At 40.8% G+C, this 128,560-nt stretch overlaps 1 protein-coding gene across 1 annotated transcript; it reads left to right on the top strand.

Moving 5' to 3' along the window:
• Positions 1 to 26,359: 26,359 nt before the first annotated feature.
• AMMECR1 (AMMECR nuclear protein 1) lies at positions 26,360 to 117,439 on the top strand (the record flags this gene model as incomplete). The annotated part of the gene is made up of 7 exons (XM_079541718.1): positions 26,360 to 26,531; positions 52,451 to 52,982; positions 84,959 to 85,069; positions 109,131 to 109,245; positions 112,361 to 112,451; positions 114,117 to 114,213; positions 117,325 to 117,439. 7 exons carry the CDS (start codon positions 26,360 to 26,362, stop codon positions 117,437 to 117,439), a joined length of 1,233 nt encoding a protein of 410 aa, XP_079397844.1.
• Positions 117,440 to 128,560: the final 11,121 nt, after the last annotated feature.

Below are 128,560 nucleotides of genomic sequence, written 5' to 3'. Positions count from 1 at the left end.
CACGGTGGTCACTTTGAGAAGAGCAAACTAGAACAATATCTATAGGGTTTGGTGCCCACGTTTCCAAATTCAGTTCTGAGTTTGTGCGGCTTCAGAGTCAGCTGGCAGAAACCTTGGAGCATCAATTCTCTAAAAAGGAGCCTTTCCTCAGTATCTCAAATTAGATACTTAAAGAATAAATAAATCCTCAGCACTAATATTCAACTTCCTATTTTCACTAGTAGCAGCTTTTGCAAGGACAATTTAATTCTTCTGTTTCATCTAGCATTGAGGCTTGTAAACTCCTTTGAGGATGCCTACCAGGAATTCGTCAACATGAAGGATATATACTGGTAAGATCATAATCAAGTCAATCAAGGGGAGAAATTCAAAAGCTTTGCCACTAAAGGAATCAAACATAAAAGCCTCCCTGGGGGGAAGAGGTTTATGTACCATGCCTGGCCTATGTTAAGAAAATTAAAACTCGTTTCACGACATAAAAGAGCCAAAGTGTCAAGTCACTAAAAACAGTTTCCAGTACAGATGGCCTTTTCCAGACTGGTTTATGGGGGAAATCAGATTTATAATACGTTTTAAAAAACAAATCTGACAAAACCATAACTAAGGGATATATACATGGGAGACAGCGCAGAACATATATTAAACAAGGACAATTTAAATGCAATTTACCAGCCATCCACATTGCTATAACTAGGGATACTTCCGTTTATATCCATGGCAAACTTTTGCTTTTTCAAAGGAAATGTTTGCAGAACAGATACGCCTTAGGAAACTAGCCTAACATAAAGAATTGAGATTTGATCTTATTTCTCAGTCAGTTCAGAGGGAAGAATACCAGTGCATGGGAAAGTGAATCCAGACTTCTGCCAGGTACGTGTGTTAAGGAATAGAAAATGTTCTCAGGTTTATTGTTTATTAGTTCTATTAGAATAAACAGTTCTCTCCTTTCTTTTCCCTCCCCTGGTTCAGCAATTTTGTTTTGAAAGCCTCTGTTTTTAAGATGAAATATGTTATAAATAAATCATTCAGAGCAGAATGGAAGGAAATCAGCTTTCTGAAGACAGCTGTCAATGCAGAATCCAGAAAAGGAGAAAAGAATATAACTGACTGTTACAGGCTGCATGTCAAACAAAAAGGTATTATTTGCTTACATGCAAGAAGGATGATCTACTAGTTCCTCCCCAAAACTGCCTTTCCCTTTTGAAATTGTTTTATATAGAGGACTGCATAGAAATGAAACAGAAGATTCAGCTGCAGAGAGAAATGGTGCACTTTGCATTTGAGGAAGATGATTTTTAACTTATGCCAGCAGTGCTTAAGGAAATGCAGCTACATAACTAGGTAAACATCTTATTGCCTCTAAGAAGAGCCATAATGAATCTGATGGAGATTTTTCAAAGCTGCCTCAGGGGATGGATGTCCAATCTCCATTAAAGTTAGCAGAAATTGGCTCCTCAAATCCAGTCTACGGCTTTGAAGAACCAACTGCAGGGGTGAATGTATAGTATCAAAGGGTAAGGATGAGTTGGGTGGTTAACTGTATCACGTGGGAGTCACTTGCTTACTAGCTTGTTTCTCTGAATAAAAAGGAAGTGGAGGGGAGGAAGACAACAACAGCAACAATGAAGAGTAAGCGTAATAATAATAAGAAAATACAAATCGAGATTGAACTAAATATATATAGATATATATATAGACGTATAATTTTTTTCCAGAGGACTCTGAGGAAAGTTTTACAATGGTAACTGGAATTCCTTTCTTGAACTCAAGACTCAAATCTTTTCTGGCATGATGATCAATTTAGCAAGTAATTCTTGACTAGAACAAAGTTATTTAAGTTTGCCACTATTCTTATTTTATTCTCTTAAGGTTGAAGAATCACAGAATCACAGAATGGCCAGGGTTGGAAGGGACCTCAAGGATCATGAATCTCCAACCCCCTGCCACATGCAGGGCCACCAACCTCCACATTTAATGCTAAAGAGAACTTTTAGATATCCAGTAAGAAAGAGTAAACAATTGAATGATCTTCAGTTAAGTTCTGAGAACTTGCAACTTGCCAAATAACAGAACTCAAGACTGAAAACTTTGGAGAACATTAATACTATTAAATACTTTGAAACAATTTCCACTAGAATTAACAAATATTTTTAATTGAAGACTGTCTGTTCCCTTAACTTACTATAAATGTTCATCAACTGCTGTTCTTAATAAGTATTAGTATTATCCAATACAATGTAAAAGCAGGAATTTAAAAATAAATAAAAGGAAAATAATTGACACCACACAAGAATGCCTAGAACTCAGACACAGGAGATAGCCGAGGGAAAGCTCAGTCACTGAAGTATTATTTATACGAATAAAAACCACTGCAGTTCCTTAAGATTGATTCCTCAGTACATCTGCAGGAATGTGTCATCATTTCTTTGGGCTGTATTCCCAAAAATGCATCCTGTGTGGCAAGACGCTCCATCTGCTCAGCCCCGCTCACCTCCCCGCTTGGGCAGTGAGGGTGGCTGCCGGCAACGGCAGTGGGCATGGCCTGAGGAAAGCTGCATGGCTGGCGCAGCCGGCTCCCTCAGTCCCCCTGTCTCATTGTTTTAAAGTTACGTGCTTGTATTTCTTCTCCAGAGAAAAGCCCCTTCCCTAGAAACACTTGCACAGCAAAAGACAAAGTGGAACGCTTTGAGAATCACCCAGACTGGCCGCGTACAGAGCATTTTCTCTCAGCGTTTGGAGGTGTTCTTTGTTGCAGTGCAGAAAAATACAAGCAAGCTGAAATGAGAGCTCTGATGGTTTTAAGTTTCCCTTTCAATTACCCAGCTCCTGCCTTCAGAGACAGCACACTTGAAGAAGTGTGTCACCCAGCTTTCCTCCTGACCTCAGGCTTAAGGGCTTCATTTGTACAAAATAAACTGAGAATGAGTCCATACTTAGGCACCAAATTGGGACACAAGTGACCACAAAAACACAAATAATGCTCGACGCTACCAGAAGTAAATTAACTCTGACTAAACAAGCCATGCAAACAGGGTAAAGTCACACTGTAAGATGGACTTTCACACAGAAGGCAGCTATAAACTGAGTGTGGCCTGCAAATCAATCAGCCCCCTGCCTCTACCTAATGAGACCTTTTTCTTTATTGCATTTTTATAGACTTATAAAAACGGCATAGGATGGATTACAGGGGCCGTCTGTCTGCCCTGTCCATCTGTCACTGTGCTACTGGTGCTCACCCCAGCAGAACAGGATAGTACATAGCAGGGGTTGCAACTTGAGGGAATTTAGGACTGATTCGGTGACTTTTACAAAAAAACAACAAATAAAACAACACTTACGCGACCTCCTCCCCAGCAAAACCTTGAATTCTAGCACTGCTAGTTCGTAAAAAGGACAGTAAAATCTAAGTGAGTCAACAGGAAAGCTTGCCTACAAACACAGCGCAATACTTGAACAGCGTTTGTGGCAGCACTCATGTGAACGTCAGTCCTAATTTATGTTAAAAGTACAGACAATTTCTCAGAACTCTAAATGGAACACAATTAGTTAAAAAAAACAAGTTATGTCTATTTGGGTAGAATTACTTGAAAGTTCTAGGATAATGACTTCACTTAACATGCATTAAACAGAAGACATTTTTGGAGCTATTCCCGCACAATCAAAGCTTTCCTGTTCACGTAACTCATTTTTGTGATTCTTTATTTTGTCAGTGTTGCTGTAAACAATGTGCTGCCCATGGCAGGGCGGGGAGACCAGAGATTGTTTAAGGAAAAACAGTCATCCCTCTGCAGAATTCTGTAGTTACATTCACCAGCTGCATAAGTATTCTGATAAACGGCCAAAAAGGGTTGCCGTAAAGCAGTGCTCCTTTAAAGTTGTAATCCCTATTAAAGAAAATTATCTGGACTCTCTCCAGAAACATTCGGGGGGGGGGGGGGGGAGGGGAGGAGAAAGGGGTAAAAACTTCCGCAGAAGATCAAATGTTGTTGATTATAAATTCATTACCAGCATAGCTGCTAACTTCAGTAAATTAACAAGGAACTTTTATTACAGCCAATCAAGGTCTTGTTAAAGATAACAAGTTCTTTTCATTCCTTGTATTTGTATAACAGTCACTTCTCTGGAACTCATCAAAGCTCGTTGTGAATCCATGCCAAAGTACCACTCTCTCTTTTAACAGCTTTAAGAAAAATAATGAAACCTTATGATCACAGTGAAAAAGCACTAATTATGTAAAAATATTCAAAGATAAAAGATTTGGAGTTGCAGACAAAGCTGCCATGGCATCAGAAAAGACAGTGATATTCCACAGCAGAAAAGTCTTAAACTGATGAGTTTTTCAAGCCTGTTTTTCATTTCTTTGTTTGTACAGAATAAGCTTAGCTAAACATCCTCTACAAAATCTGATAGCATAACAGTGATCCATTACGGTTTCACTTTAGAGCAGGCTTTCACTCAAATATTAATTGCTAAAAAACCTGTTTTGCATAATCAGTTTAACCATATCATTATGTTAAGAATCTATCAAATAATCAAAATTGGGAGGAAAGAATCCTTTGCTTTGAAGCACTTCACTAATCATACATTTTATAGCAAGTTAAGGATTTTCCAGAAAATAACTACATCAAAAGCAAACACCGTGGGACAGGCTATTGAACTGAGATCACTTTCTTACACGCCATGATCCAAACAAATATTTTTCATCCACTTCATTTGTCTGCCTTCCAAGTTTAGTAGCAATGAAAGAAACCTTTCTTGAAAATGTTAAAGGAAGTTCCAATACGTACTGAAATCAATGCCTGGACAAGATTAGCCCAATATGATGTCTAACTTACAGCTATCTCTACAACAGAATATGATAAAAGCATACACAATTGATAAGATTCATCATTTAATAAAGTGCAAAAACAAAAACAACCCAGTTTTTCCTCAGTCTCACACCCTAGCATGCTAAAAGAAAGCAAAACCTAAAGGGTAATATATGCTTTTTTTTTTTAAAAAAAAAAAAAAAAAAGTAGAGCAAATAAAAAAGCCTTCCTATATACAGTAAGATACTTCCACATTACTTTTAAAGTTTTTTGTACAGTCAATCAGTAGCTTATTGCTTATTCCTGAGATTGTTTGAAGCCCTTTGTTCTACCAAATTACTTAAGAAGGAATTTTCACTGAAAGTGCAGTTCTTTTGTTTATTTCTTTTCTATGAGCCAGGAAGAAATACTCATGCACAGAGAAGCTGAACACGAGGATGGCCATTTCTTCTCCTCCCAGTAGGATACAAGTTGTATCTGGGCAACCTTCCATCATCTGTTGTCCCAGCACAGAAGTGTTTGAAAATCCTCTGTAGAAGCACAGTCCAAAAGTCAAGAGGTGAAGCTGAGAGAGCAGCCACCTGCAGCCTTTTTATATCTGCATAATATCAAATACATTCAACTTAAAATGTTCTTGGAGAGCTCTTGCATCCTGTAATTACCATGTAATGCAACCCTCCTCTCCGAAGCAGCCCAAGGTTCATTGGCTCTGGTTAGATAAAAACGATCGTTGTTAATCAGGCTAACATTATGTAATGAGCTGATAGGAGGCTTATGGAGCAGCACAGAGGTTTGGAGCTCAGGCACTGCTTTGACTCAGGAGACTCAGTGCTGGAGCTGCCACTGATTTTCAGTGGAGCCTCAAGCAAGTCCCTTTGACTTTATGGCAGCTCCACGAAGACAGAGGGGAAGAGCTCTGTCATACTGCTGGTTGGATGCTGTGTCGGCCTTGCTCTTAGCCTACTCCTCTCAGCTCTCCTCAAACACGGACAGAGGTGCCATTTCCTCAGAGTCACGCCAGCAGCATGTCAGCAGCAGCACCGGCCGCGCTGTGCTTGCTGTTCTGCCAAGGCCTGCACGCAATCCCAAACAAACCTACCTGATACCTGGGCAGCTACAAGTAAAGTGGAAACTCACCTTTGTGCACAAGCAGAGGAAACCTCCTACACAACGCGAGCCTTAAAAGATGAAAACTAATTCCTCCATACACTCCCCCCACTTGCTTACTCAATGTGGAAAACCCAGCTAAAGTTGAACTGCACTATGCTGTATGCTGTTTCTGGAACACAAAGGGCTCCTTGCAGATGAGACCTCCATGACGTGCTGCCCTGTTACCACAGCATGGCATCTCTCCTACAGCTTACAGGCTCTCTGCAGAATGCAGCAAAGCAATCCCTGCATTCACAAAGCACGCTCTTGCTGCCTAAGGATGCACAGTCAAAATGAGATCTTGTAAGGAGGAAAGAGAACACACCAGATAACTAGCCTAACAGGCAAAGATGCTGGAAAGAGTCTTCCATAAAAGATGAGGGACTGATGGTAGAAGAGGAATCATAGAAAAGATGACATATGAATTATATTCACAGAAAGTTCCTCTTAAATGGCCAAAAGGGTGAATTGGCCCTTGGTACCAGAAATCACCACAAGTTAGCTTACTCTTCTTTATAGCATACTAGCACATTCATCTTCACGTTTAAGCAAGTCAGCTATCACTGATGGTATGTGATCTGTAACACCAAGAACACCTACAGTCAGCTCTCCCTTTAAAAGCAAGGGCTTGCTATAGCAGCAGCCAAAGCTGCCAAGCATGCTCCTTTGCTTGTGGCCTCTCTCATTCTTTAAAACAAGCAAAATGTCAGAAAAGCAACACTGTCACAGTCAGCACACAATATACTGAAGGTTTTTCCTCACAGCAGCAAGCAGAAAGAGCCACTAGCAAAAACCATGCAACTCTCCAAACTAAATATAATATGAAGATTTGTTTTCTATTTTAAAAACTTAAGATGTAGCTCCCTATGAGCAGAAAATATGTAATAATCAGTTATATAACAGGACAGGTAACAAGACCCATACATACATTTCCTCCTGTGAACCACAGATTTATTTGCTGACACATGATATATAAGTATTCATGTACAAGCCAGCAAAAATGAACTCTGCAATTGATATTTATTGTGTTCAAATTCTAATTGAATTTTGGACTTCAAAAACCAGAAAATGACCTGAGTGGTCATGGGAAAAATTTTCATTATGGTACCTACAGAAATTCCACATTATTAAATACACACTACGCTCTTGTGTTGGTTTGTTGTTTGTTTGTTTTTTTTGTTTGTTTGTTTGTCTTTCCTATGCTTTCTGTTTGCTTCTTTTTGTACTTGCCTTTCATCCCATTAAATTCATTGGCAAATTAGTAACTCTTACCTGTTTTAAGAATCATTTCATAATTAGCCAAATAGAAAAAAAAAAAAAAATCAGGTTGTTTCCAATTCCCTAAAACCCAAATCTAATCCACCCACTCCAGCATCTGCAGATGGTAAGCTCAGTATGTCTCCTCATTAATATCAATAATGCTAGCTGTTAATACCCACATACAACAGCCTTTTGATCTATACAGGGACTATTTGTATGGCCTAGTTCTCCACTCATTGCTGAGGCAAAACTAACTTTCAAATCAAAGAAAGCTTGGCTCAATTAAAGTCTACCAGGAACGAGATCTTCTATTGCTCTTGGCAGTGAACACACTGGAAGAATCCCACTAAGAGGCATTGTATGATGGAGCTATATGCCTTCGCATTCAGCGGCTGCAAGAACGTGCTTGAGCTCTGTGAGTCAGCCCTGTTCCGGTAAAGCACCCACTGGTGGCAATACATGGAAGCATTTTTTGCAGAGCCAACAAAAAACACACGTTGAACTGGTTGAGTTCTGCTACAGCTTGACTCTCTCCTACTAACGTTATAAGGGACATAATTAAGCAGCAATAAAGCATGAGAAAAATTAAATTACATTCACTACGATATTTCTGTGTGTTCTACAAACTTAACTGAAAGGCAAAGGAAACGACATACTTGGCAAGGAAAAAGTCTTTTCTGAAATATGGAATATATTTTTGTAAGGTTTACCACTCAGTTGTATAGACTTCATACATCAGAAGGTTTCACTTTGTATTTACAAAGCCCTGAGTAGGAGGATCTGTGAATTCTGCTTCTATCAAGTTATTTCCATAAGAGATAGGCATGGGAAGGTGGTTGCTGTTGGCTTACATGATTTAGAGAACACAACTGCAGGAAAATGTAGTTATTCACCAGATTAAGACTCATAAATGAACACAATTACAAACAGCACATTTTAGTTACCCACAGTAAAACGGCACATAGTCTTGGCCAGTAGAGATAAGGCTTCCTTGATCAATAGCACAGAGAAGGCCTTGTCCAAAGATTGTACCAATGGAATTAAAGCAATTTGATCCCTCCAGTTTGGTTTTCATTGCACAGGCACTAATGGAATAAAGGTGATTCTTACCTCTGGAGGATAATCTGCTTTTATTCCAGCACCTGCATCTGAGGTATGACTAAGCATTACTGCATAATTTTAATAAAAATTAACTCAGACCAATCTATCCATACCTCTAAAAAATTATGTGCACTCCCACTTTCAGTTCAGTGCTTGCCAAGTGTCAATACCTAGAACAACCACTTTATTTTTCATTATATATAAACCATGCTTACTCAAACATGTTATCTCCTCAGAGATCTAGCTTGCCAAAGACATCTTAAGTGCACAGATACAGGGGTGTTATTTTTCCATGGGTCATAGGCTATATTCTGAAATATTAAGGTAAAGAAAAAGATTGTTTGATTATTAGCATTTCATTATTATACTCTAACGTGCAACAAATTTACCACCAGATTCAGGGGAAATAGATGAAAACACGCGCTCTTCATTTCAGAAAGCACACTCATCCAATTCAATACCAACTCTAAAGAGAAATAGACACTGTCAACTCAATTAAAAAAATGCTAAACTAATGTGAAGACAACAGATTATTCATGATAACTGATAGTGACTGTTTTTATCCACAATTGGAGTTTCTAAGCATCTCTTTTTGGCTCCTCACTTGCAGGTGCCCCTGCCCAGGTCCCAGTGGGTAGCTGAAAGCAAGTTATTGTCTCTCTTCCTCTCGATTTCTAACTGAAATCCATCTTGCTTGCAATATTTCATATTTCCAACAGCAATTGGTGAAAAGTCAGGATTTTCCAGGACTGAGCAAGAACAATAAAAAACACATAAAGATTCCTCTTCTGAATCACTGTCCAGAAGAGACTATTTTTCTCCTATCTATATGTCTTCCATCAATCTCTTCTTAGAGAGAATAGGCTAGGAACTCTGTCCCCAGGGAAATGTGCAGTGAGGTGTTGTTTTTTGGTTTTTGTTTGTTTGTTTTTTGTTGTTGTTTGTTTGTTTTTGTTTTTCAAACAAACAAACTCTAACCTAGGAAAAAGATAAGTCTTCTCTTCTAGGCAGTTAGATTGGTTAATGCCCTACTGCTATACACAGAACTGGACACTGCTCTTGAGTAAGTACAGAAGATCCTAGGCACAGGCAAACACACACACAAGCACTCAAAGGCACATTAGGAGGAATATACCTGAGGTGAAAGATGATTAAATATCCTCTGGTAAAAGGGTCTTTCTGCTAACAAAACAGAAACAATATATGTCACAAACCCTGGCCAATCACTCTTATGGATATATTGATAAGCATTATCACAAGTTATTATTTAACTTACATGTTGCACGTTGATGACATGTAACATAGCCTTCATTAGCCATCTGAAAGTACATGGAAGGCACCTATCTGAAGCTCCAAAGCATGCTGCAGACCAGTTTCACAGCTTCTTTCCTCCATTAAGCCTTGACAAGACACTGCTCCAGATCCCATCAGAACACTTAAAGCCACAGCACAAGCAGAGGAAATCACAACAGCACTAATAAAAAGTTTTCCCATTCAAGACACTGGAAAAGCCTCTATCTGAAACCCCACAAAGACATACACCGGGTCCACTATTATAGTGAAGCCATCCATAGGCTTTATCTCAACCACCTGAGTCAAGAATAATTTTTACAGTATGAAGTTCACAACCTGAAACTACAGCGTGTAAATAAAATCAGATAAAATAATTACAGCAATAATGCTCTACGTTGCAAGGGACAATATCATGGACAGAGATGTAGAACTTCTCCATTAAACACTGGTACTTAACATATCAAACCTAAACAACATTTTGGGGAATAGAGCATACACACCAAATTTTCCATTTGGTTTGAAAAAAAATATCCATTTGGTTCCCTTTAAAGCTACCAGTATTTCTACAGAATACATTTATGAAAAGAGGCAAGACAACACCACAGCTGACATCCTAAAATCTGCAACATCTAAAACAATACTCTTAAACTTATGTTTAGAGAGAAGCTATTGTTTTACAACCTCTCTGTCGTTAACGCTGCTCAAAGATTACAATTAAAGCCACTTGTAAGCATCACAACAAAAACGTTTTGTTTTGCAAGCACTCATATCAAATAGAGACCTTATTAAATTGTCTCCACATGACTTCTGTACCCAGCTCCAGCCCTCAGAGAGCCTGCACTGCTGAGTGCTCTTTGAAAGATGGATGTTGAAAAGGCATATTCCTTCCTACTCCACAGTGAATGGCTTCTTTGAGGAAATGGGAGTATTAACTGTGATACAACTGCTTTTTTCTTTTTTTTTTAAATTCTTTCTGAGAGAGATCACTGCTTCTAGGACCCACAGGCCCAGATATTATTCACAGACCACACACTGGGAGGAGATGTGCTGACCTCAGGTCTGTTACATCATATTTGTGTTACTCCACCCAGGATCTGAAGAGGTCATTTGGATGAAGTTTCAGAAGTTATCAAGAGGAGCCCACATAATAAACCACAAACTTGAGCTGATGCAATTTTGGAAGCCTACACAGCACTCAAAGAGAGGTCAATTTTTTTCCTGTTGATTGTCTTTTGGTTTTGTTTTTAATTTATATTACAGAATTCCTATTCTAATGCCAAGTCCCATAGAAATAAAAAAAAAACGTGTAGCTATAGTCATTTATCTCATCTATCATTTAGAACAGCCATGTAAAAAAAAAAAGAAAAGAAAAAAAAGCCCTCTAGAAAGCAGGGCCTCCTGAACCCTGCAAGCTGGACATGAGGTTCTGCTTCACACAAGCAGAGAGCCCAGGCTCTCCCACTTCTTTCACGAACAGGCTTCCACATCCTTCTCTCTTAAAGAGGACTGAAAACACACAGAAAAACTGAAAACTGTGCTTTCGTTTCTTTGTTTCTCAATCTACTTACACACATCATTTCATGCATCCATAGGACAGAAGGAAGAAGTAACAGAGAGGTTTAACAGCTTCGCTACTGTTGACTGACATTAAAGTCAGGGCAGACATGGGCTTTCATTAAACAGCAGCTGCATGTATATAAACCACAGCAATCTTCATCCAGGGAGCAAAAGGGTGAATACAGGTCTCTTGCAAAAACAGATATCTTTAATCTACATTTATCAACATTTTTAGAGGGAAAAGGCTTTAGCAAAATTTTGCCCAGGAGCCCACAGGAGAAGGGAGGGAAAAGTATACATACACTGAAAAAAAATATATCAGAAAAAGGCATTAAGAATGTAAACAGAAAAGAATAAAAATAACCACATAGATCAAGTTACTCAGCACCAAAGCAAAACAGTAAAGTTTTCCATTACCTTTCACAGAATGGAGCTCTCCCACTCTGAGCAAGGCTCCAGCTGTTCTCTTGGCTTTCCCTTGAGCATTGATCATGCTGTACATCCTGCAAACCCCCACAAAACATGCATTTATTTGTAGAATATCCCAGCTGTTTAACAACTCAGGTACCCAATTTGCTAGAAATACCACAGAGAAAGAAATCATGAACATCAAGTTCACGCAGTTAATTCTGACCATGGTCCACTACATAAAATTTGGAGGTTTCCTCACAGGAAGCAGATGAATGCAGAGGAAGCGTTGCTGCCAGACAAGGCAGGTGCTACATTCTCTGTGCAGCAAAACCCTACAGCTGCTCTCTGACAGCAGGATGAAATGGAGGCTACTCATTTAGGTCCAGAAATTCTGTTAAGCCTGGAGCCCACACACTAATGCATGTGCTCGAGTACTACTGAGAGAACAACTTCTTGGCACTTCTTATTATCCAGGCAAGAATGCTCATGCCCTACTCCATCACTTGGCCTGCTTATGCAATGTAAGTAGGTGCAACACACTCATGTTATCAGCTTCTCGCAGATCTAAGACTTGAAATCTTTAACGGGATTTGAAAGTAGAGAACAGGGTGGATAATGTATATATATATACTGCCAACACAACCCAGACCCCTCTTCTATGATGACTGCCCACGTGCCATTTAGGATGCCACTACCCATCCCAATATGGATGGCAATATGGATCACTTAGATAAGAAACCCCCAATCCTCAGAACAAAAGAGAAAGATTGCTATGCGATGGAAAGCACAGCAACAGCAGCCAAGCAGCAAGGTTTGAGGCTGCAGCAAGCAACCTAGGTATTTGAGGATTTGCTCAAATGCGACAGCCACAGAAACAAAGGAAAGAAGCTGTTTACCTTCAGAAGACCTCAGGCATACAGAGATCTCCAGCAAGATTCTCTTACCTTCCCTGCCAACCCTTAAATGAGGTCTGTAATGGGTGGAGCCGGGATCCACCCCTTCCTGTCACTCAGATGCACTGCATGCACCTGAGTTCCCTGAGTTGGCCCTGCCTTTCCACCAGGTGCTCACTGTTTCAAGACATGACCTGGCATTTCCACTACAGAGATAGAGAAAAGGTAACTACCAACAACTGCAGCAGCCCTGGAAATTCTTCTTACAAGACTGCAGCTATGCCTCATGAACAGGAAGGTAGCTCCTGCAATCACTCCCATAACAGCTCTGACATACCTAATGTCCAGGCAAAGCACTGAGCATTCTTCCTACAGCATCAGGAGGCAAGCAGAGATATTTACAAATAGTAAAGCCAAATCCAATTTGATTAGGAATGTCTCATAGGAATAGACACTTCACCATGAAAAAGCTCATCACCTTTTCCCTACTGAAAAACCATGGTGGGAACTCAACACTGAGAGGACAAGAAGCTAGCAGAGCTGAAAAATCTCTAGTCCTTCATACATTTCCACAGTTATATATATAAGGAGCCTTAGGATCTTCCTTCATAATGGTGCATAAACATGGAAACTCTCATCATCCACACAGATCTTAACTGGACCATCGCTTGATGAAGATTATGATGCACCTTCTGTTTCATTTGTGCCTAAGATTCAAACTTCCTTCATTCCCTTAAGGTCCCAGTAATGGCTTCCAGCACTTGTGTGCGCAGGAAACCAGCTAGCAATGTATTTAATAAATTGCAGCTTCTTCAATTCAACCTGTCAGCAGGAAATAGCCACTTTGTGTGTTGGTGCTTCAGGGATCAATTGCCACCATCTGATACGTTGCTCATAGACCTTAGAGATGGTGCATCAATCACAAGCACAGAGTGTATAATTTGTCAGTTAACAGCAATGCCTCCAAAAGAAATCCTTCCATCCCGATCTTCAACTACAAAATACTGTGCTATAGCCATTTCTTAACGTCTATGCTAAGCTGCAGTTACTTTTTCATGTATCTTCCTTTGCACAAAGCACACTGGAGTGGGGAGTGATAGCAAGGTCAGGTTTGTTTTGGAAAAGTCCAAAAGCTTTTCTGCAGCACAGTTATTATCAGGGCTGTGAGAAGGCCCAGTGGCAATGATATATAGATAAACATCTGCATTCCTTACATACCACAATCATTTTTTCTTCAAGTAGAACTTCACACTTCCAATGCTGAGCAGACCATGTATGTGTCAATTAGACACCCACATTCTCTCTCCCCATTTGGTGTCAGGTATCCATTTGATAATTTGCTTTTGTATTATGAAGAGCCATGACTGACTCAGTGATCCTTTCTTTAGATTTGGCAAAGCTCTCTTGCACGCTGATCAAACATTTAGTCCTCTTACAACACTATGCTAGCTGAATCTTTAGTCAAAAAGTATTCCACTACCATAGAGTTGCATTGCAAAGATATCCAGCAATTTTATGCACCGTCTACATAAAAAATAAATAAAGATTGAATTACATTCCTGAGCCCAAGATCCTCTTGCACTATATGAATGTAAGTATTTAATTTGGCTTTCCCTGTTTATGTTAGTTTGTTTTAGTTGCTCTGTGTCTTACCCAGCCACAAGAATGCAACATAATTGGGCTTATTCAGTACTGTGTCTTTGGCTGCTTTTTGCTTCCCAGGAAAAAAAAGTTTTTAAAAGAAAGTCTAAAAGTGTTTTTTGTTCTTCAGTTGTGAAACTAAAAACTAGACAAACAACCAAAAGAAATTTCATACTGAGAGCCTGCAAATAAAAGCATGGAGGTTAAAAAAAAAAAAAAAAAAAAGAACTGATTGTAGCATTAGCAAAAGACAGCAGATTGCCAGCCTGCAGAGATTGAAGTCTGCTGCTCACTCTGGAGAAATGTGCTGGAGAAATGTTCTGGAGATTAGAACAGCGCTCTTTTTTAGCAGCATGAGTTGGTTTATAGTGGGTATGGGGGAGAAGAGAAAGAAATCACAGGACGGTGATGCAGTAACCGTCCCTGGGAAGGTTTATTTCAGCTTGTCAGAACTGGGAGGACCAGAGACCTACTTCAGTGCCCTCTGTAGGAAACGGGAAGAGGAAACACTGTTGGCTACAGAAGAAGCGGGTGCAGGTGGTAGGAGAGGCTCAGACAACTGTCTCAGCACCACAGAGCCTGAAGCCCAGCAGCAGGGCAAACAGTAGGAGACCAAGCAGCTCCTTCACTGCACCTGTCCATAGTCTACATCAGTAGGTGGGGCTAGGGGCAGCTGGTCAGCCATGAAGGCTATTGGATGAGCTGAAACCACCTCATTACCTCACATGACTGACCAGCGAGCCTCCAGAAGCTGTGTCACTACGAAGGTCACTTTGAGAGCAGCGCCTGGCAGTGAGTTTGATGAGCTGTGGGCAGTTACCTACATGGGGCTTCTTGCAGAGCCAGACTCCAGTTCAGCAGACCTGGAATTGGGACCATATGCAAAAGCAGGTCTTTCCATTTAGCAACCCAAGGCAATGAGCTGTCAGAAGTTCAACACCTACTCTTCTACACCTAAACTTCTGACTGCCCATTCATCCTGCCATTTCACCACACTACAGTTAATTCTGTGATTAATTTGGCTTCTTAAAGAGTTTCCAAATTACAGGCCGTGCTTTTATTAGCAGACATTTCTAGTGAGAGAGAGAAAAGGCCGGTACGAGCAGACTTGATGCTGGTGTAAGCCAGTTCGCCCCATTGGTTTCAATGATACTGTGCCATTCTGCACTTCTTCAGAAGCTGGCTTTGTTTTTTTAAACTAATTTAGAACAGTTGAACACTTGTGTGTGTTTTTTTTTTTCTTGGTGGAGGAAATTTGCATTAGCATCAATACCTACTGTGCCCAAGTAATGACATAAATCCAGAGAGTATCTTAAGTCTCAGGTGTTCTCTGACGGATTTCGCCTTTCTGAATTCAGAGTCTGAAAGCTTTTGGGAAAAGGGAGAGGCTGGGGATGAGGGACTCTGCAGGAGGAACTGCTACTTGAAAGCCAGGCCTTGAGGGAAAGAGGGGAATCCTGGGATCCATGACACAAGGGGGAAGTTAAAGGAATAACCTTGGCCTCAGAGATCTTGAAGGGCATCAGAAAAGTTTAAGGGGAGAAGCCACAAAATCTGAGGCAATAGGAGAGAAACTTTGTGACAAAGGTTAATTTTGTTATCTTCCCTTAGATTTACAGTTGTCAAAAGGCATATAAAGTGCTCTTTAAAAGGCACTGAGGATTCCCCAATAGCACACAGTTTGTCTAGCAAGATAAACTCTGCATAACTGATCACTCACAACCAGTTCCATGTCAAGAATGCTGACAGCTTTTCAATGCAAAGTGCATGGCCAGGGTCAGGGCTGGAATGTGAAGTCTGCCCCCCAGACACAGGCAGTGTGCTGGGAGCAAGTCTAGCCAAAGGAAGCGTGGGGCAGACCCATAGATACTTGTGCCTATTTCAGTGAAAGGTGGTACGTGAACAACAACCTTCATAAATAAAATAAATATTCAGAGGAATATATCTCAGAGGATGTATCTTCAGAGGAAGCAGAGAGCAGCACTACACCAAGCAAGCTCTCAATTAGGAGATGTTCATAGTTTCAGATGTGCCACCCAGAAGCCCCAAATCACTTGCCACATTTTAGAATATTGATTTTCCTATGCTGAGTTCTGTGTCTTAAAACCTGCATCTAGACACAGAAAGCTTGTTAATTTTATTGATACTGTGGGAATTTCAGATATTTACATTTTGTAATTGTTTGTAATTGGAAATCTAGTTGTGCAAGTAAATTTATTCTATGTATTGTTTCAGTACTTGGTTGGTTATGAGTACCGTGAACAAAATTGATTCTACACTCAGCTTTTTTAAAATGCATTTACAATAAGCATTGCATCAGCAAAATAAGGAAAAGCCAGAGAAGAACAACAACATAAAGGAGAGACAAACCTTTCTGAGACAGAATGCAAAGCAACACCCATCAGCAAAAGCTGAATAATTTGTTGCAACTTTTATATCCAACCATTCCCTGTTGCAGGGTCTAATGCATAAATATTTTGTAGATGCCATCTTCTGGGGAGGTGAGAAAATTGATTGATTGTATAATGTTATGAGCTAAATAACATAACTTGGGAAACTACTCCTAAATGTCATAATTTCTTTACTTATTATGTTGGCAGTTGCACAAAGAAAAGTGAACAAGGTAACTATTCACCGAAACATTTATGATAAGCCAAAAACAAGCATAGGAGATATAGATACATGGATATTGAGATTACTGAGACCAAAATCAAAGTAGAAATAGCTTTGTTAACTGTGCCATGATCATAAAACTGAGAAAGCATTGCTATCCTTGAGAAGTTTAAACTCAGTAGCAAGATGCTTACACGCCTACAGAGGTCATACTCTCATTGTTGATGCAATGCTGCCCTCTAGCAAATGAAAATCAAGGCACAAGATTAGCAAAGGTTTTCTCACAACACAGGTCTTTTCCTTTCAAAGTGTTGTTTCACACATCTGTGCTTGAAACTGCATTTTAAAGCTCTCACTTAGTAGTTTCTATACTAGTGGTGTTTCCCCTCAGTGAGAAGAAACAGTAAAACTGGCTACTTACTTGCACTGATGAAAAAGAAACTGCATGTTATGTGGAAAATTTACCACTTTGTAAAGATACATACACCTGATTAGTCATTGTCCTCATTAGAGCACCTTAATGCATCAACAAATCAGTCTCCAGCCATTTGCCTCTGTAGTACAAGTGGCACCATGTGAAAGGCAGTCTGGAGTGAGTGCATTCAACCATTGGCTCTACATGCCTCCAAAGACTATGGCAGTACCTCGTCATTTCTTCTAGCATTCCATGTCCAGGGCACTTTCCAGTTCAAGGCTGGTACTATGAAACCCAGCCAAGCCAGACCACGGTCATGGGGTCTGGCACATTCTGCCTGTCTCACATGTTTCCCCTATAACTTGGGGTCACTCTCTGCTGCTATCTCAATGCAGTTGGAAATCACAACGCCACTGAAATACACGTTCACTGAAATTAAAAATTAAATCAGTTACTTGTAAGAGTTCCCCTAAAACAGCCATTTATAATTTCAATTCTTCTTTGGACTGGTAAAACATGTCAAAATTCCAAAGCTCTGTGTGATATTCAGGTCTAGGCTAGCAAGACTCTTAAGCATATGTTTGTATGGAACTGTGAACACCACCACTGAAGTCAGTGTGAGTTACAGATACACTTACAGACTTTTCTGAATGTCTGCCATAAACAGAAGTTGAGATTCCAATCTCTGATTCAGTTGAAAGATACTGGAAAATGTTGTCATTTAGAAAATCTTGTTCTAATTATAACAAATCCAAACTGGCTCCAGACTTAAATTGGAGAGAGACATAACTAAATATTTTGTTTAAATGGCCTCTATGATTACAAAAAAATAAATACAAGTTTTCTGTTTGATTAAAAAAAAAAAAAAAAGCAGCCTCAGGGAAAGCATGAGAAATGCAACAAGAACAATGAAGGTAGGCTGCAACCACTTGGCTAAGGGAGGCTCTTCAGCTACCTGGAAGGCTGTTCTTTGCAATAATGTAGAAATAGAAAAGCAGAGCAAAGTAAAGGTTAGGCATTGCTAGAAATATACTCCAAAAGGCAAAGAAATGCGTGTTTTACAGAGAATAGAATCATAGAATCATAGAATCATAGAATCACTAAGGTTGGAAAAGACCTAGAAGATCACCCAGTCCAACCGTTCACCTATTCCCAATAGCTCCTACTAAACCATGTCCCTCAACGCAACATCCAGTCTTTCCTTGAACACCCCCAGGGTCGGTGATTCCACCACCTCCCTGGGCAGTCCATTCCAGTGCCTGACCACCCTTTCTGAAAAGTAATACTTCCTCATGTCCAGCCTGAATTTCCCCTGGCGTAGCTTGAAACCATTCCCCCTGGTCCTATCACTAATGACACGAGAGAAGAGGCCGACCCCCAGCTCACTACAACCTCCCTTCAGGAAGTTATAGAGAGCAATGAGGTCTCCCCTGAGCCTCCTCTTCTCCAGGCTGAACATTCCCAGCTCCTTCAGCCTCTCCTCATATGGCCTGTGCTCCAGACCCCTCACCAGCTTCGTTGCCCTTCTTTGAACACGCTCCAGGGCCTCAATATCTTTCTTGCAGTGAGGGGCCCAAAACTGGACACAGTACTCGAGGTGCGGCCTGATGAGTGCTGAATATAGGGGAACAATCACCTCTCTGCTCCTGCTTGCAACACTGTTTCTGATGCAAGCCAGGATGCCATTGGCCTTCTTGGCCACCTGGGCACACTGTCGGCTCATGTTCAGCCGAGCATCAATCAATACCCCCAGGTCCATTTCCTCTACGCAGTCCTCCAGCCACACCGCCCCAAGCCTGTAGCGTCGCCTGGGGTTGTTGTGGCCGAAGTGCAGGACCCGGCATTTGGCCTTGTTGAAACTCATCCCATTGGCTCCAGCCCAGCTCTCCAGCCTGTCCAGATCCCTCTGTAGGGCGTCGCTACCCCCAGGCAGATCCACGCTTCCAGCCAATTTGGTGTCATCTGCGAATTTACTGAGGGTGCACTCGATGCCCTCATCGAGGTCATCTATAAAGATATCGAAGAGGACAGGCCCCAGCACCGACCCCTGCGGAACACCACTCACGACCGGTCGCCAGCTGGATTTGACTCCATTCACCACCACTCTCTGCGCCCGGCCCTCCAGCCAGCTCCTTACCCAGCCAAGAGTGTACCCATCCAAGCCTCTGACTGCCAGCTTCTGCAGGAGAATGCTGTGGGAGACAGTGTCAAAGGCTTTGCTGAAGTCTAGGTAGACCACATCAACAGCCTTTCCTTCATCCACCAGATGGGTCACTAGATCATAGAAGGAGATCAGGTTGGTCAAACAGGACCTGCCCTTCATGAACCCATGCTGGCTAGGCCTGATCCCCCGGTCACCCTGCACATGCCGCATGATCTCCCTCAAGACGATCTGCTCCATAACCTTCCCTGGCACCGAGGTCAGGCTGACAGGCCTGTAGTTCCCCGGATCCTCCTTACGACCTTTCTTATAAATGGGAGTCACATTGGCAAGCCTCCAGTCATCTGGGACCTCACCAGTCAACAAGGAGCGCTGACAGATGATGGAAAGCGGCTCGGCTATCACCTCCGCCAGTTCCCTCAGCACTCTTGGGTGGATCTCATCTGGCCCCATCGACTTGTGACAGTCCAGCTGGAGCAGTAGGTCTCTGACTGTTTCTTTCAGAATCGCAGGGGGGTTAGTGTGCTCCCCAGCCGAGATTACCAGGTCAGAGAGAGGGGTATCCTGAGGATAACTGGTCTGACTTTTAAAGACAGACGTAAAGAAGGCATTCAGAACCTCCGCCTTTTCCTTATCCTCAGAATACTCCCTATGGACCTAGCAAAAGATCACCACTGTCTTGTATTCAACTGAGTTGAAAAGCATCGAGAGGAAGATATCAGTAAGATGCATCTGACTTTCTGCCTCCATCTCTGCAACTGCCCAAGGTGAGTGAGACTGCTCCTGGCTACAGCACCATAGTCCAGGCAGTTCAAGATGCTCATACTGACCTGCACATCCTTCTCCTCACTGTTCAGCACAGCCTAGGGGAAGGGGTATGACTACCTGCAATAGCACACTTGCACTCGGAAATTTCAACTCCGTATTTGATGAAGCTTTTGTAGTGTCCACACAGGACAGCAAAATTATTGAATATCACAGATTCAATTGACATAAAAGGGGAGAAGATGTGGTGATATTTATGTTCCTAAGGGACACCGTGGCACTGAAATTTAATTTTACAGTGAACTGCTACATAGCATCTGCTAAGAACTTTGTATTAAATTTAAAGCACCTGCACCAACCTTGTTCTCATACATTTAAACCTCAGCAGAGGAAATGGCCACAAATCGCACCAGGGCAGATTTAGATTAGATAGAAAGAAAAACTTTTTCTCTCAAAGAGCAGTCAGGTACTGGAATGGGCTGCCCAGGGGGGTGGTGGAGTCACCGTCCCTGGTGGTGTTCAAGAGCCGTCCAGATGATGTGTTACGAGATATGGTTTAGTACCTTAGGGATAGTAATGGTGATAGGAGGACAGTTGGAGTAGATGATCCTGTAGGTGCTTTCCAAGCTTGTGTTTCTATGATTCTACAAGCAACACTACCAAAAAGCATGGTGCCATAGCAGAAAAATGATACATGGAACAAATCCTCTACCTCTGTCTACAGAAATATTCTTTTCCATTAACCACAACACAGGAATCCCACACCACACTCTTTGAAGCTGATTTTGTGGAACAGCTTTTTAATACTACTTTTGGGCCCCTCTTTTTTAACTCATGGGACATTCTTAAAATACCATCGAATTGTTTTCCTTGATTAAAATGAATAACAATGCGTTTTAAAATGCTCAGGTTCTTGTTCGCACCTACTTTGCTGATAGATCATAATTAGATCCAAATGGGATTCATAGTGAATAATTTTTCAGTGTGTTATAAGCAAGAATTGCCAAACAGCACGGTTAAATCTTGGGTATCACTCTACAAGCCTCAGGCACAATACATTCTGTAGTCTTAAGAATTTTTCTTGAGAAAAGACCGGGGGATTGAAGTGTTGAAGGAAAATATGATTTTATAAAACCCTGGTCCATTGACACATCAGATAAAGTAGTGTTGGAAGTGGCAGGCTATTAGGACAGGAATGTAGGACCCAGTGGACCCAGCCAGATCGCTGCTTCAGCTACCTCAAAATCCTCTGGAAATCAGAAGATAGTATATGCAGGTAGAAATAGGGAGCCTGAAGAAAGGCAATGGGACAGAAATTACAATTTATGAAAATAATGTTTAAATATAGTCTTAGCAGAGGCCTAGGTATAGCCCCAGTGCAATGCAAACTTATCTCCAGATTCATTCTTAAATCCTTTCCTGACTCCCGATATTAAAGAATGCAGGCTTTCCTGTACATAGTACTGTACTGTCAAATCAGGAAAAACAAAACATCAAGACTACACAGGCACAGAAAATGCTTGGCTTCTTTACTCACAGGAAAAACACCATGAGCTGACAAAAATGCCACATCTGTGGAGAAATCAGGCACAGTGCAATGGTCTCTGAGGGAGAGCAAAGGTAGCAACAAGTCTCTGAGATGAGCAGAAGTTTGGGTGTGATGGTACACAGTGAAAATTGGTTTTGGATACTTCCAAGTGTCCCCAGTTTCAAAATGTACCAGAAAGAAGCTATACATTGAGAAGAAATACAAGTTTGGTTGTCAGGTCCTGATGTATTCTGCCAGTACAGCTCTTCAAAAGACGTCTGACTTCTCCTTTTCTTCCTCATGATGAAATTGCTACCCTAACTCAAAGAACTGCTCTGATATTATCTTGTTATGCATACTTCCCCAGAATGGAAAAACAGAGATACAAAAATTTGTTTAAACGAAAGAATTCTCTAAGACACCTTAGAACAGAATCACCACACTGTAGATACATGGATGCATATGACATTCTCAGACAATGAGAAAATGGCAATGCAGCAAATTTTCCCCACAGTCATATCAGATAGAACATCAGCCAGAATAACACTGCTGGGCTCCAGGCTGCAAGTTCCCACTTTAAGTGAAATCTTTCCTGATTTTTACAGTTCAAAGTTAAATCAAGTCCAATTTAAAAAGCCCAAACTCTTTTCGCGGAAGACCACGCATTTAGAAACTGAGACGATCAAAACTACAAGACAAAATGTCTCTCCTTTTCACCAGTGTAAATATCAAGGAAAAAAAAGATATATTAATTTTCTACTCAACTGTACTGATCTGTAAGGTTGACATTGAGAAAGATTTAGTACAAATGTTAGAGTTATTCTGACATAGCTTTACATAGAGCAGAATCAGGGCCATTTTTCATGCTAATTTCCCTAGCATTCAAAATAAAACTTTTAGTGACAGTTAGTTGCTTTGGAGTATTCTGATGTATACTATTGCATATATAAAAAAGCTGAACAAATAAAATCAGACTAAATTGTATTCCTCATAGCATAAGAATACTTGTAGTTTTGGTGGTTAATAGCCATTTCTTACTAAACCCTCCCAGTTAGCTAAGGCAAACCTGCAGTGCTCAGGCCAAACAGATGCAGGACATATTAGGTTAGCACCTTAGAGCAATGAATGCAATAAGATGTTTAATTATAAACTCAGGGAAGCAAACTGTATCACTGACATACTCTGCTCCCAGACATTGCTGGGGCAATTGATTCCTTTATGCCTCATGTGAGAATCACCAGAGAACATCTCTGGAACTAGTCATTAATCACTCAAAGCATAACAGAACCAGAATTTTTGCAATGATGCCAAAAGCAGTTGTGGAGATTTGCAGTGATGACTGTTGAGCAACATGGTGCCTGCAGGAAGGGTTGTAGCTTTCCTGCGGTTGGAGTTCTCTAATTTTCTTGTTCTCTGATTATGACAGAATCTTTACAGGGATCTCACAAAATCTACCAATCAGTCCTCTGACAAAAATTAATTTCACAAGGAGGTTTAACAAAACCAGCACCTTACCTGTAGTTACAGAGCAGTAGGCTTACCTGTCCCAATACTAGTTTCTAACCAGCCAAGGAAACCAAAATACTGGACAACAGAATGGGGCTGGAATAGAGCAGGTGGAATGAGATAGAAAGATAGTGTGCTTGGCAAGGGAGATGGGGACTACACGTGGGTTGTAAACAGAGAGGAAATGTCCCAGACAGTAGGATAAAAATGCAAAAAGAAGAGAAGAAGTAAGAGGAAATGTGTAAAGCTTCTGGCAGTTCACCTTTAAAATTCTCATAGTGCAAAGCAAGATATTGCACTTTTCCCACTGATTTCACCAGGACTGGCATTTGAGTCTTTTCCCCCTGTCCCCCCAAATCATGGTCACAGTCCAAAAAAAGTCATTTTTGCATCTACTCTAGCATTGTCATAAAAACAATTATCTGACAATCCACTGGAAATTTTCCTGCTTTTGGTGAGTTATGTGCACCAGAAATAAATGATCCAGAGAGTTCTCTGAACAACAGATTGGCTACAGGAAAACCTAGATGGTCACATCCTGCTCCAGTGAAGCACATGCAACATTCACCCACATTTCTCAGTTTATCTGCTCAACAAGTTTCTGTAGCAGAGTTTTCATTCACAGCCGTGCTGGTCTGTCAGCCTGTTGCTGTGGCACAACCAGGACTTTGTTTCTCCACATCAGCCAGTACCCAGAGTCAAGAACACTCAAACATCAATGACTGCTGAAATCCACGAGCTGTGTGATGCTGAAGAAATGACAGAGACGACGAAAAGAAGATCATTTGACCATTTAGCTTTCAAAAGTGTGTTAGATACTTTATAGGATAACAATATAAAGCACCTCTTGTAGCAGAAAGAGAGCTACTTGATCCACACATTCATTTGATAGGCACCATAAGCACGTATTTCACTATAAGAATGATGAATGTACGCTAACGTCTTTGTTTCCATGCCAAACTGCCCATCTGTTCTCTGTTCAGAAATCTGTCAAGCTCTTTTCACTTTTGCCCTATATTTAAGATTAAAAATAACAAAATAAGCTTTATCTCATAATTTCTGTTCTAGACTCTCAGTACTAATGAAATTCAACAGAGAGAATGGTTCAGAATCCCAAGTCTCCAGTTGTTTGAGACAAAGTATGGCTTTGTTGTGTTGCATTAGCAGCCTCATCACAACAAGGAAAGACAAAAAGAGTATTTGAATTAATGGCCTCATTTGTGGAAAATAAAATCTCATTTTTTAATGCAGAGTTCATCTGGTAACACACAGATACCGGCCTCTAATGATAGTTTTATGCTGATGTATTGCCAGCAGTGTACAAGCTGTGATGAATTACCTACTAGCTGTCATTATTATTGGCTTTAGGTTTTATTAACTCACTGAAAAGGTACCCATAAAGTCCTTTGTATCATCCTGCTGCTTCGAAGACAGGAATGGATTTGCATTAGGAGTTTTTAGGAGACTGGTAATCAGGCTTCTTGAGCTCACCATAAAATTTATGAGGTAGTTTGTACCAACAGTAGGTGAGTGTGAGCGCTTAATGCCATTTGTCTGAGTGTGAATGCTGCAGCATGAGAGTCATAACTATTTAGGCTATAATTCCTAATGCTCTGCATTTACGTTTGATCAGCAGAAGCACTTCAGAGAGAGCACAAAAAGGATGACCAGCCTGCTTTGGGGATTGTCTGCTCTTCCAGCTTCTAAAACGACAGAACAGTTAGAACTGCAGACTGACCAAAAGGTCTGATGTAGCACCTTTTTGTCCTAAGCATCTGCAAAAAGGGAAGGTCATAGCTATGCATTTTTAGCTGCCCTTGTACATGGGCACTTCAAACACCTATTTATTTTCATAGGACAGAGACCTAACTCCTTAGTTCCAGAGAACTTCACTGTGAGTCTGAAACTACAGCAGCTAGCATACATTAAACACAAGCATTTGCAAGATAAAAGGCACAGATATTCCTAAAGAAGTATAACTTCATCACTTAAAGTGGGGAGTCCTGTCGGAACCATTAAGTGATCTCACATCACTGTGGGTGAAGCATATTAAATATGTTGTTCTCCTTAGGATGCCATTATTTCTTGGCATGATTTGAAAATGTCATGTTAAAACAAAAGCACACTCTGAAGTAAGGGCAATATTGAGCTTTTTTTCTGAGATGCACAATTGTTTTTCAAGCAGCAGTTTCTCATAATCCAGTCCCATGTGGCTGAACCTAACCCAGATACAGTACTGAAAGCGGAAAGCTGTTTCCCTTTTCAGTGTCAGTACAAAGAAAACCAGGGCTAGCTCCTAGTCCTTGCTCTGGCAGCTGTAATGCTGTCCTAAATAGGTTACTGAGGATTACTTTTGGCACTGTTTGGGAAACTCATCTGGCATCAAGCCAGCATTCCCAGTTTTGTGCCAACTGCTTCTTGTTCTCTTCTAAATCAGGGAAGTAACATCAGAAAGTGCCAGGGGACAAGCTGAAGAGTGGGACTAAAGCATGGCACACCCCACTGATCTGTGTAAGCACAAAGAACCCATAGTAGACAATTACAAGCCAGATAAGTGACTGTAACTTCTGGGTACAGCACAGAGACTACAGTGCCTCTGCCAAGGCTGTGCCAAATGCTCGGGTGATTTATGAAATGCTGCCCGTAAGCGAGAATTTTCCTGCAAACACTGAAAATGTTATGTCATCCTTTCTTCTGCAACACTTTACCTGAAATCCTTTTCACTCTGTGGGACTACAGATGACTTCAGGGGGATATGCAGTGTGCAGCCCACACCAGACCGAGGTTTCCAGAAATCAGAAGTGTGCAGTTTCCAAGATCTCTGCAAAATATCAGCTTGTCTGACTGCTTTTAAATGCATGAAGTAAAACACTGCTATAAAATACTGTTGCTGCATCACAGACATTGCAGCTGAAATCAGCTTTTTGGCTCTGTTTCTTCTCCCATCTCCTACAGCAGAACTTCCCTCCACACCGAACTCTTAAGGGTTAACTGGAATTGGCTGGAGGAGGGGGAAGTCGGAGGTCAGCTCTTGTTCTGACACCAGCGAACTCCCGAACTCACAAGTTACTCCTTAAGCATGTGGTTTCATCCTAGCTTCTTCCTGCCAGTGATTTCTCACTTTAATCACACACCCACAGCAACCCAGATCTTTAAATTCAGCAATTCTTTCTCAGGTTTCAGCAAGTCATTGGCAGCCTGAGCTATTTTGGGGATATTTTCTCTTCTGCAGATGCAGCTTAGGAAAACGCAGGGAGCATGCTAAAGACCTGCAGCTATTTGCCTTGTACAATTTGCTCATTTCTCTTTATTTCTCTGTTTTCCTGCACCGATCACTTAAAGGACAATCTCTCTTGCAAACAAAATCCCCGGAGCCTGATTAGAGGGACCGAAGGCTCCCAGACACGGATTGCCTGCCAGCCACAGCACGGTAAGGACATGGACACTTTTGGCTAGCCTTGCACTGCAGTTTTTTAAGCTTTGCTGAATGTTTATTTGTGTCCATCGCTTCCAAATCAACACTGCTGGCATGGCAGGCAGTCTCCAGCTCCTGGTCTCCATTTTCATTCCCTAAAATCCTCAGCACTTGTAAGTAACACGTTTATACTCACCGTCTCTTTGTGTGTTCTAGAAATCAATGACTGACACTGATTTTGATCGGTTCCAGAGTTGTTCTTTATCCTTACATTTTTGCATCTTTTAGAGATTTGTAATTTTTAATCCTGACTGAAATTGTGGATGTTCCTATTGCCTGATCTTCCCTATTGTAGATATATTGCTGGTCTCATTATTTAGATCTGCAAATAATGCAAATCAGAGACTTGCTTTATGTATTGTAGATGGAAGCATTTTTAAAAAGACCTGCTATTGCTGATTTAAAGGTATATATAGATCTTTCTTAGCCTGCATGCAGGACTATATACTACCTATATATTACAGTTCTGCTATAACACCTTAACGCTGCCACATAGCAGTGCTAATATCACAAAGACAAATACACTATAAAACCAATATAGCAGAGTTATACTGAAAATGAATAGCATTTATTGTGCAGCTCTTTCTGTACAGACTCTCAGAAATGCATGAAGTGAGCTCTGCAGGAATGGCAAGATAGTAGTTTTACAGGATGTGCTGTTTATTGAAATACTTGTAGAAACATTTTACTGCTGCAGGAAGACAAACACAGTTCATTTCTAATGAATATACAAACCAAGTTCTAGGAATTTCTGGTGACAGAAACTGGGAAAGGGATTCTTTTGATCCTTTATTGTACTTGAGGCTCTTTAGAAAACCGGAATTGTTTTATCTCATCGGGATTAGCAATGTGATGACTGCAGAATGAGAATCCTCCTGAGGGTTAATGCACGTTATCCAAATATCTGACTGCAACTCAGTGCATGCTGTCCTACTGAGAGGTTTTAGAAAGCCTGACTTTGCACGAGGGGGAGAAGGGGCCTTCTGATACAAGCAATCAGAAGCTGTCTGCATCTGCTGCCAGAACAGACAGGAGCATAATGGACAAATGTAGCCCCATTACTTTTCCTATAAAAATGTTTAGGCATTATCTTTCATAGAAAAAGCAAAAGTTAGCACAGCCTTTGAAGCAGTATTTTAGGAGGTTTTTCAATCTTCACCTTTTGCCTTTCAATAAGGGAGATTTTTTTTGTTCATTTCCTAGCCTGCACATTTCTTGAGGGATTTAGAAAACTGATTGGAGGGATGGGGGAAATGCTATAAGTGCACAAATGGATTGAAGATCTTATGTTCACCAACAAAGGTTCAGACACTGGATTCCTATTTAAGGCTTATTTTTCAGCACTGAAAAAGTTACATGGTGATACCTGAAGAATTAAAAACAAAAACAAAGCAAACAAAAAAAAACCCCAATAACTCAGCAGTCATGCAGAATATAGAGCACTAGAAGCCAAAAGGAAAACTTCAGTTGCTATTAGTAGGTTTAGAATCAAGCTCTAGAGGTTATGTTTGTGCTTCAGAAAGCACCCCATCAATCTTGGTAAACAGTTTCTAAGATACTTTGTTCCCCCTGAAAAGCAGGCTGGGCTCTGAGCATGGCTCTCCCCTCCCACTGGCAAACCTCAGCCTCATTTCCACTGAAGTCATGATACTAAATCAGCCTAATGAGATGGATGAATCAGTCCTTTGGTCCTCAGTTCCATTTTGCACTCAATCCCAAATGCTAGCACTCAGCTTGCAGGAAATCTTGAGACTACGTGTTTCAGAGTGCAGGCAGAAAACAGTGATTATGGTCAGATGTGTTTTTGCTCAAACTTAGGAAAGCATTTGATTGTTTACTGTTAGAGGAATTGCTATGTCATCAGACAGGCTACAGGGCACGCATGTAAAATCTAGATCCCCTATTTCTCTCATAAAAGTTATGCTCAGCACAAGCAGAAGCAAAATGAAATGAAGCTCTACTGACAGGACAAGTCTGGGCAGAGTTTGATGTTTAGGAATTTAGCAACATAAAGCTCATTATAATCATATACTTCTACAGATAGACTATTCATGTGTCACATATTTGGGCTCACTTTAGAAAATGTCATTCTAAATTAGGCCACTGCAAAAAAATCTGTATTATTAGAAAGACAATGAATGTTGGAGAGAAAATAATCTGGATAATGAAGAAATGGATGTCTTCTAGGATATATTAACTTATTTTTTAAACAAACTGCTGCATATAAGAATTCTCTAATTCAATAAAGAACATAAATCACGAGGACTAACAATTCTCCAGATGTTCCAAATTGAAGATACTCTCACACTGAGCTAATACATTCATTTTGGCTTCCCACTGGATCTTGCCTAGCCCCTTCATACAAAGCGTTCAAGCTAGGACCACCAATAGCACCTCCCTCTGCTATGAACAGAAGTGGCTGCTTCTTGTGGTGCGTGACAGGGATCATACTTCCAGTGTACTGGCCGTGTCCCCAGAAACATGGATGAGGCCCCCCTGGCAGGACCAGAAGAAAAGCTGTCAAAGAACAGGCAGAAATCACCTCCTGCTCTTTCACCACCACTGTTCAGGCTGTGCGGGCAGCATGCACTGGTGCAGGTCACACCACGCACCTCTCCTTACCCACACTCTCTCCTGCTGAGAGGACATCTCCCACCCTTAGAGCACCAGATAACTTGTCTGACTCCTGGGGTTCATGAGAAATGCAGATCTAAGGGAAGATGACAGCAGCTCTCCATGCTGCATTGTGTGTGTGTGCATATACCTTAAACGTGCTACACACAAGACTCTGAAGATTAACTGACTCTATAAATGCACTAATTTATAATTCAGCAGCAGCAATGATGCAAGGCACTCTATAACTCATACTTGATGGCCTTTGCCTAGAGTCAAGTATATACAAGGAGCTGACAGCTATCAGAAAGGGCAGTGGCTAAAGCAGAACAGATGCTGATTTACAGTAGAACTTGTTCTGAAGGCAGAATGCGAATGTAAAGCAAAATTAGTCCTTCACTTGAATAATCACAAGATTTAGTCTCTCCAGTTTTAATGACATCCTCAGATACACACTACAGTTGCTATAAAATCAGTTACTGTACATAAGCACAGCCATGGTAATTTCTTAAGTTCTCTACACCTAATGTTTTCTTGTCATTTTATTGTCTCCAATTTTAGCTTAAAAATCAGTTAAAAAAACGTTTAATTGATCCTGCTTTACTCTCTAAAAAGCCTCCAAGAGCCTACAAGTCTCAGCGTTCAGTCAGTTCACTGACATACGATAGATTTCCATGCTGCAATGACCCGCTGAGATGGCCAAGCCCATCATTAAAATTGAAGGAACTGTCTTATCTTCTTGACTGTTACTTTGCACCAGGATAATTCTACTAGATGCAGTTGAGGGACTGAACTGAAAGAGGAAACATCAGCGAAGAGTGAATGGCACAAGAATTCATCAAGGACTGACTTTTGATTTAGATAATCTCATAGAGAGGGGCTCTGTAACAACAAACAGTGCTTTTACATTAAACACAGAACAGACTGGGGATATCCTTTAAGTACTGTTGAGTCCTAACTAAGAATATTCTATTGTTCTGATCACTCATAGTCCAGAAAGATGAAAATGTACCCTAACAATGAACTAGAGCTAGAATTGCTATTCACAAAGATGCCAGCAGGTGGGTTAATTATTCAAGAGGTATGACAACACTAGCCCAAGAAGAAAGAGACATAAGTCAACCATAACATCTAGAATTAGGAGAATATACTAGAGCAGTAAGATGAGAGCATGAATACACTCCATCTTTTTAAGATAGAGCATGATCAATTAATCACTACAAGCATTGTCTGTTTCTGCAAGTTGCAGCAACACTACAGCCACTGCAGGGTTGTTTCCTAGGTTACTATGATACATTAACATGAATCCAGGGTAAGGAAGAATCAATTCCTGGATGTAATGTATGGACTAATGGATAGGTACTATAATTTGCTTCAGTACCCATTACTCTTTTTCGTAGCATCTGTATTACAACCCCTTTCAAGCAAACAGATGAAACCAGCACTTTGAGTTAGGGAAGAATGAAGGGAACAGACTTGTTTTTCATTGATATTCTGAAGAATGTGGGAAATATGTTATAAGGCTGCACAGTTTAGGTCTAGTCTAGTACCTAGTCTTCAGCAAAGGCTTTAACATCTGCCACAGCATTCTCCTGGGGAAGATGGCTGCAGCTGGAAGACTGCGCAGAGGAAAAGGACCGGGGGATGCTGGTCAATACTCAACTGAGTGTGAGCCAGCAGTGTGCCCAGGTGGCCAAAAAGGCCAATGGCATTCCTGGCTTGTATCAGGAATAGTTGCCAGCAGGAGCAAGGAGGCAATTGACCCTCTGTCCACAGCTCTGGTGAGGCCACATCTTGAGTACTGTGTTTAGTTTCAGGCCCCTCACTACAAAAAAGACATTGAGGCCCTGAAACACGTTCAGACAAAGGCAACAAAGCAGGTGAGGGGTCTGGAGAACAAGTCTTGTGGGAGCATCTGGAGACTATGAGGGGAGACCTCATAGGTCTCTACAAGTATCTGAAAACAGGTTGTGGCGAGGTGAGGGGTAGGACTGGAGGGAATGGCCCAAAGTTACACCAGAAGAGGTTCAGGCTGGATATTAGGAAAAATTTATTCATGGAAAGAGTACGCATGCATTGGCACAGGCTTCCCAGGGAGGTGGTAGAGTCACTATTCCTGGAGGTTTTCAATAAACATGTAGATGTGGTACTAGGGAATACGATTCAGTGGGTAGCATAGGTGGTAGGTAGGGCATTGGACTAAATGATCTTAGAAGGCTTTTCCAACTTTAATGATTCTATGATTTTTCCACTTTTGCTCAAAAAAAACCAAAAAAACCCACACCCAAACTGACCCAATAGTTCATGAGGCTGCCTCACTTTGGAGGGAGAAGACAAAGCCTGAGGCATATATTTTCATTTTTCCCCAAAACAAAGCTATATTTAATGCCATATGGATGAAAGAATGTAGTATAGATCTGGGCCAATACTCTTCTTGATGCCAAAACACAGAGCTTTTCTATCCAAACCACACCAGAATATCAGAACTCAGCTGCTGTGTAGGTCCTACAACTGCCATGCAGACTACAGTAGGTTTGACCGCTGTACTTTAGAGGTCTTTTCCACAAGCTATGATACCAACAAGAAAATGCTCTAAGTAGCTTTTATTTTGCAGTTAGCCTTTAGAAATGGATGGCTGTCATTTATGAATTAAATTTTGCAAGATATCCTTGCAAGATTAATGACTGAAATTCCATCCCTAAAATTGGAATCAGTCACTGCAAGTTTCACAATATTGAAGTGTTTATATTATCTTGAGATTTTAAGGCAGTGAGCTCCCACAGCAGCAATAGTGAGTACAATATATCAAAGAGATACATTTAAAGATGGCATGTCCAAGGCTACATAAAACAACAGTGACAAGAAACAGTTCATCTGCAGTTACTGGGCAATTTTAACTAGGTGCAAAAGATAAATCCACTGGATGAAGCAACTAGATCTCTGACATTTAAAATAATTTACTGCTGTGAAATAAAACTGTTGAAATAGGTAAGCTAAATACTTTAAAGTGTTACCTGTATGAAGACTTAGTTAAATCATTTAAAAAGAATATTGCTTAAAACTATTTGGGAAAACAGACTATTGTCTGTTAAAAGGCTTAAATTAAAGGCTTGTGAATTCAGTGACAGTGCTCTGCAGTCAGCAAGATGGATTGTTACAGTGCCATCTTCTGCCTTTCTGAACACTGGCTCCAGTTAAGCACAGCTGCAACAGACTCCTTAATTTTCCCCTCATATCTGTCAACCCTTCTTCAGTCAGCTCCACTGGATATTTCTCTAATCTTACAGATTCTTGAGTGACTTTGGCTTCACTACTTATGATTATCAGGGAAGAAATCATATGGAGAATCATTATGAAAGGCACCTGAAAGTGGAATTCATTCCTGAAAGTTGAAGCCCCAGCCAATAAGACAAATCACCAATTTATATGAAAGACACATGCAGAACCCAATTCTTATTTCTCACTACATAACATCACCTCCTCTACCATCTATTAGAGATTAAAGCCACCAGATTTATCTGAAACTGAAGTGTACAAATTCAATGTAATATCTGAACAAAGCAATGCTTTAATAAATGTAAACATCACTTTTAAAAAGAAAAAGCAAATGCAGCTAAAGTTCTGCTCTTCCTAACACTGTCTCACACTTACCCCTGAACATTTCATGATGTGACTGTGCCTTTCTTGATGCCAGACAGTGTTCAGCTGACCTCAAAATCTGCAAGCAAAAAAAAAAAAGGATTCAAATGAAATAATTTTCTCTGCAGAGGACAAATGCCTCAGATTATTACTATCAAGTATGTGAAGTCTTTCAGATATGACAGTGATCTAGTCATATTCATATCTAGTTAACCACTTTAGAGTTAGATATAAACAAATAATATTTCAGCCCTGCAGAACAGGCTGACCTCCCACAAGTCTCAAATTTAGTTCTTTCATGCAGTTTGTCTGTGCTGGTATTATTAATAGACACACTAAAATGGGAACTTCACCCTGGCTCAGCTTTGACTCATTGAATGGCCTTGGGCATCACATAACCTCTGTCTCCAGTCCGCTATCTGCATAATGTGTTTGTCTGCCTAGTGACTTTACAGAATTGTGGGAATATAAATGAGGCATTTCACAGTTTTTAGGTTACAACACACTGACTCCCCTCATAACCCCGGTGTATTTTTTATAATGTATCTCCTGAATTTTAACACAGACTTGTCTTTTCCATCAAGGCAACTAAACTGTTTAAGTAGAAGGAGGAATTCCAAAATAAGCATCCTAAGATTAGTAACTTGAAGTAAAAGAAAGGAACCATAGCCATATAAAGCTTGGATTCTCACAGTCTCAAATATCTTTCTGTTGATGCTTTTAAATAAGTTCTTCACCATCCTAGGAAAAAGAAGAAAGCTTCATTTCCCAGCTTTAGAAATAATAGGTAATGTGGTTAGTAAAATTTGTACCAAAAGGAAGAATCTGCTGGTTATTAATCTGGTAGTAAAAAAGAGTTGTATTATTTTGGAATCTGACCTGTTTCTGAGTGCAGGACAATCATATTCACTTCACTGCAGAGGATGTAAACCCTCAGCTGAGATCATAAAATAGCAGTTGAGTTATAAGCTTGGTTACATATTTTTTGTTCTCCACTGAAATTATTCTACACTGTGACTCCTCTGCTCTGTGTATGGTCCCTTCTGTCTCAGAAAAAGGCTCCTTCCCCTTAAGGAATGCCCTCAAGGGACTTTTAAGACATTGACACGCAATACTCAGATGTTCGTTAATTTTTAATGTCAGCCTGAAGTAGATGCAAAAATATACACTCATCTGACATCAGTTCAAAACAGAAAGATGGAGCATCGAAAGTCGATTAGTTCAGCAGTGATTATTGCATCAGTGAATGCCGGAGATGATCTCCATGCAGCAGCTCTACAAGGCCCAGGCATTAGGCTGACTACTGCTGCTCCAATGGGTGCAGCCACTGAACTTTGTCAAGATGGTATTCTCTGTATGCTCATTCAGCCATTGTTATCTCATTTTTTTTCCTATGACTTGCCTTCCTCATTGTTCGCATTATTCCAGTCCAAAAGAACAGACAGCAATGTAAAGCAGTACAGTACAGGGTACTGTATACTGAATGGCACTGCCTTTAATTACTGGGCAGTGAATTGTTCTTCAAATTCAGGCCCTTTCAGTTATGTCATCCTGGAGCACGGTTCTCTAGATAGCACAGATCTCAGGGAATGGTAAATGCTATTCCATTTCTAATGATGTCACTAAAGTGCAGTGAGAAAAAACTGTATTACCCCAATCAGGCAATATGTAGATGTGTATGAATGCATAAGAGATGCCTGGAATTGAATGTGCCTTGTCTGCCCATCCATAAGGAAAGAGAATTCAGAGCTTCAATCTAACTCCCAGCTTGTGTCCTTGTGAAGCTTGGCAACAGGACAAGAAATAAGAACTCTAATGCTGATCTGATCCCTAATAATTACAGAAGTGTATGACATAACTACAGATGTTATATATAGTGTCTGAAAATGCTATTTTAAAAGACAGTTCAAATAAGAATGCAAAAATAACCAAGGTTGAATTCAGTGGCAATATTCCCATTGACTTCAATACGATATTTGCTTGTTCAGTGTAGTTGTAATTTTGGGTTAGTGTCTTTCCAGACAAAAGGAAGGAGTTACACTAGCTTAAAAACTACTCTTAAATCCAAAGCAAATAGCTCTTAGGAGCTGAGAAAAGAGCATTTTTTCCACAAAACTATTTGCATTTGGATAGAACTTTAGATACAATGCCATTGAAGCTACTTGCCCATATAAAAAGTTCTTAAAAAAATGAAATTGAAAAGCCTCAGAGCAGCAAGAGGCAGTTCTGCAGTAATCTACATTACTCTATATTACTCTTTGATATCCTGATAACCAGAAAGCAAGACTTGAAAGTTGAAAGAGCAAAGTAAAGCATAACAATATGCAATCAAAAACAAGAATATACTCCACCCTACTGCAACACAAACAGTAACAGCAGCAAAGCCAGAGGGACAGTAATAGCCCACAGGCAAAATAAGAGTACTACAGCAGTTCCTGATCCTGGAAAAAATACTTATAGTTAGGGCTATTTTTATAATTGCAGTGATGATAAAGCATATATTTCAGTACTTTACCTTATTACTTTATTAGTGATGGATTTTGCCACAGAGCAACTCTGTGAAGGGGAAAAATGAAAACAACTGAAGCATATAAGTGGCCCATTATGTCTTCTGAGAAGAAACAGTGAATTATTTATGATTAATGTGATAAGTAAAACCACTAGGTCTGGAGCTTAGCTATAAATACATCTTTTGATGCAGTTATTGATTTACCATTTAATGATGGTTGGTTAAAGGATGAGGTTGCCCAGGCTCTGTATCCATTACCATTACAGGACAAGTGCCAAGGACTTGTGGATAATTGCTGCTCTTGACTTTGATGTATCGCATACATGCTGCGCCCATACTTCAATGGCTGGTTAGGTGCGGGTGTGTTCTTCAACACTGACCAAAGGAGGCAGGTGAAATCCCTGAATCAGCACTTTATATTTGAAAACGTTTAAAGAAATACGAGTTATACAAAAGCTTACAGCTTGAACGGTAGTTTTGGGAACTGCTAGGTTGCATTCAATAGCTATCAACTATTTTCATCCACTGTCACTACTGCTTCACGCAGAAAGCAAATAGCCTGAGCTCCACTGCCTAAACGGCACTGCGAGGTTCTGCCGCTAGAGCGCGTCGAGGCATACGTGAAGATTAAGCCTCTCAGAACCCCGTCACTAAATTCAAACTACCACCAAGACATCGGACAAAGGCAAGCAGCACCAATGTACTGTTTTTAATTATTTCCTTCTTGACTGTTAGAACTTGCCTTAAAGGTTGTCCTATGGGAAGGTGTCACCCCCGTGCTCCCCTTTTGCTGGAAGGGGGTTTTGATACGAAAACTGAACAACACAGACATCCAGAAATAGTCCTGCCAATTTTATGATGGATTACACCTGTGTTTTCAGTCCAGTGCCAGTGAAATATCACTTCTAGGCTAAGGCTTCTACTTTGGAGCCTCGTAATAACCCTGTTATTCTGTACTGGAAAACATACAACCAGGCAATGCTGCTGCTTGTTTCTCTCAATGCTAGATGCGTGCTGAACGGCTGCATGTTCACTTGGCAAAGGAAAACAGCAACAAAGCACATACCTATGCACAAACTGAAAATCTGCTGTTGTGCTGAGAATGCGGATGCTGCACTGCTTTAAGTAAAGCAATGTGAAGAGAGTCTATAAAAGTCCCCCTCTTTTATAGTAAAAAAAAAAATAAAGAGAACAGTTAAAATTAGAAGTGCGTAGGCACAAAGCATTGCCAGGATCAAACAGAATATGTTCAAATGTACACATTTAGAAATGCTAAAAATCAGGTTCTGCCTCCATACTTTGCAGAATCAAGGCTTGGCCCCTTCTCCATCTGTAAAGCCGCACTGACAGCACACCCTTCCCCTCTCTTTTTGCTCATTTTTTGCCTCTTCACATTGCAAACCCTTATTAGCTGTTTTGATCACGCAAGCCAGGTCTTAGTAGTAGTTTTTCACCACCCGTAGTGTCAACTCTGATGAAGACTTTAGCCCAAACCTATTGGCTATTCTTTAAAATACACCGAACAAGAAGAATAAAACCCCACCGTATGTGTAGAGAGGATACCCATGGGACAACATTCACATCTGTAACCCCACGCATCTTCAAGTGGGTTTCTGAATGGAGACAAACAGTGATTATTATCTCCCTTACTTCCCTTAGGAAAGGTCCGGCTACACCTTTCTTGGAAACGCTTTGGCCCTACAATCTTAGGAAAGGAAATACTCAAGAGACTCACTAGGCCTGTCTGTCTCCTGTCACTGTGTTCTGGTGGCTGCTGCAGTATCCTCCTGCAGTGACATCTCTACCCCCAGTGGCAGAGCCCCTCATTAACCATTTTCTACAGTTAGAGTGTGAAGCCCAGAAAGTGAACTTGCTGCTTTTACGAAGAGGGAACAACACTCAGGAGAAGGTATTTAAAATATATCCTGAGGCAGAATGAAATTGATTTATGCCAGGGATTATTTTTATCTTTCCAGTCAAGCAGCAGTTACGCAGCAAAGTTTGCTCAGACACAGACATGCAGCACTGTTTTGGGCCAGACAGACCCAACAGCACCTGAGAATGAAGGACATTGAGCAGCAGGCAGACGCCTGCCCTCCTGCAGCCCTTCCCCACAGCACCTGCAGGGAGGGGTCCCAGATCTCTGCTCAGGCAGGTGCCAGACCTACCTTACCTGCACCACGTGGGCAGCACAGAGCAGCCTTACACTGCTGGAGAACTACCAACAGGCAATTTCTGCAGGGGAGGGAACTGGGATCCTGCATCTACCTCACCACACCTGTCCCAACAGAGCAAAAAAATGGAAAGATGTGGAGGTCCCCATACTGCGTTTGTTCTTCTCATATTGACAGTAAACTTCTTTGTGCGTTGAGAATCACTCACCTACAAATATCTGGGATAGGCCTCCTTCCTTTTAAGGAAAATTCAAACCCAAGAAGGAATGCATTCTCCCAGCCCTGAGACCTCAATCCAAAGCCCGCTATCATCAGCACTGATTTTAAAGAGTCTGCACCAAATCCTAACAAATCACTTCTGTAGAACAACAGGGGGGGAAAAAAAAAGGAAAACAACCAAAAAAGCTACCTCTGGAGGAGGAAAGGCTATGGCCTCAAGATTTTTTACTAAAAAAGAGGCAGTGTAATTAGAGTTTTAATACATAAAAACATGTATCCCATTGCCTGAAACAACATGATCTAATATTTTGTATTTAATTGTCATGGGTAGAGAGGGAAGATCAGTAAAAACATGCCAAATAAGAAGCAGAGCAAATGTTTCCAGGCAGAATACTGAAATAAGCTATTTGGATTTTAAGGTTCTCTTGCAGTGACTGAAATATAAAAATTGCACTGCATTTTCAGTGCTTTAGAATCAGAGCAAGGTCACTACAAAAGAAAACTACAGTCTCCTATGCCACCGGAACACAGGCAGCTATGTGCAAGCTCATAAATAAGAACTTCAAATGCATTTGTATGTCAACAGAGGTACTGATAATCTGTATATTTGAAATTTAGGAACTATATTCATCAGATAGTTAAACTACAGGGGGTGAAGAACTAATTGCATTCTCCTCATCTTGTCTGTTGCCTATGAGCGGCATATTTAAAGTTCCCTAGAACTGAAGACAACAATACAGCTGGAAAAGGAAGGATTCCTGTCCAAATGCCACGAAGTAACCTGCACTTTATGAAGGGGCTTTCATTTTTTTTCCCCTTTTAAAATTTTAAGTAAAAGCGTCACTTATCTTAAAATAAGGCCTCCATACTTCTGAACAAATACAACTGAGAATCAATGAACTATGTTACAAAAAATACCATTATAGAAAAAGCAGCTGAAAGGAATAGCTCTAGAAGAAACTGTATAATTCAATCTCTTGGAAATGTCAGATCACATCATCACAAGAGCTAAACAATGATGCAATTTTACATTATTTAACACAGGTGTAGAGAGGCAGTGGATGTAGATGTTTTCATACAGAACCCAGCTCTGAGTTCTTGTCATCCTCAATCAGAGCAGCAAAGAGCACTGGGACACAAGATGGTGTAATGCAAAAGTAAAAAAATGAAAAAGGTAACACTTCTATACATGCTTACATTTAAATGCACAGTGCATGCATACTACCTTCAGCTTTATTCCTTTCCCAGCACAAATTTTTATGGCAAATGTTTAATCGTAGGCAGAACACAAAGATTATATATTATAGGCTTAACAAATATAAATATATTCTGCCTACTAACATTCAAAGTGTTCTCGGAATCCTGTATTATATTTGCTTCCCCCCACAATGAGGGCAATAACACATCATTTCTAGATGATGACATCCAATAAAAGCAGATGAAATTTGCACAGCCGTTTGCAAGAAACAGAACTATTTTTCAACCTGCACTTTACATAAACAAAGCTGATAATAGCAAACCTTCTGGCAAATGAATTATTAGCAATTAGCTCTAATCTGGCTAGTGCATACTATAAGGACATCTCAGTGGTAGACAAATTTGATTTGAAAGAGGTTTTTTCCTAGCAGTAAAATAACAGGCTGAGGTCACTTTAAACGAATATTTGAAATGCAATGTATTATTAGCATTTCAATCACTGCCAATTGCCTTTACTTACTATAATTACTGTTTCATAAGATTTTGAACAAATATAGTTTGCTGTATGCTGCAAGAGACATATCACAGATTAAGATAATTCAAATCGAGACTTACTGCAAGCACACCCTGAAACCAAGGCTTTAATCCCAATATTATTCAAACACCCTCTCAGTTGCCCCTGTTTCCTTCAAAAATAAAGCAAATCTTCTATAAGTTTTTCCCTTCCTACTGAGAAGTAGGATTCCTATGATGTTGGGCATACCCATTCTAACACACTTCCTTTCCTAAGTTTCTAGAAGGCGACTTAGTAAGCACAGCTGCCTAATTTTTCAGAAGTAACTTATTTACAGTTCTCTGCAAGTGTCATGGAGTTTATGCCCTTCTTTTACAGAAAAGCTTTGCAACAGGCCACCTTGGCTTTACCTAGCAAATTAAAAGTTGGAATAACAAAATTACCAGCTAACATATTGGTAATGAACAGAAATCTGAATGACAGCAGGGTCTGTTGTTATAGGACAAGGGGAAAATGGTTTCAAACTAAAAGAACAGATTTAGATTGGATAGGAAGGAGAGGTTTTTTTGTTTGTTTGTTTTTACATTAAGCATGCTGAGGCATTGGCACAGGTTGCCTGGAAAAGTGGTGGATGCCCTGCCCTTGAAGACATTCAAGACCAGGCTAGACAAGCTCTGAGCACCTGATGTAGCTGTAGGCATCCCTGCTCATTGCAAAGGAGTTGGACTAGATGGTTATTAAAGAGCCCTTCTAACTTAAATGATTCTGTGATTCTATGATTACAATTACCTCAAATATTGACGATTACAAAGACACTAATGGTAAATGCTATATGAACAAGTAACTATCTTTCCAGAAGACGTGAAATGTTTTAAAACAGAAACACTGAAAGCTTCATAACAAATGAATTCATGGTATACTGGTAGTGAACAAAACCAAGAACACACAAACCTCTAAACCTTTGATTTATCTTCAATGTGAAAGAAATGCAAAGGAGAGTTACCATGAGTGGCTTCTGTTATTTCCTTGGGCTTTTGAATTTGTCAATGTATGAAAACAACAGATCATACCCCTTATTTCGTATGCAGTAGATAGAACAGGCTTCCTGCATTGCCCTCATGGGGCCTTTAAGACTTGAAAGTCTGCATTATGGCAATAATTGCAATCAAACCACATACTTCAACCAGTAATCTACAGGATTCAGGAAACAGTTCATTTTCCTGATGAACAATCTGTTTTCATCTATTGGGTTTAAATACAGGCATTTTTCTTCTCCCTCTGAACCACCAGCTCAGCCCTAGCTGTCCATATATAAGTTCAAATGCTAGCCACGTAGATAATATCAGGAGTTCAGATACTGCCAATGGACTTTCAAAATTAAAAGTAATGCAATTCAGCAATGCACAAATCATTCTTCCACTATGCAACTTACAAAGATCTGGTAATTCTTGTTCAGAAGCAGGAAGATATTCCACCTTTATTTAATGGTTTCTCAAATAGTTCTCTGAACTCTGTATAGCCCAAAAAGCTTTTCTGACTATTTCCCAAGTAGGACACCTATGTAAAGAGGACTAGAAAGTCCTATTATGTTAGATAACTTTGTTTTGGTCAATGTATTTCCAGTCTTCTTATGTGATCTCCAGTGATCCTTCTTATGACTGAACAGCACGATCCACAACCACACAATCCTCAAACCATTCCCTTGGTGCACCCTCCCTGCTCTGCAATTTTTGTTTTTACAACCCTTTTGTCTCAAACACACTTTCTAGCTTAGTCATGAAGTCCACCCCATGACAAACCACAGCTTCAGACCTTGGAGTAAAATATAAATATGATCACATTTCATGTGGCTGCTTTTATTACTGATGTTAGCACAGTACAGTTCATGGCAACTTGGAATGGGAACTTCAGTTAAAAAAATGGTAATACAGTGTCATGGTTCTATGTTTTTTTGTTTTTGTTTTTTGTTTTTGGGTTTCAGTATTCCACATCAAAACATCATGTAGTGTAGCATAACTTTATATCTATAGATAGTAAGAATTTGAGACCATCACGTCCAGCAAAATAACTGTCTTGACTGATATTTGGCATACATACAGCCACATATCCCTCAACAGAAGAGTCCTGCAAGAAGCCAGCCTAATATATACGTCAAACAGGTTGCCCATAGGAACTTATGACACAAGTACACATCAGTAGGCACATGCACTGAACCAGTGTTATTACCAAAAAAGCTTCTTGTTCCTTTGCTTCCACAACTGAAGTCACTGATAAAGCTAAGGAAGATTGTCATACATCTACATGACGTACAGCTTGATATATAAGCTGTAGCAGAATGAGAGAATGCATTTAAAACCAAATGTATTCAAATCAGCTCAGCCACTTCCAGCAAGAGTTACACAGAGCAAGGCTTAGCCTTCATAGCCAGGATGATTCAGGTTTGCAACTTTCCTAGAAGTACAAGTTTCTCTTGACAGCCATGAATTCATCTGAAGAGTGATAGCTATCAAAGAAACACGATTGATGCCACTTTCAACCATAACATATCTTCTGTTAGTATGATTTATACCAGTTCATAGAATTAAATAATAAATGCTCTTAGCACAAGCATTTTTGGCAGTAGAAATACAATGTGTTAGGACTGCTATCAGTATGTAAAAGCTCTAATAAGTAAATAAACAAATCACAACAAAGCCCACATGTTCCAAGAAACTTTTATGACATAACCTGGCCAGGCTTGACCGAGTTCCCTTCTGAAACAGACTTGAGGTGACACTGGTGTCACTTTGCTGCTGCCTATGATTTCCTACCCACAACTCCTATCAAAGCAGAGTGTGAGCTTTGTTAATTGAGTCACAGGAAAAACAGAAACAAACACACCCAAACAAAAATCCCTTCTACCTTGAGATCAGTCACTCCAGTTCTGGCCCGGCTGTCTCTGAAGCAGCTGTGCTCAGTGACTGACCATTAGTTCCAGGTTACCACAGTTTCAGTCTCCCACCATTGCCCTGGCAATACTTACACACTCAGCCTCTGCTGGGAGAGCTGCTCATTTCTGTAGGGTTGCACTGCTTTCTTGGTGCTCCCCCAGCAAAGAAAAACACCAGAACCCTTTGTACTTCGAGGTTGGTTGCACCACTGCTGGCCCAGCTAGCTCTGAAGCAGCTGCATTTGATGACTGCTAGTGCTAGCATTTGTCACTGCTTCTAGCACACTCTCTCCTGAGATGTCCCTGCTCCACTAAATACATATTAAGGTTAAGTACTTAGGTACCCAGGGCTGAAGCTCAATCACAGTATTTAGTGGTCCTATTTATTACATCATTTTAACTCACTCACATTTTGCCAAATCCTGTATTTTCTGATTGGATCATAGATGTCCTGTTCTTAAAGAACACAATTCCTAAATCAGTTTCTGGATACTAATTTAAAAATATTTTTATGCATATATATATATATATATATATATATATATATATATATATATATGCACATTCCAAATTCCTCCATTAGTAGCTTTGCCACTGATTATTAAACAGCTGTGATCCAAACTCCTGTCCAGCCTTACAGTAGCAAGAAAACCAAGCCTGAGTGTATTTAACACAATGGAAAGTACAGTAATGGCAGCAAGGTTCTAGGCTACAAGAAGTAAGGACTTACTTAAATGCAACAGCCATAAGCGCACGCGCGCGCACACAAAAAAAAGCTGCTCACCTTTAGAAAGGTAGGCAGGAAACTTCAGCAAAATACCCTCACCTCTCCCAGCCAACCCTTAAATGAGGGCTGGGAAGGGTTGATTCAGGCTTAACCCTTTCCAATCACTCAAGTACATTGCATGCACCTGAGCTCCCCTGGGTTAGCCCTGCCTTCCCAACAGGTGCTCAATCACTGCTTCAGGTTGTGACTTACTAATTCTGCTGCAGCATGAAAAAGTTGCAAATGTGTTCACTACTGAGATTTAAGATAAATTAAAACTAACAGAACCCTCATTTTCTAAGAGCTGCAGAAATTACAGTGTGTTGTGTGCTATATGTATCAGCAATAAACAGGGTCATTTCTTGCAGCCTTACTTTGCTTGGTTCTCTTGTAGGTTCAATTATACAAGCTCTTAAAAACTTTAACATCGCTATTCTAAATCTAATTCCTTCCTTCTGTCCAATGTGAAAGAAATGTAATTTCTAAATAGCTATCTGCTTTCAGATATGTCTAAAGTAGAAATCACACAGTATTTTTACTGTTGAAACATATGTAAGACATGATTACTGCCCTGTGAAGTTTGAAGTAAAATTCAAACAAGGTGAAGATATTTCTTCTATATTGTACAGTCTGCAGTCTATAAGTAGTTTAGCAAGAGAATTAGGTTTTAAAGAGGGCCTAAATATAGACTACAAATATTATCACTGAAATATGGCCTTTAAGTGCTTCTATTTGCCAAAAGGTGCTATCTCTTTTAAGTCATTTCTGTATCCCCATGTACTGCCAAGCATATTTTTCATGCCTTAAAAGAATATCTCACAATAATGAGGAGACCTTTTCACAGATCCTGCCAAGTTAATTGAAACAAGATAAGTAATGCTAGTTGAAGCAAAGAAAGCTCAGTACCAAGGTGAAGTCATCCCCGCGTGGGGTTCGTGTTTAGTGGGCAGTCAAGCTAACAATGTTACTAAAGGGAATAAAACTTGGTGTATCAGATTTAATGATTTCGAAAGTAGAGAGATAGTATTAAAATACAGTACTGGGACATCGTCTGAGAGAGTTGATGAGCCTTTGGTTTGATTACTCACATTCACTTATATGATTGAATGTTGTATACTATAATGCAATATTCAGATGTTCAGAGCAAGGTTGTGACACTGCTATAAAAACCATGTAATGCAACAAGCATTTGTACACATAGCTTTATGCTTTTAAAGATTTTATGAAACATAACTTTTCATACTGAATGTACAGTCAGAAGACAAGACTGTGATCACCTTTACAAACTTCGGTTTTACCCTTTTAACTCTTTACGATCATCTGAAAATCTCAATCTGCTACAGTTACCTCATTCTGTAGCCCTTCCCTCCATTACAAGTTTGTTGTTTTCTGTTCCTACCTGTAATCACGTGTTTTTCTTTCTTTAGAGATTCTAGTATGGCACATTTGTTTCTTTCTTCTTTCTGCTGGTCCTATTACAGATTAAGCTTTATTAGTAAGTTTGATTTCTATACACTTCTACCACCTTTTTTTCACCCAAATCTCTGCACTTCCTTAGGCTTAATATACAGCATTTAATTAAAGAATAATTAATGTGGACCATCTTGAAATTGCTGCCTTTTCAGAGTTCATTAAAAGCCCTTAATTTATTCTAGTGTTAATATCCTTAGATACTTGATTAAATAGTAAAGATAGAAATGTCTGCTCTCATATAGTGAACTGATAGATCGCAGATTAGTAAAAGCAAAGAATGCCATGTTTAATCCTCGTTTTACCGTGGTATTTAGGACTGTGCATCTCTCTAGATAGAACTTCTCTTGAGCCATCACTGGTTGTCGGAAGAAGTGAGCTAATTTTTAATTTTTGTTATTGTCTATTATTCTACAGGGCTTATATCACATTGGAAGGTACTCACATTGCCTTCTTTTGCTGTACGTTCTTGGTGAGCCAGCTAGGGATCTAATCCTTGAAAGTCACTCCATCACAAGTCCCTTAAAAGTTCTAAAATTGCATTTGTAAGTAGTGAAATGGGGTGGTTTGGATGGGAAGGAGCATCCCTTTGAATGAGATCTTGCCAGTGCATATTCCAGGATTCTTAGGATCTCCATATCATGGGATTGTGTCTATAACTGAAAAATGGGGCCCCCTGTGGGACGGTAGAAATAGCCCTGGCCTGCATGGCTGAGTATTTTCATGGCCTCAGCAAAGATACACTGATTACTGGAGAATGGCTGTTGGCCACATCCACTGTGGCATGGCCACTGCTGATGGCTTTAAATTGATTAAAAGTGCCTGAAGAGGCTTTGGCATATGAAAATCAACTACTATGTGACTGAGTTGAAAAACTTGACTGGCAGGTCACAATACTGGCCAGGAAGAAGCCAGATCTGATCATTCCCCTACAAAAGTTCTGAAACATCTCTTCAGAAACTACTGGAGACCCTGAACGAGGGATCCAACATTAACTAGACTCTATAAATGAAAGAACTGAAAGGTCAGATCTTGAGGTTCCACTTGAACTTGATCCTTTTGAGACCAAATGTAACTCCATGAAAAAAATGCAAGACAGACTGGTGGGGATGCCCCCCAACCAGTGCCCCTCCCCACCCAAACTACATTATATATAATGGCACACCCATACATGACAGCCAAACTTATGGATCTAGTACAGCAATTTAGGCAAAAACCCAAAGAAAGTATACCAGCCTGGCTGAAGAAAGTATACCAGCCTGGCTGCTTTGGTTATGGGACATGATAGCAGAACGTGCTGTAGTAAAATGGACCAGAAATTTCAAAACTGGCATCCATTACTACTCACCCTGCCCTCAGACAAAGATTATAAGCAGAAGTCCAACACAATGAGGAAAATCATCCATTAATTCAATGCCTGATGGCCTCATGCCAAATAACATGGCCAAATAAAAATGATATACCTTTAAACACAGTTTTATGATCACCTACAGGAGACTTACAAAATTACATTAGGTATGAAAAAGGCAATCTATGAGAATGTTTTTGAAAGTATGGATCCGATAAAATTTTCAGCAGGAATGAGAGCTCTCATCTTGCAACTAGCTCCACTACACCAGTATGGTACTTCAGTATCCATACTGATGATCCTACTGGCCATAATACAACAGGTCACCCAATTGGTGGTGGATCCGTGGGAGAAAGAATGCCTACAAGCCAGGTCCAATCTCCAAATGGTGGTGCAGAAGTCAGAAGTCCACCTGTGACCATAATTGAGGACACCAGCCCTAATGTAGTCCAATCTGGACCCATTAGGGTCTCAAGAAAACAAATGTTCCATGTCCTGATTAGGGCAGGAGTTCAATTTAAAAAGATCTAAAAACAACCTGATCAGGTCCTATTACAATTATGGAGACAGTTAACTGTCAAATTACAATCTTCCCCTAAAAGGGAAGGAATTAGGACCACAGAAAGGATTTCACAAAAAACATGGAATCTAGAGGATTTCACAGTCCCACCAAAAAAAGGGTAAAACCTCCTCAGGCAGCCTGGGCTGCTGCGGCTAAGCCACTGGAGGAAGAAGACTTGGGGACTGCTTAGCTAATGATGTGACGGGGGAGCTGAAATCCCCCAGGACTAGGGCCTTGAGAGGGGACCAGAGGCCCTAAACTGAAATAACAACTCACTGGTCCTGAAAGAATATGTTATGGTACTAGTGGGTACTGAGGCTGAAACATCGATTATAGATGGCAACTCAAATTTTCAGGCACTAAGGAAATGATAGGTGGGTTTGAGGGACAGATGATCTCTGTAACCCAAACATGGTTGAAACTGGGAGTTGGGCATCTTCCCACCCTGGGAGTACAGGGTGTTTATCACTCCAATTCCAGAATACATATTGGGGGTGGACATTCTGTGGGGTCCAACTCTCCGGGCCAATGTGGGAGAGTTCAGACTAAGAGAAAGATGTATTAGCATCTGCGTGGTGCTGGAAATATTAAGGGGCCATGCAAAAACTGAGCTCATTTGTTTGCTGCAGCTGCACTTGATCATGAATACAAAACAATATATACTCCTGAGTGGGCAGTGGGAGATCACTAACACTGTGCAGGAGCTGGAGAGAGTAGGGATTACACAACCTGCACAAGGCCCATAAAACTCCCTCATACGGGCAAATCAGATAGTATGTGGTGAATGATGGTAGATTACAGAGAACTAAATGAAGTCACGTTGCCAATCCATGCAGCCAAATCCAACGTTATCTCCCTCGTGGATACACTGAGTAGGGAAACAGAAACATATCATTGTGTTCTGGACCTAGCAAATGCATTTTTAAGCATTTCAATTGCTAAGGAACCCTAAGACCAGTTTGCATTAACATGGGAGGGCAGGCAGTGGACTTTTCAAGTCCTACCTCAGGGGTATGTGCATTTGCCTACCTTTTGCACCACTACCTGGTGGTGCCTGACTTAGCAGATTGGAACAATTGGTCTACTGTCAAACACCTACCTCAATGATCTAATGTTAACATCTGACTCAATAAAGGCATTAGAGAAGGCAGTAACTTCACTAACTGCCCATTTACAGGAAAAAGGGTGGGCTATAAACCCATGGAAAGTACAAAGATCAGGGCTGTCAGTCAAATCTCTTGGTGTTGTCCAGTTGGGTTTTCTCCAGAGATAAGGTTCAAGTGTTCCCAGTTCCCACGACACCAAAACAGTTGCAGGAGTTTTGGGGTATAGTATTACAGAGTCTTTATGACCATCAATACTTAAGGTAATTGTTATTCATCATAGAATCACAGAATGTAATTGTGGTGTTTTGATCAGATTTTATTTCTCAGTAATTATACTTTATCCTCCTAAATTACTCATTCATTTGGAAACAAATGGTACCCGTCTTTCCTAATACACCCCAATTGCAGTGTCCTGTTAGATTGTTGCTAGGTTTCAGTAGGGGTGGCTGTATGACTGCCCTGGATAAAGAGACACCTACATATTGTTGTAAATGTATTAATTTATTAGAGCAAGCACTTTGGACTGTTCAGAAATCAGAAATGCTATTAATACACATGGTTGCTCCACAGCGGTGGAAAACATTTTGTGAAGACCAACTACAAACAGCCATGTCAAAAAATATGTCCTAAGGCTTATTATTAATGTATCAGCTAGCAGAAATCACTCCACTGACCTCAGTGAAACCATGGTGAATTTATAGTGTGAATACAGCTATGTAAGCTACATATTCCTTTATCACCATGCACTGGAAAAATGCATTCAAAAAGATAGGATATTGCATTAGCATAATATCTGAGGAAGACTGCAGCTCACAAAATTAAGTGAAAAGAATTGCCTGAAAAAGCAACGTCTTCACCTTTCATTTATTTCAAGTGCTTTGATCTTTAGTTTTTTAATTAAATAACTTTTCTGATTCCATTGACACTTTTAAAACATAATGTTTTTACCTCTAGGTAGAGGATTGTCCAGTCCCAGATATATAAATAAACATCATTTCAGATTTTTTTGCAAACCTATGCCTAATTTTGTAGTGCAAGCACAGATGGTGTAAAAGGACCAAACTATATTTGCATAAGAGTGAAAAATGTCTGCAAAACAATGTTAATTTTAAAATAACACAGACTGGATTCAGAGCGGGGTGAAATTATGACGTAGCTCAAGATATGAAACAGGATTCCAGTAACACAACATGCGAGGACCTTTTGTCTGCTGGCTGGTATCACATCCTGAAATGAGCTTTTGTACAAGATTTTTTAGAAGAGACTTCAATAAGGCCTTAATATATATGGAACAATAGCAGGATATGGCCTCTAACTGGTAGGAACAATTACTGTTCTCAGACATGCAAGTTAGCTTTATTGGATTTGGTGAGCACTTTCTGGCCTAGATACAGAGCTGCATCTAATTTGTCATGGGCACAGCAACTATTCTGTCCGAGCGGAATATACTGAAGAAAACTCACATGAGCCTCAAGAGTGTGATAAACCAGCTTGGGGATAATGCAAAAAAGCAAACCAGGCTAAACCACTTTTTTCCTAGCTACACCCATAACGCCTTGGAGGCTGTAGTGCAAGGGGGAGAGTCGTCTAGACAGTCTCCACAATGGGTGGGAACTCCTCAGACCAAAGGAATTCTCAGCATGTAAATCTTCCAGTTTCATGGCAGAGCCATCCAAAAAAAGATTGTTATGACGGAAAGATACAAAGATAGAATTTACCCTCTGAATTTTGGAGAATGTAAGTAGAGACTTCTCCCCTCCACAGTAAAGCTAACAACTTCATAGAGGTTCTGGCTGTATGCACTGTACAGAAGAAAAGAAAAACAAAACCAAAAAATGGTGGTATAACGTTTCCTTTAGTTCTAAGAAAATGGAAAATGAGATGTTTGAAAAACAGGACTTTCCATTTCCCTTTCTTTCAATCCCTAACTCTGACTTTTCCACAGTCTTAAGTATAAACTACTTCAGCATCAAGGCTCCTTTGTCATTCATCTCTTTCCTCTGCTGCTCTTTATCACATGCATTTAAAATTCAAACACTGAAGTATAATTTCTGTCAGTTTTCCCCTAACTATGTGCAGTGCCCTGTTAGGCTGCACTTTCTCATTTTCCAGCAATACTGAAAAGTTGCCTGGAGCTCGTAACTCTCAGATTTGCACAGTCCCCCCAAAATAGACCAGCACAGATTTTTGTGTCGCCTTCTGATAAACCAGATGGGAGAACTGAAAGACAATAAAGGGAAAAGAATAATTGTTTGTCAGCTTGATCCTCTGCCTCACATCTGCACGAACACCTGCATGAACACAGAAGAATGGGTGGGACAGGAAAAAGAACAATCAGCTGAGGTAGAGCTACTTAAATCAACATTACTACTGCTGCAGAAATGCATGTGGAACCACAGCCTAAATGTGCTATTTTAAGGACTCTTTTAAATCTCTCACCTGTCACAGTCCCTATTAAAAGAATTGATACTAATAGGGCAAGGATTATATCACTGCTGCTTACAATGCAGCCCAATTTTGGCTCACTGTTTCCTTGTTCTCATTGTTCTTGTTTGTAATTGCATTACAAGACACTCAGAACACTGATCATCTTTTGGCCTATATGAAAAATACCTGACTCCCCCTACAGTCAGTGCCAGTTTCATCACGGATTCCAAAGGGGTTGGACCTTTGGAACTAGACCAGTTGGACAAGCCAGTCTGTTTTGTTCTTGTCATTTAATGGAGATCTTTCAGAGCAGCTTTGGACCACTGAGAAATACCTTTTTGCAAGCAGTTTTACTTTTCTTATCACCATGACCTTAAAAGTGCTTAACAAGAATCATGGGATGTGATTTTTACTTAAAAAATATTTGAAATCTCTTACTTGTAACAGGTGACAATTCTAAAGTCACTCAGACTTTATCTCTGTTGTTCACCTCATGTTCTAACAGCCGGTCTGAAAGAAGAGCTACCTCACACCTAATCTTCACTGATGTAATTGCACTACCACAGTAGGCACCCCTTGTACTGCTAAAAGAATTTTTTGTACTGAATTTGCTCAGTGCGTTTGGCTTTACATGGGGCACAGGATGCCCATCAATCATCTGGAGAAAACGTGCTGAAGTTAGCAGAATACAAAAGTACTGTGTAAATGAAGGAACTCAGTGCACTCAGGTTCCTTATCTTAAGACCAATAAAGGAACTTGAGCATCAAGTGAAGCAAAGGGTCAATGAAACAGTCGTCACAATTAACCAAAGTCATCTAATTCAAAGAGTAAACTCTTATCCATATATAACCTGAATAATTCCACTGAGCTCTGAAAATTGTTCTGTAAATCTACAGAGTTCTTTCCACTTTGAGATACTGACAAAACAGTTGTGTCTCCTTGATTCCACTAAACAATAATTTCTACATTTGTGTTCACATATTTGCTTCTGTCTCAGCAAAAGATAAATTTGTATGTATTGCATTGCAAAAATAAGAGCACAACTACTGGTAAGTGTGCAGGCAAATACAGCTAAGAACATCTGCAGAAGTGGAAAAAGTGTTTTCGATGAATGAGTAATAAAATCAATTTACCCTTTCATTCAGGGGCACTGCAGTACAGCCTTTAACCAGACAGCTGTGCACCGTTGGTGCTGCAGACACTGCACAGGCTCCAAGTCTGGCTCCAAGACTGACTCCGAACCTCACTGTTTTCTGTCCCAGTACAGTGAGCAACTCATATTTCTACCCATATCATTAGCTTTTGCAATTGATATTTTTATACATGGTTGTGTTAAAGATCGTAGTTGAAAGACTTAGAAAAAGCCAGAATTCAATACCTGAAGAAACTATTTTCCCAAAAGCAACAGAAGGTGTCACTGCTAACTGGTTTTAAGCTAATGAATCCCACAAGGGGAAGACACTGCCTTTGTTTCTTAAAAAAAAAAAAAAAAAAAAAAAAAAAAAAAAAGTAAGTTGCTTGAAAGAGGGGAAAAGGAAAAAGAAAAAAGAAAGAAAAAAGACCTTTTTTTTTTTTACACCATCTAATTCCTCATTTCCAACAAAACAAAGAAAACTCAATCTCTAAGTAGTTTGCAGCCACAAGGTCTTTCTGTAGGCTGTATTTGAGCCTGTATAGCGACTTTCAGCCTATCTAAACCTGCAGTATTTTGCTGTACAGTTAACATACACTCCCTTGCCTACCTCCACATTGTAGCGTTGCTATTCTGTGTTAAACAGCTGCTACCTCCCATGCCAGAGACATCTGCACAGCACTGATAATGATGTTTTGTGGTGGTTGTTTTTTTCCTAAGTGTACACCTAGGTTTTTAAGCACTATAGCGCCTTCGCGCAGTGCCGAGTAAAGCCAGCCCTGTGCCCACCGCCCCCGGAAGGCAAAGCAATGCCAGGGCTGTAATTCAAATAAATTTAGAGGTGAACAGAACTGCGCCTTTCGGCCGTCCCGTTCCGTAGGGGCTCCCCAGCACTCCGTGTCGCTCACAGAACGCATCCCCTGCCAAGTGAGAGGCACCTAAGGTCACCTGCATTATTCAGCAAGCCGTGCGGGAGCACCAGGGGGCCGTTCTACTGCCGAGCTCGGCTCCGGGGGTTATTTTTATTCCTTCAGCACGGGGGGTGGAGTCGCTCCAGTTTCCCCGCAGAAGAAGAAACATTCGTGGGCAGAGGGGCGGCCCGGCGGGAGGGGACGGGGACAAGGACTGCCGCGGCGCCCCGCAGCGGCTCAGCGCTCGCCCTAACGCAGCTCTTTCTGTTTCTCTTCCCCCCTCCCCGCCTCCATCTTTCTCTCCCTCCCGCTCCCCATTCATTCTTCCCCTTCCCTCCGCCTCCCTCCCCGTTGCAGGCGGAGCGGGACCGGCAGGAGGCGGAGCGGGCCGCCGCACGTCCCCCAGCCGCTCGGCCGGCCCCCCCGCCATGGGTCGGAAGCGCTGCGTGGGGGGAGACGGCTCCAAGATGGCGGCGGGTTGCTGCGGGGTGAAGAAGCAGAAACTCTCCAGTTCCCCTCCGTCGGGCTCGGCCGGCCCGGGAGGCGGCGGCGGCGGCTCCCGCTGCGGCGGGGCGGCGGCGGCGGGCGGCGAGCCGGGGGCGTTGCCCCCGCCGGGGGGCCCCCGCCTCAACGGCCTCGGGGGGCTGGCGGGGGGCGCCGCCGGCTGCGCCCTGGCCCCGCCGCTGCCGCCCAGCTGCGGCGGGGGCCCCGCCGGCCTCTCCCCGCCGGCCGCCTCGCTGCTCGCCTCCCCCGGCGCCGGCTCCGGCGGGCCCGGCTGCAGGAAGATGGTGGTGTCGGCCGAGATGTGCTGCTTCTGCTTCGATGTGCTCTACTGTCACCTGTACGGCTACCAGCCCCCGCGGAGCCCCCGCTTCACCAATGACCCCTAGTGAGTATCGCCCGACCCCGCGCCTCCCGGCCCTCCCGGGCGCCTCGCGCCGCTCCCGGCTCCCCCGGCCGGGCGCCCCGCCTGCCCTCGCCTCCGCGCCCGCCGCCGCCTGGCCCCTGTCCTCGCTCGGCCCCGCAAGGGCCGCGTGGCCCCGGGCCCGGCCCGCTGGCGCCCCCGCCCCGCGCCGTGCGGGTCCGGCCGGGTCCCGCCGTTTCGCTCCCTGCCGGCCCGAGGGGCGCCCAGCGGCACTCACCCCGCGGGGTGACTCCGGTGCCCCGCCGGCGCCCCGCTCCCAACGCTGAGTCCTCGTTGAAGGGTGCCGGGCCGGGCTCCGAGCGCGGCCGTCCGAGTGGCAGCGCCCCGTCCTCTCTCTCCCCGCGGGCCGCGCCGGGACCCCTCCGCCAAGCGGGCGCTGAGCGCGAGTGTTCCGCGTGAGTGCGGGCTCTGCTTTTGGCACGGTGTCACGGTGAGTACCTGGAGGGGAACCTGGTGTGTGAGCACTGGTGTACCGGTATGTCCCCACTGTCAAGCACCTAAGGTGCTGCTTGGTCCAGGAGACCTTGCTCTGTAACAACCCTCGGAGACAATCTCATATTAGATATACCAAACCCCTCAGCAGTCTACCATGTCCAAATTCCAAAGTTCCGAATGGATCACAGCTAACACCTGTTAGTCACAGCCGCCTCTGCCTCCCAAGCCTGCTTGCGAGAGCCTCCACTGAGGGCTTTGAGAGCCTCCTCAAAGGCCCGCTTTGCGTGGAGCTGAGATGTGCTCATTCAGTGTCTGTGTCGTGCGTGCCTGCCTGCCCTGGCAGTGCCAGTAGTGTTCCCGTGCTGCTGCCGGCAGGGTTGGGCACTCCAGGGAGTAACTTCTCCCTGCAGGAAGTTACTGCCTCCTGGTTGGGACATTACTAATTCTGCATGCTGTGTGAATGCCAAGTTAATGTAAGGGGTTGCCGAAATCATTTCCACCGTTTTACTCTGCTTTACGATGGGATGAAGCTTGTGTGGCGAGTTTCTGGGCTTCGAAACTGAAGCTTGAGCTTCAGCTGAGACTCAAGTGAGGGATCCACAGGAGTGCATGCACTGCCCCTTCCCAGTGCTGCATGATGTTGGGCTCTGGGCAGAATGTGCTCTTTGCTAGTATAGTGGAAGCATTTGTGTGTGTGTTCTCCATTCACGTGCACCCTCACCAGTGCAAGTGGTTACTGTGCAGTCCATGTTTCATTAATGAGATGTAGTGTATACCTCTCGGTGTTAAAAATAATGTCATGTTTTAATGATCTTGTTTGGAGTCCTTGCTGTTCTAACACCCAGGATCTATACGTCTCTTGCATACTTTCAGCTGCTGTCATGACAACCCAGCTCTGTGGATTCCTACTTAACCTGCCACCCCAGCAAGTCCTTCTTATGCTCTCTTCATAACTCCTGTGTGGTTACATCAGAGTACCAGTAATGAAAGGAGGGCAGGGAGACTCCGCTGTGAGTTTCTTTACCCAGGTAGTCTATACATCGGTGTTTGTCTTCTTGTAGATAGCGATGTTGAGGAGCTGCTGCTCTCAGTGGCCATTTTGCCTTGCAGTGTCCTCTGTCTGTTCTCCATCCCAGACTGTCAGAGGTTCCCATGTCACCTTTGTGCCCTTTCGCTCATTCATTGCCACGAGAAAGTTGAATTTTGCCCTTGTCTCTCTGTAACAGCGTTATCGTATCACCGTGGTGTGTTTTTAATCGTGTCAGAATGTTTTGCTGAAGAGATTGGTGTTACTGTCTCTGTTTCATTGGGGGAATCTGACGCAGAGGTGAAGATGACCACAGAAATGCTTTTCAGCAGTACTTTGATTCCTCTGGGTGACCTTCACCTTTCTTCTCCCACTTACTACTTTAAAAGTACCATGATAGCAAATTAGAGAAATACACATCATTTTACTTGAAATTCATGTGTGTGCTTAAGCATTCTTGAGGTTCGGTGCCTGACCTTGTAAAAAGGTTGCTGTGCCAGTGGCCTTCTGCAAATGGTACAGCCGTTAAAATCACTGATGCTGTTTGTGCTTACTCCCATGCTCCTGCCGGCATGCACAGTTGTACTGTGTGTCAGACTGCAAGAACGATCTAATTATCATTTTATTTTTTCCCTGGTTGGTTTTCAGAGATTGGTTCGCTCCGGATCGTTGTGTGGCTTCACAACCGCTTGTGCCTGCACAAGTGTGAGGTGGGAATAGGCGGACAGATGGCAGAACTGCTGCTTTCAGCAGCCTCGTGAGCTGATTATGTTTGTGTGGTTGGGGAAGCAACTTTGAAAAAGTTGTTCAGTATTACATGTCAAATTCTAGGTCAGTGAATAATTTGCTCCAGCCAGACGTTCAGAGGCAGCCTGGCTTCCAGAGCCGGAAGGTTTGCAGGAAGGCTTATCAATAACCGGGTAGCTCACAAAGGTAGGATGTTGTCTTTGAAGCTGAGCTTCATCTTGCAGAGCACAAAGCCCGAATAAGATCTGGTATTTTTCAGTGAAAGGATGTTGCAGCTTTCTGCCAGGAATCCTTTTGCAAGTTTTGTCCACATATTAAAGTATCTGGTCTTAGAAGAGAAGCCTAAAATAAGAGTCAGAAATTGAACTCTAGAAATATATTTTTTAATTATATTAATTACAGGGAAGATGAAAGACTTGTAAGCAGGTATCCTCACCAAGCATTACTCATACTTCTTGCAGGTCTTTGAACAAGAAAGCTGGGCAGGATCAAAGAAGAGCTGGTAGCTGAATCACTTGGGCCAGAGGTTCCGGTGTGTTGTCTTCTGAACAAAGGATGCTTGCAGTCCCTCCAGATTTTTGGAAGCTTTTGCTGCTGAGCTGAGGACCACAGCAGGGCTTGAAGGGAAGGGATTTATGACCAATTCATGGAAAGGAGACAAAAAATGCCACTTTTGAAAGGGTACAGATTTCGGACTTGAGCACAGCCCAGGCACGGGTTAAATAGTTGGCATTTTTGTGTCCCTGACTGTAATTTTCAAAGCACAGAATATGGGATGGTGGTGGAGGGCATTGCTGAGAAGCTGCTTCATGACAGAGAGTCATGAATTCAGAAGAGGAGAATGGGAACATGCTGAATATGTCCAGCACTGTCTTAGCAAGAACAGGCTTGGTAGATCCATCCTGCCACAGGCTTCCTCTTCTCTTGCAGTCTTCCACTGATCACCCAACACTTTCCTTCATTACTGTCTTAATTGAACAGTGTTCTACTTAAAATTTCACATCACTGAGATTTGCTCCCTAAGACATCCCCTCCCTTCTTCTCAGGGTGCGAGCTATGAAAGCTGATGCGAAGTTTGAGAACTGCTGTAGCAGACCAAAATTGTCACTTACATAAAATATCATTCAGACATTGTTCTTGAAGCTCTGCTGGATGAGTAAAATTATGGAACACAGCAATTAATTGAAGGCAGGTTTTTTTCCTATAGAAGTTTAGAAGTGCGAACAAAAATACAATGGAGGAGTTGCAGAAAGTGTTGTAAAACACTTTATCCCAAACCTATTTGGGAGAAGGAAAACCAAATAGCTTTTTTCCCCCATATTTTTTAGCTTCCAGACAAATACCTTACATCCCAAATTTCCTTTCTGGTTTGGTTTAGTGTAATACACCCGGTTCCTCCGTGATCAGTGGAAACAATGCCATGTCCTGCCTTCTATTGTGGAAGTGGAAAAGGGCCGCCCACCAGCAGGCCAGGGCTCAAGGTTCATGCAGCTCACTGTTTTTCTTCAATCAGGAAGGTGCTTGAGTGGAAATGTGTTTGCATGGATGCTGTCCCAGGATGGGAACAGTGCAAAGCGTTCAGAGAGTTTAGCCAAGCTGTGCTGTGGGAAGTGAGGACTATAGCCCTTATAGACTTCTTAGATTTCTGCTTACTGTGTATATTTCCCTTAACATGCAGAAATCATCCTTCTGAGTTTATGATTCTGCAATGTTTGCCTCATCTTCTTAGTTCTTCCTACCCAGTGTGAATGCCACTGTTTTTGTAGAGGAGGTGTAGAGCGGTCCAACAGGTAACTCATTCACCAGCTGTTTGCATCCTTCCTGAAGGTCACTTGGAAAGCGGCTACTACTTGGCAGGATTGTTTTGGTGGTGAGCACCTTTCTTTACTTGACATAATTTGTTAGGGGAATGTGTGTTCTGCCCCCGCCAGCTAGTACTGGTAGCCAAGGGCAAGGTTCTGCAGCTGGAATGGCCAGTGCCACCCTGCCTGGTTTAGGAGCTCTTAGAAAAGATGTTTACCATGAGTGCCTTGCATCAAGTGTCTTACTGATGGCTTGCTCATATCCTCCTCATCTTGCAGTGGGACCGTGCCAGAGGCGTTAAATGGATGCAGCTGATGTGCATACTTGTGGTGAGTCTGGTGCGGGAGGAGGCGTCCCGCCTGCGGAGGCTGCCAGCCCTGTGCACGTGCAGGGCTCCAGCCGCTGGCAGCCACATTCATTGCCACCACTCATCTGCCTGGCTGCACCATCTCCTGAGACTGAAGGGCTCTAAGTTAAACAGTTTTCTAGGTGATATCATTCCTTGACCCAAAGAGTTAGCTTGGAAACGTGCCAGTTCTTTTCTTTGTTGATGACTTGTAGTATTCTGCATCAGCTGTTCCGTTTGGCTGTGGGACGGAGATACAGCTCCACTGTGGGACTGGTCTACTTGACCTTTGTACTTCCTTGTGTTTCCAGGTCTACTGTCTGTCAGTTTACGTGTTCTCAAAGGGTGTAAGTAGTGATCCTGCACCACCTTGGTTTTTGTTAGCGAAATTCAGTACAGTTCTCAAATGTGTGGCTGGCTCATTTTGTGCCGACTCGTTTTCACACTTCCAAATGAAGTTGTGATTCTGCTCAGAGTGAGTGTAAATTAACCCTGTAAGAAAGAAATAGTTCCAGAGTTTGTTCCTGGCAGGAACAGACATGGCTGTTCTGTGGATGTATTCATGTGCTTCCACATCTGTAAATAAAAACATTATTGCTTGCAGGTTTGAAGGATTATGTGCTTCTCTCATTTTCCTGTTTCTTGACCGGTGCCTCGCTTCCTGTTTTAGTCTCTACAACTTATTGTCAGATGTGAAGCAGGAGCTGTGTGCTGAGCTCCTCATTGGTGCTGGTATGTTTCTTACAAGCATTTTTGTAAAATCTGGAAACATAACAAAGAATGGATTTCAGGATACAGTCTTTAAACAAGGAAAAAAAGAAAAAAAAATACTCCTTTGCAATCCCACTCAGAGTTCAGCTGTACCAATTGAAAATGCTGTTGTTGATATCAGAAGTCTGAAATCTTGCTGTTGCTCTGCCTTACTTGCGTGGCAGTGGAAACTTACTCTGTGCAATAATTTGTATTTATTGTCACACTCGGTGATGTTACACAACAGCTATAATGATTGCTTGGTCACAGCTAAAGATCAACACCAGTCATAAAACAAAAAACAGCATTGAGAAGTGCAGGCAGGGATGTATTCTCTGGTGTCCGTGTGTCTGTCTGACTTCATTCTACTTTTCATGTACGTCTCATGATTTCTTAGAAACTTTAGCATCATCTTCTGTACTGACTCTGTCTTTACTGTTGAACGTTAGATGCTGGAGCATGAAGTAGTGGTTCTTTCAAAGTGGTATCCTGTGGTGGAAGTTTTTAAAACACAGTGCAGTAGAAAATGTGTATTTTGGCGGGCACAAGCAGCACTCAGCAGGGAATTCCCAGCATATTTTGAAGTAGGGCTGGTGACTGCAGTTTGGTACAGCAAAGGAGGAAAATGAACTGATGTATGGCTTCAGAAGAACTTGCCTTTACTGGTGAGCTTGTCTGCTGTTATGATTGGTGAATGGAGCAAATAATGCTCTGATAAACTCCAAATTAAGTTAAATATAACGTAATGAGGGCTTTTTGCTTCATAAACTCATTGTAGTGAGCTGTTCTTACGTTTCTGTTAGTACAAGAGGTTGCATCACAGATGGCCTTAAGAAAGGGGCCCTGCTATTGCTATCTCAGATAAAAGCAGTCACCACAAAACTGTAAGCACTCTGCTTCACTCTAATACTGCTTGTGTAGAATTGTTTGTTCCCCTGCCCCTGCCTGGGTAGGAGTGAGGTAAGGTGAGGAGTCAGCAGCCACTTCTCTTGTGCTGTCCATCTGCTCATTCATTTTTATTGCCTCCTGTCTTTGAGGTACATTGGGATCTTTGGTCACCGTCCCTTTTACTCTATCTTCTGTTGAAGAAACTTGCTTAATAAGGATTTCTGGGGATTTTGCACATTTGATTTTTGACACTGCTTTTTATAACTATATGTTTCTGTTTAACCTGTCTGCATGTGAGAAATTTACTGAGTATGACTTTGTGGACATGTCCTTAATATCCTTTGCTATAAATCATTGAGAATTTAATAATTCAATGCAAATACTTCTGGTTGATCTACTAAAATCTGCAAAGCTTTGCCTTGTATTCAGTTGTGAGCTGAGTGTGTTACTTCTCATAGTTGTAACGTCATGCAGCACTGAATGGTAAAACAAGATAAACGGAACTTTTTTGTTTTGTATGTAAAAAAACAAATAGATATCATCCAACTGTATGGGCCCTTCTGGTATCATGCCTTTCTACTGTGCGTCGCTGGGTAGGAACCAGCTGCTGGTGTGGACAACTGAAAGATGATAGAGAAGTATGTTTGGAAGACAGGTTTAGTGTATAGATCTAGGTTGTGATCAGTCAGTGAATGAAATATATTCATCACAGTTTTTTGTTCTCGAGGCTCGTGCCGTGATTAATGGAGAAGGCCCAGTGTGCCAAGTTACCCATTTTTACATTAAGTACTTGTTTGCAGCTTATAGCAGACTTCCTGTAGCGTCAAGTTATTGTCTTCCAAAGGAGATGCTTGAATGCTAACACGGATGTTTGAGCTGTATACTGGTGGTTTTAGTGGCAAGAGTCTCTGGAGGAATGGAAAGGTGCAAATTACACATATAAGTCATAGTGGGCTCCTCAGAGTTTGGCCAACACAGAAACTGTTGCTAGGCTGGAGGCCAAAACAAGTCCAGTCAGGCCCTGACCCTCATTAGCAAAGCATCATGAGAATGCTTGACCTTCTTTATGGTGTTTATGCTCCTGTGGAGTGGGGTGATACGTTGGTATATTTCATTGGTATGCAGTTCAGCTTTGTGAAGTTTGCATCGAAGTAACGAGATGGAGCAGCTCTACAGCAGCTCATTCACAAATTGTCGAAAGAATGTCCTCAAAAAAAATGATGTTAGAAGTGCAGCGTCTAAGATCAAAGAATGAAGATGGTTGCAGCACTGCATTTAGACAGCAGTTACTAATTTGAACTTGGGCTGATCTGTGACATGCTTACATACCTTACTGTTAGTGCGGTGGTTTATGCTGTTTATGCTCTGGTGTCTTTCAGCTCAGCACTGGGACAAAAGTAGGCATTTATCCTCTATTTTTGTTGTAATTGTCAGGTCCCTTTGTGCCTGCTCTTCCCTTCTATTCCACACTGCCCATGTAGGATGTGTCTCCGTTTTTGTGATCTGGCTGAGCTTTGGTAACTTTCTGAAGGCAATGCTTGTTGTATGTGGATACTCCTTAGCCACACTGAATACTTGCAGCTGAAGTTATTAAAGTGCTGATTTCTTGAGAATGACATCTGGAATGCAGAACAGATCTGCTGAGTTGTGGCAAGGTCACTGGGACAGCAGCTGTGCAGAGAAGTGTATATCTTCCCAGAGCACGTGTGCCTTTCTGTGTTTTAAGGAGTGAGTTCTTGCATTCCTTGATGCTGTAAAAATAGTAATTTTATGCCAATCTTTCCATTATCTTGAATTCTGGGGCATTTTTTGCAAGGTCCTCTTAGGACTACAGTGTTTGTAATACAGAAGTCCATAATTGTACTCCTGCTATTTATCTTCTGCTCTTCCAGCAAGATTTCTCTTCTGCAGGCTTCTCTGGCACAGAGTGGATTCAGATTTGCAACTCAGTCTGCTTGTCTAGATGGCACTTGGTGTCCATGTTGGAAACAGAAGAGGAAGAAGAGAAGGATCTGTGTCATAAACCTTTTCTAATTAGCATCAGAATTACTTCTGCTTCAGCCTATCCAGAGAATTACTTTCCTTGTTTGGACAAGCAGTCCAAGTAAATCTAAGAAGTAAATCTAGTTGTTTCCAGCCTTTTTTCCTGGTGACAATAAGAAAGTAAGGACTGGGTGCCGCATGATTTTCCTTTCCCAGAAAGGAAGCAGAAGTTCAGCTGCCAATGAATGGCAAGCTGCAAGGCAGTTCTTTTCTGTATAGATAATGGTGCTAAAACATTGACTTTTTGGAGAAGGTTGTGTGTGTTACATAGTGGTTGCTTGTAAGCTTTACAAGGGCAAAATAAAAATATGTATTGTCTAGTCTTTGGTACTTTGAATTGATTGTTACATTATGCAGCCAATGAATGCCAGTGAGAAGAATGTTGTGCCAACCATCTGTAAGTAGGGTTTCTGCAGGGAGGGTATTGGAGGCTGGGGATGTGGCTGAAAAAAAACATAGAAAAGGTTTTGTTGTTGTAAGGGAAAGGGCCTTCCCTGGATGGCTGCAGTGCTGAGCTGTGTGGCTGTAAGTAATGCATCCCTTAGGTAGGGGGGATCGAAGCTTCAGCGACCCAGTGGCCCAGATGGAGAACTGTAAGCCAGGCAATGGAAGGAGAGTTCTTTTAATACAATGTTGTATAAGCAATCATCTGAACTACAAAGAACTGAATGGAAATGTATTTAAGTAATCCCTATTAACATGTCAGGGAAATGTGGATTTTAGTGATTAGTTCTCCTCTTCGTTGAGGAGTATAATTCAAGTATTCAAGTTCTCATTCAGTTTAGTTAGCACTGAAAAGTAAGCAGATACAGGTGGCAAGAGCCTCGTGTGGGATACATACCACCATAATGTCTGAATCCTCATAAAAATATTGGGGAGTAAGTTGAAAGAAGATAAAGATAAGTGCTATCCATTTGGAAAGAACCCTGAATAAGGATAAGTATAAAAATAAAGGGTTATAGAAAAGAACGAATGCAGTTTTTTCTCTTATTTCAAAGAAAAAGATATTCAAAGAGATAAATGTTCCCATGCACAGTGGCCATTCTTTCTTAACCTCAAGGATGCACTATTTGCCATGTTTGGAATATGCTTTAGTACAGAAATCTGTGCCATTATAGAAAGTAGTTCCCAGTAGTGCCTTTCTTGGGAGAATGTGAAACTTGTTATTTGCTGTCAGCTTTCTTTTTTTTTTTTTTTTTTTTTTTTTTTTTCATTTCAGAGGATTTCAAGATGTGAAGCTTTTTACATACATAATACAAGTAGAGCAGTATAACCTACTTGAAGTTTGCCTACTGCCATGTACTGCTCTGCTAATGTACGTGGGTTTTCTTCCTTTTTAAATGTGTCAGAAGCGTTCAGCAGCAGATGAGTCTTATTTGTCATGAGCTGAGAGTGGTGTCATTACTCTATCTAAAGTTTATGCAGGCTTCTTGAGATTGTTGTAATGCATAACTTGAATTGTGTAGTCTATTTCTGAAGTTTCCATTGAAATTTTGTCTCAGTTTAAAAAAAAAGGTTGTTTTTTTTCTGTTGTTTTTTTTCCCCCCCCCCAAGGAGAATTGCTAAGCCATTCAGAAACGTTTAGATAAGGTTTCATTGTATTCTCAAATGTTTATCATCCATCTTAGAAAACCATATGCTAAAAGTGGAGATGGGAGATATTTGCTTTACCTCAGAGCAGTAGTCGTGTAAATGTTCAGATCACAGAAATAAATCCAATGTTTAGGCAGCATAAACATCGTCTGTGTCCTTGGCTGTCCCTTCATGTGAAATGTTTAGTGGAAATTGCTCTGGAGGAGAAAACAGGAGAAGTCCAGAGCAGCATCTGAAATTCTGACACTGAAGTTTCTTGAAAGGAGCTATTGCAGAGAGATCAGTAATTGTCAGATGGTTCCGGAGATAGAGCCTCTATTTGATTTTAAGTAATGGAATTAATCTAAAAAGAAAGAGGTAATCTTCCATGGAAACGTTGGACACGTGACCCATGGCTGTTTGCAGTGCTTTTCAGGTTCTGCCCAGTTTCTCTGTCTTCAAGTCTATGGGGGAGGCAGTGTGACTTGAAGCATAAAGCACTGCAGTGAGGTTTGGAACAAGCGTTTCGTTCCTGACGGTGTCATTATGGTGGATAAACCTGGATGAGAGCTCGTCTGTCTGCCATATGTTCTTAGCAATAAAAGTAAGATACTTCAGTCTGCTTTTAAGTTAGTAGCAAGAAGGGCCATAGAAATTAGTTATTGTTGTTGGAATTGTTCTTTCCCCTGACTGGTTTGCCCTGAAAGGCATGCCAGGAAACTGCAGACACAGCTCAGGATATTTTTGCCTAAATTGGCAACTTAGAAAACTTGAAGGCGTTTTGGAGGCATATGCTTTGCTTTTCTTGTTTGCTTTTTTTTTTTCTTCCTGTACTATTATCATTTATATCTGAAATGAATTGTAGTTGTATTTGTTAGCTTGAATCCCTCAAAGGCTTTTGTTGCTTCTCAATTCAATGAATTTTCAGTGGACATTTTTTCAAGGGTAGTACTCTCCATTTGGGTACTCTTGGTCACAGGGTCTTCCTTTGTGTTTTTAGGCTACTGTTCAGTGAATCCTTTCTCTGAGCAAAGCTTAGACAGTTGCAAGTCTGCCAACACGAGTTAAAGACAAGACCTTCCATAAATTGTATTGCATAACTGCTCCAGCTCTTGATATCCTGTTTGTCCAAAAAGAATGGTTTTCATGGGACTTCTCAGAACTGAGAGAATGTTGTGATTGCCCATTTACTGCCCTGATAGAACCAGTAAACTACAGTTCTGTAGTGAAATAAGATCCATAGATTTATTGCATTTTGAAGAATGTAGATAAGGAGAAAGAAAAGGTAGGGTGATTGAGGAAGCTACACGCACTGGCTACTTCCCCAAATGTTTTTTTAACCTTCACTAATTTGCAGTTTGGAATATCTTCAGCCACAAGTAATATCGTTCATGTAAATCCTCTTCCCCCTGCTGAGCGAGGGGTGGATTATAATGAAATTTTAATGAGGCAAAGTTGTGAGGCAGATCAGAGTGTTGTGCAGGAATGTTTGAAAGATTTTCAGAAATGGGATGAAAATCTATATTGAAAAATGAAAATGAAAATCATCTTTCTGTACTTAAGGGGTAATGCGGAAAAAAAAAACCAAAAAAATTTCTTTCTCTCCTCAGGGAGAACCAGGCATTCAACCAGGCGTTGCTGGTTGAATGCCACTGTCCTTTATGTACATACAACATGATTGTGACTAACAGACAAGTGGCTACTTTGAGGAGAAATTATCACTAGGACCAGAAAGGGTCTATGTACTTTGGAGTTCTCAATTGAAAATCTCTATGGTTCTACTCTAAAAAGCTGTTTTCTGGTTGCAGGGCAGCCTGGGTGCTTGGAAGAAACGTGAGATCAACTTGCAAAGAAAGAGGAGGGCTGGGCTCCTTCAGAGGATCAGAGCAATGGCTGAGGCACAAAACTAGATTGCTTGGGGTGGGCGCGTGTACTGTATGCATGTGTGTGCATATCTGCTTGTGTATGTGTAACGAAAGACAAAGGGACACAAACTAAATGTTCAAATTGGATGCCAGTACTGACAACAAAAGGATGACAGAATAAATTTAGGTTTAGCATGTAAGGTTTCCACTTAGTGGAGCAGTATGGCTTTAGAGTAACCTTTTAATAGGATTATTAGAGGCAGAAAATCCACGTAGTTTAGCTGTATCTTGGTCACTTTATGGTAAATACATGATGCTGTGCTTTCAATAATGTGCTCAATAGTTTGAATGGTTTAAAAGGTGCATCATCATCATCTGTGCTGGATTGGATTTGGTTTTTAGAAGTTGGTGTGGGCTTCTCCTTCTCTTCCTATGGTTCCCCTGCTGAAGGGGACTGATGGAGGGCAATAGTCCTGGTCCCTTAACAGCTTCTGCATTTGCAGAGCATTTAGAATTGAAAAATCTTCTAACAACAATGTTTTTGAGGATGAAAACATTAGTTTTGCCATTGAAGGTCTGTTGTGACAATATGCATCTTTTCCTTGTCATATCAGTGTCTTTATTTCTGGCTTAAAAATTGTTTTTTCCATTGAAGCTTGCAGAAGTTCATAAAATGTGAACATACTTTTGTACAGTCAAAGCAGTTATTAATGATCTGTTGACACTTCTGTCATACAAGTATGGTGCTGTCACTAATAACATCAGCCTGGTGTCTCACTGCTGTATTTTAAGCTGAGACATGGAGGATTTTCTGTTTTATTTTATTTTAAGCAAAGAGTATTATAAAAGAGCGGTGATGATGGATCAAGTTTGCTGTCTTACCTGTGAAGACCATGGGGTGGCTTCTGAGAGAAAGTGGAAGGTCGTTTGTTTTAGTGTGAGTTCATAGGTGGCAGAGTTGATTTTGTGTGCCCTGTGTAGGCATAGCAGGATTGCTGATGATGCAGTGGATATTGTGCTGGTAGAGTGTGTGAACTCATGATTTAGTCTCCGGCAGGAGTGTCTGATGGCAGTATAGACCCTCCTGTTGCTAACATGGGAAGAAAGGTAGGTGCCCACTTCCAGCTGCCAGATGTGCTGAATGGGAATTGCAGCCTGCAGTCTGGTCTCTGAATGGGACAGCAGTGGAATTCTTCTGCTTTGAAGTTGGTGAAAATAGGAGGTCTGGAACCTTGAAGCATTGCATTGATACCTCCAAAAAAAGGAGCTTTGACCTCTTTCTCCAGAGAATTCAGAGCTGTTTTTTTTTTTTTTTTTTACAATCCTATAAAAGCCATTACTATTGTAAGGGTTCTGATTTTTTAAAATTGTTGACAGTAGATATGATTGAATCTTTCATCTTCCGGAATAAAGGTTTGTCTTCAGTGATTTGGACTTCAGAAACCAATACACAAACGACCAACTAATGCACAGGTTTAATTACAAAGTAATATTGCCCTTTATGTCAGTGGCTTAATTCACAGCTATTTCATTTCAGTTCATTCTCAGCATAATGACTGAGTTACGTTTGTGTGGGATCTGCTCGTGGGCAGTGAGTTGTGGGGTGTCTGTGATAGTATACCAAATGACCACCCTTACCAGAGCTGGCTATTTCCTACTAGATATTTTTGTGGCAGAATTGTAACATGCAGCATTCTCAGGGAACCCCAGTACTACTCCTGAGAAGCTGTATATGTTTTGCTGGTGCACAGCGTAGCTGCAGTTATATGAGTGCTTCAGAATTGTTGTCTGATTTGCAATTTAAGATGAATGCTGTTTTCTCTTTGCTTTCATAAAGTGGTATCTGGTGGACAAAAACAAAATAAAGCTTGAATATGCAGCTTTTAATGTGTTGAAATTAAAATGCATCGTGGTTATTTTCCGGTGTTCCCAGGCTGATGAGATGGTTTTTGAAATTCAGTTTTGACATTTGAAGGGATCTTACTGAAAGCGTTCTGTACATAGTTATGAGACAGCGTTTGTATCTTGTGTACTGGAGGGAATATTTAATTTTAGAAAGATGTTTAAGCTTTGTTGTGGAAACATTGTGGTCTCTTCACTTGAGGGTAGTTCTAGGTCTTCCAGAATTACTTTTTCCTTTAGTCTTGTTAGTATTGAGTAGCTGCCTTATGCAGTGCATCGTATCCTGTGAGTCACTGGAGTAACATTATAGACTTGCAGTTTTATAATCTTTTTAAGCTAGTGTATGATGGAGTTGCTACTGAAAGAAGGAATCAGACTTCTTCATATCACATCTATTGCAAACACGACCAGTGGTGTGATCAGTGTGCTGGGCTGGATAACTAGCATGAGTTAAACTCAACTTTTGAATGGACTCCATGTCCATGGCAAAAAAACCCACACTCGTGTGCCCCACACCCTCACTTCTACTACATGCATTGATCACGTTGTGCTTGCTGTGCTGTTTCTGCTTGATAAGTCAGAAGTGCCAACTGCTGCTTTTTGTCAGGCTATTTTTTCTCTGAGTTGTAAGACTTTTTGCTGAGCCTTTTAGCATGCTAAATGCCAGAGCTGCTTAAGGGATTGGGACTTCCCATACTATCTGGGAAGGGATGGGACCCTTGAACGAGCCCTTATACCGATTTTCGGCTGCCGAGAACTGCAGATTAAGTTGCTGTAACCTGGATTTGTTTTCTGCTCTGAGAATATAACTGCCCTCTTGGTTGAGATGAGTACAGTGTTAAGGTATCAGTGGAGAGAAATACAGGTGAGTCAAAGTTGTTACTGGTTTGTTTTTTTTTTTTTTTTTGTTTGTTTGTTTTTTTGTGGTCTCACTTCTGATTTCTCTGGCTTTGGGCAGCACCAGCAGGTAGATTGCTGTCTGAGTACATCCAGAAGCTATGGGGGAGGAAGCAGTCACGACAAACTTCTTTTTGTGTATCTGCTGTTAGTGGCATTGCCAGTTGTTTGCCCTACCTCCAACTCCTTACAAGCTGGAATAGAAGGCTAAACAAGGTTATGGGTTTTGTTTTTTTGCTTGTTTCATTTTTTTTTTTCTGAGTTCATCTGAGTCCATCACGGTGCTCTTAAGCATGTGGTTGCAAACAGTGCAGTGTGCAGCAAAGCTGTGCATCATCGTTTTAAGGTGGTGACGTTTGCCAGGAGCCTGCAGTATGTAGCAGAGGAATGTGCTGACTGTCACAGCCTTGAGTGCCTGTTGGATGGCTAGGGATTACGTCTACAAGTTTTTAAAAGTAATCCCTTCCATAAGACTGTCAGGTGTTCACCTGGGATTTCCAGATGAATCAAACAAATTAGAGGTATATACACTGGTGTTAGCTGGGAAGAGAAGCTGAGGCCTTGCTAGGACTCTCATTTGTGGAAGCCGTTCATACTCTTTCCCGGCAGTCTGCATGTGAGTGCACAGTGATCTGATCTTTTAATACTTAGCAGGGATAGAAATCACATTTACTTTCTTCCCATGCCAGTCTCTGGACAGCAGTGTTATGCTTGCAACCCATCACCCAGCAGTTCCTCAGTTTCAGGCTTAAAACTTTCCTGTAAACATCTGGTCCAGGTGAGCAGTACTGACTGGTCTGTCCAGTCTAATGCTCCATCTGTAATTAATTCGCACTGACTTGGCCACTCTGACCTACATGCTGCAAAGATGGATGTGGATGTGCCTCCAACTGCTTCACCAGTAAAGACCAGTGCAATTTTCTCTCTCCATGAGAGCTCACTTCTTTCTAGTTTCCTGCTTTTGAGGTTGTTAAATAACTTTGCAAGGCACTATCCAGACATCTGTAATCCTTTATTTTTAGTTTACTTTTGACCTTGTATGTGTTTTACAATCTCTTCTGCTCTCATTAAGCAAGGTTGGTCTCTTCAAAAGCTGTCCTGGTGTCCAAGATGCCCTCGGTAGCTTCCCAGTCAAGCCGCAGGTTGAGTTTTATCTAGTTCTTTGTTTTCTGTTCTAGCTGTGGTGAATGTTTTACCTGGTCTTTCAGTAGAGTTGTGAATGTTTGACTTGGACCTTGCATACAGCATGTTGTGTGCTTTGGGCTTTCTTGGGGGTGCTTTTTCATTTTCAACAGCCTCCAAGCTGTTGCAGTCTTTTTGTTTCCTGGATTGCTCTTTGCCATTAAATGTTTAAATGTCCTTCACATACAGCGCCGTCCTTGCCTGGGATTCCTGTTGGAATTGCTGGCTGACCTGCTGGCTTCTCAGTGCCTTACTGTACTTTCCTCCCACCAAGTCTGGGAGGTGCCTGTTGCATTGAGGGTGTCAGGTGAGGCCAAGCATCTGGGCTTCCTGTGTGTTATTGGGAAATACCTGGTGGTGGTGTAGAGGTGTTGGGAAGTTCTGAGACTCTTATTAGCATGCCAGTCAGTCTGACTCTGGTATGAGTAATGCGCATGCCTAACAAGTTCTTCCTGCTCCTATCATACCTAAATCTTTTCTCTTTGTATCTCTGATTTTCTGTTTTAGCCTTTTTCTCAGGCCTCGCACGATGGTCTCTGACAGCATTTCAGAAAATACAACCATGAAAATTCTGTCTTCTGATCAGTGACCTGAGCTTACTCTGCCGAGCATCCATCCTGTGTTTCCATACCCTGCCTTCTGCTACTAGCAGTGGAGCCCAGGGACTACAGGCTTTTTTTTGTGAATCATGAAGCAGCCTATGCAGATGCCTCCTGAGGTTGCCACCTTTGCATCTGACTTGCAGTATGCAGTAAGCACTGAGCTGCCACAAACATAGCTGGCTGTGTCTGCTCAAGTTGTCCAATACCCTTATTCCACCCTTGCCTTGGAGCCTTGTCTGCTGCAAGGACAGGCCTCCTCGTTCAGCAGGACACAGTGATAACAGCTGGAGGGTGGATTGCTTCAAAGAGATTAGCTCTGCCCCAACCTCTAACCGCAAAATGCTTGTGATGGCAAAATCCATGATGAGGCATGGGGCAGAAAATGAGTAGGCAGTATGAGAGCATCTTTTTTCAGAGGCATTACTAGTTCCAGATTATAAAACTGCAGGTTCATACGAAGCAGTATGCTTTTAACTGTTCAGATTTTGCTCTTGTAATGAAAGTATAACCCTGAGCTTGTCAGACTTCAGATACAAAAAGTGCATCTTTTTTTTTTTTAAGCAAATTTTTCTGTATAGTGGGCAGCATCTCTGTGTGTGAGCTTGTGTTTGGTAAGAGTCAGTAAAAGAGCTGACTGTCCCAAATGAGGATCTGTTCAGCTCTGTATGTTGTCTCCCAGGGATGGCTGGAGGCAGACGCCACTAGAAGGCATCAGACCAGAGGGAGTGTATAAAAGTGCTCCAGTGTCCCCATGTTCTGCAGCTCAAGGATGTCTTATATTATAGCTCGTGTCTCTGTGTTCATTGGATGTCCCATTGCATGGCAGTGGCATGATTTGTCATGATTTCTCATGATTTGATCTCAGTCTGGATATCTGAGAGTAACTGAGACTGCATGCTGCTGTGTCTTTCTGTCACTGACTGTAGCTTATCCCTGCAGAGGTACCTTTGATGGTCATCTGGCCTGCTGCTAGTGCACTTTGCTGCAGCCTGATTGCAAAGTGCTTTTTTCTCTCAAGGGGTTTAACTGGTTATGTTACATTATGAGCAGTTTTGTTCTGCCTTGTGCCTTGCTGCTCTGCTTAATCTGCTAAAGCAGCAACACGCCTGAGAAATCCTCTGCTTTTTCCAGCAATATTGACTGGTCTAATAAAAGTAATTGTATTTTTAAATAAACTTACGTCTCTGTGGTTCTTTTTAAGCTCTGCTGTATACATTTCCTCTCATGGGATGCAGGTGTAAGCGGTTATCCCTGCTGTGTGTCTCCACCCTTGCCTCTTCTCTTGCTTGTGCTGACTTTGCAGTGTGTGCTCCTGTACAGAGAAACAGGGCAGAGAAATTAACTGTTTTAAGTTAACCTTGCAAAACGGCGATGTATTGTTAATTAGATCAGTTTCCCAGTCAGAGGTTCCTGTTCCAGAGCAGGGAAGGAGGCTGTGTGTCAGGGGATGGGGATATTGGGTGAGGCTGTTCTTAACAGGAGCTCTGAAATCCACGCTTACACAACCACGTAAGCAGTCCTTTGTGATTTAGGAGGTGGAAAGACACTGAGAGATCATCTAGTTTGTCTGAAAGCATAATATCTCTGTGCCCATGCTGAGCATCTGCTATCTATCTTACTGGTTTTTAAAAAGATCCAATCTCTTCAGCAGACATAATTTCCAAACCAGGGAGAACTCCCTGGTTTTGAATCCTCTTTGAAGACCGAAGATTTTAGAAGCACAATTGATAGCAGGACAGCTCCATGAGGAAAATATGAATTCCATCTGACTCCAGTCTCAGCAATATGTTCAGTTTGCCTTTGAACTACACTCTTGTTGGTTCAATTACCTGGTGAAGTTCAGTGGAGGCAGTGCAAATCCTGCATTGTCTTAACAGCAGCTCTTATGACCCAGAAAATTATCCTATTCCAACTGTAGAGCTGGTGAAGTTTGAATTAGAAGACATGTAAAACATGATGATCTTGGCTTTTCAGCTTGTCTTACAGCCTTATCATGAGCTTCTTAAAACTGGTACCAAAATAATGTAAGGCTTACTATATCCTTAAGATAATTCATTTTTAAAAATACTATTGCATTTTAATTTAGCTTCTCATTGTACAATTCCTAGTGCCTGAAGACTCTTGCAAGCTGATGTTCCATAGCAGACCTCTAGAATATTTAGTTAAACATGAACAAGGGTCAGTGACTTTTAAAAGAATCATTCTGAATGTTTGCCTAAGTTGCAGTTTGCCCTTCTAGCTGGCAGCTTGGAATATGAATGTTATAACATACTGGTGTTAAAAGGAGTCCTGTGGACTTCCATTTTCTTCGTAGGTTTCTCTAAATAGGTCTGCTTCCTTCGAACGGTGCTCCATTTCAGCACAAGACTTTTGTGTTAACTTCTTACAGACTTGGCATGTGATTGCCTATTGGCATCAGTGTTTTGTTCAGCTTTTTTCTACTTGTGCTTCCAGGTGTTCCTACGTCTTAGGGGGTGTTGTGTATTTGGCAAATAATGGAAAGCATCTTCAAATCCAGATGGATGCTGTTATGACTGTGTGCCTAGTGTCTTGCTTGTGGAAAGTCTGTGTGAATTTGAGAGCTCTTTTCCAGACCAAGCTTTGTACATTTCTTCCTGCTTCTTCTCATTCACGTAATATTTTGAAAGAAGAACTTATCTCACAAGCAGCTGAAATGCACTAAGATGTAAGTTATGAATCATTTCTAATAGGAGAATCCTAGTTATGTCTCTAATGTAATCTTGTGTGACCTTTTAATTACTACAGTTCCTTCTTTTCATTGATGCTTTGACCAGCTGCTTCAGATAATATTTCAGCAGAATAAAAACAGTACAGAAAAACCCAGCATCCTTGTTCCTAATGGTCACTGGCAGTTTGGGCAGAAGTGTCAAGTAATTGGAAGGAAAAAATCGGTCTCTTTGGCAACGAGAACAGACTTTCTTTTAAGGTGGTATGTGTAGACTCTAAAGGTAGGAGTTCTGTTTTAAGCTGCTGTCTGAAATCTATGCAAAACAATATTCTCTGGCTCTTGGCTTGTAGTTAATATGCAGTAACTACTTCTGAGCGTGCTGGAAATGGTCTCTGCATTTCCCTACCTCTTGTAAGAGTGGGAGTGATGTGGAGCTAAACTTTCAGACTTCTGTTGCCCTCAGAATGCTTTTTCAACTTTTAAGCTAGTCCTGAATCGTGTTGCTAACGACTGAAGAGGGAGTGTGTACTAGCAGCTCACCAGTCATGTTTCTGCATTCTTTCCAGTGACTTCAAAGTAGAGAGAATTCAGGGGCTGGAACTATTCTTATCTAGTGCCTTCAGCATCATCTTCACTGTTCTTCACAAGAAAATATTTCTGGGGCTTTATGTGGCTTTTCAAAGCACTTTGAATGGGTGTTCTCAAAACTTTTGGTTTGGGATATATTTGACTTCATGGGATTTTAGAAAGACTCGTGCTCAATCCTTTGAAAGACGTCACTGGGAAAGAAACCTGCTTGAAGGAAAGTGTTTTCACTGGGAATATTGAATCTCAATTCCAGTTTGCGGGTAGAATGATCATAAACTATATATTAAACGTTTTGTAGTATTATGATAGTGGAAGTCAAAGCTCCCACTACCAAAACTTCCAGTTACGTGTTTTAGGATGACTGTTGCATTCTTTGAAAAGTTTCCCTTTAATATTGATATCTCTAACTCAGGATACTTGCTTCTCCTAGATAGTAGACTGCATGGTATCGCTTTGGAGAGATAAGTAGCGCCAGTGCTTTTAAGTGGTGTTAATTTGGGAACTTCTGTTAATCTGACCGTGTTGGGTATGTGAGTTTTGAGGTGCAAAGTTGTTTTTCAGTGTGAGAGCAGTGTATGTTTTCAGTTGCTCTGTTTCCTTGGAAACTGGATGGGGAGGTGACTGGCTGTGTCCTATCCACTCTGAAACAACTCTAATGCAGCCAGAGTTATTAGATGCAAACTACGTGTTAAATCAAATGCAGCATTTTCCTGGTTTGGCTGTCTGCTCCTGCAGAACTTGTTTTCTGGCCTATGGTAGCAATAGGTAGGGAGAAAATACTGGCTTTGCTTTAATAGCTCTTATGAATGAAGGTGTAACAAACCAGTAGTTTTAGTGTATTACAAAGTTGAAATTCATTAGAAGAGGTGTAGTGGATGAATAATAATAAAGGTATCAGGGTGCAGAATTACATTTCTCAGTATTTACATATGCCCCATAGAAAGTCATAATCAGGTGAGTGCAGGCTATGAGGTAATAACTTTAATAATTTGTAATGACAGTGAATTGATTTATTAACTTCATAGTTACAAAGTCTGATTTTCTGCTCTGGTTCATAATTGTGCAACTGGGGAAGAACTTGCTAAAGTAGGTCAGAACATAGATGTGAACAGTTCTATAATGTAAACATGCATAACGTACCATTTTATTAAATACTACAAGTTACTGTTTCTTAATAACCTAGAACACATTGACACCTACTCTTGCTTTCTTCTGACAGTAGAGCACAAGTTGATCTGGAGGTTTGTTCCTTGCCCTGGGTGTGCATAGTACGTAGGCACATGCATACTGCTGCAACGCCCTCAAAAGAGGAGCCAAATTTTCACACACTTTCATTCTAAAATTCAAAATCCACCTTTTCCTAATGTTGTGCTGAGTTTTTGGGAGTGTGCTGAACGCTCCAAATGTTTCAATCAAACTGAGGGTTGTAGAATCAATGGAAGCAAGTAGGGACCCATCTGAGGAGGTCTTAAGCCAAAGAGAGTTGCAATGGGTGTGTGGCAAGCAGTAGCCCAAGTACTACTTTATTTCCTCTTCTCCCTTCTCAAAAGCTGGTCACAGGGGAGAATAGAGTTAGGTATAAAAACGATGCGGGAGGAAGGATGAATGCGAAAGGGAGGAAAATAAGGGAAGAAAAAGAGAAACAAAGGATAAAAATGCTGAGAATAGGAAATGTAAAAATGAGCACGGTGAGCAGGAGGAGATGTTTTGAAGTATAATGAGTTTGGAGTCTGATGGAGGAAGAAGTAAACCCTTCAGCTGTCAGTTCACCAGTAAACAATTGGTGTTGATATTTGCATGTACCAACGAGGTTTGGCATTGAGGATGCATGGCACGCTGCTGTTTCCATAAGGAGCCATATAGAAATGAGCTTCTGTGGCTTCTTCCTCAGTGCCATTCTTTTCTTCCCCTTTCCCTTGAGCAGTAGTGACAGCGGACACTGCTGCAGCACTTCTATAAATGCTCCTTGAATAAATTGCAGTTCTGGTTATTTACTCCCATTGTATAATACCTTGTCACATCTCAAATTGTACGAGGTTGGTGGTGCTGATCTGAGGGTGTTACGTGGTTATGAAACAGTGCCCAGTGAGCAAGCAGTTCCTGTGCGGGTGCTTCACAAGAGCCAGGAGGAGCTGGGCAGAGTGCAGAGCTGTCCTGTCTGCCCCCAGCATGGCTGGGCTGATAAGTGCCTGCCTGGGAGCACTGCGGGAGGTGGCCCTGGGGCTGAGCACTTCCTTTGGGCTGGTTTGGGGAGGTGTGTGGGCACCTCGTATGGAAAAAGCATGTAAAACAATACACTTTTTTTGGGGGGGAGGGGGAGGGTGGTGTGGGCAGGCAAAACTTAATGACTTACAATGTTAAAATGGATATATGTATATATTCTATTTGTTTCCAAAGTCCATATGTTTACCTTGCTGGCCTGGGCTTGAATGGGATTAGCAGAAGTTTACAAGATAGAAGGCTAAACCGACTAGCCAGAGGTAAATATGGAAGAGCGGGGGATCATGCTGTGCATGATCACAGACAGGACTGTGATAACACCCTGGTGAGGAGCTTTGGCATCACGGTTGCCACGGATGTTTTAAAGAGTGTATAAACCCCTGTCCTGTTCTGGTAGTTCCTTTTCATTTCAGTAGCTTCCATTATTTAAAGCTCGCTTTAAATACTTGTTCTGCTCAGCATTCAGAGGGAGGTGAAAAAGGTGATTATTTTTTATTAATTTGTTTTTCCTTCACTTCCACAGACTGCTGGCAGGACTGTGGATTTTTGCTTCTATTTCTCCTTGCTTTTCTTTTTTTTTCCCCTTCCTCGTGTCTGTTCCAAAGCTGTGTCCTCTCCTCCCTTTTTTGTGTGGGTGACAGCTGCGTGCCACTGTTCTTTATCATTGCAAAGACTATTTGAAATCTGAAATGACTAATGGTTTCCCTGCTGCATGTGTGATTCTGACAAGAAATAGTAAACACTGAGGCTCTGTGAACAGTGTTGCTAAGATTGACAGCCGAGGTCATGGAATAGCCTAGTGATGTTGCACTGGCCAATACTTGGGTTGTATCTGGAAGGCTGTCTCCACTGCTGTATGGAGAGAACTGTTTCTAAGGCTTGATTTAAAAACAGCTGAGAAACCTGCTCTGCTTTATTGGGAGCTCAGGCCCCCAAACCGGCCACTTCCCAGGACGAGCTGTTTGGATCCTCACTTAAACTCCTTAATGTCTTGGAAATACAGCTGGCTTTGGTGGCCAAAGGACAGCCTCAGGGGCTGAAGTTCTGAAGTCTACGTGACTTAATTTAGTTTAATGACTTAGCAGCTCTCCAGGTGTATAAAGCTGACATCTGCTGATGGAGATACAAAACTGCTTGATGATCTTGGAGCTCGGGGTGCTGGAGAACAGCCTGGAACATTGCTGAAATAGTGTAATCAGAGGTGGTGTGGGCTGATTAACTGGTATAACCTTCTGGGTAGTGACATTGCAGCCAACCAGTCCCACAAATGACTTGGTTTGTGTACAGCCTCACCTGTCATTGTGGGAATTTGGGGAAGAAACATTACATTTCAGAGGAAAATTCCAGTATCTCACTCTGAAAGCAGATACGTAGCCTTGCAGATGCATCGGTAACCCTAAGAAAGCAAGTTCTGGATGGATGCCCTGTGTGGAAGATGCTGTCCTGAGGAGATGTGTGTGCTTGGTGACCCGGTGCTGCTGCAGCCTAAGCACTCTGAGTTTGGCACCCAGATGGCACTCTGACAAATAAAATGGTTTTCCAAGTTGTTTCTTGAAAGTGCAGTTACACAGTGCTTCGTGTCCTTACGTTTAGTTTCAAACATTCTTGTGGGCTGGCAACATTTAGAACTGTTCTGAGGATAGAGGTGCATAAACCTGATTTGGTTCTGAGCTGCGCTTCTCTGCCTACGTGGAATGTGACTTTTGTTGTTGGTTTTGTTCCTCCGAGGAGCTGCAAGCCTTCACATCTTTGTTTTAGCAATGCTAAATAAGCCTACGTGACCAACTAGTGTGATTTCTGAGTAGTTCTGGATTTTGTTACATGTAAATATTTATTTTAGCCAAGTGAACAATGAATTCAGAAACATATGTTGTAGAAACTCCATTTATTTCATGAAGTTGCTGGATTGTCTTATGAGAATTAGAGGGAGAAAGTGCCCAAGGCAGGCGGTGATATGGAGTAGTGTCTGACTGAGTGTCCATCTGGACGTACCAAAGTGTTCTCCATCCCCCCTCACCCTATAAATTGTTATTTCTGTCTTCACCTTCCTGGAGTGCTGCCCATCTTGTCTCAACTTGTGTAATGGTATCATACCATTGTAAGAATAGCAGCGCTGGTTCTGCTGCTGAATGAACTTATGTCACCTGATTGCATTTGAGAATTTATATATTTTTCTCATTTTAATTTCAATTGATGAATTGAATGCAATCTTAATTATGCTATTATGGGTTTGCCTTAGAAAATGAGTTTCCATTAGGCACTCCCCTTTATTTTTAACCCTGATTATGCTGTTATTTAAACTAGGTTTTCTTAAAATAGTAGCTGCTTTCTGACCTTCCTTAAGATTAGCTGCTTAGATAAGCAGAACTTGCTAACAAATTCACACCTAGCAGTTGACGTTCTGATTGCAAGGCTCATCTCTCAGGGGCACATTATGATTGCAGGAAAACCACCACAATACTAAGTCTGTTGTATGGGTGAGGAAATCTCTAAGTGGTTGTTTCTGAAATAGAGTAGTGTGAAGAGTTGCTCATTTGATCATTTAGTGTTAATAATGACTGAATACCATGCTGTGCCCTTACAAGTATTTGGTAATTTTTTTCAGTAATTACATAGGTTTTAAAGTAAAAATTTGCTGATCTCACACCTGTTATCTGAAGCTGGTATGCAGTGGTGTTTGTCTTTGGATCACTGTGCGTTGGCAATAATGAGCCTTCAGTGACTGAATGTTTGAGGAAGTAACACGGCATAGAGTCTTTGTAAGAATGTCAGCATATTTCTCCGTGAGGAAGAGGAACATTATCCCAGACAAAATTACCTCCTGGAGGGGAAGTGTGTGTGTGTGTGTTTGTTTTTTTTTTCCCCAGACATGTTCAGTCTTCTGAATTTTGCTAGAGGAAGCCTTTCTCCAGGTAAAGGGGCTGGATGTGGTGTGTGTGTGTAACTGGGCACATGGAGAGTAATGGATTTCAGGCACTACTCAGCAGCAAATTCTTTTTCCTATTGTGTAAAAGTAGTCAAGCAAGTAGTGTTTTGTGTTCTTCTACAAGATGTGTGTTAAGAGGCGCTGTAGTGGAAAAACTAGCTGAAGGAGAAACTAGAAGCCTTTAAGGGGAGCTAGTTCTTGGGAAAGAGAAGTGACAAAAATTGCCCTACCCCTGAGAGGTTTCTTATATTGCTATTCAGATTAGGAAAGATACCATGGTTTTCTCCAGTTTTTTACATTAGAGCCTGTTTTGAACTTGTAACTAAAGGTGCTGAAGAAACTGGCTGCTGTTTGTGATTCAGAAAATGCTTATGCTCAGAAGGAAACCTTGACTGGTACATTGAACCTTGCTGAGGCTGCTCAGTCAGTTGTGTTCTCTGACCTTTAGAGTATAAACAGTGTTACTCATATCTCTCTGCTCATTTCTGTAAATGTGCAGAAGTGTTTGAGATGAATGTGCTTCTTCCTGGATGTTTTATTTCTGATTCTACAAGTTTGTAAGGACAGTTGTCAGTCCCACAGCTGAACCACTAGTTTTGTATGTGAATTGTCCCTTTGCTGTCTAAGGCTGTGTCACACAGAATCAGCAAAAGAGTCTGCAGTGAACATCAGGAAGCCATTTGGTCTATTCTCTTGTTACATGGCAGAACCAGTTGTATTTACAGTATTCTCAATAGTGGCTTATGGCCTTGTGGAGGCCTTCAAAGATGGTCTGATGATGATGGCCATGCATCCTTCCAGAAAGGGACTCCATGTGCTCGCATCTCTTACCATAAGGATTTTCAAAATTAATTAATGCCTGACTCAGATTTTTCCTGCCATAATTTAATCTTATTGTTTCTGAAACTATCCACCATGGATATGGAGAACAGCTTCTTTTCACTGCCTTTGCAAAAAGCCTTTTTTCATATTTGATAGCTGTGATGCTCTTCCTGAGCTTAAACCATCTTTTCCATCTGCTTTGTTTAGGTAACAGCTAGCAGGTCTCTGGTGGCTCCTATCACTCTCTTCTAGATGCTTTTATTAGTCAGAACCTTCACTGAAGTCATCTGGATGATGTTTTGCCTCCTTGCTTATATGATGGTATCGAAAATATCTGAACTGTAATGAGGCTGACATGTTTTAATTCTCCCTATCTGCCAAGGCTTGGTACAGAAGGCAAGTTTGGTTTGCCATGAAATATGCTTGCTAAGTTTGACTGTTGTCCGTCTTTTTTTGTGGGAATTTTTCTTGTAGTGTTTTTCTATGAATTGGACCTCATTGTGCTGAAATGAACAAAAACATCCTAAAATTCACCCAGAAAAAAGATTTTTTTTTTTTTTTTTTTTTTTTTTTTTTTCTCTTTGCCTTCCCCTGTATGCCGGGAGTTTTCTTTCTTGCTGTGTCCTGGCATCTCATCCCTTGATTATGCATTGTCTAAGGCAACTATTTTTGTTCTGGGACTGCTTCAGTTACTTTAAATACAGCTAAGCTTTAACTTTAGCTGGTCCAAAGTACTTAAAAGCAATCTAATCTGTTCAAATGGTATTTCTTCCTATTCTAGCTACCAACATCTTACTTCTTTTCTGGCTGGTACTAACTATATTGGTCCAAAAATTACAGATGCTGCGGGTTGTGGGTTTTCTTTTGGTTTTTTTTTTTTTTCCTTTCCCATTTTTTCCTTTTGAAATTTCATCAATTCTTGTCTTTTCATAGTCACTCTCACTTAAAAATTTTTCCAAGTGGGAGGGAGGCAGTCAGGAAACTATTAGAATCAAATCTAGAAGGGCTTCTTAATTTAATTTGCACACCCTCTGAGATTAAAAACAAAGGAACAGAAACAACAATGGGAGGGAGAGGAGCCACCAGCACACTGCAGGAGCTGCCTTTATGTGTCTGGTAGGCCTGGGAGCACACCGCGTGCTTTTCTGATTGTTTTCCGTAAGGGCACCCACCAGATTTTTGTTGTTAGTGACTGGCTCCAAAATATCATCCATCAAGTTTTCCCTTTCATCACAGACCTAGATACTTTCAACATTCCTCCCCTCTCCTGCGCTGAAGAGCATGTGCGCTGATGCCCTCGCTCGGATTTATCAGTGTGTATGGCCACACCTCCTTCATTACTAAGCTGTTTTCTCTTACATTGAGTAATGTGCATTAGCTCACTGAGTTGAGACATCCGTGCTGCAGCCTGGATTGTAACAAAGCTTGAATTGCCTCTGTTAATAGGGAGACTGCTGTCTGTGATTCTGAGTAAGGCTGACACCGGTCGTGCGAAGGCTCTCAGCTGACTGTTCTGATGATAAACTTCAATTTCTAGTTTGAAGCAATCTGCCATGGCTGTTCAGCATTCTTGACAGTTTTAGTGTGATTCTGAATAAGACATGAGTTTAAGTTTAAAAAAAAAAAAAAAAAAGGCAAGAAAAAAAAAGCAAGTGTTAACATTTGTAAGATTCAGAAATAATAGCTTGCATTTCGGTAAGAACAAAAGGGAAAATGCTGTCTTCCACATCTTAGCTTGTCCAGAGTACTTCCTGAAGTCCTTGGAGCTGAAGTGGAAGCACTCTGGTCCTTTGTGGATGGCGGCAGTGACTTTTTAAATGTCTGATCCTATATCCTTCCTGCTTTTTTGTATAAAAATGGTTAAACAACTACTACTAAAGTGTCCTTCTAAATACCAGTTTACTTCTGCACTCATTAAGTTAAAATAGTTTCACTTTATAAGTTTCCCATTGCTTGGGAATCTTTAACTGGAACCAAGGAAGTCCTTGCTCATCTTTGATAAATAAATATTCTTGATCTGTTACCCCTCCTTTCTTCTCTTCCCTCCTTCCTCTTTTTCTTCGTGTCCATAACAAGGAGGACAAACTTCTCATAGTACTTCTCATAGCACTAGAATAAGACTCATGCTTTCATGCTTTCTGCCTCTTGTCCCATCCTCCAAATTAAAGAATTACTTCACTTTTCAGTTAAGTATGCTGGTAAATGAAAGTCAGCTTGTATTGAGTGCTGCTTTACATTAAATAATTATATTTTTAACAGTGTTAACTACCCAGTGCCAGTGTAAGCTGTTGGCATGCTGACTCTTACTGTGATAGCTGACTGATTACTAAAATAGCTTGCACACTTTTCTTTCGTTTGAGGTATTTTCAGTAGCATAAAGCAAGCAGGTCAATAATTTTTATTAGTTGGGGTTTTTTTTGGCTTTTTTTCTGGTAAAATGTGAACAAGTAATATGCAAAGGGCACTGGGATAAGCACAGTGAATAAGACAATCCTTGTGTTATCTGGGTTTCTACCTCATCACCTTTGTGTGCAGTGCTCCAGTTCTGCACAGGTTGCAATGGATTAATGCTCAACTGAAGTTACATGGCTGTCCTAGTTTCTTCATTAATGAAAACAGTGTAATAGTAGCTGAAGTGACACATGGGGCAGGGCTCTGGGTGACCCACGTTCTTGTGCTTCAGCCACGCTTTTTCTGGCTACCCTTTAAGGTCAGTATTTAGGATGAGTGGGATGCTGAGGGTATGCCTGTGTTTTGGTCTGTTAAGACAGTAGTATCTCCTATTGCATTTATGTATGCCCCTTTCAATGACAGCAGTTCTATATCAGAAAACAATATTAGTGTAAATCTTTACAATGTGGCAACTGTCTCTTCAACTCAGTTTCCCAGATGAAAGCAGGGGGCAAACAAGGTGTAATCATCTGGTTACCAGCTGGTGTAGCAGATAAATGAAACAGTTGTCTGCTTTGCAAGATGTAGATTAGGGCTGGGCAAGACTTCTTGATAAATAGTAAATTAGGCAATGGCTGGTTGGAAAGTGTTTGTTATCATCGGGTCACTTGTGAATTTGCTGACAGCAGTGAGCAGTTCTAGATGGAAATATTTTTTCAGTGTTTAGCTCACAATCTTGAGTCTCTCTCCCATCATAAAATGAAGACCATCATGAAAGAGAAACGATTGAGAAGCTTGCAGAAGTTTCTTAGGGTCTGGGTTTGGTCCCTCCTTCTGCCTCTGTCACTCTGGAACATGCTCCACCATTTTTCAGCTTCTGGGTATTCAGGGTGCTCCGTGCAGCTTGGGCTGTTGTGCTGACAGAAGGCTGTCTCAGAGGTCCATGTGTCAGAAGGGCTCGCTCCCAAGCCCAGAGCTTTTTTGTTTTTAAATGAGATGCTTCACTTGAACTGAGCAAGAGAATGGCATGAAGCTGAGTGTTAGTCTTCACAGGCAATAGCTGCATCTGCTTTAATGAATGTTTAGAAAAATTTTTAAAAAAACAACACAAAAGCCACAACAAAATCTTCATACTAGGTGGGAGGGAGCCTGAGCCAGAAAGATGAGAGTGCTCCTCCCCAATACTCCGGCATTCATGTGGGATATGAGGGTTCAAAGTTCTTTAGGCAAAAAGACAACCCAGTTCTCCAGCAAGTGATGTGTATCCTGTGTGCTGTGGGATAAAAGGGGCTGCTGAGCATCACGTCTGCCTCCTCTGCTGCTCCTGCTGAAGAATCTCGCTTCTATTGCTTTTCTTTCAAGTGCCTAGAGGTGCACATTTTCATTTCAGGTCTAACAAGATGTTGTTAAAAAAAACCCAAACAACAACAAAAACTTTTTCTGCAGAAAAACCAAAGGGGAAAATAAGGACTTTTTGTAAGTAGAAAAGTTACATATTTACAGAGCAGTTCGTGATGTCAGTATCTGGAATTAGGCACCGTACTGCAGAACTGAGCTCTGAGGCTGGTAGTTGTCAAGTTTATTCATTGCTAGCTTTAAAACATATGAAAAGCATTGGGGATTTGGAGAAAAGAGGCAGGAGAAACTGGGGGTGTCAATAAAAAGCAGAAGAGCATTGCTAGAAAGAAGCGTAAATTCTTTGCATAGTTTGCTTAGTTCATATGAGCGAGTTTTGTATCTCCTCTTTAGTGTAAGAACAGAAATGCTCCCTAAAGCTGTGAATGACGGACTTTATTTTAGGCTGTGAGACTAAAAGGGAGCAGTGTGGGTAATTCAGAGATAGAAGCGTCAGAGCTCCTTAAAGTAACGGACAGTGTTGGTAGAAGAGCAGCTGGGTGCGAGGTGACAGGAGACATTGCAGCAGGAAATCAGGATGTTTGCGGAGCTCTTCAACTTCAGTGAGGCTTTGAGGCAGCTTTGTAGTTTTTCATTTGGGGCTCTTCCCTCCATTATTTCTAGGGTTTTTTAAGGTAGAGAATCTGGATCATTTATGAAGAAAATTATATAATGTAATTTTTCTTTATGCTGTTGGCAGCCCCGAGGGTCTCTTTTGGCCTTATTTCTAGAATCTCAGCATGTTAGAATCCCATTTGGTCTCTGGGTTCTCTGAACTTTGGTCTGTATTACACTTTGAAGGCATCTGGGAAGGTAATTAGGAGAAGTAATTCTGTTTGGTAGGCTTAAGTCTTCTGTGTAGACATGCTGATGCTGTAGTGGCTCCTGGGGAACAAGGCAGGAGTCAGGGAACACAGAAATTGAGACGCTGCAAAAACATCTTCTGTCAGACTTTGTATTTTACATCAGCTGTAGCCATGTGGTGCTTTTAACTAATGAACAGAGGTTTGAGCTTAGCACTACTCGTAGTACAAATACATAAGCTATATAACTTTTGCTATTTCTGTTGATACGCATTGAGAAGAACTTTGAAAGCATATGTAAGTGTCTCAATCTATTTGATGTTTGGGGGTGGTCTCAGCATGTTTTCTGATGTTGTCCTTTTAAAATAGCAGTAATGAGACACCCTAGAATTTCGTTTTGATGAGAAAGTAAATGTATGTTCCCCTGAATGCCCTCTGCTAAGTGTTTTAAGGTTATAAATCTCATAATCCAAAGATAAAGGTCAAGAGAATAATCCTGACATGCAATTTGAATCTTTCTTGGGCTTGTTTCTGGAGGAGAAAGGTATCTTCAGTAGCATTGCAGTCTAATAATTTTGTCGATATCATTGAGGTGAATTGAGGTACCTTTCTTGGAAATGTTAGTCAAATGCTACTTGTTGATTTGGGTGAAGGAGTAATAGTGTAATATCCTATTTTAGACTGTTGTCAGGTAGCAGTCCCTTGTGGCTTTACGCTTTTCAGTGTTGTTTGTTCAGAGGATAATTGAATATCCTGATCGGAAGGGACCAACAAGAATCATTGAGTCCCACTTAGTTTGGGGGGAATGGGGGCTGGTTGTTTCTCCATTTTTCCCTGAACAGTTTAAAAATAAAACCATAATGGAGTAAGGAACATGCTCATGTGTCTGAGACAGCTGCAAGTGTTCTAAATGTCAGTGATGCACCTTGTGCCTCAGCTTTTGTGCAGCATGCCTGGAGTCTTCGTATCAAGAATGATGTAGGTTTATGCCTCAATAGCCAGCGACTTCATACAAAAATTAAAACCATACTTAAGATGGAAGGGCTGGAGGTGTTTGCTTGTTGTGTAGAAACATAAACTTACTTGTGATCAAGAACGCTTTGTGTCAAGATGTTCAGCTAAAATGACTTCTTATTTTTTAAGCCTACCAGTAAAGAAAAGAGCAGGTGTTTGTGTAATCTGCATTGATTTGCCTGCTTTCTGGGGGGAAAAAAATAAGTATGATTTTCTTCTCTATAACCACTGTTTATCTCAAGATTGGGAGTCTCTTCTAGAGTTTAGAAGATTGATTACCCAGGAACCACGTGCACTTTCCCAACTTCCTTTAGCTTTTGATGCTTCTGTATTGATACAGTGATATAGGACAGAAAAGAAAGCTTTCATCCCCAAAAGTTGCATGGCTTCTTGTTAGCTTACTGTCTAGATTAATACAGAATTGTTTGTTAATAGAAATATTTCTTTGTAATGGTTGAACTCTTGATATGTACAGGTTACATTAGGGGTTCTGTTCTGCTTCAGTTCATTTGTGAGATTCTTGAATATGAACTGAAGATGACTTGGGATTTGTGGAAAGAATAACCTTTGCTCAGGTAGTCCTTTACATTTGGAGAATATTCCTAAATCTGCTTGTTTTCAGAAATACTTCCTGGGTAGTTTCTTGCCATCGTTGTTAAAGACCAAAGTGTATCCAGGTGAGAACTAACATGACACAGGTGTTTTTCCCTTCTCTAAAGGCTTCTTTATTGATTAATGTCTGACGTGAGGCTTTTCCTGTTGTCAGGAGATGTCAAGTGCAGGATGTTAAGCATCCTATCCTATCTCCTACCAGCAGAACTTTGTTCTGTGTATTAAATACTCTGCTACTCTTTATTTTCTAACGTATTACATGAGCAGCATTCCTAGAGCAGTCAAAAGAATTGCAACTTAGATATGTTAATTTATGTGTTAGTCCTCTCGTTACCCTGAAAGGAAGGGCACTGTTACTGACATTCCATGCTGTCCATAGTGCTCCTGTGATCGTGTCTTTCTTTTTTCCTTCCTAAAACAGCCCACTGTTTGTAACGTGGAAGATTGGTCGAGATAAACGATTGCGTGGATGCATAGGTACTTTTTCTGCCATGAACCTGCATTCAGGACTCAGGGAGTACACACTTACTAGGTAAGACTATGTTTTCTGCAGCTTTGACTTATGTATTTAAATACTCTGATAGGGAGATGATGGGTGTGTTTTTGTTTGTTGGTTGTTTTTTTGGCTGCATCACTGTACAGATTGATGTAAACTTCTATCTCCTTTTTATGCTAATTATTGCCTATTATTTGACTATTTGGTGTCATGAGGTTATGATTTAGTTTAAAAACTGTAACTTGAGCCTTTTTTTACTTTATTGGTTTGGAAAAGTGTTCTCCAGTAACTTACTGCAACTCACTGCTGTAGTATTTTTCCCCTGTTTCTAAACAAATTTAAGCTTAATAGTTAGTGGTAGAGCAGAAGACCAGAAAGTCAGATTTTGGGATTATCCTATTCACGCTTCTAAAACAGCAGGTGTTCTCACCTCTTCTCCATCAGGTGCTTCCAATCAGCATTCCAATTTAATGCTACAAATTTCCATTACATGTTACTCTTCAGATACATCCCAGCCCCTGAGTGGGAAGCTTCTGGATGAGGGAGGTAAGTGATGATAATCCTTCACTCCCCAGCAGCATAATCCTTCATTTTTTTGATCTACACCTAAATTCATTCACCTTAATATTGTTCCATTTTCTTTGCATAGAGTGAAAACTAATAAGTTGATCACTAGAGCTAGTAGTAAGCTTTCTACTTGTTTTTTTTTTTTTTTTTTTTCTAAGAGTTTTCTTTATTTTCTAAAGAATCGATGGAATTTGGTACTCTCAGTTATAGTAGACTGTTCATGGTGCTATAAAGTAGAAACTGTATATTTAGTCATTTGAAGACCTCTGAAAGGTCACCACTTAAAATAATTGGTGCCTCTCAGTAGCTTTGGATTGGAGGCTTTCCTCCGTTATGAGGACTTCCTCTGCTATTAAAGCATCATGTAAATCTCAATATGAAGTAAGATTAGTAGGGGGAATGTTCTTTGTTTCTTGTGCCACTGGTCTGTTTCAAGCTGTTCATTTTATGCTTACTTTTGCTCAGCTTGAAGAAATCAACTGCTGGAGTTCCTTGTAAACTTCTGGAAGACGTAGTTATCTTTACTGTGTTGGTTTTATTGTGTGGTCTGGAATACTTGTGTGTTCTTTAAAACCTTGGGAGGCAAATTAATCAGTGAGAAGAAGCTTATGATCTCAAAGCAGTTCTTCTGTTGAAGGTTAAATGCCTTACAGTCTTAGATATTAGTGAGTCAAAAACAGAAATAACTCAGAAATGACCATTGAAATGTAAAGTTCCTGTTTGAATGTACCCAAACCTGTTATTTTATCTCAATTGTTATTTTAAAAAATAGAAGGCTAGGGATACCTGAGAGCAGTTTCCTTCATGATAATAGTCTTTCCAGCTACAGAGCTTCCAGCAGAGTATTTGAGGAGTTACAGAAGCAACTTTGACATACCTCAGACCTTTGAGAGCTCCACAAGCCTTCCTAGGAGGCATCAGAAACCAGGAGATGTAACTTGGGCAACAGATTCTTGGAGAAGGTGCAGCAATTCCTGAAAGTGAAGAAAAACTTCTTCAGGCAAGGCAGAATTAATCAGCAAAGTAGGTAGTGTGTGAATGAACTGTCCATTTCAGAAAGTGCAACTTGACCAAAATTTTCAGTTGAGAATGTAGACAGAGACTCTTCTTATTTTACTTTGATGCTGAAAGGTATTTTTCTTCAGTTACTCCAAGGGCATGGCACTGCTAGACTGAACCAAATTGTCTGTCTGTTCATTCTTAACCTTTTTCAGCACTCTGCATGGGATTGTGACCCAATTTTTGGTGAGAAAAATAGTGGATTCCAACGGATGTTCTGACATGTCCTGGTGCTTAGCAATCAAAATATCAACGGTTTCTGTCAGGCAACATTTTCTTACCAATATGCTAATAGTGTTTAGGATCACAATAAATAAAACTTTCCTTAATTCTAGTAGTGATCTCTAATTGTACAGCATATACAGTGTGTAGTGTATGTGCATCTCTACCTGCACACAGTGGAGTAGCTTCTGTCAGTGTCGTAGTGACGGCTCTCCTGAAGTTAACAGTTTCCTTCTGGAGGTGGAGATGCACACAAATTTAGAAAACTTTTTTTGGCTTATGTGCAAAAATGCTATGATGTGTAACCAAGGGAGTCTCTCTTCCCCATTTTGAGCTCTGTTGACTGTGGCAGTGGTATTGCCAGTACATTCTAAACAGGAAACTTATGTAGAGTGATTCATCATTAATTGGTTGCATCTTGCTAAGTATGAGGAGAGATGAGAATACCCATAGTTTAAAAGTGGTAATACTGTATTCCTAAATAAATAAAATCTTAGAGATCAATTTTCTCTGCATATCAGTGTAGCAAGGGAAGAAATTTTATTATTAAAATCCTAAGCAGAAATTTGTGAAGACTCAGTTTTAGTCACTTTAAAATAAGTTTACTAAGAGATTAGTTGGATAAATATCTATCTTTTTTCAAAACATTTTACACCATTGAATAATTAGGATAAGAAGTTCATCATGGGCAAAATAGTCCTTTAGGCTGAATGTGTGAATATCCACCTGAATGCATAAAAGTGAACCAATCCAAATTATGAAGAATACCTTGTTTTACAGCTCCTCGAAAGAAATACACTGAGCTTGGTAGCAGGTTACCACAGAATTTCCTCATGGGTTGATAAATTATTTTTTCATGTATTTTGTTCAGCAATAAGACTTAGGTTTTCGTGTTAAAGTTTTGAACTCCTGCTATGTTACACTTTGGGCATTGAACAAAATGGTTTCATTTACCCTATACTTTTTAGTTTTGTTTTTCCTGCCACTTGCATATAATTTACGGTCATACTTTTACATTTAGTAGACCTAACAAGTATAGTTGTAGCTGCTTTTGTTTATCCTACCAAGGCTAGAATTTTTATATATATATATTTATTTATTTACTTTTTGGGGGTTTATTTTACTTTTTGGGGTGGAGGGGGGAATAGTAGAGACGATAGGGATAAAGAGAAACAGATTATATAAAACTCCTGTCATAGAAGGGAGCAATGAAAAGACTGGAGAGCTCCAGGCCTTGACTGGATTAGCATAATGGTAGAGAACTGGATGTAAATTTTACAATAACATGTAACCCACCTGTCTTAACTAGCATAGACCTGTGTTTACTGACTGTATGATGGCATCAGTCTTTTTGTTGTGTGTTCTACTTAACGTTCAATGTGACAACTGAGTGCCCTCATACTTCCAGCCTTCCTTTCATAGACGTGGCTGGTAAAGAAACAAAAACAAAGAGGGAAGGTTGGGATGAGAAGCATAAGACTGAAGGAAATGAAACTTACAACCCAGCTTTCTTGTAATTGACTTTGGATATAAATTTTAGATGTGGCTTTTGGCTCCCAGCAGCACCATCTACTGTGTTGTTTTTGTCAGCAATTTCAGGAGTCTCTGTTGGTGGTGTTGCCATATTACCTGCCTTCTCTCCATGAGAAATGTTGGTCTATTGCTCCTTTTGAACACAGGAAAGCTAAGTAATCACCTGCAAGACTACAGTATGGCAATCTCATTTAAAAGGTAAAATAGAAAACAAAATTGATTGTGTTAAAATAGATGTTGGCCTTATTTAGTTAAGATTAGAGGCAAGTGTTTGCACAGGCAGGGTAGCTCCCCTCTCTGTTCAGCTGAGCTTACCATTCTGTTTAATCTGTTTGTTTTGACTAATCATAGTCTCTTTCAATCTGCCCTGTATCTGCCTGCACAACCCGGTGCTCACTTCACAAAGGCTTTGCTATCAGGCAGTGTTGCTATGGCTGTAGATAGGCATTCTGCTGACCCAGGCAAAGCACACCTGTGTACCTGTCTGTCATTTTGGGCTTGGGAAGTGGAGAAGGTGCAAGGGTGTTGTGTATGTGTTTGATGCTTCTGCTGTGACCTTTACTGTTCACAGAAGTCGGACTGAATTCCTGCCAATAGCATTTCGTGTAATGTTCCAGAGCACAGTGTTGTTTCTGGGCTGCCTGCTGATAATACTTCTCAGGCTGTCTTATCATGTGGCTTTGAGTAGACTACTTCTCAAAGTCAGCTCTTTTATTATACTGCTACTCTGTGTATGTAAGCCACCAGTGAGACCTGGTAATTGTGAGGTGAAGCTTACGCTTTCAGAGTTAAACTGTGGAGCAGCGTATAGCCTTCTCAGCCTGAACTCAGCAGCCTTTTGCTATTCTGGTATGTTCAACATTACCTGCAAAGCCAGGAAGCATCATATTGCTTCTGTTGCTTCCTTTTCATTTGTTTCTGTGAAACGCAGGTGTGCAACAGGAAAGTCAGATGGCAGTGATACTGGAATTTCTAGCATTTGGTTGCCTTTGAGTTTCCAGGGCATCTTAATGAGGCAGGGGGTTCAGACTGTGCTGCTGCTTGTATCCCTCACTGAGTGAGTATGTGCAAGTCTGCAGTTAGGAGTGATTTCAGAGCACCTGAAATTCCAGGGGAAATAGGAAGTGAAATACCAAACAGATACTTAAAACCTGGAGTCGCTGATCATTTTTCCCTTAGTCCAGGGTCAGGTGTTTGACTGTAATGAAAGTTCAAGGATACTGAACAAGTTTCAGGACTGCTCCTCTGCTAATCTGCGCTGTGAACTTCACTGAAAGTTTGATAATTGGTAATGTCCAATTGGTAATTGGACATGGGCATCTTCCAGGGATCAACGTAAGGTAGAGACTATTCTTCATGTAGAATAGCGGAGAAAGTAAGTTAAGCTTGAGGATTTCTCATCAGACTGTACCAATCTCCAGTCCCTAAAAGTCCTCAGTGAAAGAGGAGCGTCTGAGCCAAAGCGTTGTTTGAAAGAGACTTAAAAATAGTAGGCTCTATACCCATGTAATGTTACTGCTCCGAAGGAAAAGGAGAATTGTCTGCTTCAGAGAGGCTGGCTTACACCTGTGGAAATGGCAGGCCAAATCAGGGCAATACGTGAACTGTTTTTTTATTAGACTGGTTTTGCAACCATCTGCCATCACGACTCGGAGATAAAGTGCGAGGCCAAAAGGTATGGCATCTTTAAGACATTATGTATGGCCACAGGATTTGTGAGCTGATTCAACTACCAATTGTTGAGATTATCCTGTTTTATTAGCTGTTCTTTACTCTTGAGTAGATTTTAGGTCTGCTGTTTCTATGTACTGGTCTGCACGGTGCTTTATTTACCTTTTGTACAAATGATTTGCAAAGGTAGCTGTAATTTTCTTTCCCTTACAAGCTTAAATGGGTTTTGCCTTACGGTCCCCAGTGGTTGTCAAAACTAGGCCGTGTGCTCTTTCTTCCCTCTTTTCCCACATACACAAACTAAAATACAGGAAATGGGAGAGAAATTATATTACAAATGAGTGCATTCCAATTAAAATCAGTGATGAGAGAAGTAAGGAAAGTATTTTTTGTCAACAATAGTTGAACATTATTTTTGTTAGAATATGGATCCCTTGAGTTTCTGAAACTTGTGGCTTAAGAACAATTTAATCAGGTTGTTCTAGTGTGAGGTGGGATGTATACAGAGATAATATCTTTTATTTGGCTGATGCAGTTGCAAAAATTAGATAGGCTTTTAATTCACGTCTTTCTGTAAGTAAGCTGTTACAAAATCCTATTTAGTAATTAACAAACTTTTTCTTAGAAGGGAAGTTAATTCAGTAGAAGCCTCTTCAGGTTTTCTTTGTTATATTTTTACTTTCCCTTTGAATTACATTTGTGTTCCCTTCTGATTATCTTTGAAGTTAAAACTTTGTACATGAAATGCTAACATAGGAGTAAAGGGCTGCCAGAGGTGGTCTGGACATTCATAGTGTTAGTGAAGGTAAGGTGCGCTGTGTTAACATTCGTATTTTTTCAATATATTTATAGAAAAATTGCAGCTGACTTAATAGAATTGTCTTAAATTCTTAAGTTGGAACCAGACCAAAGTATATTAAGAGTGTTCAGCAGTAAAGTTTGCTTTATGAATTACTGTTTTGTACATTTAGTACAGTGGGATTGATCTCCAAAGGTATTACTAACAGTCTTACACTATTATTATTCAAAATGCTTAATAAAGTGCATAGTTTTAATATGATCTGTTGCTTCTGATAATGTGTGAAATGAAAGGTGGTGTATTGACATTTTAATTTTTAAATGATAACCAATTGACCCTACTGAAATTGAGCAGCATTGTAATAAAACATTATACAGTCTCATGTTTGCCTGTCATAAGTGTAGACGTTAGGTTCTGCTGAAACCTGGAGCTGATGATATTTCTAAATCGCATTTTAGACAATAAAAACTTGCTTTGAACTATTGTAGCCATGAATTTTGCAAATACCACTTTAATTTGGGTAAATCTTTGGACGTGTCATAGTGGAATATAATTGTTTAGTAATAAAATGGATTATTTTGTAAACTCACAGTACCAGAAACTCTAAGTGAAGTATACAAATCTGAATTTATTGAGCTAGGCTTAGTTATTCTCTGAGAGTCGGTTCGGTAAGCAGGTCTGTAATGATTTTGTGCATACAGTGCCAGGTCGTTATTTCAGGAACTGTTGCTTATCAGAACTGTCTCCTGCCTTTTCTCAAAATGACAAAGCTAAATTGTATACTGGCTCTAGGCAGTCAGGGAAAAATCCCTTTTGCTTTAATGATGGATTAAATGTTTCTCCGTATTTCATTATGAAATAAAAATGAAATAATGTTACTGTGCAGATAGAAGAAGCACACTTTAGTAAATATGTTTCTTGCATGTTTGTATGTGTGGGGATATAATAACTGCCTTTTTTTTTTTCTTTTTCATTTATTTAAAGGGGGGGGAGTGGAACAGTGACAACACTTACAGTATCAGTAAGTGTTAATGTAATTACTGGTCTATTATTCCTGAGAAAACCTTGCTAGACCTGTGTGCTTAATGGTATGTGATAGGCTGTTTCCTTAGTAACACTTCCTGAAAGAAAGCAAGGCAAAGACTGTAAATGAGAGGACAGGAAAGGAAGTGTGTAAAGATGCCTTATCAAAGCTTTTTAAATCAAAGGAGAGCTATCAAATATTGGCAACAAATTTGCTGGGAAAATGGAACTAGAGAAGATGAATTCTTGGGTCAGGGAGGTGTGTTACTGCATTTGGTGGGACGAACTTATTCTGTGAGGTGACCGTGTTATGAAAGGTAATTGGGGATCTAGGAAAAATGGAATTCTGGAATTAAAAATGATCAGTACAGAGTCACTGAGTACGGCTGGGAGGCATTCTGCTGAGCCTGTCCTAATTGCCAGGTCTCAACCTTAGAATTTGGTGTAACTAAGAAAACTCTCTGCAAGTAAAATACTTATTTCCTCATCATATTGAAGGGGGAGGAGAAAAAACAAAAACAACTGCAGGCAAAGAGAACATGCATTAAAACCCAAGGATTCCAGGAATATGATTCTTACAAAATGCCTTGCATTGGTCGACATAATTTGTAGTATCCTGAAAAAATCAGATATTCCTGAAATTGGACTGAATGCCGATGAGTAACTGGGGATATCCCATGATTACTCAGACTTTCCAGATGGGTTTCAGGGAGGAGCCACGTCATTCGTGACTGGGCTTTCCCACGACACTCTTGTTTTTCTTGTACTTCCCACACAGTCTCCTATTTTTATGTGAACAAATGGTTACTCCCCGGGAGCTCAAAGGCGCTGGTCTAGGTGGGTTGGCACACTAGTTAGGTTGAATGTCAGGTTTTTATTTCACTTTATTACTTGACATAAATAATTGGGAAGGAGGGTGTGGCTAGGGAAACGGGAAGCTCTGGTTTTCTTAGCAAAGCTTTAAATTTCATTGCCAGAACTCTGTTCTTCCATTAGTGATACGGATAGTCATTGGTACTCCAAAGGCTTCTTTGGTTAGCTTTTCTGTCTTGTTGTATGACAGCTCTGAGAGGGAATGTTTTTCAAATTGTTTCCTAAAATAATCTGCTAGAATGAAAATTGTTTTCAGTTCAGAGTTTCAGTGACTTCTTAGTTTCTTAAGCACTACAGAGAGGTGTCAGGGTAGGAGCTAGTGCTGAGCAGCACCAGGTGAAATTGTGTTGACACAGGAGAGAAGCGTAGATGGAATGTATCTCACAGCAGTTGTGTTTTAAAGGAAGATTTTGCATATATGGAATCTTGTAGCTAGGGCAGAATAGGAGTTGGCATAAAGTTACCTGCTGCTGGGCAAGCTCTCTATCTGGCTGTTCTCAGCTCAGCAGAAAATGTTTATTTTCAATACTGAGTAGGGGACATTTCCTGCAGCTTTATTACTAAGGGGGGGGGAAGCCCCAAACCAAACAACAAAAAAAACACCTTCCCAGTGCACATACAGGGCAGTGCTACACAATGAGAGGAATATTCACATAGGTTGTGCTTCACTTCCTATGATGCTGGAAACTGAGGTGCAGCAGTGGTGTATTTGATACCAAGGTAGTGGAAATAAATGTAGTTTTATTCTGCTCAAGAAGCTGCATTACGTGAAATCTGCTGTTTTAGTAGATGTTATCAGGGATTAAATGAGGCTAAAGGAAAAAGAAATGTCTCATACATGTACGAGCTGTTAAAATCTTTAAACTCTCTAGCTTTGTGTGGGAAGGACTGTGGGAAAGGAGTCTCGATTAAAGTTCTCAGTCTGTCAACACCTCCTCCATTTAGGAGTTTTCTGATGCTTCCTTTTGAGACTGTATAACGAAGCCACAGCACGAACTGGGTGTGGGAGACAAGGCTCCGAAAGCCCTCATTATCTCTGTGTACTTTAACAAAAAAATGTTGAAGCTCTTAAAATGTAACTTCCTATTTTCATAGTCCAGAGTAATGAGAATTAAAATGCGCTTGTCAGCTGTAGCAGGATTTTATGGTGTTTTCAATCAGTGCCAACAGATACTTGTTTCTAAAACTCATTCCAGTTGACACCAGGAACAGGGAAGCTACACCTTGTGTCCTTTACAGAGCAGAGCAGTACAGTTGAGAAGGTGGAAAAGCCCTTGGAAGAAGTGGAGCAGCCCATCTGCCTGTGGTTGGACATGAGCAGAGGTGTACAATGCTGAAGAATGTCTGAAGACTCATAAGCCTCAGAGCACCTCTGCCTGTGGTTCTCCAGAAGTCTCATAACCCTCAGCAGCCCATGCTTTCTGCTTCTATCATTTACATATTTGTGGGAATGCAGTCTCTTAAAAATAGGGGTAGCCTGGCTTGACTTTCATAATTGACAAGTGACTGAAGTTTTACTATTCTTTGGTGCATTAAAATAGGAGGGATTATATATGTACCTGAGAAGAACAGCTTTTTCCTAACCTAATTTTAAAATAAAATACTAGGGACAAGAAGAGTTGAGATTAGTCTCATCTCTTTGAACTCTGGATGCCATTTTGAGCTGTACTCTGTAAAAGTGAAAGATAGCAACCTGTACTCTTTTTTATATATAAAACGCTCCATCACAGACTTCTGCTTTTGTATGAGTTTTCAAAACTTCTTAAAAATATGAGCATTTATAGATAACCACTGACAGTAGCTTTCTGACCATAGTGGAAAACGGTTTTTTTGACCCTTGGTACCAGTTTGCAGTCTACAAGATCTCTTAGCTTACACTCAGGTTTGTTGTTCCACTGCAGTTACGGTATTTTTTTCTTACTGCATATTACTTGTAACGAAGGGCCAATAGTCATGCAAGCAGTCTCTCCATCTGTACAAGTACATATATAAATAACTCCCACGATAACTTAGGGAACTTACACAGATGTTAAGGAGTGCACTGATGAGCCTGAGCACAGCTCTTGGGGAATTCCCCATCTGTCATAAGTTGTAAGCCCAGCCTCACTGAAATAGGCCTTTGTGCAAATGGCAATTACTGGGGTGTCCTGTAAGCCGTTGTTTCAAAAGAAGGCGCTGGAAACTTTTATCACTAAGAAAGTGTGATTTTTGTTATAGTAAAGTGTTATGCCGCCTTATTTCTTAATGAGTTTTGAGTTGATTTCATGTGGTTTGGATGCGGAAGGGAAGAAAAGCTCTTGGTTTTCAGAGCAGTACAACTTTTTGCTGCTTCCTGCTCAAGTAGTTCTAATGGCTTACACTTCTGTAATGCCATGAACTGTTACAAGCTGTCTGCAACATACAGTTCATTTGGAAGTTTAGACCCCAGCCTACCTGCTAGTAGCTGTTTTGGTATTTCATTCCACAGCAGAGGCCGGGTTAGACATACATTCACAGTGGTACATTCAAGTGGCAAGCATCAGCTCAGGAGACTAGTCTTTTTCATAAGAAAATTTGCTGAAATTAATGATTTATAATGAGAATATATCTAGTGTTTGATGAAAACATCAGCAATTCCTTTTCTTCAAACATTGGTTTGTATTCTGCTCAACTGAAGTGTCAGTATAAAGCCAAGAAAAGTTTAAAGCCAAAATGGATTGACTCAGTTGTAAGCATGCTGGAAGAGGCTTGGGTGATTGCATTTGAGAAGGAGACCGAAAAACAGCCATGTGTATGCATAGCTATTCTTAATAGCTTTGAGTCTTATGGAAGACAATGAAGAGCTTTTTCTGTTACTTCTAGGCTGTTTTTTTCTAGACATTAATACCCTACAGGTATACAGGTAGTGTGTTGGTTCTGCCTGAAGAGAGTGTGTTTATAATTATGAATACGTAGAAGGGAGAGGGAAAATGTGATTTTAAAGTAACTGGAAGGTCACTGCAACCTCAGCCCTCTGACAGTATCTCTGCTTTTCAGCAGAATTATTTTTACACGTTCTGTCAAGGAATCGTTTTGTTTCTGTTCCCAGAAGCTTCTACACAATTTGCAAACTAGTTAGATGGCCCTTTCTCATCTCTGCTGAGGATGCATTCTGCAGTTTGCTCACTTAGCTAGAGAGGCTTTATTTCCTTTGACCTAGACTGCTAATCCCTCATTGCAAAGTGCGGCAGCTGTGCTTTGTCTGTGGAGGTCTCTGCACCACATGCAGCCTCATTTGTTTGAGCAACCCCCTCTTTGTGTTCAGCTCTTTCAGTTACTAAAAGGGTGACTTTCTGTTTTCTTGCTCCATGAACTTGATAGGGTTTTTCTTTTGAAGCCTACAATAGGTAAGTATTTTCAGAAATGCTGTTTTACAAGAGCTGTTATGTACAGTTTCACAAAACTGTTTGAGTCAAGTATTCCTGCCATTCAGAGGTGAACCGTTTATGAGCTGCATTCTATAGAAGGTGATGAAAACCATTTAAACGTTAAATACTTTAGATATCTAGAATTGTAGCTCTGATGGATGTAATTAAAAATAAACCAGTTTTGTGCCCATGTTGTATCCTCATTCAACACTGGATGATCAAACTTCAGTTGCTCTTGGGATAATTTGCTCAGTTAAACATTTTTAAATATATATGTAGCAGTCTAAGATGTTCAAGTAGTTTAAAGCTAAGTTAATTTGAGAACTAAACAGAATTATTTGCTCTTTTAGGCTTTTACTGCGGTGAATGGCAGAACTCCCATTGCCTTCAAAGGGAGAAGAATTTGGCTTGTTCGTTTAAGAGGACATTATGTGAAATATTTAATTAGCAAGCACAAATTTGACATTTCAATTAATTTCATAGTCAAATAAATTCATGTTTATACTTTGAGTTCTAATGATCTTTTATTCTTCAGCTGAACAGAATTTTCAAATGCATGTAATGCTGCCAAGCTAAATGCATTCCTTCACCACTTATGTTACCATTTGTGAGGTTGCAGACGGATGTAGTCCCGCCTAACCTGAACCTTTTGTCTGTTCTTTGTTTCTGAACTTTCCATTGCATTCTAGCATTTTTTTCTGCTCAAAATCTGGTTTTGAGTGGAAAACACATGGAGAGCAACAGCTGGCTGACTTGGAATTGATTGTAACATTTAGCTGAGCTTGCAAAGACTCTGTTGCTTTGGTATCTTGACCTTGGGTAGTGATCTGTGATTGCCCCATCCAGTTACTTCTATAAGCTGAATGTGTTGGCATTGAGGATACCTCCTGAAGTCAAAAGAACTGTGGCAGAAAACGAGAGGGAGTATGGGGATGAAATAGTGAACTGATGTCATGAGAGACAGAAGTGGTGGATTTCCTAAAAGGGAAAGAGAAGGTGTCATACCAACAGCTTCCTTGTGTGGTAGGAGAAGGGAAGGAAACATGCAGACATCAAAGCCTCCAGATGTGTAGAGTGGGTGTATGTATCTAGAGCTTACTCTGATTTTGAATTGGTGTGTAGAGGTATTGAGCAATCATAACTTAGTCTGCAAGGCGCTGGGAAACAAATGTTGACAACCTTTGTTTGTTGCCTTTAATAACAAAGTAAGTTTTGTTCTAATGCAACAATTCTTATGCGGGAGTGTCTAGAAATCAAAATGCTTTCTTCTGTGCCTATGCATTCCTGTGAAATAAGGAGTGGCTATTTCTCTCCCTGAGGTCTTACTACACATGCTGCACCACAAGGGATCCATCTTGTGCCTGTCTTTTTTTTTCTGTATTTGTAAAAACACTGAGAATCAGATGCCACAAGCTCATACATTAACCTTTACACAGAACAGCACTCACATTTGCATCTCTTTGTTGGTGCAGTGTGTACTCACAGTACGCACAAGAGATTGCACTTGGGTTAGAGCAGGCAGAAAAGTACAACAAAAAAGCAGCTGGTTTAAACATAATGCAGGCTGTGAAGAGAGGTATCGATGAACAGCATATCTTAGGGAGCGTGCCAGGTGCTGTTCAGCTCTCTGTGTTATGAGTGGTCATAGCCCTGTCTCTAAGGTTGTGTGGACCCTCAGGAAGCAGACTACGTTCATCTCTATCTTCATAGTTCAGAATGTTTTATTCTCTTCATTTTTTTTCTGTGAAATGTTCAGAGTGAAACCTCATGTGAATATGATGTTTTTCTTCTCAATTCAACTACTACATATTCTAACATGCTTTTTGCTTTCCTTATTCTTAACCTGATGATAGGTAATTCCCTGGTATCTGTAGTTTCAAACTATTGACCATAGAACATAGTTCCTATATTTGTAATAAGCAAGATCAAAACTGAGACTGTTAAATTCCATCCGCAACGTCAACTGAATTGAATCATATAGGCAGCTTTAAATAAAAAAGCAGCTAAGAGTGTAGTCTGTAGTATTTCCAGTGACAGCAGCTGTATTGAGAATATTGAGTTCTTTTTTGTTGCAGGCTTTCAAGTGTATGATAAGAATAAACTTTTTTTTAAGCAAGTCATGGGAAATTGAATGTTCAAATGATATTCCGCATGTTTAGGTATCATTGCATTGCTGAATTTAGGAACGTATATTTTTTCCATATCTGCTGAAGAGAAGGCTTTTGACAATGCATAAAGAACTGCAAATGTTTCTATTTTCTACTTATTTAAAATTATACTTGGGCACTTCTGTAGAGGTGAGCACTGTTCCATGAGTTGATGATGTGCAGGTTGAGTTCAGCAGTAAAGCGGCCCAAAAGATTTTGACTTCAGTATCTGCTTTGGGGTGAAGAGGTCAGTACTGAAAAACCTGTTGAAGATGTGAAGAATTGCAGGTGTAACTTAAGGATTTGAGTGGTCACTGTTACTCGAGCTTCAGAGTTCTGTATCTAATTGAAGAGTTCACTCTTCTTAATTATCTAAACTTTGCCATCTGCTGGAGAGCTCGTTAGTGACACTGTAAGTTAGTCCAGTTGGAGCTCAGTTTTGGCTTGTCTTTTATTTCATATGTTCACCAAGCAAAAGCCTGCACACCAGACCTTGGTCAGTTTTGCTGTGCAATTTTTTAATGAACATCTGGAGCGACAGTGGTAAGCTTACTGTGTTATGTTGTGGGATTACTCTAAGTGCTGTGGATTAGCTTTTGATGTGTATCAAAACAGGGCATCTCCGTGGCAAGTGACATCTTTCAGCTTCCTCAGTGTTGGCATAGGTATGACACGCAGTGTCATGCCTTCTTAAATTGCATGGTCCTCATTTATCCCAGCATGATAAAGGTGGTGGGAGGGGTGAAAGAGAATAAGGGAAAAGTCAGAAAAGAAGCTGCCACTTATGAAGAAATTCTGTATGCAGCTGCTTTACCTTATGTGTGACTGCAGCCAGAAAATGCTGTCAATTGCAAAACAATTCAGAATACAAGCAACTGTTTTGTATGGATTTTCTAGCTCACTCTGTTCAGTTCTAGACGTATGGAGTGCATTCCACATACCAGTTCTAGCTTCTCTTGCTGGACTTAGGCAAATGCAAAATAATTGCACACTTCGTGTTATAATTTACTACAAAGTGTGCTTCTCTGCAACTTGCCTGATCTGGTATGCAGAGAGCTGGAATTTAGTATTTCATTTGTGAATGTGTACTTGCAACTTGCTAGTGAAGCTCTGCATCTTTTAAGTTAGGTTAATTTAAGAAAAACGTAGATTTTCAGTGTAATAGGCTGTTTTACAGTAATGCAGAATGACTCCCCCACTCTCTGTGGGATTAAAGCAGTATGAGAAAAATGGAGTTCTAACATCCTTGTTCTTTCTTCACGTACAAGGAGAAAATTAATTCCTTTAGAACCACTAAAGCAGTGTAGAGATCTTTGGCTTCAGGAAGAAGTAAGAATGTTGAAGCCATAGAAACTTGACTCTTACAAATGTAATCAGGAAACTGCAGCGTTACTGGTTGTGAGATCCTGCACAGAGAGTGGCAGTCAGTGGCTCAGTGTTTGGATAGAAAGATCAGTGATGGGTGGTGTCCCTCTGGGGTTGGTGCTGGGACTGATACTCTTCAGTATCTTTACCAGTGGCATTAACAGTGGGATCAAGTGCGTTGATACCAAGTTTGTGGTGGCACCATGCTGAGTGGTGCAGTTGACACATGTAGAGGGTGGGTCGCCATCGGACAGTTTGGCAGTGGGCCCAGGAGAACCTCATGAGGTTCAGCAAATCCGAGTGTAAGGTCTGCACCTGGGTTGTGGCAACCTCTCCTGTCAGTACAAGCTGGCGGATGTAAGGATAGAGCACAGCCTTGCCAAAAAGGACTTGGGGGTACTGGTGGATGGCAGGCTGGACAGTGTGAGCCATCAGTGTGCCCTCAGACCGGAGAGCCAACCATATCCTCGAGATATCCTTTGTTTGTTATTCTGTACACGTTGTGAGATTGACACAGTGCGTGTACCATGAGTCAAGATAGCCAGAATTAGAAATCGAGATTAAAATAAAGATGTGCCTGGAAATCATAGGTATCTGTAGAAATATTCTGTGAATAACGTCTTGGTGGTTTCAGCAGTTGGAAGGAAGTGAACTACAGCACTTGTTGAGGGAAAAAACAAGATTCTCAAAGTGTTATCAGCTACACCACAACGGTTTGCTTTTTAGTTGTGGGTGGGTGGCACAGCACATGTGTGTGTGCATAAGGATATGCAGATGACTCGGAACATAGCTGGCAGCTGATATGTCAGAAGGTCATGCAGCCATCCAGAGGGAACTCGACAGGCTGGAGAAAAGGACTCTTGTAGTTCAGTAAGTGCAGAGTTCCTCCCCTCAGGAGGAACAGCACAGGCACCAGAACTTGCTGGGGGCACCCAGCTGGGAAGCAGTCTGGCAGCAGGAGAGGATATGGGTGCACACCAAACAAGAGCCAGCAATGTCTCCTTGCTGCAAAGAAGGCCAATGGTATCCTAGGCGCGTTAGGCAAAGTACTGCCAATGTGAGAATGAAGGTGATCCTTCTCCCCGCTCAGCACTTGTGAGGCTGTATCTAAAGATCCAGGTTCAATTCTGGGCCTCCCAGTACAAGGGAGACCAGGACGTATTTGAGGGAGTCCAGCAAATGACCACAAAGCCCAGTGCTGAAGGGGCTACAGGGCATCTCCTGTGGGGAAAGGTAAGGAGAGCTGTGGTTGTTTGCCCTGGAGAAGAGGAGGCTTTGGCGGGGATCCTCCCCTCTCACTGAAGGGAAGGTACAAAGAGGATGGAGCCAGGATCTTTTCTGTGGTGCCCGGTGTGAGGACAAAAGGCAGAGGGCATGGACTGGAATACTGAAGGCTCCATCCGAACATCAGAAAGCGCTGTTGTATTGTGCAAGTGCTGGAGCAATGGCAAAGGTTGCCCAGGGAGATGGGGTCACCTCCTCTTCAAGATGGGGGCCTGGGCACCCTGCTCTGGAGGCCCTGCTAGAGCATGGGTTGGTCCAGCTGGATCCAGAGGTCCCTGCCAACCGTCTGGTGATTCTTTGATAAACTGAAACCATTTCCATTTGTGGCTGCAGTCACTATCAAACTCAGGATATATTAATTTTTTTCCTGTTTTTCTTTATTTCCATGACGCTTTACCTACATGCTGTGATGCCTGCTATGGAAATGATTTCACACAAATTCAGTTATGGATGAGTTTGTACAGCATGAGGAACAGGTGATAAAAATATCTATATTCATGTACATGAAAAAACAGTTAATTGTGGTATATCCTAATTGTCTCTGTTCACACTTCAAGGATACTACAAATGAAATAATCTGAATTATTCTTTTTATTCCTCATGTATTTGAATTGTACTTAAGTTGGCACTTGTGTGAATATAAGCCTTTCAGTACAATACTGCAATGTTGAGAAAAATCTGTGCTTTACAGCCAGTTTTTAATACAGCTTTTGTTAACTCTTTGATTATTACATTTTCTTTTCTTCAGCATTCTTCTTAAAGTAGCCCCATTAAGTGGGGTTGTTCAGTTTTGTTGGGTTCTGTTATCACAGCAGCAGTCACTTCAGGTTTGTTCCTGACCATGAACCATTGTGGCATGACTTGCACAGCACTGCTCTCAACACAAACCCCAGCTGGGCACCTCTGTCATAACACACAGAAATGATGCCTTCTCATGGGGGAAGATGCAGTTGTTCTGCAGTAAGCTGCAGTAATGCTTCAGAACCTTGTCCGTGGTTTCTTGTAGCATGTCTCAGTGGCAGATTTAGATGAATGGCTTACCAGCCAAGCACTTTAGGTGTCTAAACACTTAATTTAGGTGAGCGTTTTTAGTTGTCTTTTAGAAGAATGTTACCGTTTTCAAAACCAAAGCAACTAAATTAGTATCAGAGTATTCCTTTTTTTCCTCTTAAACTGGATGGCTGCAGCTAAGCTGCTGGGAGCATGAAGCCACTGGGGGGAGGAGAGATGGAGGGAGAGCTTTCCTGGCATACTTCGATTTTCAGGAGGTAAGAAAATTGACTGAGGAGCCAAAATGCCAGATCAGTATTTTATTTCTCCTACCTGAAACACTGCTGCACTGTGGTCATTAATCAGGCACAGTTATAGAACTATTTCTGTGCAAAATGTCAACAAGTGCAGGGAGGGTTTATCTTTTTTTTTCCTCCTGTTCTGTGACCGCCACTTAGCAATGTAGTGTGCAGGAAGTAGAAATGTTGTTCTTTCCCTTTCTATCTCCCAAATGTAAGGGAGGGTTCAGGAAAGGCACAGAGCACGTCATCCACAGTTGTTTTGTTTCCTGGAAATTTTGAAGTCCAACAAAAAAAAGGAAAAAAGAAAGACAATGTCATTTTGAATGAACGCTCCTTGAAATCTCCATGTAAATTGGCAGAATCTCTCCCAGCTTAAGTTCTCTTTCCGAAGACAAGCAGGCGTACTCTGCCCTGTTCTCGCTTTAAAATAATTGCATATTGTGACACGGGAGCTGCTGAGACTGTCAGGATAGCTGATTTTGGTGACTTGCACAAGTGTTCTTCAGTTTCTTTATTGAAGTTACTCAAGAAAAAAAAAAAATCTCAACATCAAGTAACTGTAACTGCAGTGAGACAAACTATGAATACTGCATTTTTTTTCTGAAATCCTGTCACTAAATGTCTTTCACTGCTGCTATCTAAAATCCAGTGAGGTTGCCAGCTGTTCATTTCAGGATGTTTTAACTGAAGAGGCCCTTTGGGCTCAGTTGATCAACACAGGACCATTTATTTGTAAAATGCATTTCCTAAGTTACCTCTGCTAAGCATATTCCTCTTGATGGATGGAGAATAAGAGAACGACACTTGCTGAAATGAATGAGAAGGGTTTTCACCAGGTAGTTCATGAAATTTGCCTGCAATGTAAAAGTAGTGCCAACATACTGTGCTTTGGGAGAGTGCAGTAGCTCACAAAATATGGTCTTGAACCTATTGTTCATCACTGTGGTGACTGTATTCAGGAAACTGTTGTTTACTTTAGATGCCAAAAGCTACAGTTTGTTTTATTTTGTGCTCCATATAGGAAACTGGATTAATTAAGAAATGATCAGTACTAGAGTGGACTCAAAAACCAATTCATTAGCCTAAGTTTATCCATTCTGTTTTGATTAACCTGGGAGTAGTGTCTGTACACTGTAGACTGAGCAGATTGTGAATGTTGTCACAGAAAGATTTTTAGGAGTCAGAGAACTTGGATTCTGTTCCTGGTTCTGTCTCTGCTTCACTGCGTAAGCGTCCTAAATGGCGTAAGTCACTCCATGTCTCTGCCTCATTTACACTTCATATAAAACAGCCTGTTGCTTACATCATGCCTAGTATTTCACTGTTTCTTTTGCATCTTCTGTGTTATGTTAAAGCTCCCAAAGTAATTTCCAATATTTACACAACTGTATCCAGTTCTTCCTAACCTCTACCCGGTCTGGGTCTTCCCACAAAAATAATTTAGAGAGAAATTTAATTATTACTATGATTATATAATTATAAAATAGTAAGTATTTAATTCATTTAATGCCTTCATTTATCCTCACATAAATCCCTCTTCACTTTTTGCAGTGCCCACATGCCAGGAAACTTTATAGAAGCTTTACATTTAATCATGATGATTTTCATGCACCTCTAAACTGGTCCATTTCTGTGTTGGATTTCTCCCATTTCTATCCTGCTGTTTGCCACCTGGCTGCCACATCACATTAAGAACCAGAGGTTCTTGAAGACTGAGGTTGATTATTGTATCTCTTTTAGCATTTTTATACTCTACAAAGATTACAGCTGGAGAGCACTGTTGTGAATTGTGCTCACCTGCTCATACTGCTGCTTTAGTAAAGTACTGTGAGAATATCTGAAACAAGGTGTACACCTAAGGAATATAAGCTTTAATTATATTGTCACTAAATTTCATGCTGCTACTTGTAACTCAAAATAGCTTAAACTATTTCTTTATCTTTACATCTTTTCAGTGTCTTTAAAGAGTTCGCAAACCTTTTCTTATGTTCCCAAGTACAAAGAGGAGCAGAGCATGAAACATGAATTTAGTGAAAACATATTTCTGGAGAGCTTTTGGGCAAACGAGCTTCGTTTAAGCAGGAGCTGTGATGTGCATTGCATAGCTCAGCCCAAGAAAAAGTGGTTGTTGAGAGTACTTTGTGTTTTCTTGGCTGGCATTAGGTCTGTCTTAGTAGGACACCCAAGACTTCATAAATCAAGTATATTTAATGAGAAATGCTGTGTGTGCATGCATGTTGTGTCTAAAAATAGTGTTCTTTGAACAGGATTCAATTTTGACTTTGCCTGCTATGCTTTTAACATGAAGCAGAACCCCATGTGGAAAAACTAATGTCATTTTATTGGCCAGCTGAAATTCCCCCTGCTTGGCACTGCTTCTTTTCAACTCCTCACGACCAAGTACTTCTAGTTAGTCAGCAGCAGGATATGTAAATTCATCCTGGGCATTAGGAAATAAAGAACAGATGCTGTAGAAAATGTTTTTTTAATAGTGCATTTTTTCCTTTAAAGCTGCTTTTTTTCTTTTAAGTTGAACTCTGCTTTGTTTTTCCAACTTTACTAATTATTTCCACTTACCTCTCTTTCATTCTAAGCTTAAAAGAAAAAAATGTGGAGTTTATTTTTTAAACCTGGTATTACCTGTCTTTGCTCCAATGGAATCCTTTTGTATTTCTAACAGAAGAATAGCAGAAGAATTTGGCACTGAATAAGATAGTGAAGTCATGATCTAGTAACACTTCTGTCAACTAAATGCAGTGAAGTCCCTTCTGCTAATGAAGAATGCCTACACACAGTTATGTAGACACTTCATTCTGAGCAGCTCAGACCAGTGATAAGTTTAAGGAAAGCGTGCACGTGTTTTCTTGTCTCTCTGCTGTGCTTGCTTAAAATTGGTCACCGTGAATCATGCTAACAGTAAAAGTGAGGTCAAAGTTTGAATTTACATATGTACATCTTTGTAGAGTGTATGAAGTGTATAATAAGTGCCAAACTGTTGTCTCTAGAAACTGAAATTCTTTTTCCACAGAACAGGCGCTACAAAAGTTAAAGCTCGTGCAAACTTTCTTATGCTGGGTAAGTGCTGAGATCTGCTGGCGTTTCTGACCGTCTGTTAACCATCGCACAAAGCTAAGCTCTCAGTGTGGACAGCTGCCCTTGAGGAAGTCTACTGGGTGCCACCCCCTTGTTGTGCTGAAGTCATCACAATAGTCAGTAGATGGTGACTTACTACATATGCCTGAGATGAATTCTAGACTTACTCTGAATAATTGCAGTCTTGAGAATTAGGGGTGAATTCAGAAGTGAAACATGTCTAACAAGGTCTAAATTTCCTGTTAACCAAACGTTCAGTTCTAAGCTGGTTTTCCTAAATCTGTCACCAGATATAATGTTTTGACTCCTCCGGTCTCATACATTCAGCATAGGCAGACAGAGTGTTATCTATGTAGGCAACCAATACAGATAAATGGATTCTCCTTGTCCTCTCCCTTCAGTTTGTTCTGTTGATTGTTTGTGAGGACAAATTTCTCCACCTAAATTTTGGGTTTACTTACGGGGACAAAGCTGTTCTGAATGACAGAAGCAAACTGTAACGTGGGATCTGGAGATGAAGAAAGGAGGAGCATAATATTCTATAGCGAGCAGTTGTGGTGGCATCAGGAACTTGAATTCCAGTCTCTGATGGGTTTGTTCTGCAGATTGCTCACTTGTTTTCAGCAGCAGCAGTGCTAATAGTGGACATGTGCAAGGATGTCCATAGTGCTATAGGCATGAGGGATCAGGTTCCCAGCAGGGTATACAGACCAAAAAAGAACCTAGCACTTCTGAAGGGATTGTCTCAGGTCTGGCTAAAATGGCACTGTCGTGTGATAAGCAGTGCTGTAGCTATTGTGAGGTAGTTATGTGAAAGCAAGGCCTTGTGCCAGTTTCAAATTAGCGAATAATGGAATTAGCCAGTCAAGCTTACTAATAGTGTGTGTACTATGTACTGTGCTGCTCTGCTTCCACTAAAGTTCACTACTTTGGTTGTGTTTGCCTGAGGCTTTCTGCCTTTGTCTGCCTTTCAGCTTGCACTGTGTTCACAGGAAGGTTTTGTATCACAGCTTTTTATCAGTATTCAAATTCATCATAAATCACCCACTTTGTGTTTAATTATCACTGCGTTTGAGATGTGGCTTACACGCCATGTATGATGTTTGTTTCTGTATAACTCACAAGTACCTTAAATTGAGGACGGCTCCCTGTCTAGCAGTGCCAGCGCAGCAGATCCTCAGTGAGTGGGACTCTGCCTGGACTTCAGCTTGTGTGGTGGTTGGGGTCCTGCAGCACACAGCCTTTGCTGCGAAACGCTGAAATTCACAAATGCATTTTGGCAGCTTTAGGAAGGCGAAATGAGTGCTGGATAAACTCCTCAAACCAAGCTGTGCAAAAAAAAAAAAAAAGCCTTTTCTGTTTTTCTGAAGGGTGTAAATTCTTACAATAGGTGAAACGTTTTGCATGGTAAGACTGTTGCATACATTATGAAAAACAGGGTTAAGCAAGGATGGCACATTCATGCATGCTGTTGTTTTATAAGGTAGCTGAACTTGTAGTTTGTTAATGAAATGGTGCTTGTCTCTTTGGGTGCTTTTTGGTGATATATCCAAATAGATTGGTTATATGATAGAGGTAGAGTATACCTCAGGGAAATGAGAAATTTGCATGTAAGAAAACTTGCAGCAGCATCAGATTCTGTTTGGATTGCATTTTTGTTAGTCAAAATATCAAGAGAAGTTTGGGGTTTTCTGATGAAATTTCAAGAGTGTGTTTGCATGTACTTACTAAATAAACTCACGGAGAGCTGTTAAGTGTGGAGATCCCATCTCTGGCTCCGAATTCCTAAGCTTTAAACAGCTGGATTCCCACAGCATTCCGGGCAAGCACACCCTGGGTATTTATTGTGTTCTTCTATTTATCCTTTTTGCCATCTGCTGCTGGTTACTGTTTAATACTAAGCAAGATGGACTTCTGGTTTGAGCTGTCCCTGTGTTCAGAGTATCCCTCCTTTATGCTTAGATGTGTTTTTCCTATGTGGAGGAATACGAAGGCTGAATTAGCCACTCATATTTTCATCATCTGTCTCTCTTCAACTGTGGCTATGTAAGTAGATCCCTCATGACTGAAATATCAGGTAACAGAGAAAGGTAACTGCCTGATTTCCTGCAGTTGAACAGCTGGCTTTGCAAATCCCATCAACAGAATCTGGAGAAGATCATCTTTGGTACATCTTCAATGAAAGTCATTACTTAAATATCATGGGCATTATGCTTTAAATCCTGTTAGTGTTCCCAGTTCTTCACATGTCTGTTTGGCACTATCCTACATAAATAAGAGATTTAACGTTTTGTCCCAACATCTTCTCTCCTTGTCCGTGGCAGATTTGACTAGGCTTGCCTAGAATTACTCCAAAATACCGGGTAGAACAGACCTACCTTCTGTTTCCTAATTTTACAATGAATGTATCTCCATAATGAAAATCTGAATTTCTTATCAATTTAATAATGTAAAAATTTGGTGGAGAGCCTCCATTAATTCCAATGCTGTGTTCTTTTATTTTTGTAACATGTCTGAGGAAAAAGCCTGCTTTCCTCCCCATGTCACCAAAAAAGAAGGGGTTCTATTTTAATTCTTCAGTGTTTGGCATTCATTCAAGACGGAATGCTATTTCTGGTTAAATGCTTTTGTTAGCTTTAATGAAGTTAGACTACTGTTAACGTAAAATGATGATACCAGCCATGTGCTAAAGGCCATAGACATGGCTGTAATTGCATTGGGCAACAGCAGCTGCTGGCTGTAGGCCAAGCAAAAGCAGTAAGAATGATCAAGTTGTTAGATGAAACGTGTGAAGAACTCGGTAGTTATTTAACAAGTCTCTTAATGATAGGCTTTCCTTACGTAACAAAAAGCTTAGTTAGCAGATCACTGTTTTGGTTGGAAGTGAGTGTGTTTATATTCATATGTTGTATCTAAAATCCTAAGAAAACAAGAAATGATGGGTACCATACTTGCCTTAACCTTTTCCAATTGAACCGGTTCTTAACCAAACTCCTGCAAGTAGTTCTTAGGTGTTCCTGTTGGTGGTATTGCTTACTGTCCGTTCATGCTTTGCTTTTCAACGCGTCCTGGAACACAGAGAAGGTTTTTCCTGTTACTGAGTTCTGTCAATTAGATGTATGTTCATCTGTAGAATGGTACCTCAGCCTGAGATTAATGTAGCTGTTTGCAAGCTTCCATGTTACTAATCATTACCTCTGCTTTGCAGAACACCTCCAAGTCCTGTAGGTTTGCGAGCATAGAACTCCTGGATGTTTTTACCTTTCTGTTAACCTTTGCCAGTAAGCATGAATATTTTTTTGGTAGAATATTCTGTTTGATCAAATTTCTTTTTTTACTGAAGAATTAAATTCCACAGTTCGGTTACTGTATTACGTGTTTGATTTTTACAGGCTATAAAATTTCCCCTCTGTATTGTACAGTTCAACCTTTTTCAAAAGGCATTTAGTAAATTGCAGGTAGAACAGCTATTGTTCAACCTTTTCCATAACTTTCTGGTGGTTCATTAGTAAGTAGCAGAATCCTCTCAGGAAGGAATGGCCCTCAGAGCTCCACCTGACTGGCCAGCTGAGAAATCTGAAGCAAATGTCTAAGGAAAAGGTTGGGGATGTTGGTCAGTGTGTTATGCTGACAACCGGATTATCAAACTGGTCATCATTTCATCAGTTGTTGGGTTTTTATGTTTTGTTTTTTTTTTAATGATATTTTTCAATTGAGTCATTGGATCTTTGAACTTTATTTAAAAAAAAAAAAAAGTATGAAATTCTGTTTTGTCTTCAACAGTGCCCTTAAAGACAGTCGTTTCCCCCCAATGACGAGGGATGAGCTGCCACGGCTTTTCTGCTCAGTGTCTCTACTCACTAACTTTGAAGATGTATGTGACTACATGGACTGGGAGGTAAGGATTGTGCATGTCCTGTAAGAAAATGTCTTTGATAACCGTGAGCATCTGTAGCAGAACTCTTACTGTTTAAATCATCTGCATATATTCAGTGTAGTTGCTGTTTGGCACTCTGTGCAGATTGTTTGGTGTAACGATTCAAGATGCCATTTTGGTAGAACTGCCATTGCCTTGAAAGCCAGAGCCGAGAAAATGGAATACAGTTGATTCCATTTGTCTTCCTTGGCTTTCAGAGCAAGTGGCCTGCAGGACAGCGCAAAGCCCTGATACAGTGAGGCCATGTAACTGACAGCTCTTGTCTTCCTGCTCTCCTTACCTAGAGCAGAATCTGTTTTACTTGACCTGTTCTAGGAAACCTTTTGAGCAGCAGCATAAAAGCCACAGATTAGGAAGCTTTTAGAGTTATTTCTGGGAAGGTGTACTGGATGAAGTGCTATTCTGTATTCTTATGTTCTTTCACAGATTACTTGGTTTTAGATGCTTGCACAAAAGTAAATTACTGGAGTTAAGATCAACTTCTCATCTCAGCCAGGATGATTGTTTTAGTCTGTGTTTGAACAGATGGAAATTGTTTTGAAGTTGTTGTGTATGCTACTGGATGTGTTACAGTGCCAGAGACACCCCACAAATTAAGAGTACTTTCATGTAACAGTGACTTCCCTACAACAGCAGCTTAGCCCTCCTAGATATTTAGGAATTCTTAATAGCAAAAGAGGTTTCCTGTTGGGCCCACACATAACAAATGTGAATTGAATAGAAATGTCGTTTGTTGTTGCAGTGGTAGGAGGCACCACAGAATGGTGGTCATAAGACTTAAGTCATAGCATTCAAATTTGTTTGAAATAATGGAGGATTTTACTTTCTTGTGCCTTTACTCTTTGTGCCTTGTGCAGAATCCTCGATTCCTTGTCAATACTGTAAACAAGCTTAATGCAGAAAAGTAATTCTGTGCAGTTGTGATTTACTTTCCAGAATCTCATGATTCTTCTCACTGGAGAGTTCTGGCTTACGGAGGAAGAATGAAAGGGTCAAAACTACAATAGTTCTTGTATTATTCATTTGCTGACTTGTTCTCTCATATTTAAGGGTTTTAAAACCTTCAGTATCTTGTGCAACTGAATATACAGACACTTAAAAGTCAGCTAAATGCATAGGTAGCTAATGTGATGTTGCTGTTGTAAGGCTAACTTCATTTTTCCAAGTCAGTTTGATTAATTACCTATAGTAGCATTCGTTTCCGTGTCACATAACTACTTTACCAGTGAGGTTTATTTGGCAAACTTGGTGATTTGTACTTCATCGATAGGTCCCATTTAAGCTCAACAGGTTGTCTGTTTTCCTGTGTACAGTAATAAAAACAGTTTGTGTTGATGGGACATGTTTTGAGAAGACACCACCAAATTGGTGGACTTATGGATGAATTTTTCTTTTATATTTTCTTTTGTCCAGGAATGGGAGTAAGATCAACAAAGTGTTGTTTTCTGGTAGCTTGCAAATCAAACTGTCAGCATTCTCCTAGCAAGGGGCCTAAAAATGACGTGGTGACTTTGCTGAGGATTGCCCATAGAAGCAGATTGGAAACTGGTATAAGCTTAATAGCTGACAGTGGCCCCATGGAAAGGCTTCGTGAAATTCCCCCCACAGTCTCCTTGTTAGTGCTTGCCTTTTAAATATGGCTGAAGTGCTCTTGGCTGTAAGTCTGACACGACTGAGCACCCATCTTCATCTGATGGCAATAATCACACGTAGTATAGATGAGTTGAGATTTCAGAAAGCTGAGCTGTGGAGGGTTGACACGATGCTTCTCGAAGGTTGCAGGCAGGTTGTATTTTACAGCAATCTGAAATGGTGTTCTTCTAATTTGATACCGACCTTTTTCTGTTCTAAAAATAAGCCTTTCAAAATTGATAATTGATATGGGCAGAGATGTGCAAAGGAGTGTTATTAGAATGAGATCTTTGGGACTGAAGTGCTGAACTTCATTTGCAGTGTTCTTGCAGCTGCAGAAACATACTCTGTTCTCATCTTAGCAATAAACTAAGTGGATTTTAGTCTCTAACACCCCTTCTTTTTACTTTCAGGCTCCTTAAGTTCATAGTTACATCATCTGAGCATACAGATTTGAACTTTGTAGTGGTTATATGTCCATTTTATGAATGTTAAGTAATAAAATACATTAAAATTGGCAGCAAATTCAATATGTTAGCCTCTAATTAATTTTTCCTTTGTAAGGAGCAGTAGTTTCATGCAGAAAGCTTATGAAGGCCATGGCCAAGACTTCTCCCATTTCTCTGTACTTATGTCACATATAAAAGTCACGGACCTTAAAAAACAAAGTCTTAAAATAACCAAATATGTTAATTGAACAAGTGGTCATTAAGGGCTCTGTAGATGTCCCTCCGTTGTTTTTTCACTGTCATGTGGTTATGTTAAAAGCAGTTGTCACCGGAAAAATTGCCAGAGTTTCTTATTAAATTTTGAGTTGAAAAACAAATGCCATGAAAATTACGGTGCGTGTGATAGCCTTTTAAATGTGAGCTCTTCATTTCCTCATGTAGAGTGGGGGACTTTGGATTTAAATAGAAATAACATCTCCGTATTTTATGCATGAAAGCAAAAATATCAGTTATTAATGTTTTGAAATCCAAAGCAGCTTGTTGTCGTTGTACCTTGAAACTGGCAGATCTCCAATAATGCCCTGGAAAGGTATCTGGCCTCTTTCTTTTTTGGTAACTCCTCCATCAAATACTCCCACTGCCTTCAGATGAGTAGTTTTGGTTTCTGTAATGGCAGTCTGCCATATTGCTCTAGTAGCATGGAAAGGGAAGCTGGAAGCTGAATGCTGTCCTCATACATGAGCAGGAGTTTTGAGGGTTTCAGGATCCAATTGGCAGTGACTGGTCGCACAGCAATTTTGTCAGCAGCTGCTTTTGCACCTCAGCTGGTTGGTTGTTTTTTTTTGCAGAAAGATGGCATTTGTTTTGAACGTCTTCTGCAACTGTTTGCAAAATGGCATCAACCATCGAAAGGTTCACATGTCGACCTTTATCATGTTAGAAATCTCTTGTATCTCTTTTTTTAATGTACTAATAAAACTGCCAATTTCTTGCAGGTGGGTGTACATGGCATTAGAATAGAATTCATCAATGAAAAAGGATCAAAACGCACCGCCACCTACTTACCGGAGGTTGCAAAGGAGCAAGGTCATTGTTGAGCTTTATTTCATATGATCTGGTGAAGAATTTAAACATACCTGTAAATCTAAAATGCAGTATTTGACCTTGCACTGATGTCAGATGATGGAGCAATATTTAATTGTAAGAAAAGACTCTTCTATAAAATGCCAATTACGTGTCTGTCTCAACCCCCTTGTAGGGACTCAGTAAATTGTAGCTGTTCTGATGCAAATCCTAACCATAGTAAAGGTGTAAGAAAATAAATTGTGGAGGGGTGGTTCAGTGCTGCTACCTCACTTCAAAAAGCTGTTAATTTTCATGTAATTGTTACCCTGTGATGTTAGACATGCAAAAGCTCTGTTAAGTTAATATACAGGCTGTCTGGACAATGATTTTAACAGCTAATTGATTCCCAGTTTTTCAATGGTGCTTCTTTTCATTAGGTATTTGCTTCTACTGTTTAATTCCTGCTATGAACAGTGACTTCTGGGTTTTGGGGTGTTGGGAAAGGATTATTTTCATACTGGAAGTCCAAAATAAGGTTACTAACGTGGCCCTTTCAATAGGACAGACTTCAGTTTGTGAATCAAGAAACTTACATATACAGTAGCTTTTGTTGAACAGCTGTTTGTTGAGCCAAGCTGAAGATTTTCTCTTTGAGGCTTAAAAGTGTGTCTTAGCCTTTTGAATTTTGCATTGCCACTTCTTCATTTTCATTCTGGTGCACTAAGTAATAGCAGTGAGACCTTCGTTAACAGATAATAGAAATTTGGTCTCCCAATGGTCACGTGAAAGCTCAGATGCCTTCCAAGGCAGTTCTTTCCCTTTTGCTATCTCAGGTTGGCCAGTTACCAAAGGGCTCTTTTGGTAAGACCTTTGGTGATCACTTACGCATGGGTTTTTTCAGTATTTTTTTAAATTCAGGAATTGGGGGAGGGGTTAAATTTCTTACTTGTGGTAAACTATGCGTTACAGTCTGACTCTTAAAATTTACCAAAACTGTTTTTTTCTTTTTTTTTTTTTTCTGTTTTAAAAATGCAGTGTGACAAACTTAATTGCGTCTTTGGGAAGTAAGATGTCTATTTTAGAAATAGTGGGCTTTTTAAAATCGACGTGTAGGAGTTTTGAGTAGCATGACTTTATTGAGAACAGTAGTGAATCTGAATTTTTGTTGTCACTTTTTTAAACAAACCAGCCTGCTACATATCACAGATGTTCTGAAATTTAAAATATCACTGGTAACTTTGCAGTGATATTTATGGAGAGCCCTAATGCCTGAAGTTCTCTCCACCCGTTCAGATAATAAATCTTTTGAATTTTCTTTCATACAGAAACGAAGCTTTCCATGCTGCCAGAGCCACTTAGATGTATGATCAGATGTGATTAATGATCTGAACGACTCAGAAAATTGCAATTTTGTTTGTCATTGTCAGTCACCTGGATATGTGGGTGCAGTATTTCAACCACAAGATAAAAATGCATTGTTGGTAGAGCAAGCTTTATGCCTGATGAAATGCTGCTCAGCATCTTTCCCACAGCTATCTCCTGCATAGGGGAATGCCCGGTGTTTCATAGGTAACTTCAGGAGAGCAGCTGTGTTACCAGTGTCACTACGTATCGTGCTGTGTTTTTGCAACACCTGTTCCTACTGCAGTAATGCTCATGAATTTTTACCGCTGTGAAATTCAACAGGATGGGACCACATTCAAACCATAGATTCCTTATTGAGGAAAGGAGGCTACAAAGCTCCGATTACTAATGAATTCAGGAAAACCATAAAGCTAACCAGGTATGCATCCCGGGGATAACTCCAGATAAGCCCTGTTGGTTTGGTTTTAGTGTGATGAGTTCATTTCCTGGTAAGTGGTTGTTTCAGATGTTAACAGTAAGCTTTTCTGTATGTATTATTAATATTTTCTTTCTTTTCACAACAGGAATACAGACTTCTGAGAATATCTGTGCCTTGCATTAAATACAATAGAGATTACAGGCACTAAGCAAGGAAGAAAGGGCTGCTAAGTAGCTTGCTGCATATATACCAGGGAGTATATATATTTTGTTTCATAACTGAGAAATCCTTGCAGCGTATCAGCTCTGCAGTTTTACAGTTTGCTCATTGGCTGCAGCGGATCTCAAGGGGCTGTTATTAAGGGGGATTACTTGCCATTGTCACGTTGTGTTTGAGCAGTTGGTGCTCTGTGGGGCTGCTGCTCTGGAGGCCATGCAGTGCCCTGAGGTGTTCAGCTCTCCGAGCGGGCGCTGGGGCTTTTCCCTCCTGCAGAGTAGGGGCTTCATCTCCTGACAGGTGCTGGGCATGCAAACTGGGGAGCTGATCTGACAGGTGGTGCGCCGGCTTGACTGCATCAGGTATTCTAGGAAGGAAGACATAAGTGCAGTGCTTTACTTCATACTCAGACACTGTTGTATGTTGTGTTTTTGCACATTTTCGTTGCATTTTCGCTGTAATGCTTGTTTAATACAATGTGCTCGTGAGGGCTCATTAGCAGGTCAGAGCCAAAAGGTTAGAGAATGGGTTGCAAATGTTCCACCTATAAAATTGTAGTTGTATGGTGAAAGAGCAGGTGTCAATAGGAAGCCCTGTAAAACAACATTATTTTATAACCATGCAGTACAAAGTGACTGCTGAGCTCTTGCTGTTTATTCCATGCTTTGAGAACTAAGGATTTTATGAATCCTGTGTCATAAGGAGGCACTGACTGATAACCCACGAGGTTTCTTCTCCACTCTTTGGGGATAACAAGCACTATTATTAATACAGCTCATAAATTTGGTAGTTAGAGACCTTTGTCCAGCACCATTTTTCTTCCTATTTTTGTTGACTTGTAGGGACTCACAGAGAAACGAGATTCATTTTTAATATGTTGGTTGGGTATGTTAGCATCACTTCTGTGTACTTATTTCTTTGGGAATTCTTTCCTCCTTCGTGCAGCTGGATTGGGTGTGAGTTAGACTTGACTCCCTATTTCCATAATTAAAACCCAGTGCTTTCATTTCAGACACAAAAATACTGGGCTTCTCATTATTGTTAATGTACTCTTAGAAGACAAAGAGCTGAGATTTTTTTTTCAGTTCCCACTTTTGTCACCTACATCTAAAATGCTTGCCATTACTTAGCAGTGTTTGTTTAGACTTGGCAGAAGACAGAGCATTTCTCAGAAAACTGTTTTCACTTTAGAAGAATCTCTCCCTCACTCAGTGTTGTTTTGGGTAAGGAAAAAGACTTTGTCCCACTGACTGAAATTCTGCTTTCTAGTAGGAACCTGATTCCAGGGGAATTGCTATTGCTGAGGAAAACATGCTGTTCTGAGGGTTATGATTGGGAGGAAGGTTTTATGGAATCCAGCTTAAATTTTCAAATGCAGCACCCCAATTTTCTTGCTATCTTATTTTCAAGAATATATAGAATATATGGTGATAACTTAGGGCATGAGTAGCTGTTGGAGTTCTTAAGTGAGACTTTCTGTACACCTCAGTGAATAAGGGATGTATTTTTCCAAGACACAAAACTTCTGTATAGCACGCACATTCTTCCAGCTCTGTGATTTTGTTTGAAGCAATGGCATACCAGTGCAGAACAAAACAAGTGTTCTACTTAGTATATTTAGTTCAACATCCCAACCACAAAATCACAAGCCTAATGAGTAGAATAGACAAAGCGTGTTGTTTAATATTATGATTTTTTCCATCTGTGATTCTACACAGGCTGCCCTTGGCCTGTTTTGACTCACTTAGAGCCACTGGTTGCCAAGCTTATAGTTGAGTTCCATAGTGGTGAGGGGATTAGTGCACAGATCAGCTTACTCATCAGGTGCAGGGAGCGCAGTGCTCCACTCCTGTCGCTGAGAGAGGAGCTGCAGCTCAGCTGCGACCAGCAGCCGTTGAAGTCAGTACATCATTAACCAGCGCCGCTGCCGCAAGTAATTGCGGGCACTGCGGTGCACTGAAGCAAGAAGCTGTAAGCATAAGGTGTTCTGCTCTGTTCCTCTGGCAGAGGCAGCAGAAACAATTGTGTTTGCCACCTCAGTTGCTGCAGTTGGTAACTCAACAGCAGTTTGAATGTCTGTGATGGGCTGTGAGTACAAGCTGTTGAGGCATGCGTTGTGCTTTTTCAGACCTAAGAGGGAAAAGAACAAACAGAGCAACTCCAGAAGAGAAATGTCATAAACAAGGGAGGTGGCAATATTTTAAACCACTGTAGCTGGATTCACCAACTCTCATCTGTAAGATCTCTTATGCAGGGGCTTATGAAGTGACATTTGTGGCAGTATGGAATAGTGTTATTTTTGTGTAGATTTCACAGTTTTACAGATAAGTGTAAATGTGGCAATATGTTCCTTGTTGTCAAACTATCAATGCAGATTTATCTGAAGTACATTTTTTGGGGGTAGGGACTGTTCTACTTTAAGCTATATATAGTTTAAAAGGGAAATCACTTCACTTCATGTAGCTGGATTTATTTTAAAAGCAGAATGTGCTAGACATTACTTCTTAAAAACAGCTCTGGAATCAGTACTGCTTGTTTACAGGGCTTTTCTCCTAGGTTATTTGTAGAGAGTTGGCTGATAATTTGGGATGCTCAGTAAATCATCACAAGTTCAAATACCTTGAGTAAAGTAGTAGGCAGTGATTTTTTAATAGTATTTTTTAATTTAAAATATTTTTCGTAAGCACTTATGTTGTGACTTGTGTGATTCAAGAACAGCCCCCAAAAACATGGTAGTTCTCTCCATGCCCTTGTGCAACTAAAGTTTGTCTTATTCCTAAGACCAGAAGTACAGAGCTGTTCTCGTCATTAGACGTACAACTAGCACCATATTTTCAGTGCTGCTCATAGCTGCCCAATGAAAGTTCTTGAGTTTGCTCCTTTGCTCTTTTCTAGGTACCGTAGTGAGAAGATGACCATGAGCTACACAGAGTACCTTGCCCATCGTCAGCATCATCACTTCCCAAATGGCATTGGGCACCCCCTTCCACCATACAACCATTATTCCTGACACTGAGCCGCATGACCAGTCACTGGACCTCTCTGCAGACCTCTTCCCAGGAGACCCTGCCCCTTCTTGGTCTAGCTATCTCTATTACTGTACCATTTTATGATGATAGTTTCCGTTGCCATTTTGAGGCTTCTCCATAGTTGGTTAAGCTCATTGTGGCAACGGGAGGGAAAACTGCATTATTACAAAGATCCCATACTTTTTTATTGAATCACTGCAGATTTTTTTGCAGCATATATAGCCCTTGGGTTTTTTATGAAATGTTAAATTTCTACTTCATTAACATTGAATTATATCAAGTCAAGACTTTCTGTGACTGTGGATGGAAGGAAGAGTTTAAGGATTACAGTTGGGGATTCTTTGCTCAGAAAAAAAAAAGGCATTCATGGCTTTTTCATTAATAGCTCTGTCAGGGAATGAAACATATCAGATTCAGGTATTATATTAGACAATGAATTGCATTTTCTTAACCTTCTTAATAGTAGTCTGTGGTACAATATTTCATAGACTTTCTTCTTCCCTTTGAGTTTTCCCATGAGCTCCTTTGCTCATCCTTTCAGGTCTCTTGCCGTGGTTGAGCAAGGAGCTCATCGAAAAAAAAGACAAAGGGAAGAAGAAACTCTGTGAAATGTGGAAAAAGGACCTGGCCACTTGCGAGGAATATAGGAATGCTGTCAGGACCTGCAGGGATGCAGCGAGGAAGGGTAAGGCCCACTTGGAATTAAATCTGGTGAGGGAGGTCAAGGACAGCAAGAAAGGTTGTGTTTTGTTTTTGTTGTTTTTTTTCAATATGTCAGTAGCAAAAGAAAATGTGGGCCTGCTACTTAATAAGGTGGTTGCCCTGGTAACAGGGGATGTTGAGAAGGTGGCGATGCTGAACACCTTCTTTGCTTCGGTCTTCACTGATTAGACTGTCCCTATGGAGCCTCAGACCAAGGAGGTAAGAGAGTCTGGAGAAAAGACTTTCCCTTGGTCAGGAGGATCTGGTCAGAGATCATGTAGGCAAACTTGACTCATACACATCCACTGATCCCGATGGGATGCACCCCCAAGTGCTGAGGAAGCTGGCAGAAGTGATTGCCAAACCACTCTATTGTCTTGGAGAATGGGAAAGGTGCCTGAAGACTGGAGGATAGCCAGTGTCACTCCAGCCTTCAAAAAGGACAAGGAGGAGCTGGAAAACCACAGGTCAGTTGGCATCACCTCTGTCCCTGGAAAGGAGATGGAACAGCTTGTTACGTCATCACCAAGCAAGTGGAAGAAAAGGTGATTATCAGGAGCAGTCAGTGTGAATTCACCAAGAGGGAAATCATGCTTGACCACCTTGGTAGCCTTCTGTGATGTCATCACCAGCTGGGTAAATGAGGGGAGAGCAGTGGATATTGTATACCTTGACTTCAGCAAGGCTTTAGACAAGACTTGTAGCCATTCAGCAGGACATATACAGGTTGGTGAGTTGAGCAGAGAAGAGCCTGATCAGCTTCAGCAAGAGCAAGTGTAGGGTCCTGCATCTGGGAAGGAATGACTGCACCCATCAGTTGAGGTTTTGGGTCCTGCCTGCTGGAAAGGTGTTCTGCAGAGAAGGAGCTGGGTGCTGGCCATGCAGTGTGCCCTTGTGGCTGAGAAGGCCAACTTTATCTTGGAGTGCATTAAAAAGAGCATGGCCAGCAGATCGAGGGAGGTGATCCCCCCTCTACTCTGCCCTGGTGAGGCCACATCTGGAGCGGTGCGTCCAGTTCTGGGCTCCCAGTTCAAGAAGAACAGATAACTTCTAGAGAGGGTCCAGAGAAGGGCCACAGAGATGAAGAGGGGCCTTGAGCATCTCCTGTACGAGGAAAGGCTGAGAGACCTGGGACTGTTCAGTCTGCAGAAGAGAAGGCTGAGAAGGGATCTCAGCACTGTTTATCAATATCTAAAGCGTAGGAGTCAAATGGATGAGGCCAGCCAGCTCTTTTCCAGTGGTGTGCAGCAACAGGACAGGAGGCAGTGGGCAAAAAAACTGGAACACAGGAAGTTTCATAACATGAGGAAGAACTTCTTTACTGTGGGAATAATGGATCATTGGAACAGACTGCCCAGAAAGGTGGTGGAGTCTCAATTTCTGGAGATACTCAAGATCCACCCGGATGCCTTCCTGTGTGATCTGCTTTAGGGAATCTGCTTCAGCAGGAGATTGGACTCAGTGACGTCCAGAGGCTCCTTCTAGTCCCTAGAGTTCTGTGTTTCTGTAACAGTATCTCACCCCTGCAGTAAAGATTTCATGTAGTTATAGATGTAGGTTGCTCTGAAAGTAATGCTTCCTATTTATTTACATGGAAACTACAACAAAGAGCACAGTAACACTACTTGATAAAGAAAATTCTCAGCTGCAAAACACTAGTTTTCAACGTAGTTATCACCATTAGCAGAGACTGCCCCTCTGCTGCCATCTGTCACACAGCAACAAAATGTAATGGAATATTAGGGGAAGGTTCAACCTCTGCTGCCATCCTACCAACATCTGTCTAATTTCATGGGCCAACACCATAAAACAGGAGGCATTACTTTCAGAGTAGCCCTTGTATGTGACCTTCAGCTCGAGCACACAGCCACAATTTGAGGCTCGTATACAAAATGCTTTTCTGGATATGGAGAAGCAACTAAATGTAATAAGAGGTGAGCAGTGTGCTCAGAATCACGTGGTCTAATTGAAAGTACATGACATAATCCAGTAGGATACCTTTATCTCCTGTTCTGCACTGGAAGCTGAGGGCAGCCCAGCCCTGTCAAGCCTACTCATCATAATGCATTTCTAATGAGACAATGCCTTTCTGATGAGCTCAAATTAGAAGTCGCATTTGTTTTTAGAAACAGATTGGTGAGTAGCAGATGTCATATTAGGAAGAAAATGGATTTAGATTTTAGTGCCTTTGACTATGACATGATTATACTTGCATATAAAATTCATAGAAAAAATATAGCAAATGTGCCAGACATTCCAGTAATCAACGTTGAGTTCTTTGCTGCTCTGGCGTCAGGTTTTGGGGGATTTTCTAAAGTGAGATATTTTTCATTTTCTTTTTCTTATTTTAGAAAAGAAAAATCCCTATCTTCTTCTTGCTTGTGCTTTTGAATTTGCTGGGTTTTATCAGGTCATGGATAGTTGGGTAACTTGTTTAAAAACAAAAAAAAAATTGTGTTGTGAAAGAGCACAGGACAATTATGCCATAATTTGTACATCTTTTCATCTATTACAGGAATAGTACTTGAGAGCTGTGAGTACTTCATAATAATTCTCATAATTCTCCACAAGGTAGGAGAAAGAAAACTGATGAGGACTTGTAACAACTGTAAAAATAGGATTTATTAAGTGGTGTATGTGGTATGGTTGCAAGCCAAGTATATGCCAGGAGCTACCTCCTTGCTCACGTGCCTGCAGAACTCCCACTAATACCCACTGCAGTTCAGTGCACGTTTTAGGGGACTCCACATCCCATCTACTATGGAAAAGACCTTCCTAGCATGGGCGAGCCAACTATGGTAAGCAGAAATTCCAGTTATTTTGAATAATGAATGTTTTAAAAAATACATATATCACTCAAATAGATAAATAGAGTTAAGTTGATAAAAGGAACAACAACAACAGAAGACTAAAAACGTTCCAGAAAACAGATACGGATAAATTATCCCTTATGTGAGGATAGAATGCCACTTAATTTGTACAGAGGTTCTTGTAGAAGGTCTTTCGTATTCCTTCATCCACAGCACCCGATGTCCAAATATTTCCATTTTCAGTTGTGATGCCTTAATTTATAAGCAGAGGGCCTGAAAAGTCAGGAGCCAAGAGGTGCCAGGCAGACGCTGCAAAAACTAATAGATGTTTATACAGAGGCTATTTTGGATGATACTGTTGTCTTGTTTCTACTTGGGGGAGCGGTTTCAAATGGATTTGTCTTCAAGTGGAAACTGTGAACCAGTGGCTACCTGAGAGGTGTTTTGGTTTTGTTTTTTTCCTTGCCCTTATAGGGAAACTGAGCACAAAGTGAATCATTCTGCTGCAAAAAACAAACAAAACACAAAGTCATCCAACCCCATCCTTACCTGTCATCTCGTTACACGCGCTCACACCGCTGCGTGAGCTCATCCTTAGAAGTTTTTTAAAAAGATCTATTATATATAAAAATATATATGTATTGAAAGGTGCTAATCAACCTCAAGCAGGTCACGTGACTGGTCATGCGGATCTAAAATCATATCAGATTTTTAAAAAATCTTCGATATATGCAGATGTTATACAGAATTTCTTACCAGTGTAATAATAATATACTGATGAATAAACAATCCTGCGGGTTTTTAAGGACAAGGTCAGCAATACTCCCCACCATGGCCTGGGGGGGAAAAGGATAGTTTTGTCTCCTTTTTGTATACAGCATAATGCACAATGCATTTTTGTCTATCTCTTAGTAGCTGTTGCTTACAAATATGGTTAAAAGGGTGTTATACAAACTGTAAAGGTGTGCTTTTGACATGACTTAATGCCAGACCCTTCTGGACCAGAGTTTTGTATCACTAATTAAAAAGCTGTTACAAAGTCTGCGGTCAATCAGGTTGTATGGTATTTTTTTAGAAAAGATTGGAATAATCAGTGTATCTACAGTGTTTCTAAGGCACCTACCTCCTCAGCACGCAAGTGCTGAGAATACTGCGGATTGTTTCTGTGTAATTGTGGGGTTGTTTATACAAGATGTGCAGTTCACTGTGACATGCACTGGGACAGAATAGGTCTGTTTGCCTAAAGCGAATCGACAATTGCTTTCACAAATGCCATTCTCTGAGCTATTACCCTTTCAGATGTATTGCTGGATTTAGATCTATTAATTTTATTTTTTAATTTGGGGGCACTTCATAAGAGGTGATGGTACAACCGAGTAGCTAATTCCGCTCTTTAAGTCGAATGCTGATTTTTGATAAGCACTAATCCATTTGCCTTATTCCTTGAAGTTTTTTTTTTAATTATTATTCTGCTAAACGTTTCTGAAGTCCTCCTTCTGAAAACTAAGTGAGACAGCAGAACCCCAGGCTGATGTGATGCTGTTGCTTAGCCGTGCCTCAAGTGGCCTTCCTTCCGCCTGGAGCGCTGCAGCACTGACCTGGCACCATCTCAGCCCCAACGCTGGTCACAGCAGGGGGAGGGCGCCTGAGAGTTCTGACCTCAGATACAATACTAAGAGAGTCAAATCCATTTGCACACCCTGGCGTTTGTATACGGACCTCTTTACTTGTCTTCAAATGTGCGGGTTTTTAAAACTGTCGTCTGGAGTAGGTTACATCTCTTGTGTGTGTTAGATCGAACCAAAGAAGCCTCCAGCCATGCCCAGATGCTGCTCCTAAAGCCTGCCTTCCAGTCCTTGCAAAAGCCCCGCAGGATTAAATGTGTTAATTTTTTTATTTTTGTACAGTTTCTAACTGATTTTTGCTAGTGATGTTAATTGAATTAAGTTTATTTGGGGAGTCTGAGTACCTCCTCCATTTAAATAAACTGGTGACTTTCCTTTTATGTTAAAAAAAAAAAAAAAAAAAAAAGGGAAAAAAAAAAAAAAAAAAAAGGAAACCCAAAGTGTGCCTCTAAGATTTAAAGGGTTTCTGGTTACATTTATTCTTAAGACCAGCAATGATTCTTTATATAGAAAGATATGTTTTCCTCGTTTTTTATTACTGTTAAATAAAAAATAAAAACCTCTTTCTTTGCTCTGGACCCAGTAATTGCGCTGGTACATAAACGCACTGAGAAAACAAACTTTTGTTTGAAACTTTTGTAACAACTTATGACTGTTTTTGTATATCAAAGTTGATTCTTTTCAAAATATTTGGATCTAGTTTCTAAGTTATTTTAGTGTTTTATATGTTACAAAAAGAAAAAACCTTTAAATTGCTCACCAGCATCTTGAGTTATCTAATGCAGTGGTGACACACAGTGGGCTTGGAGCTGCCTGGAGTAGCTGACAAGGCCTCTCTTTTTCTTCCTTTCTTAGTAACTTGATTGATTACAAATTATATCACAGATTACCTGAACCCCCTTCCTTTATAACTAGATCCTCCTTCCTTCCACATTTAATTGCTATTAGTGTGAAGAAACTGTTGAAATGGGCATTTTAATATAAGTATGGCTTAAAAAAGATAAAATGAGGAAAAAGAAAAAAAAATTATATAGAAGGTTATCTGTGGGTCTGTGAGATATGGCTGTGGAAAGATATTGTAGTAGTTTTAACACTATTGTTATTACCTTTTAAATCATTTACCCAATAAAACAAGGAAAAAGAATCACCATTTCTTTTTATGTTTCTCTGCTTAATTGTGTGGCTTTGTCAGTTGATTGCTTTTTTTTTTTTTTTAATTTCAGCATTCACTATCAGTGTTTATTTCAACAGCTAATGCTGCAGTAGGAATGTTTTCCTGGGCTGAAGTCTGTCATTGGCTGTGCATGATGTGGGAGGCAGCTCACAGCCTGGCTCTGGAGGGAGATGCTGAGGGAGTTACAGCAGCAGGTCAGGTCTCGTATGATGTCCAGTAAATACAGATTTATGTACTGGATTGAGTTCCTTATTCTCTGAAAGGTGAAATCAATCTCAACTGTTTACAAACACGATGTTGTAACTAGTACAGTGCCTGCGCTGTACAGGAAAGGAGACAAGATCAATGCAGCAAAATGCATATCAGATAGTGCCTTGATAGCACCTGGAATAATTGCACTGCTTTTTCACATTACTTTCTAGGTGTGATTTTATAGGATACTGAAGCTTGCTTTGCCGTGAGGGATTTATCTGGTATGGCAGAGCTAGTTGATGTGCAGGCTGACACGTTGACCTCATGGAAAGAAATGCAGTGCAGGGTTTGCGCTGAGGCTCCTGTGAAGATGGAAGATTAAAGAAGTCCCTTTCCTGATGCCAGTGTTTAGTGCAGTGATAGGAAGGTATGTTCTACAGGGTAAGTGTTGGTTAAAGGCACTTTCTTTCCCCTGTAGGATAATTCCTACAGCAGTGCAAGGAATTTCCAATGTTGCCCTGGGATTCAGCTCTGAATGTGGAAATGTTTTTGTTTGCCTTTGACTAATTCATTTTCAATAGGCTTCCTGGCTCTAGGTGAAAATACTTTGCAAACAAGAATAGTAGCCTTTAGATGTTGGTAACTCTGAAGGGAAAATCTGCTTGAGTAAATAGCTTCCGCTGATGTTCTTTCGTTATTTTACAGACTTGGTATCATTTGTCTGAAATAGGTAGAAGTCTCCCCAGACCTTACAGACCATCAGAATGCAGCACTAGTTACAGCTTGCTTCCCAAAGCGTCCTGCTCTTTTTACATCAGCCAGGTATGAGGTTATCACAGAATAGAAATCAAACTAACAGATCAGTGCCAAACATTAGGTCTGTTTCAAAGAGGGCAGGTTGGTTATTCTTCCATTCAGCGTTATCGCCGTGTACTTACGTGTCCTTTTAATTACAGCCAGAAGCTTTTTGGAAATGCAGTAATGATGGCAGTTGTTTGCCATTGTCTACATGTGTGAGATTGGCCAGAAAGCCCTTGTAAATTATACTGTTTTGAGCTGAAAACTTTTGTACTTTTTCTGTCTTCCTCTACTGAGGTGACAGAGTATGAAACTAAAAAAGAAAACACACTCTACCAAAACTGTGGCAAGAAACTTGAAAGCAGAGTAAACATCATAATATTGTATCCAGAGCTTTTTTACATGAAGGAGATGAATATTTGAACAGCGACTAGAGGATTTGTGTCTTACAGTGAAGTAAACTCTGGCTTGTATTGCTTGCTAAATTACAGGCATAGGTCATACTCAAATGCTTTAAAGTTCTAGAAACAGTGATAATCATAATTGCACAGCAGAAAATGCATCATGCAAGGCAAACTAAATCTAGCTGTACAGACAGCTTAAGAAGATAGGAGAAGCTGTATTCTTATTGATCTGATGACCGCTTATCTAATCAAGTCTGTGTGAATCTAGCTGTTAATACTACAAATAGAAGAGGAATGTCTGTTTTTTTACCTACTTTAAAAACAAGACAGATGCAGTGCCTGACATGATTACAATGACAACAAAATTACAGTACCATTAAAATGCATTTATTTGTTTTAATTCAAATGTTTAAGAACTGTTTGCCCAGTGAGCTGAACATAGGGCACTACAACCAAAAAAATCAGACCAAAATACAAAAACAAGTACACAAGTTATCCCTTATTTGTAAATGTTACCTCATAACCAAGTTTTAGCACATTAAAAAGTTTACAAAATTTATAACATTCCTACAAATTATTCAGAACTAACAGCATACGTGGCAGTTGAGCCTCTCCACAACCAGCCTTGACATTGCCATTCCATTCTGTGCCTGGGTAGCTAATGGAAACTGCAAGCTTCCAAGGACTGCTCATGTGCTTCAGTCCAGTCCCTGAGCAGTTCCACTTGCCTGGCACAGGTTGGGTGGCGAGAGCAGTGTGGGTATGCATCCTGTTCTGCCTGCTGCGTCCTCTGCAGCATTGAGATAATGACTCAGGAAATGCAGAAATAATTTAAAAAAGTACAAAATTGACCCTGAAGAGAAACATCATCATTTTAAAAACAGCTTGGTTTTAACTAAGTTACAATAAAGCTGCAAGACAAGTATACAGCAATATCATATTGAGTACAAGATCACAAGAATCAACAGATTTGTTATGTATATCATCACTAAAAATGAAAACATCAGCACTGATCCACCTGCTTGTAGAAACCTTCCACCTTCTAACAGAAGGGCTGATATATGCCTTCCTGTTAGCTTTTTCTGAACTGCGTTAACCATTAGGAATAATTCAATTCCTAAGTATCCACCTCAAGTCGAACACTTTAAGGTGACAAGTGCTAGGATGTGACAAAATGGCCTCAAGTTGCACCAGGAGAGGTGTACACTGAACATTAGAAAGAATTTCTGCTCAAAAAGAGTGGTCAGGCATTGTACTGGGCTGCCCAGGGAAGCACTGAGGGATGCGGTAGGTCAGGTTAATGGTTGGACTTGATCTTGAAGGCCTTTTCCAGCCTAAATGATCCTATGACTTGAAAACAGCAAGAAGAACATCAAAGTCTATGGTTGTCATTAGGTATAGATGCACAGGAAGCAAATGCCTATGGTGTAGACGCAAGGATTAGAATAAAGAAGTAAAATACAGTACTTGAACAGTTGCAAGTAGCCATTTCTGAAAGGAAGATACTATCAAGTTTTACAAAATGTTACAAAATATACTGAAATATCAAAACCCTGACTGTGGCTAGAGACAGAGGGATAAATCTATAATGAGGTACTCCATAGTTTTAAGATATGCAAATGAGTGACTTTTCATGTCTCCCAGCCTCAGCAAGGCAGCATCTGCTAAAGCACAAGTGAGCTTTGCTTATAAGCAGTATTTGTCAAGCCCTACGATGCTGAACCAAAACCAAAGTACATGAGTGCATTCAGAGTTTTGATTGATTTATATAATTATGATCAAGTGCTGTTAATTTCACCCTTCAGAAGAAACAAAATGCAAATCTCTAGTGCTTAAACAGAAGGAAGTTAAACAGATACAGTTCATACACTGCCTACAGTGCCTGAATCCTTAGAAAAGTTATCACTGCATGTGTACTAGACAGCTAGAACCTTGGCACAATAATTTCAATAGTCACAGGTTATCACCAGATCTTATGGTGGGTGCAGAAGTTTTAGCAGCTCATTTTTGCACTTTGAAAGGCTACTTAAAGTCTGCATAAATGAACCAATGCAGCCAACTTTACTGTAAGTTACTAGAGCTTCATTTATGTGTATACTGCAAGTAATTTAGACGGTCATTCAGTGACAGAAAGAGTAATCAGTTTCATTGCTCCTCATTTCTTTTGTTTGAAGTGTCTATGATACTAGAGAGTATAATACAGAGATCAGATCAAACATCTGCCCGTATGCATAATTTTCCAAAGTCCAGACTTAAGCACAGCACAGTAAGTTTTTCTGGTATTGTACATGACTTTCTAGGGGACAGCAAACCAATCCACTTTAGGGTGAGTTTCTATAACCTGCTGGAACACCTCTAAAATACAAGCTAAAAGGAGATAGTCTGCATGGCTATATCAGCCTCCTGCTCTGCACTGTATTACTCCTAGTATCTTCATAACTGTTAGTACTGACAAAATAGATGTACTGATATTGGAGGGCCAGGACTTACCCTTTCAATCATACATTGCAGCGCTCCAACGTAAAACAGCATCAGGCTCTGGTCAACAGCTTAAAGCTACTGTGACATCGATTGTGTCCATAGTGCCACAGGAGAGAATGCCCATCAGTATTTTTGAATAGCAACATAGTTTTACTCCTTAATTTCCAGCATACATAAGAAAAAATCACCAGAAATTCATCTAAACAGAATAACTGCTCATTTAATAAATCATTCATGGAAAAGAAAATCTGCCAGGGAACAGATATTCCCGTATGAAGGCTAAGTATTCTATTTTCCTTTTCAAAACAAATTCCTTCACATTGAACAAGCTCTGTCATCTGCCTCTTCCAAACTGCTATTCAAAACGACTGAAGAGTAAAGAACAGTAAAGTATGTAAATTTCCATTGATGTTTCAGAAGTTCATTCCCTTTTTGCTTCCCTTCTGCCCTGTTCTTCCCCATATGTGAAGCTTGTGCCTCAAGTGTGCTGACAATTTCTGTACAGCTACACCATAAACCAAGCTGAAAGGCTGTGTTTAAAAATGGTTTTCAGAATGTGTTGTGGGGAGTTGGAGTAGATGATCTTCTGAGGTCCCTCCCTGACATTCTGTGGATAGAAGCTCAGCCAGCTTCATTGATGGTGTACAACAAGCAAAAGAAGCCAGCACAGCTTACCATGAAGAAGAGTTTAAGCCTCTGGTGCCCTTCTTCCCTCTAGATCCCAGTGGCTCCAGTCTCCTGCCAGTCATAAAATCCAGATGCTCATAAAATCCTTATTGAGTGTAACAGCCAGTTTACTTCTCCTTGCTGAATTATTACATTCAATTAGATATTTTAGCATCTTAAGCCAAAAGTTCAACATGCACCAAAACTCAAACTGGGGAAGTGTGAAAGGAAATAAGAGCTTCCCTCAACT

The sequence above is a fragment of the Tetrao urogallus genome, assembly GCF_951394365.1.
Source record: "Tetrao urogallus genome assembly, chromosome: 13".
Classification (NCBI taxonomy): Eukaryota; Metazoa; Chordata; class Aves; order Galliformes; family Phasianidae; genus Tetrao; species Tetrao urogallus.
The sequence above is the reverse complement of the archived record's forward strand: the minus strand, read 5'-3'. Positions and strand labels throughout refer to the sequence as shown.